Here is a 144,179-nt window from a genome sequence, read left to right as displayed (position 1 = left end):
GCCAAAGGCTGACTCTTCACATTCCTAAGATCCAGCATAAATCCGCTCGCACCTTAAGATGGCGACATGAATGATATGTGCGCTGGCAGTGTGATGATGGAGGTGTACCAGTCCGGGGCCCACCGAGCTGACAGGATCAAAGCGCGTCAGCCCACTCATGTATCGCACCTCATAGAGGAGGCTCCGGGGTCTTCTCTGATGATGTCTGACTAGTCACTTCGTTTATCTCTGTCCTGTACCTACAGGGGAGATTTATGAGGACACCCGCCAATTATAGACGCAGAAAATATGTAAATCAAGTCCAGGTTTCAAGATGGCGGACAGACGGATAATGTCTTCAGCATTCATGTGCATTATTTTTCCCAGGATTAGAAAAACATGTCTGATTTTTTCCAGAAACAGCGCCACCCTTGTTCAAGTGTCTGGTATTAGATCAGCTCCTTTGAAGTGAATGGAACTGAGCTGCAATACCACACACTACCTGCGGATAGAGGTGGCGCTGTTTTTAGAGAAGAGCAACAGGACTAGGTCATCCCTTAGTATTTATATACAGAGTGTCGGCTCTCCTGTCTTTGCATTCATTATGAATGCGTTGTGACGATCCTCAGTTATTCCTCCTGAAAATGGGTAATAATTTGACAATCAGATGTTAGCATTCTCTTTCTCTACATGGTTTCCTATTGTTCGGTCAGATTGCAAAAGGACGCCATATCGACCAGGGAAATGGTCATGCCCGGTTGTCCAGGAAGAATAACAGAGGACAAAGGGGTTCTAACCACATAGTCTTTATTGCTTGGTGACATTGAGTAAACAGTTTTACATTCGTTCCTATGGTAAAGACCAGAATTATATAAACAGGGTTTTTTTTCCCCAAAAAACAGCGCCACACCAGTCCACAGGTTGTGTGTGGTATTGCAGCACATCCCTATCCTTTTTAAAGGGGCTGTCCTAGACCAAGGGTAATGAATATCGACCTTCAATATAATCTGTAATAAGATGCAGATCCCGTATTAGGTAGACTTTATGTGTACTGTCCCTTTAAGGATGAGCCGCCCACCGTGGCGTCAGCCATCTTTTCAGCGCTCAGGCGTCACCTGTGACCACCATGATTTATGACGCATACGAGCACCATACCTATATATCGTTCCTCTATAATTGTCAGGTTGCATTACACGTCAGGCTCTTTCCTGGCCGACTGCTTGCACCCCGTCATGTTACCCCCCACCCCATATTAATGGCAGCAATCAGAATATGAGCAGGCAGAGGAAATGCTCGTAATGGGGTCTCAGTCTGGAAATGAAGCGGCACGTCCTCCATCAGGGGCGTTATTGTTTCACCAGCTCGTACGCTGCAGCCGCTTTATGGCTTCTGTTTGCTTTTATGGTGCAACATATTGAATTTTTCCCCTTGCTATTTCAGCTGACATACCCCCCTGGAAGAGGCAAGGGTCTGTAATAGGATGGGGGGTAATTGGTCAGCAATATTCCAGGGTTGTTACCGCCTAGAGACAGGAATGACGGCACGGCGACGGCTTGTTAATGAGTCGGGGTGATTCATTATGCGAGAACTTGTAGGTGTGTATACGATTTAATATCGTGTCCTTTGCCCCTAGTGGGGGGGGGGGGATGTTACTCATCAGCAAGGAGTCCGACCCAAAAACTTAGAAGGTAAGGGCCATCGGATTAGATTGTACAATATGTGATTCAACCCACAACGAGCTACACATAGAGTAGTCATAAATGGGTCATATTGACACCACTGGGACCATTATAGCACTCAATGCCAGTCTGCTGCGCCAAAAGTCAACAAGATATTGTTGTGTATTTGAAAAAAACGTGGTTTCTGGAGACAAAATTATGATTTTACCCCTTTAAAGCATTGGTGGCACCACGTCTTAAGTATACCCTCCAGTGTTGGCCACCAGTCCAGTATTTGGGTGTAATTGTTGTTAAATAACTACATTATAGCACTCAATGCCAGTCTGCTGCACCAAAAGTCAACAAGATATCGTCGTGTATTAGAAAAGACATGGCTTCTGGAGACAAACTTATGATTTTACCCCTTTAAAGCATTGGTGACACCACGTCTTGAGTATACCCTCCAGTTTTGGCCACCGGTCCAGTATTTGGGTGTAATTGTTGGTAAATAACTACATTATAGCACTCAATGCCAGTCTGCTGCATCGAAAGCCACCAAGATATTGACCTATCTTAGGATAGGCATCGTGTCTAGAGAAAAAAGTAGTATTTTAACCCTTGATAAGGCACTGGTGCCGCCACAACTTGAGTGTACCATTCAGAATTGGGCACCAGTCCATTAAAATGATGCGAGAGAGTTCATAATAGAGGTCTATTGTTATCAGCTAATAATTGGGTTTGGGAGGAAGGGTTTGGGTTTGTTGCCATTGGAGCTATGTAATTCCTCATTTATCCTGCGGGCGCACTGTAGGGAAATAGAAACCTGATGACTGGAGGTCCCAGCAGTGCCGTGCACTTTGATAAGCTCATTACGTTCAGCCTTTGCGGGGTTCTGCTTGCAATATTAATGGCGATTTAATGGAAACTTTGCACAATAATAATTTGGGACACCTCCCCGTCTGTTTTCTTGGGTAGATTCACTAGAAATTCCTCATCAGTGGGGGAGGATAGAACAATCACTTAATAACAATCACATCATTTATCAGGACTCTCCATAATTGGCGCGGCGCTCTGCCTTTAATCTTCCCCTTCACAAGTCATTATACTTACACGTTACATATTGCGGAGTACGAGCTCCACATGCCGAGACATAAAAAACATCAAAAATCCTATTTTCCGTAACAAAGTAGTGTTTACACGCTTCCCAAAAACTAATTTTCCATGAAAGGAAGGAGGCCAGTGGCTGGAGATGGACGTCTGCGCTCTCTGGTCCACAGATTGGAGTGTCGACAAGGTGAACACAATATATGACCTTTATTGGACAAAAACGTACTGCACAACGCGTTTCGAGCTCCACAATCTCTTCTTCAGGTGCACAATTACCAGGTGAGGTCAGATGTGTGACCATCTGACACATCTGACCTCTCCTGGCAAGTAATTGTGCACCTGAAGAAGAGCTTGTGGAGCTCGAAACGCGTTGTGTAGTACGTTTTTGTCCAATAAAGGTCATATATTTTATTTACCTTGTCGATACTCCAATCTGTGGACCAGAGAGCGTAGACGTCCATCTCCAGCTGCTGGTCTCCTTCCTTCCATTACCATCTGGTCCTCGGTGACCAGTCTGTGGATTCTGTAGCCACCCCAACCTCTCTGCCTCCTATGACTCATTCACAACACGAAAAGGTGAGGGACCAACTCGGCCATTTCTCTGTACATTCTTATTTCCAACATCCATTGCAAACTCATCTATACTATAAGCACGCTCGGTGTTCTCCCCCTCTTTGTTCTCCTAATTTTCCATGCACATCGGTGCTCTGGCCACCTCACTTCATGGTGGCCCTATGTAAGGGAATGGGACCTGTTGCAGTCGGATGCACAACCCATTGTAAGGTTGTTCCAAGCCCAAGATCATTGGGTGGCCCAGTGGTCATAAACTGACATCATCACATACCCTACTTATGTGCCACATGACTAGGTTACCCCTGTAATGGAGATTTTTAAAGGGTATCGGCCGTTTAAGAGGTAACCAAGGTCTTTAAGAGCAGGTGAATCTTGCCAAACATGTAACAAAAAATTTATGCCCGTGTGTGTGCGTCCTTGCCGTCAAAGGGTTAATAAACGTGGTGCAATTACGAGGTGTCTGCTGAAAGAACTCACCACCCACTTGTAGGGCGGGAGCCCGTGAATCAGTGTAATCTTCCCAGCCGCTGAGCCCCGTCCTGTTGGCCGCGGAGTAGACTGGAGCTGATATTCCAAGTGCGCTGCCCGGCCCAGAACAAGCATCGTGTCAAATTAATGGCTGTGACTTTGACATATCCCAGCCAGGAAAGCCCTCCATAAAACGCGAAAGCCCCACAAGTGCCCCTGGCACTCTGCAAAGAATTTGTCTGCTTTGGCCCCATATGATGGAATAAGATTAATCTTCAGAAATTTGACATGAGCAAGAAATGACTTTTTTTTTTTTCACTTTTATTACCCGGTTTAAGAGTCAACACGTTTAGGGTTAACCCCGTCGTTACCAGCGGGTTCAGTAGACAACAAATGCCATAACGTGAACGTTCAGGTCCGTAGCGGATAAAAATGTCTTCCTATCTTTGAGGGTGACTTAAGACGGCCAACACCATGGACGTGCAGCCCATTTTTCGATGGAACCAACTCAGGACCATGACAGTTGTCGGGAATGTGACATTGACTTGTTGCCCTCGAAATGCGTGAACACCAGTGATCACTGTAAAGTCATGGACTGTCTAGGACCTACGCAACGCCGCCTTAGACAACTGAGTGTACTGCCTAACCATTATACTGGATTCCCATGGTCAGTCGCTAGGCCATACTTATCAACACTTGGCATAGATGTTCTAGGAGAAGAGTGCGCTTCGTAAGGCCATGCACCTATTGACCATGCCCCTATTGGCAGGGTCGTATCTCCTTCTTTTTTGGGAAGTGACTGCCACGTAAAGTGCCCCTATCACATATAAAATGAGAGATTTCAAGCGTATTCCTCTGAGCCCAGATCTAGAGTCTGGGACAGTGATTCCCAAAGTGGTCCTGGTGGACCCCCAGGGGTCCACGGGAGACTCGACGGGGGTCTATGTTGGATCCAGTCTTCACATTTTTTGACGAGTTTTGGGAATATGGTAGAAATGTAGCAGCAGGGGGTCCACCAAAACCAGTAAAATTTTGAAAGTGGTCTACAAGAAAAAAAAGTTTGGGAACCTCTGATCTAGGAGATCCGCCGTCATTTCGGGAGCTTTGTGGACATTTTAAGAGAACCCAATGATTTTGTCAGGAGTAGCTACTTGGCGTAGCAAACATCTAATGGACCTTATGTCTACCATCAGTAGCTAGTGAGTCCATGACGGTCATGGTCTCCCCTTTCTTCATTGGCTTCTTAGTTCGCTATATTCTATCCAGATCCACTTCCATTGTGTTCTCCTCCCTTCGGCCACTTTGCCCACAATTGTCACCAAGTCCCCGTCACCCTGTGGGCTCTTTTTATGTTGTAGGTCATGTGCGTCACCTCCACTACTGGGATCCATTTCATCTTTCATGCACTAAACAATCTGGACCATACCTTGAAGTGTCCTCCTTCCTTTGGCCTACAAGGACCATCTTTGATTCATCCGTAAACCCAATATGGCCTTCTTTTAGATGCGATGCCACATTCTATGTATAGACCAGGACAACGTGTGCAACTAAATATGTACCCAACACTACTGCCATACAGGGCTCCAGAATAGTAGTGGCAGTGTTGGAATGGCCCACCAGAGTAGCAGAGGATCTTTTGGCCCAGGCTGTAGTCCAGCAGAACCCACCAAAATTTGGATTAGCAGAGAGTGGGCCCTGAGATTCATTTTATCTGATAGGCCTGAGGAACCTATCTAGTAGAAGTCTATTAGCAGTCGAGTAAGAAGTTGGCATCACCCATCTACCCCTGTAGGCTCTAGTCCAGCAGAACCCACCAAAATTTGGGTTGGCAGAGAGTGGGCCCTAAGATTCATTTTATCAAGGAGCCTATGAAGAAGAAGTCCATTAGGAGTCAAGTAAGAAGGTGGCATCACCCATCTACCCCCGTATGGCAAGCAGGTTGGCCAGTCCCAGCTTATTCATAACCTTATAGTACATAACAAATGCAACTACTGTGTCCCCTTAATGGGTCTCATGGTGGTTTTCCATTCCCCATGCCCATGGACGTGTTAGCGCTCTAACAGGAACATGTCTCCTTATTTACTAGGTGCTTCTGATCCTCAGCGGTAACCTCAGCTTCCTAAACTGGCTGACCATCGTGCCAAGTATCGCCTGTTTCGATGATGCCAGCCTCGGCTTCCTGTTCAGCTCCAAAGATGGGTCAGCAAAACATCAAGTGTCCAAAATCCAGAAGAAGACGTCTCGTGGAGAGCGGCCAACGAAAAGTTACGGTAAGTCTTGCTGCGGACCCTCCTAACCACTGATGGTGGTGGATGGTGTTATTGACATCTGATATTTCACCCACGCTTGTATGTCTGCGTTTAGCAGAGGGCTTATTACCGGAACCTGTATCCGCAGGAATCATCTAATAATCCAAAATTTGTGCTCGACCGCAGCCCATAAAGTGTCAGCGAAGAAGCTATTTCTATAAATATCCAAAGTCATTATCTGCCCTCATTGGGATTTTTCTGTCTAAATTTAGGGGTCCTGTATTTGTGTTTTCTAATATGGAGGACTCCCTCTCAGGCCTTACTCATAGGTAAAGGGGTTGTCCAGGATGTAGAGTAAACTCAGGGGTGGCCGAGGTGGGTGTAGAACAGCAACAATATAAGAACATCATGTTGTCCAGTCCTGGTCCCTTTCCCCTGGTCATGTCTGTAGCGACAAGGCTCATATAACGGCTCAGACCAGTCATTGGCTTCAGCGGTCACTGGTAAGGAACTGGTGACGTATATGAGTGATGTCACCGGTCCTTCTCCAGGCCACTGAGTGGTCATATGAGCCTCGCCGCTACTGACGTGGCGAGTCCCAACACGGGAGGGAAAGGGAACCTGGACTGGAACACGGAGCACCAAAGATTGTAATGTAAATCTTGGACAAGCCCTTTAAATGATACATTTCTGGGTTTCTGCAGCCACCACTAGGGGGAGCCCTCAAGGGACACACAAATAATTTCAGTTTCCAGAACCCTTATATCTCCCTATATCCAACTACTTGAACTTGTGCTAGCAGTAACTGTGTATAGGTGTATACCAGTGGTCCTAAGGGTCGGACCCCTGTTGATCAGAGTATAGGCTGTCAGTGATATCATCTTGGCGCTCCCCTTTAATAGCGGAGGGCAGGAATCTTGGAGCAGGGGTGTGGGGGCGCTGCTTATCACCCTGGGAAATAAACACATGTAGTAATGGGAAGATACAGGAGCAGATAAGTAGCTGAGCTATGAAGTGACAGTGCGGGGGTGGATGGGTTGGATGGATTATGTCATTACCTCCGGAATGGCCACCACTGGAGCTCCCTTGAGGGATGTCACCCAACTTTCCCAGATGCCTAGTAATGCAGCAACGTAAATAAGGAGTGTATATTACTGACTTGCTGGACAAGTCTGGGAAAGCTGGGTGACCATGACCTTTGATGGTGCTATATTTTCTCTGCAGGTGGCTGATGGGGCCACATCCCTAAAGCCACCCTGGTAATATACTCCATAGATGATAATCTAGTGGGTTGTTACAATGTGTCAGCGCAGGTATCATTAAGGATGTATCACTAATGGTGGCCTATACTCCGCAGGGTCCTACATACGCCAGGTGCTTCACATATCTCTGGGCCTCCTCATCGCCTACCTCAGTGTCCCGGTGGTCCTGAACCTGGTGAGCTCCAGACAGCTGATGAACGCCTCATTTAACCCCCTGAGGATCGTCAACACGTATGGCGCCTTCGGCAGGTACGGCCCTACATCACAGCACCCTCCTTTATGCAGCTGTGGGGAAGCGCAGGGTGTATCAGCACTTAGACAAATAGATAGGATCCCAGATTATACTAGAGGAGGTACTGGTGTCTATTCTGGAGTCTTAGAAAGCTGGGCCACACCAGTATATAGCAGCATTTTAGGATTCTGATACTGCTTTTCAAGGCTCCTGGCAGAGGATGCGTAGGACAGATCAACCATTCAGACGCCCTGAAAAGCTGGGTCACAATCCCTATAAAAATCAGCATGGTACTGTTACAAGCATCTTTGACCCAGCTTTCCAAGGCTCCTGAATGACTAATCTTCCTCTCTATGCTGCAGTTTCATAGTGCAGGCGTATCAGTATAGATCAAGTGACCACGCAGGAGCCTTAGCATGTTGATTTTGTGCATCCTGTAATAGCGTCGTATTGCTTGTCACCCAGCTTTCCCACAAACAGAATAGAGTGATCATTTCTGGAGAGGTTGGACACTTGCCCTACTCTATAGGAAGGTTGGCATTGCCAGCGGAGTCCTGGGTATCCTTGGCCAGGTAGGGGGCACCCCGAGACACAGGGCACATGCGGGATCCTGCCTCGTGTCTTCAGGCCGTTTCCTGCGACGTCCAGCTGTTCCAGGCATCAGGATTTAAGAAGGGACATTTAAGAGACCCAGTGGTCCCATATCGCCCCCTCGTCCAGAGCCTTACACCATTAACCCTTATGTGACCAGGTGTTTGACAATATACTACGGCTTTAATAGGAATCCAAACTGTCTAGCTATTGTAAAACTATAAAACCACCAATACAGTGCCCTTAACTGTGGTTACACAGCTTTCCCAGACTCCTGAGCGTCAGATCTACAATGACGAATCCTATGTTCCTACATTCCTGTGTAACTAAGGCATATTTGATATTCAGAACTTTGGAAAAGTTGGGTAATGGCAATACATTATATAGAAAACGTGCTAGGTTCTCAGTACAGGGGCAGAGGATGTATTTTTAGGGTTTGCTACTTTTGGATAACCCCTCATCTAAAAAATGACCTGCTGGAAGGCCACAGGTAGTCACTCTAGTGTCCCCTAGTGGAGAAATAGGGTATTACACAGTGTCCAGCACAAAAATGGATACTGATATGTAGATAAACATGGCTGCTTTCTTTGACAAACATCGCCACAGGCGTCCAAAGGTTGTATGTGGTATTACAGGTCAGCGGCATGTAACCTTTGGACAGGTGTGGTGCTGTTCATGAAGGAAAGCACCAGGTGGATTTGCCACTCAGGTGTGTGGGAGAGCTGAGTAGTATCTTCTGCTATGGTATGTGTGCCTAACTAAGCACAATTATCATTCAGGAGTCTCGGAAAGATGAGTGATACCCCTGCAGGATTTGCTGTAATGGCAACAACATTGTATGTCACCCAGCTTTCCCAGAAAACCTTTTCAGTTGTGCTATTTTTGGGGAGGGGCAGTGCCCTATAATACATACATTGCTCTCACCCCCCTCCCTCTTCCCATCAGGGTATTCTGGCCTCCGGCGTTCTGTAATACGATGGAAAATCCAGATTTTTTTTCCCTCTATTTTCCTTTTCCATCTGATTCTGGATTTCATGTTCCTGGCGCGGTGGAAGGTAAACACATGTTAAGGGATTTTTTTGGACAGTGGAGGCCGAGTCTTGTGCCGGGCCCAGGAGGACGGATCTCATCCAAAGCCGAACCGACGCCAAGACAAACAGCTTCTGGCAAAATCCATCACCATAAAATCATCTCTACCTTAAAGTAGTTAATACCCACGGTGGGGGGAGGGGGGCGGCGAGGCGGACAGAGCGCCACCTGGAAAATATATGTGGATGTATATGAGACCCCTGTCCCCTTTTACAGACTCGAGGCTCCAGCTCCTGCTCTGTATATAAAGACCCTCATAAAACATGGCGGTGACGTCTTCCTGCCTCTCACTTACATCCCTCCGCGCCATCTTCCCATAGTATGGCGGTCGCGGCCCTAATCGCAATGTGCGCCTTATAGCATGGATTCCTTTAATCTGGCATGGGATAATCTCTGCTTGCAGTCAGTGAATGGTACCGTGTATATCTTACAAAGGATTTCCTGCTCTGATACACTGTAACAAACCCATTAGCTGTATGTTCGGACTCTGGAAAACTATGGCTACTCGGTGACTGGGTGCGACCGACAATCACCATGTCACCCTACGACTCCTTTACTAATGTAAGTGAATGGAGTCACCTGCTGATCCACAAGGGTGCTGCCACTACAACTTCACAAAGGACCAAGCAGTGTGTGATCTACAAGACGCAGCAATCTTGGGGATCGCCGTGTGACTCCATTCACTGACATTAGTGAAGGATTCGCAGGGGCTTTGGGTTTCTGCCACAGATTCCTCCCCAAATTACACCGTGTGAATATGGCCTATCTAGCCTATAGAGGCTATCTGGATGTGAAGCAGAATGTTTCCATTCACTGACAGCAAAGAAAACTTACAAGATGCAAAGGGATACTACCATTAAAATCACATTTTTTTTCTCGTTCACACGTAGGAATAGCTTTAAGAAAGGCTATTCGTCTCCTATCTTTAGATGTCTTCTCCGTGCCACCTTTCGGTAGAAATCCCGGTTTTCGTTTGTATGCAAATGAGTTCTCTCGCAGCACTGGGGGCGTCCCCAATGCTGCGAGAGAACTCTCTCCAGCGCTGCCTCCATCTTCTTCAGGAACGGTCTCTGCGCGATTTCTTCCGCCGCTGGGTTCAAACTTGTAGGCCTCGGGCAGAGCACACTGCGCATGCCCACGGCTACAAGAAAAATGGCCGCTGACACAGAAAGTTAGCGGCCATTTTCTCAAGGCCTGTGGGCAGCGCAGTCGGCTTTGCCCGAGGCCTACAAGTTTGAACCCAGTTCCGGAAGAAATCGTGCAAAGAGACCATTCCTGAAGAAGATGGAGGCGGCGCTGGAGAGAGTTCTCTCTCCAGACTATACATGAACAGGTTAAATCCAAGCAGATGGGGTACGACTGCCAAGTACGGGCGCCCCGCCGCTCTCAGGACCCACCATGGACGGTCTTTCTTCCTCTCTCCGCTCCTCGGTTCTGATTTCAGGCGCGAGAAGGAGCAGCGAGAGCGACGCCAGCCCCGAGACCTCTTGTAATTCCAGCTTGTGTAAACCAATAAAAAAAAAATAAAAAAAATCCCTGGGCCGGTAATGAATCTGGGGGTCTGCGGAGCTGACATCTCTGAAATCACACAGTAGGAGCCCACTTTTATTACTAATTTGGTGTCCCTGATTTACAAAGTGTTTGTTACCGCTGGGCTGCCAGCCACGGCCATAACTCACCCAGCACTGCTACATATGAAACGTGCGGCCCCCACAATCTATTAAACGTGGGGTAGAACGCGCCTCAGATCTGCCCGAATAATGTTCCATTTCTTAATCGAGCGCTAGACGGGCCCCGGGGACCGCGTGCCGCTGCTGTGGCGGTTTTAACCCTTTCCTTCCATTACAGGATATCCATGCTGTCCTCCGGTTGCTTGTTTTGGCATCCCATGATGTTTGTCCTCTCGGAGGGACCACCTAAGCGCTGCCGAATTATCTCCCTGGAAATCGCAGAATGGGGAAGGAAGGGTTAAAAACAAATTGTGTGTGACCCCAGGGTGACATTACACCTGTGGCCTAGGGTCAAGGCTTGCCGTGGTTGGCGCCGGATGCGCGTCCTACCAAGTAGACGTCCCCCTTGTATCGTATTCACACTCTCAGCCCTCATTGTAGTCCTGTATTCGTGAACCAGGAGGCTCAGGACGAACAGGGTTAGATATCCCTTCATGATCAGTACTGTCTATGCTATACTATGTGGTGGCTTCAGGTTCCTACAGCGTTGATGGATGTCTAGGTCCTTTCTATAGATCTGGGCACGTGAATCAGGGGGCTCAGGATGAGCTCATTGCGATAACAGTGCGCCCACTAGTCACAGCAGCCATGACAGTGCCCATAGACATGTCAGCTCACATTCTCCTACTGCTCTGCCTGTGTAGATGTCAGTCTTTGATAAACATAGATCTAGGCCCTGTCCAGTACTTAGGTCTCAGCCTTATGGTTTTCCCTTCTTGTTGTATTGTCCACACAGTGTCACCAAGGACAGGACGGAGGTCGTCATCCAGGGGACGTCCAGCCCGGACCCCAATGACCCCAAAGCTGTATGGGAGGAGTACGAGTTTAACTGCAAACCGGGCAATTTAACCCGCCGGCCCTGCGTCATATCCCCCTATCACTACCGCCTGGACTGGCTGATGTGGTTCGCAGCTTTCCAGGTAAGAAGCCTCCTGTTGTTCTTCCTGTCACTGCTGTTCTCATGTTTTATAGAAACCTATTGCTGCGACCGAGCCCACTGAGGTACAGGACTGGTGGAAAGGATTTAGGATTATAAGAAGCCTAGAATAGATGGATGGATGGATGGATGGATGGATTTTAGATAGATAGATAGATAGATAGATAGATAGATAGATAGATAGATAGATAGATAGATAGAATATGACAGAGTATATATCATTGAGAGCCCGTATATGCTCTTCTCCATCCCGTACACTCTTCTCCATCCCGGACACTCTCTTCACCATCCCGTACACTCTCTTCTCCATCCCGTATACTCTCTTCTCCATCCGTATACGCTCTTCTCCATCCCGTATACTCTCTTCTCCATCCCGGACACTCTCTTCACCATCCCGTACACTCTCTTCTCCATCCCGTATACTCTCTTCTCCATCCGTATACGCTCTTCTCCATCCCGTATACTCTCTTCTCCATCCCGGACACTCTCTTCACCATCCCGTACACTCTCTTCTCCATCCATATACGCTCTTCTCCATCCCGTACACTCTCTTCTCCATCCCGTATACTCTCTTCTCCATCCGTATACGCTCTTCTCCATCCCGTACACTCTCTTCTCCATCCCGTACACTTCTTCTCCATCCCATACACTTCTTCTCCATCCCGTACACTCTCTTCTCCATCCCGTACACTTCTTCTCCATCCCATACACTTCTTCTCCATCCCGTACACTCTCTTCACCATCCCATATACTCTCTTCTCCATCCCGTACACTCTCTTCTCCATCCGTATACGCTCTTCTCCATCCCGGACACTCTCTTCTCCATCCCGTACACTCTCTTCTCCATCCCGTATACTCTCTTCTCCATCCGTATACGCTCTTCTCCATCCCGTACACTCTCTTCTCCATCCCGTATACTCTCTTCTCCATCCGTATACGCTCTTCTCCATCCCGTACACTCTCTTCTCCATCCCGTACACTTCTTCTCCATCCCATACACTTCTTCTCCATCCTGTACACTCTCTTCTCCATCCCGTACACTTCTTCTCCATCCCATACACTTCTTCTCCATCCCGTACACTCTCTTCTCCATCCCGTACACTTCTTCTCCATCCCATACACTTCTTCTCCATCCCGTATACTCTCTTCACCATCCCATATACTCTCTTCTCCATCCCGTACACTCTCTTCTCCATCCGTATACGCTCTTCTCCATCCCGTACACTCTCTTCTCCATCCCGTATATTCTCTTCTCCATCCGTATACGCTCTTCTCCATCCCGTACACTCTCTTCTCCATCCCGTACACTTCTTCTCCATCCCATACACGTCTTCTCCATCCCGTACACTCTCTTCTCCATCCCGTACACTCTCTTCTCCATCCCGTACACTTCTTCTCCATCCCATACACTTCTTCTCCATCCCGTACACTCTCTTCTCCATCCGTATACGCTCTTCTCCATCCCGTACACTCTCTTCTCCATCCCGTATACTCTCTTCTCCATCCGTATACTCTCTTCTCCATCCCGGACACTCTCTTCTCCATCCCGTACACTCTCTTCTCCATCCCGTTTATGCCCTTCTCTATCCTGTATACACTCTCCTCCATCTTTCATGTTTTCGGACCCTCAGGCCCACTTCCTGCCATGTTTGATATTCCATATCATTATGCAGATGCAGTCTGTCTTGGGCCGGCGCATGCTGGGGGTATTTGTGCGGCAGCCAGCCTCTCCCCTCGCCATAGCCCTGGATTATGCTGATGTTTGTGCAGGGTCACACTCACCACGTCTCACTGCTCGCTCTGCGGAGTTTTGGCTCGCGCCGCGGCTCGTATCAGTGGCAGCTATAACACCCGCAGACAAACGGCCCTTTCAGGGATCCTCAGAAATATGTGCGCGGTGTTTACCCTGCGCCGCGCTGCAGCCGCCAGCGGACTTCTGTTTTCCTTAATTATTTTTGGGATGATGTTGCGCGCCATCGATAAATAAGCACTCGCTAATCCCACTGCAAATATCCCCGCTACCACCGGCCCTGTGTATAAGGGATCGTTTTACATGTGATGTTCCATGATGGCGGGGGAAGGGGGGGGGATCTTTCTGTTATGGAAGTTTTCTTAAAAGAATTTTCCATCTTGAGGTGAGTGTAATGTACTCAGTACAGGCCGTGTGTACATTACCTACATGGCAGGGGAATGGAAACAGTTCATTTGCAGGGGACTGCATTGCCCTTGGATACGACACAAATTTGCGGTTCTGATACAGTGTGGAGTTCTGGGTGACAACTCACAGATACAGGGACTGACACATTTAAAGAGACAGTACACCCATTTTCCAATATCATGTCATGGCCTATTGATACGATTGGTAGGGGGCCGATATCTGGGATTTCAAAACCGGGGTGGCTTTTCTCCTGCACATTTGTGTCACACCGCTTAAAGGAGTTTCCGGGATTTGGGTATATGACCAGTGGCAGTCCAATCCAAAATCACAACCATATGGCGCTCTTGATGACATCACATTCATTGTTAACATGGTACAGCAGCTGCTCAGTCCCATTCTAGTAAATGGGGTTGAGCTGCAATACCAAGCACAGCCACTTTACAGTGTATGGCGCTATGCTTGGTAATCAGTCAAAAAGCCAGAGTGCTCTCTCCTCTATAACCTGTTGATTGATGAGGGTCTAGGTTGTCGGACCCCCACCAATCATAATAACCTATCCCTGGACTGTGTCTGGTATTGCAGCTCAGTCCCATTGAAATGAATGGGACTGAGCTGCAGTACCATACACAACCTGTAGACAGGTGAAGCACTGCCGCCACTTCATTGTCAGGATCACAGGGTCCCAGCACTTAGATCCCCAACAATGAGAAAGTCATGGAACACCTTAAAAAGATGGCGTTGCGTTAATATTAAAGGGGTATTCCACTTTTAACAATCTCTTTATGATAAATTGATCACAACGTGGATTGTTTGGGATCAACTCCGATCTGTGATGGAAGCTAGCAGCCATTGTGCAGTTCCTACACAGCACTCCCGCAGGTGACATGCAGTATTACACCATTTTCAGTGAAGTTAGCTCCTGTTGAGGTAGTGTACAGACATGTCGGGTCCAACCAACGTGATTGCTGTTGTAGCTCCCATACAGATCGTCAGCTATATCATATGTATGTCTGCAGATTATAAAATTGCAAAGTTGCTTGCTTTTCAGAAGTCTTGAAAAGCTGGATTGGCTCTTCTCATATGGCTGCATTAGCAGCTCTAACAGAGGTTCTCACTCAGCTTTCTAAATATCCTAAATGGCCAGATATACAGCTGGGTGACATACAGTGACCACATCCCCTACCCCAATATTAGTGTAGAACTGGTTTGATTTACTGGTCAGGATCCTGGGACAGCTTGGTGCCATATAGTGAGTACATCCCCTACCCCAGTATTTGTGTACAGCTGAATTGATTTGCTGTTCACCATACAGTGACACCCCCCCATCCACCTATCAGTATATAATTAGATTGATTTGCTGTTCAGGATCCTGGGAGAGCTGTGTACCATACAGTGACACCCCCCCCCATCCACCTATCAGTATATAACTAGATTGATTTGCTGTTCAGGATCCTAGGAGAGCTGGGTGACCATACCGTGACACATCCCCCACCCCAATAATATTGTATAAATGGACTGATTTGCTGTTCAGGATCCTAGGAGAGCTGGGTACTATACAGTGACACATCCCCCATCCACCTATCAGTATATAACTAGATTGATTTGCTGTTCAGGATCCTAGGAGAGCTGGGTGACCATACCGTGACACATCCCCCACCCCAATAATATTGTATAAATGGACTGATTTGCTGTTCAGGATCCTAGGAGAGCTGGGTGCCATACAGTGACGCATCCCCCATCCACCTATCAGTATATAACTAGATTGATTTGCTGTTCAGGATCCGAGGAGAGCTGGGTGCCATACAGTGACCACATTCCCTGTTCCAGTATTAGTGTATAACTGGCCTTTTTTGCTCTTCAGGAACCTTGGAGAGCTGGGTGACCATACCGTGACACATCCCCCACCCCAATAATATTGTATAAATGGACTGATTTACTGTTCAGGATACTGGGAAAGATGGGTGCCAATCAGAAGTCCGGGCTATATTGTCACCCATTAATATGTTTGACATACAACTTCTTTGGGGCATATCATCCAACTTTCCTAGGTAATGAATGGCATATCTATCCATTTATGTAACCATGTGGGAGTGGCGGATACTTGACTGGCAGAACAACCCATGCAGGAGCCATAGTTGTTGTCATCCAGCTTTCCCAGGAACAGATTATTTAAAGGGAAAGTACTCTCAAATAATTTCACACCAGTTCCGTAGATGGTTTGACCCCAATATTTGGAGAAAGGGTTAAATAAATCCAGATTGCGACAAAGCCAAACAAAGGCGAGCCGGGCCGGGTGGAAGTCGCTGGTATTTACTATGCAGGGCAGCGTCCAGGAATAACACCGCGCTCTGGGTTTACAGTTGAAAAGGCAGCGGGCAGCTGGCACCCCGGGGAGACAGACATGACGGGGGAGGGGGGCATTAGGTTAATGGCTGCGGTGTGGGAGCAGCGGGTATGGACGGGCGTGGGCAAGAAAAATATTTAGCCAAAGCTACTCATTTCTGCAGAGCTGGGTGATGTGTCCTGTGCCAGTCACTGGTGGGCACCGCCATAGTGGACGTCCATGGTGTGGGTGTCAATCCCAGAGGTCGCTGGGCCCCATGGGCTATCCACGTGGTATATCTGCCCCTGGGCACCCCTAGCTGACATTTCCATAGGTTTTTATTGAACATGTCTGTCCCCTATGGTGAAATTCAGTTCAGCCAAAAGTTATATCTGCTTCTGGGAAAGCTGGGTGACAACCAATAGGTCCGCCATTACTGTTCCTTCATTCTTAGGCTCTCAATCATGTAATGAAACGTCCTTAGCGCCTGTATGAAAAAGACTTATCTTACATTACCCAGCTTTCCTGAACTCCTGATAAGCAAGCCTAACCTAGTTCTGTATTACTATATTCAATGCTACAGGAATCTATAGGAAAGCTGGATGACAACCTCATTGAATACAGAATGGGGGCCATATTGGTTGTCACCCAGCTTTCCCAGGTACACCATTTGAGAGTGAAGGGTTTATATGGACCATGACTGGTATCCCCCTGGGGCTGCGAACCTCCTGCTACTGCAGATCCAGGCCTGCTGGTCGTGCACGGGGCTGGGATTGCCGCTGCCAGTCAGGAACGTGCGCTCTGAACAATGCCTCAGTGTTTCACGTCTCGCCTTCTGCCAGTCTAATTCACACCTCACATCCTGACACAAGCCAGCAGCATCGGAGTGCCGCCGCCGCCGCACCACCCTGACTAACAATCTGCTCCGCTCTGCCCGATTTACACAGGCTCTACCCATCAGTAATGGCGTCCATGTGCCCGACCCAGAAAGTAAACAACACGTGGGTACTGCCCCTGGCATAGCGCCCCCCTGTGACCAGTGTAATAGGAGCCTCAGTCCGTACACGAAGAACCAAGCTTAAAGGGCCACTGTCGCCTCCTACAGGTCACTGGTAGATTGCAATCGTGTCCCCAGCTTGGGCAGCACTACAACTCCCAGCATGCCCTGATATAGACATAATGTAACAGCAAGTTTGGGTACAGGATCCAAAATATGGCTCCGAAAACTGGTAGCGGGGGTGTTGGACTTTTGATCCGGGAACTTTAGGGGGTGGGGGGCTAATCAGCTGACTGAGGGGGGAGAGGGATAGGACATTTAGTACATGGAGGAGTTAGAAGGGGGGAACATTGTGTAACAGTCCCTGACGACAAGCAAAGTCTTCCTGCTGGGACTGCTAGTGGTCAGCTATACTCTAAGAGCAGGTCGTCTATTTTCCTGCAGCGCCTCCACAGGCTAGATTGAGTATTACACAATTTCACATCAATGAGATGTCAGAGTCTTAAAGGACAGACACCCTTGGGCCGAGAGATGAGGATCCTGAAGAAAACCTCCTCTATTACCTCTAATGGAGTATGTGGAATTGGGAATGGGTTTGTTAAACTGGACAACCCCTTTAATGTATGGTAAGTAGTTTAGTATACTTATTAGGGGCTACAGCCTTCCCACCAAATACAACGCCATCCATTGTATAGTGGCGGCGCTTGGTATTGCAGCTTAGCTTGAATGAGACTGAGCTGCTGCTTTACTTTCTGACCATTGAACGTCATGTCATCGGCACAGGGGACGGAGCACTGCTGGGGAGCCCAAATGCTGTGCTCCCCCCAAAGGCTTCCATACTCGGCGACGGCGCTCCATACTCTTCTATATCCAGCAACACCCACAGCCCCATAGAAGCGGATGGGGCGTCGGTCACACAAGCGCACTTTCTACAAGGAGGCTTTAGGGGGACTTTCGGAGGACACAGCATCCGGGTCCACACCAATCTGACACTTATCCCCTGTCCTGGCGTCCGTTTTGGCACAACCCCTTTAACCTCCATCATATTATATGTATAGGGTCTGTTCCCCAGTGGGTTGGGTAGGGGTTAACCTCACGTAGTGAACGTCTGCCGCCATATGCTAGGACTCAGCGTTACATCACAAGACACGGCCATTACACTCGCAGACGAGTCCAGTATTTCGGGCTATTTAATTCCGTCGCTTCACGTTATGCAGACGATCCTTTGCCAACCGGTGTCCATGGTTAAAAGTTGGCAGTGCCCTCCACCAAGCAAGAATCCGCGCTCACGTCTCGGCCCAAACTACTGGTATGGAGTCACATCGTAAAGCAACCGAGGAGCAAATGTCGGCACCATGGGCAGCGCCCTGACACATATCCCACACCGAGAGCCAGTCCGTAGCTGTGTCTCCATGAATCAGCAAGGGAATCCACTCCTGCCATAAACACGTCTCCTCGTCTGCAGGACTGGCTCGCACTTCCGTATACCCGCTGGGAGCGGGCTCAGCGTGAGTCATTCACCCCGAGTGGGGAAAAACTGGCAGCGGCCATACCAGTCCTGCCACGGCACACCAGGCCCTGTACGTCTCCCTCACTGGGCATGACTCGCAGCACGGCCAATGATGTCAGCAGGCAGGAAAGCTACCGGCGGAGAAAATGGGAGGAAATGAAGGTTTATTTGGAAATAAAAATGAAATTTAATACATTATTGGTACTTGCTGAGGCAGAAACTGCAGCAGACGGCGAGTTATTTACACCAGGTGCTACGTGCACATGTCATGGCCCGCACTGGCCACCAGATGGCGCTTACTTTAATAGTACATTAGACTCTTGCAAAAAAAAAAACAGGGCTCTTATAATAATGTCTCTCTGTTGTCTAGTATGTGAGACTATTCCCACGCCGCCTAGTGTTATATGTATATTAAATGCTTTATGGAGAGGGAACCATTGCCAGTATAGGGAATCACAGCTGCCGAATAAGGTATGTCTGTGCTCCAAACACTCCACAAGCTGCTGTGGCGAGACTGTGATCAATATCACTCTAAATGTATAATGATTGCAAACACTAAAGAACCGGCTATTGCATATCAACTGATGCAGGACTCGTCTGCCGGTCACGGACACCATTTCTGCTAGAGAAGAAAATTGGTTGGTATATGCCCTTGGAAATGGATGAATTTAGCTATATATATGGCACACGCAGTCATATGACACATGCAGACATATCTTATTACCTATGTAGCATGTACGCTCATTAATACATGTGTGACATTTACTCTCTGCAGCCTTTCCATCACAATGTTATAAAATATATATATATATATATATATATATATATATATATGACATTTACTCTCTGCAGCCTCTCTCTCTCTCTCTCTCTCTCTCTCTCTCTCTCTCTCTCTCTCTATATATATATATATATATATATATATATATATATATATATATATATACAGTCCTATGAAAAAGTTTGGGCACCCCTATTAATCTTAATCATTTTTAGTTCTAAATATTTTGGTATTTGCAACAGCCATTTCAGTTTGATATATCTAATAACTGATGGACACAGTAATATTTCAGGATTGAAATGAGGTTTATTGTACTAACAGAAAATACGCAATATGCATTAAACCAAAATTTGACCGGTGCAAAAATATGGGCACCTCAACAGAAAAGTGACATTAATATTTAGTAGATCCTCCTTTTGCAAAGATAACAGTCTCTAGTCGCTTCCTGTAGCTTTTAATACATACCAACGCCATACCTCCCAATCTTTCAAAGAGTAGAAAGAGGGGCAAAATGTGCGGCAAATTTAGTTCCACCCACTTTTATGTTGATTCCACCCATTCTCATTCATTTATTATGTGCTCCCACACAGTATAATCCTCCTACAGTCACCTGTAAATTATATGCCCCCCCTCCATCTCTCCCCCAGTTTCATATACACCCTTCCTCTGCCCCCAGTTTCATGTCCCCCCTCCATCTCTGTCCCCAGTTTCATCACGTTCTCCCCCTTCATCTGCCCACAGTTTAATGTCCCCCGTCTCTGCCCCAGTGTCATGCCGTTCCCCCCCTCCCCTTCATTTGCCCCTTCAGTTTCATTGGGCCCCCTCCATCTCTGTCCCCAGTTTCATGCCGTTCTCTCCCCACCCCATTCATCTTCTCCAGTGTCATGCCGTTCTCCCCCCTCCATCTGCCCCAGTGTCATGCTGTTCTCCCCCCTCCATCTGCCCCAGTGTCATGCCGTCTCCCCCCCCTTCATCTTCCCCAGTGTCATGCTGTTCCCCCCTCCCCTTCATTTGCCCCCCAGTTTCGTTGGGCCCCCTCCATCTCTGTCCCCAGTTTCATGCCGTTCTCTCCCCACCCCATTCATCTTCCCCAGTGTCATGCCGTTCCCCCCCTCCCCTTCATTTGCCCCCCAGTTTCATGGGCCCCCTTCATTATGTTTCACCGTAATATGTAATGTAATACAAAACAAACACTTACATCACTCACCTTCTATCACTCACCTTCCCTCGTTCCCCCGACGCTCCTCTCTCTCTCCCTCCAATCACATACTCGATGCAGGAGCTGTGAGATCAGCTCCTGCTTAGCTCCGGACCGGCTTGCGTGTGTAGGCGTGATGCGATGACGTCATCGCGCCTACACACGCAAGCCGGGCCGGAGCTTTAAAGCAGGAGCTGATCTCACAGCTCCTTCATCGCGTATGTATTCCAGCTCATCGGCGGACGGACGCCGATGAGCTGAAATTGTGACAGGCAAGTGCCGGGGGGCCCCCAGAGGCTCTGTGGGCCCCGGCACTTGCCCGACTATGCCGTGCGCTGGCGCCGGCCCTGATGCCATTTACTCTCTGCAGCCTTTCCACCAACGAACAACACATCACACTGATTGTAACGGTAAAAGCGCACCCTGCTGGTTGTCAGCAGGTACTACTAATTGCATTGAAATCATTAGAGTTTTTGCATTAAGAATTTATATTTTCGGTCATTTTTTAGTATTTTGTTGCCCGTATTATTACATGACTATACTTGTGTTTCTTCCATATCATGTCAGACCTATGAACAGAATGAATGGATAATACATCTTGCTGGGAAGTTACTCGCTAATGATCCCGCAGCCACCTCACTTCTTGCTTTCAACCCCTTCCAGGAGAAAGAACCCCCCAGGTGAGTGACCCAAGGCCAGCAAGGGTAACATTATCCAAATTTTATTACTGACTATGGCTCCAAACAGAGGCGCTGCTGTGGAAGGAAAAGAATTTGCTGCTCACAGTGGTGGAAAGTGGTACTGCAAGTGAAAATGAATAAAAATTAAAAAACAATAACATGTCTATACAGTCATGTGACAACTAAGCTCCACCCAGGCGTAATGGCTCTACTAAATAACACGCCTCCATCACTGGTCTCCCATGTAATGTAGTGTAATGACCGGAGTTGTCCTTTTAATAGGGGTTCTCCCCTTTGGACTTGTTAAAAGAGTCTCTTGAAAATAAGCGAGTCACACATTGTTTCTCTGCTAGGTCCCCCAGTGATCAGCTGTAATCTATGGGGAAATTTAGCAGTAAATATTCAGTTTCCCTGCAGCGCCACCCCAGGGGATATTGAGCATTACACAGTGTCCATTCACATCCATAGGTTGTCCATGTAATACAGGACAGGATGGGTCCTCCAGAGCGAGAGACACTCTTTGCAACTTCAGCTTAGTGACTTCCTCTGCTCAGACCCCCTGACACTGACAACCGCAGAGCGTCCATGTGCACGGTTTACAGTAGGGGGCACTATTTAAGCCCCATCACCGGAGCTACTGTAACATAAAAGGAATTACCAGAGGACTCACAAAAATGAAAGCTCTTTCCAGTTTATTGTTCATTTTACTTTATAGCCTAATACTGCGGCCTGCTCAACAAGTCAGATAATCACAGCCTGGGACAGTGCCAAGTCCTCGCCTGCCTTAGGTTATACCTCCCCCGCATATTAAATCTACCAGGGTCCTGCTTCTTGTCACCTTACACAGAGTACAAAACCTGGACAAACTGGGGCAGCACTTAAACGGTTAACCATACCACATATATCTATGTCCTATAGATCATGGTCACATGATCAGGGTCAGATTTGAAGGAAATCTCCACTTTTTGACACCCTGTTGTTTTAGGGTTAATATTCTGTGCTGAATGGTTTCCTAATATGTCTTTATAGTGGTTGAGTCTCCATTGTTCTGATACAGAGCTCCAAATCATGGAGTGTTACAATAAAATTCTACTTGCCTTTAGTTACCACTAGAGGGAGCTCAGGAGCCTACTGTATACTGCGTTATTATTGACTTCAATGCGTAATCAATGGGCAGTAAGCTCCCCCTAGAGGTGGCCGCTGGCAGATTGTCAATTAAAGTGACTTTAAGGGGTTGTGTAGGTTTAATAGTTGGATAGGTCATCAATTGAAGATCGGTGGGGGTCTCGGGTCTCAGCTGTTTGAAGAGACCACAGCTTTCTTGAGTGAGCGCTGTGGGCTCTTCACATAAAACAAAGCACAGCGCTGTACAGTTCACAGTGGCTGTTCTTAGTATTGTAGCTCAGCCCTTTCACAGGTCATGTGACTGATGAGTATAAGGCCTTCGTTTTAGTAGTCCAGTTGAGCACCCCCTGAATGGTAACCTATACGCATTAAAAAGCGGTTAGCTAAGTAACCGCATGGACCCCATAGACTATAATGGGGTCCGTGTGGTTTCCGCTCGGTGTCCGCAAGATTTAAGGAAAGGAAGCGGGACATCACTCACATACATAGGCCAATCAGTGGTCACATGCGGCAAGAACTTCCACCGGAACAAGACCCCGGACCGTGGCACTAGGCCTCCTTGTGAAAAATTGGCCAACCCCCTTAACCTTTATTTACAAAAAAGTGGAAAATTCCTTTAAGGCCTAATCTATACAAAAACATTCTAATAATATACATTCCTTTTTTTTTTTTCTTAACCCCAACTCCCACTGAGCCCCCCATTTAATGCGCCAATTAACCAGCCTCTTTGACCTGACGCGGTTTATTAGCGCCGGCGACACACTCACACGCGTTTCTATTGCCGAAACATCTCACCTCGGCCACAGAGGAATTACAGTGAAACGCGAGATTCAATCTAAGAGAAAAAAAAAAACGTTCCTATTAATTGGCGGAGACTTTACACACTGGGATGACTTTATATCCGCGGCTCACAGGCCCGAGCTGAAAACCGTGAGAGGCTTTTATGGCTTTTAATGAATTTATGTTTCTCCACCGACGTCCGCGCTTTGATTTACAATTAGGAGGGAAACCCTGCAAAGAGGTCTCCAGATAAAAAAAGCAAATCACGTATATTAAAGGCACGGACGGAATAATAAAACTCATGTTTCGGCTTATTCCCCACCCTCGCCGCCCTTGTCAGGTCGTTAATTTTGACAGAAAACACAGTTCCTGTTTTTCCCTCCAAAAACCTCTCAGCTGTTTGGCCGGGGGGACAGCTGTTGCTCTCTGGAACTAATTACAGCTGTCTATGAGATTTACCCCCGACCCCCCACCCACCCCTCTCGCCCAAAACTCAAATATTGCTTCTAATTTTTAACGCGTACAGTTGGAAGATGTCATAACACCAGGACGCTTATGTGATACGACCATGAAAGCCCCCTCCTCCCCTCCTCGCAGCTGCTACCGGGCAACATGGAGTACGCCGCATTAACTATTTCCCTGCTAGACGGAGATAGAAAAGCAAAATCTACTGTCAAGGACATTTCCCCTTTAAATGTAGTCGTCTTGGGTCACTCTTAGTTTTGGGCTTCGTTACAGATTCCCCATGGTGACCTGAATCTAGTTAGATAGTTATATAACTCCTTTTTTTTTCCTCATCTGCCGTTCAGAATCAGGGAAAGCTGGGTGACCAGAATGGAGACCCAGCTTTTTAGATGGAACGTATATATATATATATATATATATATATATATATATATATGGATAGATAGATAGATAGATAGATAGATAGATAGATAGATAGATAGATATGGCCCACATGGGGTTATACCTGGTTTCTGAATCTGTTTAGTTAACAGTAGTTCCCTGCTTTCCTATTCCTGGATAATGAGACAGATTTGCCATTCAGGACTCTTGGAAAGACTTATTATAGACGTTACCCATCTGTTGTCCCGTTCATACAACGAAACATATACAGAACCTCTCTCGCATGGACTTCTCCTATTATTATACAATGATTTGAATGGACACAGTGTAATACCTCATTGCTCCTGCGGGGGCACTGCAGAGAAATTGAACACTTTACTGCCAGGTTTTACCACAGATCAGAGCTGATCGCTGGGCGGTCCCAAACAGGGGGGTGCACTTTGTGAACAACTTATGGTCAAAAGATCCTTCTAACAAGCAGGAATGGTCCAAATCAAAGAACCCCTCAGGAAATTCATCAGAGGCTTTTTTTTCTGTGGATGGCCAGAAACATAAATCAGGTCCAAAATCCATTATTTTTTATATCTACTTTATAAAATGAAGTAAAATGAAGAACAATTTTGTCACTCCCCTCCCCTTAAAAAGTAGTATCAGATCTTCCCAACATCCTGACCCAGTTTCATACCCACGTAGCCTTGTCAAAACCATTCCCATACCCTAACTCTCGTCGTTCAATGATTCATCTAGTCAATTTATATAATCATGTTCATATTTTTCTAACTTCTGCCCCCTGCAGGTGGATCAGAGGAGAACACTTCAGGTACAAATTCACTCGCATTTGGGGTACCCATGCCTCCGAGGGCAAGTGGTGGATACGGAAGAGAATTGCCCCTTACTTCCCACCTCTCAATCTTGAAGGACTCAAGAAATATTTCCAGTCTCGCTCTTGGCCTCTGCCGTCACCATCAAGCAAGCCTAAATAAGAGTATAGCGCCCCTCTAAGAGTGGTCGTATGAATGTAACTCACATTATTGCACCGAGATAGTACAAGACCAATTCTATGTACAAGCACATGTCCTTTTTACTTCTACACACTACCTAATCTCTGCTACACTTAATCAAAGCAATGTTTTATCTCACTATGGTTTTATAGCTGGGGGCGCTGTTGCATTGGTGTCTATGGAAAATGTGGCTCCACAGACATGCTGGTGAGAAATGGTACTGCATGTGAATTTTAACCAATCATGAAATTTTAAAGGAAGCCACACCCATGCTTAGAGAAGCTTGAGCGGTGCCGCAATGCATCGTGGTCCATGGACTCTACCATGAAACATGTAGTTCTGAGTCATTTATTTGGAAAAAAAAACTTGAAATCTGTGTATACATGTATGCCCATTAGATACATTGTTTAATATGTATATAAAATTAAAGGGGTTGTTCAGAATAGGCCATAAATATCTGATTGTTGGGGACCTACAGGCGACTCCTGCGCTGATCAGCTGTATTGGGTTACTTCCAGTGCCCATACTATAGACATCAGGGGGTCTGAAGTATTTGGCTCCATGCCCTGTATAATGGCCATGCACCGGTACTGCAGCTTAGCTTCTTTTTGTTCGATGGGAGCTAAACTGCAGTACTGTCACTTAGCCACTACACAGGGACTGGAGCTATCTGCCTGCAGCTCCATGTTGGGTGGCCCCGTACAGCTGATCCGTACAGGGACCACTTGTCAGGCCCCCCGTCAGTCCATAAAAACCCATATCCTGGACAACCCCTTTAATATTATCTTACACATAAGCAGCACAGATGTAGCAGAGCTGAATTTGTGTTCAAGGTTTGTTTACTGGGTGTCTCCACTTTCCTCTTCCTATCTATTGGGTCTGGGGTCTGCTCCACGCTAGTGACATGAACACAAAACCTGATCATAATGGCCAAAAGTGATGTCACCTGTACGGAGAATGAGTCCCTGGCTAGTTTAGGACCCCCTGACCACTGTTACAATGTAGTATGATAGCTAGCCAACCTCATGGTGCCTATATGACGCACTCAGCTCTGCTACATCTGTACTTACAACCTGCACAGGCTCCACATATGGGACGCTCATCCTTCCCTATCCAGTTTCTGCATTTTTCGAGGTAATGCTGATCCTAAACAGTTTGCCTTCGGCCATAAAATCTGCATTGGCAGGTTTATTCCTAAGTGAGGCGGCTGCAGCACAGCCACGTCTGGATCCCGGCCATTGCTCACAATGAATTGTTGGATACGGCATCCAATGCAACCTGCTGCTTTCTGTAATGCTCAGTGGTATTGTGTTATGTGCGGGAATTCCCTGCAAAACACGTCCCAGCTGTTCTGTTCTGTGCAAACCATAAAATCCTAAACCCTCCCGCCTGGAATTCCGTCTATTAGCCGCATGCTTATCTACCAGGGTTTTATGATCCGTGGAGGTTCCTACAAACTGCTGCAAAATCACAAATAACGGTTCAGATGTTTTGGGTAAATTGATTCATATTAATAAATTTTGATACTTTGAAATCATTTTCCCACATTGCATGTGATTTACTTGCAGACTGCGGCTTGGGTCACATGTTAGAATCCATCGCCCCCATTCATTTCAATCCACAATTTTTAGTATACTTTATGTATCCATCTGCGTAGGGTTTAAGATCTCTGGCCACAGATGGAGGGTTTGTTACAAGACACGGTTACGGCCAGTACGCGCCGTGCACCTGTACGTCCACCCCATGACCGTGAAAGCAAGCGGACATCTGCAAAACGTAAGGACATTGATACAGAAAATAGATTGGAAAATTACAAAACTTACTTAAAAAAATTAAATATCCTTTTAGTGTTGCCACAAAATATTGATATATTTATAATATTTCCAGGGCTTACCTATTGATGACCCATCTCAATAGGTGATCAGTGGCGGTGTGACACCTGGGACCCCCACGGATCAGCTAGTGAAGAGGCTGCAGAACTCATAAGATTTCCTGTGCCAATGATACCACATTCATCAGTCACATGGTCCATCAGCAGCTCTGTCCCATTCAAGTGAATGGGGCTGAACTGCAATACCAAGTGTCGCCACTATACAATGTACGGTGCTTTGCACTATATTAAAGGGATCCTATCATTAAAACTAATTTTTTTTGTCCCTAACATGTAGGGATAGTCTTAAGAAAGGCTATTCTTCTCCTACCTTTAGATGTCTTCTCCGCGCCGCCGTTCGGTATAAATCCCGGTTTTCGTCGTTATGCAAATGAGTTCTCTGGCAGCACTAGGGGCGTCCTCAATGCTGCGAAAGAAATCTCCAGTGCCGCCGCCTCCTTCTTCAGGAATGGGTCTTCTTCCGGTGTAGGCTTCAAACTTCTAGGCCTAGGTCAAAGCCGACTGTGCATGACTGCCGGCCACAAGTAAATGGCCGCTTACACATTATTGTAAGTGACCATTTTCTTGTGGCCAGCAGGCATGCGCAGTCGGCTGCCTTAGGCCTAGAAGTTTGAAGCCAGCGCCGGAAGAAGACCCGTTCCTGAAGAAGATGGAGGCATCGCTGGAGAGTTCTCTCGCAGCATTGGGGACACCCCCAGTGCTGCGAGAGAAATCATTTGCATACCTATGAAAAACGGATTATATACCGAACGGCGGCGCGAAGAAGACATCTAAAGGTAGGAGAAGAATAGCCTTTCTTAAGGCTATCCCTACATGTTAGGGACAAAAAATTGAGTTGTAATGATAGGATCCCTTTAAGTGAAGAAGCTGCATTCTCTTTAACCAGCTGATCTCTGGGGGTCCTGGGTGTCGGACTCCACCAATCACGTATTGATGATGTATCCTATGGGTACATAATCTATATATATTTCAGAAAACCCCTTTAAAAGCACAAAGTAAAAGAAGTGACTTTTTGATAACTAGACTATATTTGGTAGGTTTTCTGCAGCGTGTTTATACAAAGCAATCATTTATCGTGAAAAATATTTTTCACCTGTCCTTAGTATAGGTCATCAGTATCTGATTGGTGGGGGTCCAACACCCAGGACCTCCATAAATCAGCTGCTCTGGCGAGTGCCGCTTCCTCTTCACAGGCCATGGGATGCCACGGTCATTGGTCACATGGCCTGTTTCCACCTCAGTCCCATACAAGGGAATGGGAATGAGCTGCCATACCAAGCACAGCCACGATATCATGTACGGCACTGTGCTTGGTATTGAGTAGAGAGTCAACCACTGATCTCTTTGTGTATCTGATCTTTGGGGTTTCCGCATCTCTTATGTCTAAGGACTTCAATAGTTAACACTCAGACCTATTTTAAGGTGACAACCGGTGTCTAATCTCTGGAGGTCCTGAGAATGGGAGTCCCATGCCTCCCATTTGTATGATGTGGCGGTTACATATACCTTCTACTGCTCCATTCAGCCTATATGGGACTATGGAAGATATCTGGCCACAGCACATCAGTCCCATGGACTTTGAATGGGGCGACATTACATCAATCATGGCACGTGGGACCCCTGATCTTGTGATCGATGGGATTCTCAGCGGTGGTAGTCACCTATCGTATAATGTCATGGATCTTTCCATAAAGTTGTCTCGGGGTCATTTTCCTTAATACAGCCGTCTGATTCCTAGCCACATCCACAACCCACCGGCCATTGCTCTGTCTCCTTCTTTCTGTAACCTTGCCAACAATATGGCGGTAATATTAAGTAAACAGCGGCTCGACAAGTTATACCAGCCACCATTTTCCTCCTGTACGTTTGTCTATATGGGAGGGGGGGTGGCGCGGCGGTCCCTGGGGTGCGGTAAAGAACAAATGAGCATTTGGGGCTGTTTAAAGCAGGGGGTCGTGGTGCCAGAAAGAGCTGGAACTAGTCCAGAAACCCTTCAGACTTCTGTCACCTCATTAACTCCGAGGTCACAAATCAATTCTTAATTATAAAAGAAAAAAAAAACCGAGAGGCGCTAGTGAGGCAGGAGAGCGGCACTGAGTGTGGCGCGGGGGAGAAGACGACTCCCTCCGGCTCGCCCCAGCCCGTCATACTCTCTTTACAGCTCTACCAAAGTGATGGCACCATCATGGTGAATTATGAGAGCGCATAAATCTGGGGGAACACATCACAGGGCCGCGCCTGAATTGCACCCTCAACGTCCATTATAGCTCCTCACACATGATGTACTGGAGCCCGGCCTCACATTCACACTGTGCACAGCTTGGCGTTAAAGTGTTGGCCCCCTCCCAACGTATTAGGACGTGTTACTGCTATTATTAACCATTTAAAGGGGAGTTCCATCTTTTTTTTAGTATGGCAGACCATAGCGGCAAGGACAAAGGGGGCAGTGAGGGTGCTGAATAGGAATATCTGTAGTAGTTGCCATTCTGAGGGGGTATCTCCATGGCAGGTGCCCTATGGTGGCATCTGAATGCTGTAGGAGTAGGACATCTTTGATTTGCGCTCTGTGGACATCACTATAGGGCAGCTCTGTGGCAGGCACCCTATGGGGGCATATTAGGTTTCAACACTGTAGTGGAGCCCCCTGTGGTCATCTCTAAGTAAGGCATGTCATGGAGCTTCTGGCACACTATAAGGGGGCATTGTGTGGGCCTGAGTCACTGTGTGGGAGCAACTCGGAGCGCCCTTGTGGCAAGCAGTGTATGGGTGCACCTTTAAGGTAGGTACTCCATGCAGGTATGTGTGGCAAAAACACTGTACGGGAGCATCTGTAGCTGGCACTATTGGGGGCATCTCTGTGCCATGCAGTCTGTTGGGGTATATTACGCTCAGACACTATATAGGGGCTTCTATAGTCAATCTCAGACAATGTATGAGACCATCATTAGTTGGCACACCGGGGGCATTTAAGGCACAGGATATCTGAGACTGAAATGGGGGCTCTCTATGGCAATCACTCTTGTGGGTATCTGGTGGCATCATAGTGGCAGACATTTATGGGGCAATCTGTAGTTGGCGGACTCTACTGGGGTATCTTAGGCTCATGGGAGGACCTGTTACTGGCACTCTTAGGCGTCTCTATGCCAGGTCCTCTGTAGTTACAGGTGTAGGAGTAGTTGGCATTCTGGAGGGGGTATCTATGGCAGGACGTGGTGCTGTTGCCTCCTTTTTCCATTGAATCCTTGTCCCTTTAAGCATCCTACAGTCTGTACGTTTCGCCTCCGTGCAGTATTATCAGCTGCAGATCTCACATAGTGTTCGGCGCAGAGGTCACCAGGGGTCTAGTTCAGCTATAGTTGAAATCACTTTCTGAGCAGGCTATAGGACGTCTCCTGAGATGTCCAGCAGTGAAGGGGTTAAGGATTTGCAGCCTCAGTTAGTATTTGTTCCCACACACCCTTAACCTCCCCTGTAATCTTGGGTCTGTCTTCTGCCTACACCTCTCCATCTGGTTGGATCTTGCGGTGTAACCTCCGTCCCACCATGGGTGCAGCATCTGTAGCAGAAATCCCTAGTGGGTTTTTCTGGGATGATCCTGTGAACCTCTTTGCTGTCCTTTGCACCCCCTCATCCCATTCGGTATCATCCTGTGAGGTTCTGACAACTGTATCTGATCTCATCGTCAACACAAAATGTGTCAGTCAAGTGAAAGGGTTAAATTACATTTTATCTGTTTATGCAACATCAACATATTCTGCAGCAACAGATGGGTAGATATGAGATAGATAGATAGATAGATAGATAGATGATAGATAGGTAGATAGGAGATAGATAGATAGATAGATAGATAGATAGATAGATAGATAGATAGATGATAGATAGATAGATAGATAGATAGATAGATAGATAGGTAGATAGGAGATAGATAGATAGATAGATAGATAGATAGATAGATAGATAGGAGAGATAGATAGATAGATAGATAGATAGATAGATAGATAGATAGATAGATAGATAGATAGATAGGAGATAGATAGATAGATAGATAGATAGATAGATAGATAGATAGATTAGATAGATAGATAGGAGAGAGAGAGATAGATAGATAGATAGATAGATAGATAGATAGATAGATAGATAGATAGATAGATAGATAGATAGATAGATAGATAGATAGATAGGAGAGATAGATAGATAGATAGATAGATAGATAGATAGATAGATAGATAGATAGATAGATAGATAGATAGATAGATAGATAGATAGAAGAGATAGATAGATAGATAGATAGATAGATAGATAGATAGATAGATAGATAGATAGATAGGAGAGATAGATAGATAGATAGATAGATAGATAGATAGATAGATAGATTCACTAATCTCTACCATTGATATGTGATACTGATTTGTGTGTCCACATCGGATGGAGTTAGACACTATTTTTTGCTTTTCTTCCCTATTTTCTCGGCATTATCATATTATTAGGATTGTTCCTGGATAGATCTGTAGGACTCTGATGGAATGATCTCTAGGCTGACACCTGCGCCTGGTCATGCCGCGTCTGCCCGCTTCTGCCTGAGCCTGGTACTGCCAGTCTGGTAAGTCGCTCACCATTTTGCTCTCTCGAGAAGTTATCACCAGATGTCTAGGCTGGAGGCGTTGTCACTTTGGAGGAGAAAATGGGTCTTTGTTTGTGTCATTCATTAACATCTTCAATGCCTGGATGTTGTAGAGAAGTAGTTGCCGGGTCTATGACGTGTAGTACAATGGCCCACATTTATAGACTGACTACACCCAAGAATGTTAGAGATAATGAAATCCCAGTCTTTAGGCATCAGAGCCCCAAGTGCATCTCTTACTTCTTCACCATATACCTATGCCCCTGGTAACACGATGACATCACTACTCTCCATACATACAGTATGTTCTGTCTTATGGGTATCACACATATCATCTCCAGTTGGTTTCCAATAGTGGTGAAGTTACCATATGAATGGTGTTTTTCTTAGACCTCCTGTCCTCAGGGTTGTCAAACTCCTATATAGTATCCTCATAGTTTCTTAGATGGTCTCCAACCATCTTGGTGCTGGTTGCCCTCTTCTAACGCTGTAGTCCGACCTACGATGATGACATCACCGAGATTCAGCTGGAGCCCCTTGACCCTGACCTTTTCTCTCGATTTGCTCCTTTGGATTTGTCAAATGGTTCAACCTCCTGGATTTGGCCCTGGCCCATCTTCTGATAATGTCTTCTTCTCATCCAGTGACTTGAGCCATTCTGACTGCTCTACCTGTGACAACCCTCGGCATATTTTTGACTTTGTCTCATCGAAACGGGAAAGTCCATACCAAACCAAATCTGGTTCACGATTCAATTCTCTGGTAAAGACCGTAACAGTTTGGTGAAGGCAGTTTTCTGCCATGGGTAGCGTAGTCTCAAGTTTAGTCCATCTGTTCTCCTGTTCTGACCGTCCCTTGTCCATGGCCAAGACAAACTGGCAATCAAAAGAGGAAAATCCTGTCTTGAGGGTCAAGTAAAAAAATTGTGATGGTGTCCTCTTGATTAGTAATGGTTGTAGGGTGGTGAGAACCATTACCAGGAGATGGGAGCCATTTCCTTTATGGGATCCAATTTCTTCCATCATGAAGATCATCCACCAATGCTTCCAGTTTACGGTTGGCTTCATGTTTGTCAAGAATCCTCGATTTTTTTCCATGGTTATCCATACTTGTCTTCTCCAGTTTATTCTAGATCCAAGGAACCTCAGAGAACATCACAGTGTGGACTGTCCCAGCCCAGTTAGGAGCAGAACTGGTATGCGCAGAAAGTGAAGACAGGACGAGCTTAACCTGTCAACCACAATCACATGTGACGCGGGCCGCTCGTACCTGCCATTAATCACGGTCCTCCTGTATGATGATTGCAGGGTATTAATTACACCGGCCTGTGCCAACTCTGGAAAGCAGCCAGGCCGTGAAACTGACACCGGCTGCGGGCCCGGCAATTTCTGCTTTGTTTCACGGTTACTACGGTTTCCTTTTTTTTTCACAAACCTGTTTTTGCTTTACGTCTGTTTCTCATGAGTCCGTGATGATGACTTCACATCTGAAATCACTTCTGCCCTCACAGATTAACATTCCTCTTGAAAATCCCATCACACAGTAGACGGGATCGGAGATAATTATTACAATTGTTGGGGCTATTGGTAGCCATGGGGGGGGGGGGGGGGAGATGAGGCATCTGTGGTTCCTGGCCAGCAGCTGGTGGTGGGATTACTCTTCGTGGTTCCTTTTGATAGTGTAAAGTGGTTATCTCAGGATGGATGGTGGTGGTATATAGATAGGATTTGGCACCAATGCCTAGTCGATGGCCATTGTGACCAGTAGAAGTTCCAGATGTATATAGGAATTCTAGGTTAAGTCACTTTCTCTCCTGGTGGCTTTTGGCTTTCTCCTGCATGGTGGACCACTGGCTATAATGGGTGGAAAAAAGTCAAGCAGAGCCAACGAGACACAAAGAGGCATGATACCTCCTTACCCTGCTTCCATTTTATCCTAGGGATTGTCATGGGTCACCATGGTCGCATATTGGTGGCATATTTTGCTAATCTCTCCAGTCCGTGAAGGAATTTTTGACTTGGCCCCATAAGACTAAATGCTATCCAATTACAAGAGACGTTGATGTCACCAAATATTCTAATGTATGAATCCCAGACATCGTAAGCTCTACCCCATGATCTGCCCAGGGATATCCATGCCAGGGCAACTTTGGTATGGGTGGCAGCAGTGTCTACCCCAACACAACCTCTGTTCTTGGTTCGTACAATTCAGGAGTACATCTCATACCTGAGACCTCCTTGGACAACTATGTGCTCCAACCATGACAAGGCTCAATGTCTACTTGTTGGTAAGCACTTGGACAATGACCAGTTGTCTCACCTCTCTATCAGTATACTCCGTATCTGGGTAGAAAACATTGAATTATACCTTCCACCCTCTGTACCAGAGACATGGAATCAATTTTTGGAATTAATAATATTTTATTGTATGGGGTGAGACTTCTACCAAACACAGTGGCCCCCTTATTCTGAACATTAGAGTAGCACTCCCACAAATATTCTGATCCTCTTTCCTGTTACAAAGATACGTGGCCTAAATTGTTGTGAAGGGAATCTCACCCGAGTTCTCTCTTCCTTATGGTCCTTAGTTGTGTCATGTGACCAACTCTGTATGGACAGGAAGTCAGTGACCAACTCTGTATAGACAGGAAGTCAGTGACCAACTCTGTATGGACAGGAAGTCAGTGACCAACTCTGTATGGACAGGAAGTCAGTGACCAACTCTGTATAGACAGGAAGTCAGTGACCAACTCTGTACGGACAGGAAGTCAGTGACCAACTCTGTACGGACAGGAAGTCAGTGACCAACTCTGTACGGACAGGAAGTCAGTGACCAACTCTGTACGGACAGGAAGTCAGTGACCAACTCTGTACGGACAGGAAGTCAGTGACCAACTCTGTACGGACAGGAAGTCAGTGACCAACTCTGTACGGACAGGAAGTCAGTGACCAACTCTGTACGGACAGGAAGTCAGTGACCAACTCTGTACAGACAAGAAGTCAGTGACCAACTCTGTACGGACAGGAAGTCAGTGACCAACTCTGTACGGACAGGAAGTCAGTGACCAACTCTGTATGGACAGGAAGTCAGTGACCAACTCTGTATGGACAGGAAGTCCGTTTCTCTCTTCATTTTGTTGGCGGAACGCCCTGTGTCTCTCTCAATTCCTATGAGACTCACATGGAGGCCCTCATAGTAATGAATAGACAAAGTGACTACCTGCTGGAGAGTCTTGTGGCTGGTCATGTGACACAGCTGAGGACTTAAAGGAAGTGGTGAACGCACAAATCTAGGCATTGTAAGATTACTTTCTCCATAGTTTACATCATGCACCTTTTTTGTGGAGTTCTAATATATGGAGGGTTCTAGTGGTTATAGGGCGTAAACACCTTTTTAGAGAAGTTAGACATCATGGCCCTGAATTTTGGGGACAAACCCCCTCCTCCAGCAATTCATCATATAAATGTCTGCATACCTTCTCCTGTATGTAGTGTATGTCTGCAAGACCTGTGTATTCTAATCACATTACCAGCTCCCTAATAAAATACCCCCCTTCTATCGACCTACACTGGTTCAGGGATGTCACCGTCACCCCCCCTCCATTTGTCAGGCTGTCGCTTGTGTCTGTGGCACAAATCAATTAGATTGGTAATGTAATAACACTGGGCCAGACTCCACCATAAACATGCCTGTCATCACCCTTTAAAAAGCCCAACACGTTTATTGAGGTTAAAGGCTGGAACATTGGGGGGACCTGAGGCTTAGTGACTGACATCCCCTAGGTATGGTGTAGAGTAGCGAAGAGGGGGGAGGTGGAAGGGGGGGCAAGCGGGGGTTAAATCTAAGTGATTGTCAGCCAGATACGAGACATAGGTGAGGACATGAGAAATGCAAAACATCGCACGCGCCAGAAGCGGAGTCATCCGTAATATATCTCATCATAGTATTATGCAGCATTGTCACACAGCAATACACTATTGCCATCTAGTGGCCAGATTGTCATGAAACAGTACAGTCATGTAATGACTTGGCAACAGCATTTCTGGTATACGGTTAGCGGACAGTGTGAAGGAAGGGTCTCAGCAAAATAAAATAGGGCCATATAACATCCTACATGGAGCAGCAACTATCTGGAGGGGGTCAAGAGTTTTAGACAGAGAGTAGCTGAGATACAGGATATGGCCTTTATGTAGCAGTGAGTCTGTAATAGGATGTACACCCTAACAGGACAGGTGGACTCTCTCATGGCCAAATGACTATTAGTTGTGAATGTGGGGCAGAAGGAATGATATGGGGCACAAAAGGGCTATGCACCAACGATGCATCACAGTTATAACCATCTATGCAAGAAAACTGGCATACATGGGTTAATAAGTTCCCCTCACATTGCTGTTTTTGTCATTTATGTGAATAAGGCCTATAAAATTAGGGAACTGCATGCATGGAAGCTCCCAAATATGAGACCTGTCCTGCTGCTAGATCACTACGATTGTCTAGACCTGAGGTGGGCAATTAATTTTCCCATGGGGCCGCATAAGAAATTAAAAATGCTAGAGGGCTATGCGCACTGCGGCAAATGTAGCTCCACCCACTTCTATGTTGACCCCACCCATTCATGTTTCATGTGCCCCCCCAAAGTATAATCCTCCTACAGTCACCCATACATTATATGTCCCCACATTATAATGTTCCCTTCCAACTGCACCACAGTATTACGTCCCTCTCCTGGTGCCCCAGTTTAAACTGGTGGAGACTAGAGAGGATATGAAACTGGAGCAGCTGGAGGGGGGACGTTAGCAGTGGGGGTAGTTGGAGGAGGCAATAAATTAATGGCAGATAAAGTGGGACATGAAACTGGGGGCAACTAGAGGGAGGTATTAAACTTGGGAAGCAGACATTAAACCGTAGGGGTAGCTGGAGAGTGACATTAAACTGGGGGCAACTAGAGGCAGACAGATCCCCCTCCAGCTACCTCCACGGTTTATTGCCCCCTCCAGTAGTCCCCAGCTTAATGTCCCCCCATTTTAAATGCCCCCTTCATCTACCCCCAGTTTCATGTCTCCCCCCCTCCATCTGCCCCAAGTTTCATATCTCCCCCTCCATCTCTCCTCCAGTTTCATGTCCCGCCTCCATCTGCCCCCAGTTTCATGTCCCGCCTCCATCTGCCCCCAGTTTCATGTCCCCCCCTCCATCTGCCCCCAGTTTCATGTCCTCCCCTCCATCTGCCCCGTTTCATTTCCCCCCTCCATCTATATACTGTATATATATATATATATATATATATATATACAGTCCTATGAAAAAGTTTGGGCACCCCTATTAATCTTAATCATTTTTTGTTCTAAATATTTTGGTGTTTGCAACAGCCATTTCAGTTTGATATATCTAATAACTGATGGACACAGTAATATTTCAGGATTGAAATGAGGTTTATTGTACTAACAGAAAATGTGCAATATGCATTAAACCAAAATTTGACCGGTGCAAAAGTATGGGCACCCTTATCATTTTATTGATTTGAATTCCCCTAACTACTTTTTACTGACTTACTGAAGCACAAAATTGGTTTTGTAACCTCAGTGAGCTTTGAACTTCATAGCCAGATGTATCCAATCATAAGAAAAGGTATTTAAGGTGGCCAATTGCAAGTTGATCTCCTATTTGAATCTCCTCTGAAGAGTGGCATCATGGGCTACTCAAAACAACTCTCAAATGATCTGAAAACAAAGATTGTTCAACATAGTTGTTCAGGGGAAGGATACAAAAAGTTGTCTCAGAGATTTAACCTGTCAGTTTCCACTGTGAGGAACATAGTAAGGAAATGGAAGACCACAGGGACAGTTCTTGTTAAGCCCAGAAGTGGCAGGCCAAGAAAAATATCAGAAAGGCAGAGAAGAAGAATGGTGAGAACAGTCAAGGACAATCCACAGACCACCTCCAAAGAGCTGCAGCATCATCTTGCTGCAGATGGTGTCACTGTGCATCGGTCAACTATACAGCGCACTTTGCACAAATAGAAGCTGTATGGGAGAGTGATGAGAAAGAAGCCGTTTCTGCACGTACGCCACAAATAGAGTTGCCTGAGGTATGAAAAAGCACATTTGGACAAGGCAGCTTAATTTTGGAAACAAAAATTGAGTTGTTTGGTTATAAAAAAAGGCGTTATGCATGGCGTCCAAAAAGAAACAGCATTCCAAGAAAAACACTTGCTACCCACTGTAAAATTTGGTGGAGGTTCCATCATGCTTTGGGGCTGTGTGGCCAATGCCGGCATCGGGAATCTTGTTAAAGTTGAGGGTCGCATGGATTCCACTCAGTATCAGCAGATTCTTGAGAATAATGTTCAAGAATCAGTGACGAAGTTGAAGTTACGCCGGGGATGGATATTTCAGCAAGACAATGATCCAAAACACCGCTCCAAATCCTCAGGCATTCATGCAGAGGAACAATTACAATGTTCTGGAATGACCATCCCAGTCCCCAGACCTGAATATCATTGAACATCTGTGGGATGATTTGAAGCGGGCTGTCCATGCTCGGCGACCATCTAACTTAACTGAACTTGAATTGTTTGTCCAAAATACCTTCATCCAGGATCCAGGAACTGATTAAAAGCTACAGGAAGCAACTAGAGGCTGTTATCTTTGCAAAAGGAGGATCTACTAAATATTAATGTCACTTTTCTGTTGAGGTGCCCATACTTTTGCACCGGTCAAATTTTGGTTTAATGCATATTGCACATTTTCTGTTAGTACAATAAACCTCATTTCAATCCTGAAATATTACTGTGTCCATCAGTTATTAGATATATCAAACTGAAATGGCTGTTATAAACACCAAAATATTTAGAACTAAAAATGATTAAGATTAATAGGGGTGCCCAAACTTTTTCATAGTACTGTATATATATATATATATATATATATATATATATATATATATAATATGTCACTGTTACTGACATCAAACAGATTGTAGAAAGTTGCGAGACTTCAAACACTGAAGAGCAGAGTAATCACGTGCGATCGTTTTTGCTGCAGGATTGCTTTATGGTAATTTCACCACTGAGAAAATTGTGGGAAAAACCTGAACTTTTCCTGAAAAAAGTGATCCTACAAGATATTGGATGGGAATTCTAATTTTGTGTTAAAGGGTCTTTTTCCCTTTAAATCTAACTTCTGACAATTGTTTTTAGGGCACAGTGTCAGAACTTGTGTGAAAGTGTGTCCCTGTGAGCGGCCGGCACCTGCACCCTCCTCTGTATCTGCCTTCAGAGAGCCATTGTCCTGCCCTGGCCGGGTCCAGCGCAGCTGCAGTATCCCTCGCAGGCTGACGAGTGAAGCTCCGATTCATATTTAAAGAGGCAGATGTCAGAGAAAGCGCCCGTTGTCCCCGCATCTTTTCATCCCGCTGCAGCACTATACCCGGCTTTGTTCATTTTATCATGTTAATTAGCGCCTACGAAAATATTGTTACGATGATAAACATTGGGGGCGATATTAAAGTCACCGCGTAAGACGCTTGTCCCAACAGGTATAGGAAGTATCATCAGGCGGGAAATAAAACAACGCTTCCTCTTTAAATAAGTTTAATAATTTTACAGGGGGGTGGGGATTCAAACAAACTCAGAAGGGGTTAAAAAGAGAAAAATTAGCACTGACGTGACCAGTTCCCCACATAATGAGTTCCCCACATTATGTCCAGAAACAGCGCCACACCTGTTCACAGGCTGTTTGTGGTACAACAGTTCAACTCCATTCACTCCAGTGAGGCCCCAATACCAGACCCAACCCCTGGATAGGCATAGCACTGTTTTTGTCAAATTTGGGTACATTCTGTTCCAAAAGGGACAAAGTTTACATCATACTTGCCAAATGGAAACTTTTCAAAGATGGCATTTGGGACACCGAATATGGTCAACGGCCATAACTCTCCCAGCAGAGGTGTACTTTGGAGCTCCTGGGCCCTAATGCAAAATTTGTACAGATTCCCCAACTGTAATGTATTTTTTATAGTACTAGTCTCCTCATAATGGGCCTCCTGAGACTCCTGGGCCCGGGTGTGACTGCACCTTCTGAACACCCTTAAGGGTAAGTTCAGATGGAGTTTTTTTGGTCTGGAGGCGGAGACCACCTCAGGTTCCGGACCAAAAACCGGGTAGCCGCCACTGAAAGTTGGTGCACTGCATCGGCATCCAGTCGCGCACTCCGCTCCGGCTTAGGCCCAATGAATGGGTCTAGTCCGGAGGAGGGAGTGTCTTCACTCAATGGGAGCCATTTTTTTGGTCAGGATATTGAAAAATCTCTGTGTGAACTGACCCTAAAGGAGTTGTCCAGGATAACCTGTTTCTGTCAAGGAGGCCGGGAAAGGTGAACAAAAAAAAAATCCATACTCCCCTGTCCCCGGTGCTCCAGTGTCTCCAAACACAGTCAAGTCCTACTGCTTTTTTTCACCTTCCCCATTCTCCTTGAAAAAAAACCAGGTTGTTCTGTGCAACCCCTTTACGTTACACCATTGCCTCTCAGTAAGGCCTAACTCCATTTGGGAATAACTTTCTCCATTTTTGTTGTGCCCCCCTTTATCATAGCCTGGGAACGCGGCAGTCAGACCCCATAGTGTGCCATGACCTGCACATAAAGTGCCCATGTCACATGTAACAGAGAGTTGGCGGGGCCTGGGAGATTTGACCAAGTGTTCTGGGACGCTGGGAGGTCACTAATTTTTTGGGCAAGTATGGTTCATATAAATCATAGTTGCCAAAACTCCAAGGGACAGGGTTTGGGTAAAATCCTCAAAGTGAGTGGTTGGTGGGCAGTCCTGGGTCTAAAAACAGTGTTACTGGGTGGGCTATGGATGGGGTCAAGGGAGGGGCTAAAAAATCTCTACAAATGTTTTTGGCAAATATAAAAATTATACTATTCCCTTAGCCTAAAATATTGGTAGTCATGGCGTAGTGACAGGTGATAAAATAGCAAAACTGCCTATTTGTAAAGCCTTTCAGGGCTCCGGGAAAGCAGAGCAGGTTATGTTCTCTGCTGCAGTTGTGCAGGCAATAACTGGGATTAATATAGACATTTACCAAAAAAAAAAAAAAAAGACTTGGCGAAAGATTTTTGGACACTTCGGCAGCTCACAGATGAATCACATCAAACTGAAACCATCTAAGACATGAGAGGCTGCCAAGAGCTGAGAGACTCTCAAGAATCGACACATTCCGGCACCTTCCATGTCAGAGCTCAATATGTGAAGATAATGAGGCCTTATACACAGGCAGAGAAATGACAGATATGTGAATAGGCCCTAGAAATGTATATGTCTATATGGTATCTACTGTTATAGAGATGTGCGAAATATATGTCAGCAAGCTACAGACTTACTTATCTCTACTTATGTACATAGGGGCAGTATTATAGTAGTTATATTCTTGTACATAGGAGTAGTATTATAGTAGTTATATTCTTGTACATAGGAGTAGTATTATAGTAGTTATATTCTTGTACATAGGGGGCAGTATTATAGTAGTTATATTCTTGTACATAGGAGTAGTATTATAGTAGTCATATTCTTGTACATAGGAGTAGTATTATAGTAGTTATATTCTTGTACATAGGAGTAGTATTATAGTAGTTATATTCTTGTACATAGGAGTAGTATTATAGTAGTCATATTCTTGTACATAGGAGTAGTATTATAGTAGTTATATTCTTGTATATAGGAGCAGTATTATAGTAGTTATATTCTTGTACATAGGAGTAGATATTATAGTAGTCATATTCTTGTACATAGGAGTAGTATTATAGTAGTTATATTCTTGTATATAGGAGCAGTATTATAGTAGTCATATTCTTGTACATAGGAGCAGTATTATAGTAGTTATATTCTTGTACATAGGAGTAGTATTATAGTAGTTATATTCTTGTACATAGGAGCAGTATTATAGTAGTTATATTCTTGTACATAGGAGTAGTATTATAGTAGTCATATTCTTGTACATAGGAGTAGTATTATAGTAGTTATATTCTTATACATAGGAGTAGTATTATAGTAGTTATATTCTTGTACATAGGAGTAGTATTATAGTAGTCATATTCTTGTACATAGGAGTAGTATTATAGTAGTGATATTCTTGTACATAGGAGCAGTATTATAGTAGTTATATTCTTGTACATAGGAGTAGTATTATAGTAGTTATATTCTTGTACGTAGGAGCAGTATTATAGTAGTTATATTCTTGTACATAGGAGTAGTATTATAGTAGTTATATTCTTGTACATAGGAGTAGTATTATAGTAGTTATATTCTTGTACATAGGAGTAGTATTATAGTAGTTATATTCTTGTGCATAGGAGCAGTATTATAGTAGTTATGTTCTTGTACATAGGAGCAGTATTATAGTAGTTATATTCTTGTACATAGGAGGTAGTATTATAGTAGTTATACACTTGTACATAGGAGCAGTATTATAGTAGTTATATTCTTGTACATAGGAGCAGTATGATAGTAGTTATATTCTTGTACATAGGGGCAGTATTATAGTAGTTATATTCTTGTACATAGGAGTAGTATTATAGTAGTTATATTCTTGTACATAGGAGTAGTATTATAGTAGTTATATTCTTGTACATAGGAGTAGTATTATAGTAGTTATATTCTTGTACATAGGAGTAGTATTATAGTAGTTATATTCTTGTACATAGGAGTAGTATTATAGTAGTTATATTCTTGTGCATAGGAGCAGTATTATAGTAGTTATGTTCTTGTACATAGGAGCAGTATTATAGTAGTTATATTCTTGTACATAGGAGGTAGTATTATAGTAGTTATACACTTGTACATAGGAGCAGTATTATAGTAGTTATATTCTTGTACATAGGAGCAGTATGATAATAGTTATATTCTTGTACATAGGGGCAGTATTATAGTAGTTATATTCTTGTACATAGGAGCAGTATTATAGTAGTTATATTCTTGTACATAGGGGCAGTATTATAGTAGTTATATTCTTTTTTTTTTTTTTTTTTAAATGTAGATTGTGAGCCCCACATAGAGCTCACAATGTACATTTTTCCCTATCAGTATGTCTTTTTTGGAATATGGGATGGAAATCCATGCAAACACGGGGAGAACATACAAACTCCTTGCAGATGGTTTTTTGCCCTTGGCGGGATTTGAACACCAGGACTCCAGCGCTGCAAGGCTGCAGTGCTAACCACTGAGCCACCGTGTGGCCCCTTATAGTAGTTATATTCTTGTACATAGGGGCAGTATTATAGTAGTTATATTCTTGTACATAGGGGACAGTATTATAGTAGTTATATTCTTGTACATAGGAGCAGTATTATAGTAGTTATATTCTTGTACATAGGAGCAGTATTATAGTAGTTATATTCTTGTACATAGGGGCAGTATTATAGTAGTTATATTCTTGTACATAGGAGTAGTATTATAGTAGTCATATTCTTGTACATAGGAGTAGTATTATAGTAGTGATATTCTTATACATAGGAGCAGTATTATAGTAGTTATATTCTTGTACATAGGAGTAGTATTATAGTAGTTATATTCTTGTACATAGGGCGTAGTATTATAGTAGTTATATTCTTGTACATAGGAGTAGTATTATAGTAGTTATATTCTTGTACATAGGAGTAGTATTATAGTAGTTATATTCTTGTACATAGGAGTTGTATTATAGTAGTTATATTCTTGTACATAGGGGGCAGTATTGTAGTAGTTATATTCTTGTACATAGGAGTAGTATTATAGTAGTTATATTCTTGTACATAGGAGCAGTATTATAGTAGTTATATTCTTGTACATAGGAGCAGTATTATAGTAGTTATATTCTTGTACATAGGGGCAGTATTATAGTAGTTATATTCTTGTACATAGGAGCAGTATTATAGTAGTTATATTCCTGTACATAGGAGCAGTATTATAGTAGTTATATTCTTGTACATAGGGGCAGTATTACATGCTCTTGTACATAGAACAGTAGTATAGCAATTTTATTTTTCTGCACAGAAGACAGCATTATACTATGTTCTTGTACATATAGCAGTAGTATAACAATTTTAGGGTGCATGCACACTACGTAACGCCGGGCGTGTATGAGAGCCGTACACGCCGGCATTACAGCAGACTGCCGAACACTTCCCATTCACTTCAATGGGAGCGCTCGTAACAGCGGCGTTTACGAGCGCTCCCATTGAAGTGAATGGGAAGTGTTCGGCAGCCCTGCTGTAACGCCGGCGTGTATGGCTCTCATACACGCCCGGCGTTACGTAGTGTGCATGCACCCTTATTCTTCTACATAGGGGCAGTATTATGCTGTTCTTCTCAAGTCCTCACTCTCTTGACTGACAGGCTGAGTTATGTGACGGGATACACAGCATGCTTCTTGGAAGTGTGAAAGTAAAACTTCATAAGAATACGAGCCAAGAAATGTGTAAATAAGTTTTCTTCCAATGTCTGGTTTTCATATATGATGGAGCGAGGACATTGACCTACGTATAAATGGATATAGCATTTCTGGATCTAGTTCTTTGGGTATATTTTTTGTATTGTAGTCATGAAACTTGGTGAGTTATTCTCTCTTAGCCAGTCATCTAGATACAATGTATAGGTGAATTGTACGTATAGGAGCACAAGCAATAGGATAAAAAGGTGAAATATTCTTCTCTGTCCAGACTCATCACAGACAGTTCTGTATATCAGCCATTATCATCCCTTGGATCTCTCTCTTGGCTCTTCTCTATGTTTTTTCTCTGTCTCTCCGTCCATACTTCAGCACCATGGTTCCTGGTGACAGCTGCCCCGTCACCTGTTTGCGCTCAGACAGCGCAGCTGTGCCAGTCACCATCCCTGTGATTTCAGAGCATCCAGCGCTGGAAAAACAAAACTCATCACATTTGTGCTGTGGCCTCCAGCTGCCCTCTTCCCTTTCCAACTAGTCCTCTGCCTGCATATATTATATGATGTGTCCTACCCCGGACCGTGCAACGCGCCATACAGCAGAAGAGAGAACAACCCAGCTCTGTAGTAAACAGATACTCAAGAGACATATGTATTGTGTCCTACCTGTCATGTCCATAAGGGGTAGTATTATAGTAATTGTATTCTCATACATAGGGGGGCAGTATTATAGTAGTTCTATTCTCGTACATAGGGGGGCAGTATTATAGTAGTTATATTCTTGTACATAGGAGACAGTATTATAGTAGTTATATTCTTGTACATAGGAGTAGTATTATAGTAGTTATATTCTTGTACATAGGTGTAGTATTATAGTAGTTATATCCTTGTACACAGGAGGTAGTATTATAGTAGTTATATTCTTGTACATAGGAGGTAGTATTATAGTAGTTATATTCTTGTACATAAGGGGCAGTATTATAGTAGTTATATTCTTGTACATAGGAGCAGTATTATAGTAGTTATATTCTTGTACATAGGGGGCAGTATTATAGTAGTTATATTCTTGTACATAGGAGCAGTATTATAGTAGTTATATTCTTGTACATAGGAGGTAGTATTATAGTAGTTATATTCTTGTACATAGGAGGCAGTATTATAGTAGTTATATTCTTGTACATAGGAGCAGTATTATAGTAGTTATATTCTTGTACATAGGAGCAGTATTATGGTAGTTATATTCTTGTACATAGGAGCAGTATTATAGTAGTTATATTCTTGTACATAGGGGGCAGTATTATAGTAGTTATATTCTTGTACATAGGAGGTAGTATTATAGTAGTTATATTCTTGTACATAGGAGCAGTATTATAGTAGTTATATTCTTGTACATAGGAGCAGTATTATAGTAGTTATATTCTTGTACATAGGAGCAGTATTATAGTAGTTATATTCTTGTACATAGGAGGTAGTATTATAGTAGTTATATTCTTGTACATAGGAGCAGTATTATAGTAGTTATATTCTTGTACATAGGAGCAGTATTATAGTAGTTATATTCTTGTACATAGGAGCAGTATTATAGTAGTTATATTCTTGTACATAGGAGCAGTATTATAGTAGTTATATTCTTGTACATAGGAGGTAGTATTATAGTAGTTATATTCTTGTACATAGGAGCAGTATTATAGTAGTTATATTCTTGTACATAGGAGCAGTATTATAGTAGTTATATTCTTGTACATAGGAGTAGTATTATAGTAGTTATATTCTTGTACATAGGAGCAGTATTATAGAAGTTCTTTTCTTGTACATAGGGGGCAGTATTATAGTAGTTATATTCTTGTACATAGGAGCAGTATTATAGAAGTTATTTTCCTGTACATAGGGGGCAGTGTAGATCATTTATTTCCTACCTTCACATCTTTTACGTTGTGCTGATACATGCCATGTTTGCTTCGCTTTAGTCTAGTAGAATTGCTAGTGTCAGTTACATTAGACTAGATTTACGCTGCCGCTCTATAAACACGGATGTATATTTTTCTGACTTGTAAAGCAGCTGAAAAAGGTTAAAAGAAATAAATCTACAGAATCTGTTGTATTTTTGACTAATGGGCAGTGAAACACATGGATGTCGTCTTCTCCCGGCTCATAGATTTTACTTTGGCTGATACATTTATACTGCGGATGTGTTTATCTCACAGAGGATGGTCTAGACCGGACACATTGTAACAAACAAGCAGCTGTGACATAAATTAGATCAGAATGTATTTTGATTTTAAGAAGAAGGGCTCCTATTCACTGACAGCAAGCGGAAGCACATGGTATCACAGTAATAATAGAGTAGGTGTGCGGGCATGCTGGTAATTGTAGTTTCATAACACTACTTTATAGTCTTCTTCATTATCATCTCCTGATGTGTCTGTATGGTATGCCAGTTGGGGTGGCTGCTCTTATGGGCACTCTCGCCCCCGGGCACACATTCTATGTACACAAGGAGCGTTCAGCGTTTTACCTGCTGGATACGTAAGGCCCAGCGATAATTCATACAAGATGTGAGCCCTGATAGCCGAGCGACTGCGGCCTCCTGAGCTCTGCGGGGATGGACACAAGCAATTTGATAATTGTCCCTCTGCCAACGACCAGGCTTCCACCTCATGGCGGGCCCCATACTGACAAACACTCAGCGCCCATGTGTGCCAGGATACGGGAAATCTATCCCTCTGTTTATTCTAACACAAATGTGGGATGGCGCTGGGCCAGAGTTAAAGCCCTGACTACAGAACGCTACATTTACTGTCCCTGCTGCACCGCGCCGCCAACATCTGAGCTCGGATACACAGGAGAAGCTATGTCAGGAATCATGTAAAGAAGCGTGGTGCTTGTTTCACAGTGACATGGTTAACCAGTTATGTGCTGGAGGCCACACAACTCCTCGGCCGATGTAGCAGTGACCCAGTGGCTATCACAGAATGCTGAGGTTTACCACATAACTGGAGGGTAATAAGGACCCATAGATCTGATAGGACACCTCTTGTATGACTTACGTTCCGCAGAAAAGGGGCACGTGCCAGCTATTCTGCTGTTATCTACTGACACATGACGTAGCTATCTGATCGCTACCGTTGTCAGCCATATTAGCTCTCGTGGGTTGCCCTTTTGCCACCTGGCTACCCATTTGGGGTAAAACGTTCTACAACCCATATATTGGAGGGCATGCCGAAACCAGAAGTATGCCGTGAGAATCAGACCCATGAGCATCAGGCGCTTTCTTCTCAGTTTTTCCTGGATACCTCATCCTATAGACTGAGACTGTGCCAATTTCAAATCCTAGAGTTACATCAGAAAATTCAGTAGTGTTTTTTTTTCCCCAATAGCACAACAGAATTTGCTATGGATTTGGACAGGAAATGCGGAAGTGCTGCAGATTTCTACAGGTCTTCCTGCAAATTCAGACAGAAAATCCACAGCATATTCACCATATGTCAGTGTACCCGACCACATGGTAACAGGCAGCAGATCATGGACCCACTGGACCACCTAACTGGGGCTTTGGGCTACTCCCAAGCACATTGTCCAAGCGGTCCCCTGGCTTTCACCCTTTATTCCCTATATAGGGATCTGGTCTTCGCTGCAGGGGACTACCAAGTTGCCACCTCGAGGAGTAGTCACTGTTGGCAGCTGACTCACTGGCCAGAGAGACAGCCCTAAAGGCTTAGGTAAAATAGTGATAGAGTCCGGTCCAAAGGTCAGTGGCAGGCAATGGAGATGCAGACGTCACTAAACAGAAGATGAAACAGGAACACAAACACCAAACTCTCGCAGGAACTCTGTATCCAAGAACCTGCGTTACTCAGACACAGAGCAGAGACCTAAGCAAGGTAGAAGAGGAGCAGAGCATTCTGGGATTGTCTGGGAAATACTCAGGTGTACGTGTTAACCCCTAGGTTGCTGAGAGGGAGGGAGCGCCCGTCCTATGGGGAGGCACAGGTGCAGCAGGAGGACGGCTACATAGAGAAGCACTGGCTACATGGTGAGAAACCAAGATAACTGGGGACAGGGCCTGCTGGGAGTAGTAGTACGAAGGTTAGTACGGAGCGTAGTTTTGTATACATTTTGTCCATGATCCAGTGAAATCTCATTACTTGCTGGTACTAAAAGACAATGTCGATTTCTCATCTTCAAAATCCAAATGGACAATCTGCATTGCATCTGCCCAGTGTGAATATAATCTAAGGGTTCACACGTAGGAATTTGGCACTAAATTGAACACAGATTGTGATGCGGAATCCGCCTCAATTTCCTCCTAAAATCAATGGGAGGCAGTAGCAGATTTTTTCAGCTAGTGATAAAAATAAGCATCCTGCTTGTTCTTCAGGAGGATTCCACCTTAGAAGAAATCCCTCTGAAATAAATGGGAGGCGGAAAATATACTTGTTCTGTCCACACGGAATTTGGAAATTGTGACTGCCCAATAAAGGCAAAATACAGTGACACGCGGCTCCAAATTCTGCTTAAAATTCCACTTCAAATTCAGCATCAAAATCCGAGTTGTTTTTTTGTGTCAAGAAGAATCCACTTCAAATTCCTGAAGCAGAAATTTTCTGCTTGGCAAATTCAGTGCCAAATTCCTAGGTGTGAACATACTCTCAGATTCAGTGGGGGGGCATGTCAAAGGTTCGCCACGGGGCCGCGCCATTCCTAGTTACACCACTGCTCAGATTGCAGATTTTGTTGCAGTTTTCGATGCCAAAGCCAGGAGTGAAATGAGCAGAAGGGAGAAGTATAAGAACTTCCTAGATAACTTCCTTTCCTTTTGTAGCCATTCTTGGCTTTGGCTCAAAAAACTGCTACAAAAAAAGTTGCATCTCTGCAACATGGGACCTTAGCTTTGGGGTATGTCCACATGTGTCTTCTGTGAGTGAGTCCTCCTGCACACAGCTGTTTCGGGTTATTGCCTCTCATCAGCGCTGCAGGGTACTGGCTGACTAGGACTAGATTTGGGATCTCCCTTCCACAAGGTGGCACTAGAGAGAGGTTTCCTTATTCCACCAAGGAGAACTTATTTGCGTATTCTTTTCCCAGAATCCTTAGAAGAGGAAACAGCAGGTATGATCTGTAAGACTCCACACATTGCAAGGTGGTCTGCAAAGATGACTTCTCCCCTTCTGACTTACAAGTTCTTGCACAAGGCAAATCCCCAGGAGTCGTAGCTTCACCACATCCGGACAGGTTGGAAACCGCAATGAGCGAAACGGTTCAGAACGAGACGGGTTAGTTACAAATTTTGCTAACATTTTGCATTCCCCACCACTATTATACTCTGGGGTCTCTTCGGTGTCAACCATCTTACCCAGGCACCTGAAAGGTAAAAAGGCAATACTGGAGTTATTTTGCAATATGAGAAAATCTGGGAAAGCTGGGTGAACACATCTGTATTTTTAATGCAAGCTGAAAGGATCCAGTCTAGCAGCTGCACATGTGTTGTGTTGTGGTCGGCCAGGTCCTCCCCCATCCCCCGCCACGCGCCAATCACCCTGACATGGTATAAGGTGAGGCCTGATAAGGCAGGAGGAAATCTGAGAGAATGGGGCTAGGCAGAGCTGTAGCAGCGGGGCTGATAAGATACCCACAGCCCCACCATTGCCCGGAGCTCGGCCCCAGCAGCACAATCACAGGATGATAGGAGTTTCTCCCTCCGGTCTGCGACTATCTGCTCTTCATTATTAATCTGAGTCCTGGAGATGGGGGAGAAAGTCCAGATGTGGAGAGCGCTCACCCTGTAACACCAGAACACCCCCACCCCAAGCCCTGCATAGATCTTTCAGCCTTCAATTTCATAATTAAGCCGTTTTCAAGAAAGACGAGTGACCACAGATAGGATGGCCATGTTATCACTCAGCTTTTCTGGCAATCTGAATGGTAAATTATACATAACTAAGCAGGATTGCCAGCCAAATCACTAAATAAAGAGTCCTGGTCAGGCCATGTGCAGGTCACGAGGACCAAGAAGACCCCCAACTGCTATGTTAGGGTTTGAGGTCTGATTTTGTTCAGTCTTGTCTTGATGGCCTGCTCAGCTGCATTACCGCATCATGGCCACTACACAGTGTATGGCGCTATCTGTGCAGATCTCAGCTGATTGGTCGAGGTCTGACATCTGAGACCCCAACAATCTGATATTAATGATCCACCCTAAGGATAGGCCATCCGTATCACATCAGGACAACCTCTTAAGGGTCTGGTGTCTGAATGAATTTGGGATTCACGCTTGAGGGGAGGGGGGGTATTGAAATGTTTTTTATGGAACCAAGCATGTTCTAGTTATGACGCTGTAAAAGTCACCCAGCTTTCCCAGTGGCAGCGGAGCCCCAATATGCAGAGGTCGGGCACCTGGAGATGTGTTCCTACATAACCAAACAGGTATAGGAGTCTGCTTTTGGAAAATCTGGATAGCATTGTCAGGAAGCTGAGATATAAGGAGCTGTTTGATGCAGTCAAAGCAAATCTATAGTTGGGGCCGGGTACAGATTTTGCATCGGGACCCAGGGGCTTTATGTCACGCCTCTTGAGGTAGATTAGGGAATTGCCATATAAGCAATGCCTTAATACACAGGAAAAAGTTTCCTAAAGGTTTGGACTTCTGCTTGAACCCCAGGGCGTAGAGACCGGGCCCGCGCACACATCCATGATTGACAGCGGTGGGTTCCCAGTCTCCGGCTTGAGTTGGCAGCTTGGCCCGAAAGACCAGGAGGCATCGCACAAAGAGGAGCTTATCGAGCGCCAGGCACCTGATACTGGGGCGAGCGTAGCTGTGCTGGACTGGAGCTCAGCACAATAATCACTTGGCTGCTCTGTAAAGCCCCTTCTTGTAGTCTGGCCAGCAGCCCCGGGGTTAATGGCCTTACAGAAATGGCGATGGCGACAGCTGCACTCGAAGCTTTTCCACAGGATGAACTCATGAACAACTGCTGGGAAGAAGTGTATCCAAGAGCAGCCGCCTGTACATGAGGGGCAAGAGCGGGCCGCCTCCAGAACAGGGGGATCTGATCTTACCCACATGACTGCCCAATATGTCTGTACATACCGTTCACTAGAACTCCTGGGCCCCAATGCAAAACCTGTGACGGGACCCCCACCTACCATTATAATGGTGGCTTCTTATATTTGCAGAGAGACCTGTGGGCCCCCTCAGGCACCTGGGCCCAGTAATGGCTGCCATCTCTGCACCCCCTATAGTTATGCACCCAATGGATTCCATATGACAAAAACGCAAATTGGGGCACCCCCCTGATTCCAAAACCTTAAACCTCAACTATCAATCCCTGACAATGTCTCCTATGGGAATGCAAATTTGTTATACTCCGCCCTTTTATATAAAACACGCCTCCCCATGGCCTACAATGTACCTGACCCCCTTCTACACGACCAAAAAAGAAACCTGAATATCTTTAGGTCAGGTGATGGGTTTAAGTTGGACTTACCCTTTAAAGTGCCCGAAACGTCTTCAAACAGCTGATCTGGGTGGACCTCGGGCACCAGACCCCCACCAATCATATACTGTAATGTAGGCCATCAATCTACAAGTCCTGGATAACCCCATGAGGTTTAATAGCTAATCCCAATAACCAGGAAGCTGAGATATGAGGAGCTGTTTGACAAGATCAGCAAAAAAAAAAAAAAAAATTCATTTCTGCTCCTGCAGTTTTGCTATTCTGCTGGTCAGGGAAAGTCGCCAGTGACCACAGAGATCCCTCCATTTCTTAGGGACAGCTGAACGGTCCCTCATATCTCGGCTTCCAGGAAACCTGTCAATGTGATATAAAGGCAAGAAGCAGATTGACGTAAACTCCATTTAGGATTTCAGTGGATTTACGGCTAAGTCTCGGTTCACACCTGCGCCCGGTCTCTGCCTGGGAATTCCGTTCCCCATTCCGCTTTAAAAATTTGCAGAGAAAAGTCTTGGGAGCAGCGCTTTTCTCTCTGCATTTTATGCCCTTTAAGGGTAAGTTCACACAGAGTGTTTTGGATCAGAACCTGAGCAGGTTCCGATCCAAAAACTGGGTAGCCACGACTGAAAGCCACGCACTCCGCTCCGGATTAGGCCTAATGAATGAGTCTAGTCCGGAGGAGGGCGTGTCTTCAGGCCGAATCGCAAGGCGACCTGGCCTGAAGAAGGAGCACCTCACTTTTTTCCAGGAGCTGGAAGAAATGGCTCCCGGAAAAAAGCGTTGAGCCATCTTTTTGGTCAGGCAATTACGGCCTCAAAATCCTGACCAAAAAACTCAGTGTGTACTTACCCTAGGGGGGGAAACCGGGTGGATCCCATTATAATCTACGGGGTCTCCATTCGTGGGGTCCCCAAGCTGCACCCCCTGAACAGAAACCCAAACACAGGTGTGACCCTGGCATAAGGCCCCACATAGCATCCCTCAGCAAAAATGCACTGCGGGAAAAATGGTGATGGTCTTACAGAAATGGTGATTGACCGGTCATCAGTAGGTTATGGGTGAGGGGTTTGACACCTGTGACCCCCACCGATCAGCTGTTTGAATAGGTTGTGGATGTGGTGCCGATGACATCACATCATTGGTCACATGGTACAGCTGCAGATCAGCACTTGATATTCAGTAAAGAGGCCAAACACTGCGGCCTGTTCAGTCAGCTGATCCGTGGGGTCCCGGGTATTGGACCCTACTGATCACACATTGATGTCCTATCCTACAGACTGGTTATCAATATGTAAACCCCCCCAAAACATGACAACCTCAGCAATGGAGGCCATAAGGTTGCTTGTTCTTGTTTGATTCTGGCGCTGGCTGCAAAGCATCCTGGGTATCATTTCTGTATTGTAGTATTTCTCTAATTTCTCCTATTCCAATTAAAACATATCCAGAGGTAGAGACCAGGAGAAGAAGGCAACATTGCCCCCTAGTGTCCAGACACCATGTTTACAATCTTTGTCATACTTTTACAGATTTTTTGGCTCTTACAGAGAGTATGTTGTCACCCCCTGTCCTGTCAGGATCGGGACCAAGTATTAAAGGGGTTGTCCAGGATTAGGAAAACAAAAAAGTTTGCTTTCTTCCAAAAACAGCGCCACACCTGTCCATGGGTTGTGTCTGGTATTGCAGTTTGACTCCTTTGAAGTGAATGGTGATTGGTTGCAATGGCGAAAAATTGTACACGATCGCCGCCATATTTGCACTGAACGATGGCATCGCAAAAGGGACGTGGCTAAGCCATCCTATACAGCAACCCCATTTATGAGCGGTAAAAAACATGGCGTAAATTGGATGTATTCTGAGGCAGGCACGGTATATGGATGTTTGTGCTCGAACAGGGGCCAGCTGTTAACCCTCTGAGTGCTGACGTGATCTGAGGAATGTTTCGGGAGGGGGGGGGGGGGATGTATGTAGGAATGTCACATGTTGGGTGTTGTGATGCAGAAAGCCTGTCACGTGGAATGTACAGACAGGGCCCATTTAGCAGCATGAAATCAGGCGTGTAACGGGCAGCGACATGTGTGTGTGACACAAGTGCTCCCCAGCGGCCGCTTCACCTGCTGCTGCCGCCGCCGCGGGGGAAAGTTTCCCTCCTTTTTTTCAGGGCCAGATGTCCAGTGTGAGAGGGAAAGCTGGGTAAAAAAAAAAACTCATAAAAACAAGATCCTGGATGTTCGTAAAAGTACAAAAAGTACCAATCTGGCGACATATTAAAGGGGCACTCTGGCGGGAGGTCATTACTGTCACGTGTAATGGAAACTTCTGCGACTTCGTGTTCGTTCTTCGCCATGTTGTCAGTGAACGAGAAACTGAAAAAGCTGATACTTTTCACAGCTGAGGGTTTGTTACAGGTTTATTCAGACTAGACAATCCTCTGTGAGATGACCGGATTTATGCGGGAACCACACCGACCCCATTATAGTCTATGGGGTCCGCGTGTTTTGCCAGGTAACCGCTTCTCTATGCGTATAGGTTTCCGTCCCCGAACACAGACGTGAAGCGGGCCTTACAGAGGATTGTCTAGACTGGACAGACCCCAAGTATGACATCTGTAGGCCATTCACTAACAGCAAGCAGAGATCTCAGCCCTGGGCTTGATCTGACGGCACGGTCAGGGTGTCAGAAAAAGCCACAAACTGGAAAGAGAGGGGTATGTTAAATTCTCTATAGGGGATATTTCTCTACATCGGCCATCTTTGCCGCCCTCTGTCATTATGAATCACTTGGTATAAAATTTTAGCAAATATTTCTAGCAGCGACCATCATAGTCACCTGTCAGGAGTGACGGCTACCACAACTGTGTGACAGCCCTGCAAGGAATGAGCGCAATGTTAATGAGCGAGCACAATCTGACAAATTGTTCTGGCCTATAATATAATACAGCCCCTACGCTGCCCGCTCACTGACAGCTGCCCGCAGATGCTGCTGGACCAAGCCTGACACCTGCTGGACACTATGGGTAGTGCAGATCCACAACTGGACAGCAGTCAATGGCAGGGTTGGAGGACCACAATGTGACCTGACATGAAGATGAGATGTCCGTCTTGGTCTCTTACTTTATCCAAGGAAGAAGTTGGCACATCTTTGACACAAAAAAGGACTGTACACTAAATTTTCTATAGATGGGTTAATAAATTCCCCCCAAAACTTTATTAGAAAGTTGCAGAACTTTTCATGATACCCCCAGAGATAAGGAGCCTGATCCACAGATTGTCCGTGTCTGGTCATGACAAGATGGCAGCGGGGTAATTGATTCAGCATGTCTTGTGGTCATACATGTACAAGAGGATGGAAAATGTGCACAGAAGACTGGAGCTGGGGTAGGGGGGGCTGACAGCGAGCGGAGAGACGATTAAACTAACACTCAGCCGTCACGTTCTGGGGTCTGCAGCATTTAGGCGACTGTTTTTCATCAATGGTTCTGCTTCAGGCAAATCCAGAGACGAGCGATTGTCTGAGACTGGAGTGGGGCCCGCTCTGGCACTTCTACGGCACAGGATGAGGTTGCCATCATTAGGCACACTGGCCAACTCTCTGAGCAGAAGAGGCTCACAGGCAGTGACCACTAGGGGGAGCTAGCTGCATGTGTATTCATATTTCCCCTAGTGATTTCCTTGTGAGTAATTGTGCAGCTAATGAGCTCCCACTAGTGGCGACTGCAGGCAGTCCGAATTTTATCATTGAATCCTTTGGAGAGGTCCAGGTTTTTTGGCTCTTAGACGGGTCCTGAGCGACACCCAATACAGAACATAGAACATCCCCTTTAAATTAGGGCAAGATGGGACAATTGTAATGACCCCTGTCGCACAACCAAAGTAAGTGAATGGAATTGCTCTGCAATCCTAAGGATCCATTCACACGGAGGAATTTGGCGCTGATTCTGTCCCGGAATCTACGTCAGAATCAGTGCTGAAAAAAAAAGACTCTCATTGATTTCAATGGGTTCCGCACCGAAAACGGAACCCATGGGAGTCTTTTTTTTTTTTTTCTGCTCTGATTCTGACACGGATTCCGCAACAGAATCAGCGCCAAATCCCTCTATGTGAATGGACCCTAAGACTGCTGTGACTGCGAGTTCTAGACCCAAAAAACTCTTAGTGCTCAATATTTTTTGCAATACCAAAGTGAGTCCATTCCATGACATCAGTGAAAGGGATCACAGCGCGACTTGGCGTTTTCATCGTCATGTAGTCCTTGCCTTATAAGTAGGCCATATACAGAGGATTATAGTATTGTAGGTCTGTATTCACTGACAGCAAGCTGAGATCTGTAAAGTGAGTAAGAGATGCAGAACGTTCTCTCCCATTTTGCCCCAGTTTGCAGCCTCTGGCGGTCAGGGCATGCTGGGAGTTGTAGTCTTGCATCAGACCTGTGAAGTATTAACCTATGTATCTTAGTCAATAAATCGGTTCTTGGTCAGAGCCCACCTGTGACACCCCGATAATCCTCCCGCTGCTGGCGGGGCTCCCACATATCCCATAAATTAAGCCGAGGTTATTAAACGTCAGTGCACGTGAGGGGTTACAGCACCAGGGACAGGCCCGGCACCGGCAGCTGACGCGGATTAGCTCTTTATTAACACAGCACGTCTTCTCCCAGGATTTACTGGGGCTTACAGGGACGCTGCTATTACAGGGGGATCCCCCGAAGAATAAAATCCAATATCCACAGATCCCTTCCAGGGTTTAATCTCTCTGCGCTCAGCCCTGATCTCTGCCCCGTGTGCATTCCCAGCTCCTGAAGTGTCCATTCCCACTAAGATTAAGAAAATACAGAAATCCTTGACTCGTCTTGTTAAAAATTCCTCTCAGCTGGGTGACAACCAATATGACCGCCATTACAACCTGTATGCCTACAAACTGACTCAGTCTCCCTATTACAAGTGTAAATGACCATTCAGGAATCTAGGAAAGCTTGGTGACAACCAATATGGCCGCCGTTACAGCACCTACAAATATCCTGTGTCCATATTACTGTATTACTATTACAAATTACCCTTCAGGAATGTAGGAAAGCTGGGTGACAACCAACATAGCTATCATTACGCCTTCCATAACTTTAGTTTCCATATTACTGTATTACTAATAGAAATTGGCTTGCAGGAATCTAGGAAAGCTGGGTGACAACCAACATAGCCACTAGAGATGAGCGAGTACTAATCGAAACTCCCGTTTCGAATAGCACGCGCCCATAGGAATGAATGGACGCAGCCGGCACGCAGGGGGTTAAGCGGCCGGCCGCCGCCAAAGTCTGCGTGCCGGCCGCTTCCATTCTTTCCTATGGGTGCGTGCTATTCGAAACAGCAACCAATCACAGCACAGCTTTGATTTATCAAAAGTAGAACACAAAATGAAAGCCACGCTGTGATTGGTTGCTATAAGTAACAGCGACAGAGTTGAGGTTTTTCTCCATAGACTTCTCTATAACACTTTAAAAACAATAAAGAAACAAAAATAAATGACATAAAATAAAATCCAGCAACAAAATTACTGAAACAATAGCGTGTGTGTGGAAGAGCCTTCGTAAAGCCAGTAGGGTCTCAGGCGGCAAGATTTACGGCAGCGAGGACACTTGGGGACCGTTTACCGGCAAACGGCTCAGCTTGTAATGCGGCCCTGGCTCTTCACCTATTCCATCATATTATACCACTGGGGATGGCGATATGACAGCGGTGATATATGGAGGAGAGCGGAGTCATTACATACGTGAAGAGAAGCTGGTACTGCCGGATATCACAGGCTTTAAGGCGATCAGACACGACAGCTCGCCCCATATATTATAAGTGACATATAGAACTGGATTTATCATACCGACTAACAATCCCCACAGCTCTTGTTTCTAGAGCTATACCTCCGTGTCAGTCTTTACTTTAAATCTATTATTCTATTCACAAGCCGGAAAGATAAACAGCACTTTAAGTTTGGCACCGATAGAAGGCTTAGGGGTTACGTAGGGCTGCCATCTACATACCTTCAATATGGTGCCAGTCACAGTCACATAGTGCCAACAAGAATAGGCGTCATATTAGTGTAAGGCACATGGACCCCACAAGAGCGCGAATATAAAATTCTGTATCCATTTCTTTTAAGGTGAAGTGAACAGATGTGAACAAGTCTGTGTAGTAAGTAGAGGCAGTCTGTTATACAGTGTGTATTATCTCTGTACTGTGACATCACTGTGTGTATTATCCCTGTACTGTGACATCACTGTGTGTATTACATACCTCCCAACTTTTGAAGAACCGAAAGAGGGATAAAATGTGCGGCGTGCATAGCGCGCCGCGGCAAATTTAGCCCCTCCCACTTTTGTGTTGACTCCGCCCACTCGTTAATTTTTCATGTGCCCGCACACAGTATAATCCTCCTACAGTCACCCGTAAATTATATGTCCCCCCTCTATCTCTCCCCCAGTTTCATATACACCCTTCATCTGCCCCCAGTTTCATGTCCCTCTTCCATCACTGCCCCCAGATTCATGTCCCTCCATCTCTGCCCCCAGATTCATGTCCTCTCCATCTCTGCCCCCAGATTCATGTCCCCACATCTCTGCCCCCAGATTCATGTCCCCACATCTCTGCCCCCAGATTCATGTCCCACATCTCTGCCCCCAGATTCATGTCCCTCCATCTCTGCCCTCAGATTCATGTCCCCCATCTCTGCCCTCAGATTCATGTCCTCTCCATCTCTGCCCCCAGATTCATGTCCCCCATCTCTGCCCCCAGTTTCATGTCCACTCCATCTCTGCCCCCAGATTCATGTCCCCCATCTCTGCCCCCAGATTCATGTCCCCCATCTCTGCCCCCAGTTTCATGTCCACTCCATCTCTGCCCCCAGATTCATGTCCCCCATCTCTGCCCTCAGATTCATGTCCTCTCCATCTCTGCCCCCAGATTCATGTCCCTCCATCTCTGCCCCCAGATTCATGTCCCTCCATCTCTGCCCCCAAATTCATGTCCTCTCCATCTCTGCCCCCAGATTCATGTCCCCCATCTCTGCCCCAGATTCATGTCCCCCATCTCTTCCCTCAGATTCATGTCCTCTCCATCTCTGCCCCCAGATTCATGTCCCCCATCTCTGCCCCCAGATTCATGTCCCCCATCTCTGCCCCCAGTTTCATGTCCACTCCATCTCTGCCCCCAGATTCATGTCCCTCCATATCTGCCCCCAGATTCATGTCCCTCCATATCTGCCCCCAGATTCATGTCCCCACATCTCTGCCCCCAGATTCATGTCCTCTCCATCTCTGCCCCCAGTGTCATGCCGTCCTCTCCTTCATCTGCCCCCAGATTCACGTTCCACCTCCACATTAAACTTACCTTCTCCTCCGCTCCCTCGCCGCTCTCTGCCCGCCTCTCTCACTGACACATGCGGCTGAAGGAAGGAGCTGACACAGGTCAGCTCCTCGCTTCGCCGCTGCCCGCCTCTCTCCCAGACACATGCGGCTGAAGCGAGGAGCTGACCTGTGTCAGCTCCTCGCTTCGCCGCTGCCGCCGGCTCCTGGCTTGTACATCGCGTCTACAAGCCAGGAGCCGGCGGCAGCAGAAGCGAGGAGCTGACACAGGTCAGCTCCTCGCTTCAGCCGCATGTGTCAGCGAGAGAGGCGGGCAGCGGCGAAGCGAGGAGCTGACCTGTGTCAGCTCCTTGCTTCAGCTGCATATGTGTTCAAGTCAGATCTGCGTCCTCTGGACGCAGATCTGAGTTGAAATCGGGACATACCTCCCTCCAACCGGGACCGCGGGACATGTCACCCAAATCGTGACTGTCCCGCGGAAATCGGGACGGTTGGGAGGTATGGTATTATCCCTGTACTGTGACATCACTGTGTGTATTATCTCTGTACTGTGACATCACTGTGTGTATTATCCCTGTACTGTGACATCACTGTGTGTATTATCTCTGTACTGTGACATCACTGTGTGTATTATCTCTGTACTGTGACATCACTGTGTGTATTATCCTGTACTGTGACATCACTGTGTGTATTATCTCTGTACTGTGACATCACTGTGTGTATTATCCCTGTACTGTGACATCACTGTGTGTATTATCCCTGTACTGTGACATCACTGTGTGTATTATCCTGTACTGTGACATCACTGTGTGTATTATCTCTGTACTGTGACATCACTGTGTGTATTATCCTGTACTGTGACATCACTGTGTGTATTATCCTGTACTGTGACATCACTGTGTGTATTATCCTGTACTGTGACATCACTGTGTGTATTATCCCTGTACTGTGACATCACTGTGTGTATTATCCTGTACTGTGACATCACTGTGTGTATTATCTCTGCTGGGTTTGTTACCCCCCTATGGGCACTACTTATGTTCTTGTTCCTGTGACCACTTGACTACACGTCATTACATCTATCACTACAATGGTGGTCACCAGACAAGCAGCCTCATTTATTATATATGTGCCCCCTCCTCAGCTGTACAGTATAGCATGTACTGTATATACTTCATTAGCAGATGACTCACTGTCTGGTCACATCCAGGGGAAGGTATTTTTTACCCGCCAGATGAGGTCATACAGACACTGGATAGGGCGCTCTCCTCACACCCGGCAGACAGTTTGCTGCTTGACTGGTCTCCCCAATATGAAGAAACAAATCCCTAGTAAATGAAGTTATTGAGTCATCTTTTCGTTTCAAATTCTGTTCCTGGAAAAGCTGAGTGACAACTGATATGGATAACGTTACAAGAGTGACCACCCAGCTTTTCCAACTTCTCGACTGGCAAAGTTGCATAGACAAAACATTCCATCTCCCACAGTACTTTACATCCCACATTATGGGGCCTTATTATAGAGGTACTATGGCTCACTATTATGGGGTCACTATGGCCAGCACTGTTATTGGGATACAATGGCTATCACCGTCACTGTTATGGGGCCCTATTATAGAGGTACTATGGCTATCACTATTATGGGGTCACTGTTATGGGGCCTATTATAGAGGTACTATGGCTATCACTATTATGGGGTCACTGTTTCGGGCCCTATTAAAGAGGTACTATGGCTAGCACTATTATGGGGTCACTATGGCCATCACTGTTATTGGGATACACTGGCTATCACCGTCACTGTTATGGGGCCCTATTATAGAGGTACCATGGCTATCACTATTATGGGGTCACTATGGCCAGCACTGTTATTGGGATACACTGGCTATCACCGTCACTGTTATGGGGCCCTATTATAGAGGTACTATGGCTATCACTATTATGGATCACTGTTTCGGGCCCTATTATAGAGGTACTATGGCTATCACTATTATGGGGTCACTATGGCCATCACTCTTATAGGATTACACTAGCTATCACTGTTATGGGGTCACTGCGGCTGTCACAGATAACGTGGCCAGTGCTGACAGTTCCCCTTCCGTGACCCATCATGGTTAGTGCCCGATGCGGAGTCGTGTACCGGTCTGACGTGCCAATAATCGCCATCAGATTTCATAACAAGCTGCAATATGTCACAAAACGGGGCGACAGATAAACGACTTACAAGCCAGGACAGCTGACAATGTGCCCCAAATCCCTGGCTGACAGCTGCTGCGCCTGGCACTCTGTAACCCCTGTGCCCACACGTTGTCCACAGCCCGGCCTGTGCGCGCCGCCCCATAACGATATTCCCCAGGACGCAGGCAGGAATGTGCAGCATGTTGTTGACAGACAGCGGCATCTTAACCCCAGCAAATGACTCCAGCAGATGAAAGTCCAGACCAGTAACGGCTCCGGTTACCATACCTAACCGCTGATGTAAGAGCGCCGCAGACCACGCGCGAAAATCACCACCGAGACGGTCACCCCGCCAAACACAAAGCTTTCCCACATCCCTGAAGAGCAACAGTGCCCAAATGGGATGTGGCACTGCCTGATGAGCAGTGTCTGCCCTTCAGGAGTCTGGGAAAGCTGAGTGACAACCACACCGCCACAGTAATCAGTATCTCTAAAAAGCTGCTGAATGTGATATTCATTACAATACAAATGGTGGTCACCCATCTTTCCCAGAGTCCTGAACGGCAAAAGTGTAATAAGTTACTAGCGGTTTGGGAACAAGAGCTGTGATGACCCCAAAAATAGCAGCCATATTGGTGGTCACTCAGCTTTCCCAAAAATAGATATACCCCAAAAGTAGCAGAGACCACCTGCTCAAATATTACGGGAGTTGGCGAGGAATTTCCCGCAATGGCGATAGGCGCGGTGAATCAGTCAGCTTACAGAGGGCAGATACACAGACGTCAAAGAACAATTGTGTTGGAGAATGAGGACCCCATAAATCGAGGGGTTTATAAGACACCCCTTTTAGCCAACTCCCCGTGAACATCCAGGAGACTCCCAGAAAAGGAGACATCTATAAGAGCGGGCAAAGCTGCCCGGTGTCCCAAATACTTACCTCTCCCCATTGCTGCACTTGCCTTCACCCCTGGGGGCCATCCTAGACAGTGGAGGGGAGGATCTGGTCCAGGGTCTGTATGTGTTTAGGGGTCTGATCTGGGGTCTGTATGTGTTTAGGGGTCTGTTTATATTTAGGGGTCAGTATATATTTAGGAGTCTGGGGTCTTTATATATTTAGGGGTCAGGTCTGAGGTCTTTATATACAGCATCTAGGAGTCTGGTCTGGGGTATATATATTTAGGGGTCTGTATGTGTTTAGGAGTCTGGTTCCAGGTCTGTTTATATTTAGGACTCTGGTCTGGGGTCTGTATATATTTAGGGGTCCTGTTTGTGGTCTTTATATGTTTAGAGGGGCTGGTCAGGGGTTTGTAAATATTTAGGGGTCTGATCTTGGGTCTGTATATGTTTAGGGGTCTGGTCTGGGGTCTGTATTTATTTAGGGGGTCTGATCTGGAGTCCGTTTATATTTAGTGGTCTGTATGTAGTCTGGGGTCTCTGTGTTTAGGAGTCTGGTTTGGGGGGGGTCTATTCAGGGGGGTTGTAGGTGTTTAGGGGTCCAGTTTGTGGTCTGTAAATATTTAGGGGTCTGATTTTGGGTATGTATATGTTTAGGGGTCCGGTCTGGGGTCTGTAAATATTTAGGGGTCCGGTCTGGGGTCTGTAAATATTTAGGGGTCCGGTCTGGGGTCTGTATTTATTTAGGGGTCTGATCTGGGGTCAGCTTATATTTAGTTGTCTGTATGTATTTAGGAGTCTCTGTTTAGGGGTCTGGTCTGGCGTCTGTATATATGAGGGGTCTAGTCTGGGGTCTTTATGTTTAGAGGGTCTGGTCAGGGGTTTGTAGGTGTTTAGGAGTCCAGTCTGTGGTCTGTAAATATTTAGGGGTTTGATCTTAGGTCTGTATATGTTTAGGGGTCCAGTTTGTATATACTTAGGAGTCTGATCTGCGGTCTGTGTTTATTTAGGGGTCAGTTTATATTTAGTAGTCTGTATTTATTTAGGGGTCTGATCTTGGGTCTGTATAAGTTTAGGGGTCTGGTCTGGGGTCTGTATATATTAGGGGTCTAGTCTGGGGTCAGTTTATATTTAGGGGTCTGTATGTATTCTGGAGTCTGGTTTGGGGTCTGTATATACTTAGGGGTCCGGTCTGGGGTCTGTATATACTTAGGGGTCTGTATGTATTCTGGGGTCTCTGTGTTTAGGAGTCAGGTTTTGGGTCTGTATATATGAGGGGTCTAGTCTGGGGTCTTTATATTTAGAGGGTCTGTTCAGGGCTTTGTAGGTGATCAGGGGTCTAGTTTGGTGCAGGTCACATATTGGGCTGGGTCTTCCATAGAGGACCTGGGTATAATCCACATTCTCTTTCTCTCCCTGACCTCTAGATCAGTTCTTAGTCACCTTTGTCTCTCCAGCAGCTGAACTACAACTCCCATGGTATATGGCGGCCATGCTGGGAGTTGGACTGTCAGCAGGTTGCAGAACACTAGCGGTCATTGCAGTCACCGGCCAGCAGGGGGCGCGCTCGTGCTCTCTCATCTACCGCCGCTGCTCAGGCATCTGTTGTCACGGCGATACAGTCGGAAATGCGTCACGGCTCGGAACCGGAAGACCGGCGGACCGCGAATTTTCATCTGTAAGATTAGAGGGAAAGTGACGTGAGTGGGGGCAGGGAGCGCCGGTACCGTCAGGTGAGCGCCATGTCTATCCGTAGTACTCCATAGTAGGCACATAACGTATCTGTACAGGCTGTGGTACTACAAGTCCCAGAAGACACTTGTATGTGGATGCAGAATGCTGGGTGTTGTAGTTCTCCGGCAGGAGGGAGGTTTTCCTCAGGGTTTCCATGATATTTGGCGCTTGTATCGATAACCGTCTGATGGCGTCCGAGTGTTTCACAATAATTGGGGATTTTATAGAGATTTTTTTTGCGACCGGATGAAAATTTTGCATAAGACACAATATAAATCTATACAGTATGAATAGAGGGGATGTCGTGTCGCGGCTGCCGCATACCATTCGTTTTATTCCGTTTTTCTGGCAGGCGACAGTCACCGGTAATTCTAACGGTCACGGCTGGCGGGCGCTTAGTCTGATACTTCATCCTCCATGCTTTATATGCCATCACAGCTCTCCCATAGGTTTCTATAAGAGCGGTGTTATGTCACGTGTGCGTATACGGTATACTTTGTGACAGCATTGACTTCGTGCTGACGTACTACAAGTATCTGCATGCCCTGTAGGGGGTATATAGAAGTCACAGTATTACTGGCCTGGAAATGAAAGTGATCCCCTGTCCCAATGGCGCCCCCTCCAGATCATTGTGATAAGGATGTAATGTTCTCATATGTATCTTTTGATCTGTTTTGCAGCCGTCACCATGAGGTCTGGAGGCGAGGGTCCCTGTGATGACAACACGTCGCTGGAGGCCGCCGTAGCGGAAGAAAGCGTCATAGTGATCAGCGATGATGAAGCCGATGTGTCCCTGGGGCTGGGGAACTCTGTGCTCTTGATAGAAGATGCAGGCGGTGAGGATTCAGTGGTTGATTTTACAGACAATGGACATTTTTAAAGCAACCTTACATTTACAATGGCTGTCAGGGCATGCTGGGAGTTGTAGTTTATATCACTGCCCCAAAGGGGACCTTTGTGGAAAAAAAAAATGTATAAGTCCCTATGGGTATGGTACACATTACCTACCTACCTAGGGGTCATACTTCACATTTTGACTCTGAGGTCCACTCTATCATATAACAAGACAAGTCCTTCGTGATGTCCAGTCTATAGGTGACATGGCTTACTTTCCTGCAAGCCCCGCCCTCTCAGATCCCCCATGAAGGGGCAGAAGAAGATGAAGACGACCATAGGGAGCTTTGGCTAGTCAGTGGAAGGGTCAGTTATTCTTCTAACCCTGCCCCGGGCATCTGAAGGGGGGTAGGGCTTACAGGAGAGTCACCAGTGTGGTTAGAAGATGGAGTATCATGTTGTCATAGGGTTCCCTGCCTTGATTCTGTCACCTAAAAGGGACAGGAGGCATCTCGGCGCCAAAATGTGACCGCGATGAAGAGCACAGCGTGGTGCCGTAAGTCTCCTCGCTCAGCCTCCTCTGCTCCCACTTCTGTTACTGACCCCTCTTAAGACATTAGCGCCAAGGAGAATGATTTTCTTTGTCCTTTCTTTCCTCCTTTATCTGCAGAGAATTCATTTGTTAAAGAGAAGAAAACCGTGGAAGTGTTAGATGAAGAACTGGCCATAACCTTTAGCAGAAAGGCTCATGTGATGCCCCACGCCAGATACGATTGCTCAATGCACCCATTTACGTAAGAAGAGGCTCATGTGTGGTGAGTGGAGCATAATGTTGGCAGATTCACTGTGGTCTGTAACCGAATCTTCTATCTATCCTATCCAGCCGCGTGGAGCAGGAGACTCAGCTGCCCTTAGATCAAAATGCCAGCTTCTGTGACGAGTGCTACTGCTACCTGTGTGACAAGCCCGCCTCCGAGGTAAGCGCTAAAAAAATCTGCTAAAAGAGAGGCCATAACTAGGTAATAGATGAAGTCAAGGTTCACAACAGGATGCAGATGGCCCCAATGGTATATGGTGGAGATTGGTTGCATCAGTATTACGCACCAGTACAGTCACATACCTACCAAATCCATAAGGAGGTGCCTAGTTTCCCAAATTTACTCAGATAAGGCTTCTATAAGGTACCAGTCGCATAATGATATGGGCTCTAAGCTAGCATTGCACATCCCTCTAGTGACGCCCACACTATTTGACACATGAAACATGGCGTCTGGAAAGGCCCCCTTCAAACCAGAGACAACTGCAGCAGTTTGCTCTTGAGGAGTGGGCCAAAATACCTGCTGAGGGTGCAGAAGTCTCATTGACCGTTACAGGAATTGTGTGATTGCCTCAAAAGGTTGTGCAACAAAATACTAACCCTTAGAAGACACAGCCATTTTTCATTTTTGTGTTTTCGGTTTTTACACCTTACCTTCCAAAAGCCATAACGTCTTAATTTTTCTGTCTACGTAGTCCGATGATTTTTTGCGAGACAAGTTTTACTTTAAAGTGGTACCATTTATTATTTTTTACAATGTAGTGGGAAGTGGGAAAGAAAATTCAGAATGAGGTAGAATTGACAAAAAAAAATGCAGTGCTGACGTTTTCTTATGGGTTTTGTTTTTATGGCTTCCACTCTTAGAGGGCTTGAACTTGTGATCACCTGTGCCATAGACTGCAATAGACTACTGTATTGCAGTCTATGGCAGATTCGCTGTGGGGGGGCCGTCCCATTAGGCAGAGTTCACACTTCCGCTGCTGTCTGCCCCGGGGTGTCCGCTGTAAACCCCGGGGAAACCAGACAGCGGTCGGCTTTAAAACCCATTCATTTGAATAGGTTTTAAAAGGTGACCGCCCGTGAGCGTTTTCAGCCTCTCTGCCTGGTAACCGTTTATTTTCAGCGGACCCAAAGTCCTGCATGTAGAACTTTGTGGCTTTTAAAGAGGACCTTTCATCAGATTGGGCACAGGCAGTTCTATATACTGCTGGAAAGCCGACAGTGCGCTGAATTCACCGCACTGTCGGCTTTCCCGATCTGTGCCCCTTGTGATGAACTATTGGTCCTGGTACCGTAGCTCTTCATCGTCAGAAGGGCGTTCCTGACAGTCTGTCAGGTACGTCCTTCTCCACAGCATCGCCTATAGCGCAGTACAGTGTGAGCGGGGAGGAATGCCCTTCCCCTCATGATAATACTCATCTATGGACGAGCACTGTGAGCAGAGGGAGGGGGCGTTCCTCCCCGCTCACACTCTACAGTGTGATAGGCGCTGCTGTGAAGAAGGACGTTCCTAACAGACTGTCAGAAATGCCCTTCTGACTGTAAAGCGCTACGGTACCGGCACCGATAGCTCTTCACCCGAGGCACAGATTGGGAAAGCCGACAGTGCACTGAATTCAGCGCACTGTCAGCTTTCCAGCAGTATATAGAACTGCCTGTTCCCAATCCAATGAAAGGTCCTCTTTAAGGCCGACCGCTGCCCCGGGGCAGACAGCAGCAGCAGTGTGAACGCTGCCTTACCTAGAAGAAAGAGAAAGCGAAAGTAACCACTCAGATGCCATGGTCACATTTGACCACAGCATCTGAGTTGTTAAATGCCCATGATCAGAGTCATGCTAACTGCTGTATGCTGCTGTATGAAGCACGGAAGACCAGGCAACTAGTGCAGGCACTCTGTTTCTGAGCGGCTGCCATGTTTTTTCAGTACAGTAACGTCCTGGTGTGCTTAAGGGAACCATCATTTCTGTGCAGGTCTGTTTCATGAGGTTTTTTTATTTAAAAAAAAAATTCTGTTGAAGCAAAAAGCAATGTCTGACTTTCATTTGCTCATTTTCATAGAATTTTTATTTATTATTACTTTTGTCAGATTCAGTGTTTCTGTGACCATTGTGGGTTTTTCTTTCAGTAAACAAGGGGAACCAACAATTGTGTCCAGAATAGAATTGTGCAGAAATCTGACTGCTCGCCTCTGAGGAAAGCTGAGTCTATCAGCCAAAAGAGTCTCTTACTAAATTAAAATGGGTTGTGTTCAGTCTGTCCACAGACAGCAGTAACTCCTTTGTCCGTGCACGCTCTAGACCAGGGGTAGGCGGTCTGCAGCACTCCTTTTGGGAAACTACAAATCCCAGCATGCCTCAATGCTCTGCTGCTGTAGGATTTCCCATAGAAGTGAATGGAGTTGTAGTTTCACTGCAGCCAGAGTGGCAAAGTATGCTGATTAGAGATGAGCGAGTACTGTTCTGATCAGCCGATCCGAACAGCACGCTCCATAGAAATGAATGGAAGCACCTGGTACTTCCGCTTTGACGGCGGCCAGCCGCTTAACCCCCCGTGTGCCGGCTACGTCCATTCATTTCTATTCGAGCTTGTTGTTCGGATCGGCTGATCCGAACAGTACTCGCTCATCTCTAATGCTGATCTCTCCACCGGGGAGGGATAGTCACATTGGTAAGTCATAGGACTGCCATTGGCTTCCTGTGTAGGGTAACAAGCAGCTGATGCCAGATATCAGCACTTATACAGATCATGATAATGTCTAGTAACCTCCTGCGGCCTGTACTTCCCTCTTACATTGTAACCTGTTTTTTCCCCCTTTAGTGTACAAAATGGACATCTCAAGGACACTGCCACTGCAATGCCCACAACAAGAGCAAGCACTGGAAGGAGCAGAGAGACGCGGCCCTGGTCGGTGTGCTCACCATGTTCAAGCTGGACCTTACAGAGATTGACACTGAACTGAAGGAGGGCGGTCAGTCCATGTTCTTCCCCAGTGAGGATGCCGTTATACTAGCAATAAGATAATGCCCTGGACTCAAGTCTTCCATCTTCTCTTTCCTAGGAAACAAGTTACAGCGCCTCATTTCGGAGTTATCGTCTGCGTACCACAAGTACTTAGAGGGCACATTGATGATGCGAGACAGCGTGCAGCGCTGCGTCTGTTCCTGTCATAGAGACAAGACGGTGAAGTGTAACTCCTGCGCCATGAATCACGTGCCGGTCACTTTTCACGAGTAATTACTGAGGTTACCTGCAGATTGTTTGCTTGTTTAAAGGGAAAGTCACATTTAAAGGGGAGGTTCCATCATTTACAAGTTATCTATTGGAAAGGGCATAACTGCTAAACTGGAGGGGGGGGGGGGGGTCTGACCGCTGTCACCACAACCAGTCACAATAACCATGGGTTACCCTGTGCCTTGTATAGAAAGAGTAGCAGGTCAAGCATGAACGTCGCAGCTCTGTTCAGTTTGTAGGGACTGCCGGAGATAGCCGAGCGCTGTACTGCACCTCTTTTTGGAAGTATGCACGCGCAGATAGGGGGACTAGTGATTAGTGGTATACCCCTTTAAGTGAAAGGACTTAACCCTTTCCTGCACCCCAACGTCACTATACATTTGTGCTGTAGTATGCCATACTTCATAAACCTGCCCCACTGTGTTTTACCGGCCCAGACAAGTGAGATTTTACTGAGAGGTTGTCCAAACAATTTTTTTTTTTTTTTTTATAAATATGCTGGGGCAGGTGGGGCAACACCTGTGGAGGTGGCATTATATGTCTATAGTGCCAGGAGTTGTACATCGCTGGCCCCTACAGCTGTATAACTGGTATTATGGAACGTCACAGTCAATGTAGACTGACTGCAAAAGCGTATGTGGTCCTTTGGCGCCACCTTGTGGCACTGCAATCTTTTCAGTGTATTTGACTGCTGATTCTGTCTCTCGCTTTGCTCGCAGTTACTCTGAAGTTCATAGGTTGGTGACGGGTTACCTAAACCATATAGAGGAGGACGGTCCTAAAGCCGCAGCTGTGATATTGCTGGGCACAGCCAGAGAGCTTGTTTTTCATAAGGCGTTACCCAAGTAAGTACTGTCTGTCTGAAAGGGGTGTAAATGTGGCGGATCTCTGGTACATGGCCTTTTATTGCACATTATACTGTTGTATGCCCTCCTTTATTGGAAGGTAGGTGGAGCAGGGCAGAGACCAAGCCAAATTTGTTATACCTCACTCCACAAAGCTGATTTGAGTTATACGTGAAATTTATCTATCCTTGCTGACACACGGGACTGTGCCTGACTTAAGAGGCCGGGGGTCACTTAATAATTCATGGCCATATTACACCATCCAGGTACTTGATTGGTATTGGTGTATACAGGAGTGTAGCTATAGGGGGTGCAGGTGGACCCTGAGGGGGATGTAGAGGCCTCTCTGCCAAATAAAATATATGATTATTCTAAATGGCACAAGGTACGTAGTGGCCCCATTACTGATTTTGAATTGGGGCCCAGGAGCTTCAACTTAAACCTCTGAGTGTACAGAGAACCATTACCCCTGGTGTGAAAGTCCTTGTAGTATTACAGGTGGATATGATCAGTCATTGCGGCTCTGCTGGGGTTTCATCTACAAGTTACAGAAGGAATAGATTCTCACGGTCTCAAGATTTTTAGTTTTGTACTTTTTTTTTTTCTTTTTTTTTTTCTTCCCACATGTAGTATAGCGGCCATATATCCTTATCTATTAAAGGGGTTGCGGCCCTGTAGATGCTTATCACCTATCAGTAGAATTACTGAGCAACAGCCCCAGAGACCTGCACAAAAATGTAATCCGTTGTATCAGGACATGTCCCTATAAGATGCAGTCCTATTAACTCGCTTGAGATTTTATTGTCCGTGTGTCGCGCAGACTACTAATGTCACGTTTTCCTTCCTGAATTGTAGCCCGTTTACCTTGAAAAATCAAATTGCTAATATGAAAGAATCGTCTGTATCCTTAATGAGTAGGTAAGTAGTAAGAATACGTGCGTGGTTGTTACACCTTTATCAGATTTTTAAGGTCTCAGTGGGGTTTTTTTTTGTGTGCAGGGTTCACACTCGCAGATTTTTAGCTGGCGATAAGGATGCAAATTCATGTCAAAATTCATGTATTACAAGCACATACGTTGTGGATTTTGCTGCAGAATTCATCCTATGCGTTACAAAGGGTGAAGTTTGTGGTGAAAATCGGCATAAAATTGACTTGCTGCAGACGTAAAATCCACATCACAAGTCAATTTCCACAGATTTATTTTTTTGTACATTTATTTTGATGGCCTGTGGATTAGATTTGGTGAGATTTCTATCACTTTGCTGATGCAGCGGCCTGCTGCTGATTTACTGGGCAGAATACCCACAACTTAAAGGGGTTGTCCAGGAATTACAGGTTTCTACAAGGAGGTCAGGGAAGATTAAAAAAAAAAATACTAAAAGAAAAAACCTATACTCTCCTGTCCATGATGCTCCGGTATCTCTCAGCAAGACCCAGGGGCACCAAATATTTGGACAAATCCTAAAGAATTTTTATAGCGAAGGGCTTTATATGTCTATATTGAGTGTCAGAGCCTGAGTTGGAGACTGCCACAGAATACGCCGAAAATCGGTATGGTATACAAATGGCGGAACACTTCATTGACTATGGGGTCTGCGAGGAGCTGCTGCTTTAACAAAGAGCCCAGCACAAGTGTGAACCTGGTCTTATATAGATTTTTCAGAGAGTTGAAAATAATGGACCATTCTTAGGATACGTTAAAGAGGACCTTTCATGGGTTTGGGCACAGGCAGTTCTATATACTGCTGGAAAGCAGACAATGCAATTCAGCGCACTGTCGGCTTTCCAGCAGTATATAGAACTGCCTGTGCCCAAATCCATGAAAAGTCCTGCCTGTGCCCCAGGTAAAAAGCTATCGGTCCCGGTATCGTAGCTCTTTACAGTCAGAAGGGTGTTCCTGAGAGTCTGTCAGGAACGCTCTTCTCCACAGCAGCGCCTATCGTGCTGTACAGTGTGAGCGGGGAGGAACGCCCCCTCCCTCTGCTCACAGTGCTCTCCCATAGACCAGTATTATCAGGAGGGGAGGGGGCGTTCCTCCCCGCTCACACTGTACAGTGCTATAGGCGCTGCTGTGGAGAAGGACGCACCTGACTGACTGTCAGAAACGCCCTTCTGACTGTAAAGAGCTATGGTACCGGGACCGATAGCTCTTTACCCCGGGCACAGATCAGGAAAGCCGACAGTGCGCTGAATTCAGCGCACTGTCGGCTTTCCAGCAGTATATAGAACTGCCTGTGGGCAAAATGGTGAAAGGTCCTCTTTAACATTGTTGGTTGGGATTCAGCCTCTGGGGATCCTTATGACCCTGTGAGCGCTGGATCCCCCTCATATATAGGTTGATTCCATGAAAACGTTTTTGGAAAGTTCCCCTTAAGTCCTGAATGTAAAAAAATTTTTTCTGTTTTTTCCCCCCCAGAATTGTTGCCACTCTACAAAGGCTGCTTGTCCTGGTAGATTATCCAAACACCCTTTATGACAAATTTATCAGCTTCTTCCAGTGTCTTCCACTCCCCTCACACTTCTATTCTTTCATCACCAGGTAAGACCCCCTGGAATCAACCGCAGTGCTGCTCTCCGCCCTTCCATCTACAATGTCAAAGGGCTTCTTTTGAGTTGGAAAATGTATATCATTTTCTCCCTTATATAGAGCCTATGTATAGTGCAGTTCTTTACCCAGGGGAGGTGACATAAACAATGGTGTCACTCACCTTTCCTGATCTCTGGTGCAACTCCCTCTTCTCTTCCGATCTTCTGACTGATGTCAGGGACTGCTGAGAGCTGTGGTCACGTGACACATAGACGCAAGTGTCACAACTTGACGCTTCCTTCGAGTTGACGTTTAGATTAATTGCCCAGCCCTACACTTGCACATGAGAATACACCCTTAGGCTTTGTGTTGCGAGTTCGCAGAGGTTTAGTTGCTGGTAGCTAACCCACTTTGACTTACAATGGGATTCCATTGACACTGTAAAAAAAAACCCTTCAGTGTTTCAATTATTGCTGTGGTTTTAAACCTTTGCAGTGCCCTCTAGCTGTAGGGTTTAAAACCACAGCATAAACACGGGCAGGTCTACTGTGGGGTATCCCACCATAGCCTAAGACTGGACATACACATGAAGATATTGAGCTGTATCCAGAAGGAAGGCATAATTTACTATTCCATCTCAATCCGTCTCTGCCTCTGGCGTGATTCCAGCTTTTCGGGGGATAGTACGGCCATACTTTAGTCTTCCATAAGCTCTGTAGAACAGTTATAGGGTTTGTCCTGTTGTTTCTTCTACTGCTGATTCCGGATCTCTACTCTTCACCAGCATGAAGGTCATGAGATGGGACAACTGTTTATTGACGTCTGTGTTGGCCGGTCAGAACCTGACAGGGATCCGTACAAACAAAGGCAAGAAGGAATGCCTATGGGAAGCGCTGCCTGTGGTCCAGTCCAGGGTCAAGAGGCTGGAGGATAACAAAAGGTTTGTACCTGAAGGAAAGCAGGCAGTGCGATCTATGGGCAGAGACACTGCTGGTGAATGCATTACATATGGACGTCCCCCTCCACCCCAATAGGATAGGCCACCAATTTTAACTTGTTGGGGGTCTGGCTTGGCACCCTTGCTGATCAGATGTGCACTACAGTCAGCGAGCACTGTGACTATGTCTGGCATAACAATTCATTACAGCTTCGTCCCATTCAAGTGAATGGACCTAAGCTTTTATACCAGGCATTGCTGACGTTGAAAGTAGAGAGCCGTAAATAAATGAAAGGAGGGGGGGGGGGGGGTCTGTTGGTTTCCAAAGCACTGAGGCCCCTTCATACTGCTGACTGGTGAGCGTCAGACCCACATGGATCTAAGATTGATAGTCTGTCTCTGTAACACTGACCTCCCTTTCTGTCCTCTAGTTACAGACAATTGGTGCGCTATCTGAATGCTGTGCAGTGTTCAGATCTTACCAGGTAAGTCTCCCCTTCACATCTGTCCTCTTGTGTTTTTCGGCTATTGTTGGCCTTCCGTCCTTTTATAAACTGCTCTCCTGTGTATTGCAGCCTGAACACTATGAAGCAGAAATTGTGTCTTTATATGTGTAAATATGGAGACTTCAACTCAGCCGCCAATACTCTCCTGCAGACCAAGGGCATGCAGGGCAGCATAGCCAAGTTCTTTAATTCCAGCCTCTTTGAGCTCCATCTTGCCATGCTGCGAACTAAGAGTTGCCCTCCAGGAAATGAGCTTAAGTGGTCCGAAGTATACGAACCTCAAAACGGTGAGTGCTCACCACAAGCTGTGCATTGTCTCTGACATGTGGATTGAATGTGGCACCCTTTGTGGCTTTGTGGTGAATTTAAAGAGGTTTTCCAAGACTTGTTTATTGTTATCCATTCTTATATGCTATCAGTTGGTGTCCCCAAGGATCATCTGTCTGAAGAGCCCTTGTCCCTGTTCCTTTGACATAACATTCATCAGTCACATGGTACAGAAGCAACTCAATCCCTTGAAAGTGAATGGGGCTAAGCCGTAATACCAAGCACAGCCACTGTACACTATATCACATGGCACAGAGCTTTGTATTCAGTGAAGCGGCTGTGGCCTCTTTAACCAGCTGATCTTGGCTGTAGGATCCCTAACCCATCACATATTGATGATCCTTCCTAAGGATAGGTCATCAATGTGTCCCAGAAAATCCCTTTAAAGACTGCGGACCATCCCGTTCAGCTATAAAAATCTGTATACGTAAATAAACACACTTCCATATAAAAGATATCTATCTTTAATTTCCTGCCAGCGTTTTATCTCCTGACATCTTGTGTAAAAACCCAACAGAACAGATCCTATAACCATCTGGCATTGCGCTTCATTGGTCGTAAACTTAAGAGAAGAGCCCCCGCCAATCCCGATGGCACCGGGCAACTATCTTTGGGCCCCTCTGTCATCTCCAGTTGCTCTGGACATGAGCGTTTGTGCCTCTAGAACACCATAGTCCTCTCTAATAAACCTGTCTGTCTCTCCGATGTCTGTCTTGTCAGGTGTGTCTTTGAAGAAGGGTCTTTTAATACGGATTGCGCTTCGAGTCCTCTTGTGTAATGACCACTTATTCCATGAGGTGAGTGATACGAGTATAACCAGTTAGTAGATGTTCTAGAAGAACTTATGTAGGTTGTAAAACTATCTCTTTAAAGGGGTAGTCCTTGGACAAAACCCCTGTGGAGGCTGAGGGAGGTGTAACATAAGAAGAAAAACCCCATACTTGCCGATTCCCAATGCTGTGGTGTCCACATGGTTACGTGCCATGCCCTGGTCACCTAAAGTCCTTCACCCCATGTGACCGCTGGAACCAATCAGTAACCTCAATGATCACTGATAAGGAACTGGTGATGTCTCATTCTTTACTAGTGATCACTAAGGCCACTGACTGGTCCCAGAAGTCGCAGGGGGGGGAGAAGGACTTTCAGCAACGGACAATGGAGTCCCAGGGACAACCCTATTAAGGGGGATTTTCACTTAAATGGGAGTGTGCAACAGTACCAATTACCCCCACAGTACAGTACGTGTGGCTGTGCCATAGACCTTCGATCAGCTGATCACTGCTGGTAATGTGACCTCCACCCATCTGATATCATTGCCTTCAGAGACCGTCTTAAGTATTAAGGGTCTGGAATACCCCTCTAAAAAGGGTTGTCTGGGACTTTGATATTGGGCTCCACTTCCTCTTCCTCAGGGCAGAGACATCACAACCGAAGGGGCTCAGGGGGAGATATACAGACAGAGCACAGCTTGTATGGTCTAGGCCGCAAAGCTCCAGTTATAACCAGTACCATAAAGCGTAATGCTGTGAACAGTGTGCAACCAGGGCTAAAGTCTTCTTGGAGAACCCATCAGTCTTGTAAATATCTCAAGATGCATATTAAATGGGTGATTGTATATATCAGTATGATGTGTAGGGATTCACGCTGTTCCCCCTATAAAGCCTCCCCCGCCATCCACTTTGCAGGTAACTGCAGCCAGCCCTGTTGAGTTGAATTGACCATGTTTTTTTGGACATTGGGCGGCTGGGGTGCCACTTTTGGGAAAATTCTTGAAGGAGATGCAGTTGTACATCTGAGCTGCAGACATGCCTAAAGTGATGGCATGTCTTAGTGATCTCTGATGGGAATCCCCCGTGACACATAACATGTATACCGACTGACTTTGCTGTTGTTTTATAGATTTTTTTTTTTTTTTTCCTTCATTTAGTCCAAGTGCTGGAGCGCTCTTGTCAGAATTTGGTGCACGCATGAAACGCTGTCAAATGAAGGACGACTCCAGCCTCTGTTTGTGATAGAGCCTGACAAAGTACTGCAGCAGGTAATCCATAGAGTGGAAAGCATCCAGAAGTACCCCCTGGTGACCGAGTACCCCCAAAGTAGCAATCCCTTATACCATGTAACATAATGTCCCCATCAGTGTCCCCCATATGTATCATAATGGCTGCCATAATGACCTCACTCCCAGTGATGTCTATATTACATGCTGCACCCCAGGATGGAGACCTGCCGTGTCTGTGGACACCATCCTTATTTTAGGATGAGCCCTGATGGTGGCGGCCTGCATCCATCACCACCACTCTGCTCCATGTTTCCTCTCTGCTCTGGTACCTGCTGTCACATCAGTGCCCGGATTAGAGTGGCAAGTAATAAATGCATGGACCGGCCCCATCCATGTAATATAGACCAGTGGTTCTTAGCTTTAGCACATACCCCCTGAAGTACCGCAGGCTGAGAACCGCACCAATATTCTGTCTGTGAGTGACAAGGGACCTGTAACCATTGAGTGTCACTGGGCGAGGTTTTTATAGATCCCCCATCACGGTGCAATGTTCTGTCCATAGACACAATATCTATGATCACATATCTGCTATAGTAGGTCCATCTTTGTACTGTGCTGAGCTCCCACTATTAATAGAAGGATGTTTCTCTCTAGACGGTGATGACCATGTCGTGTACAATCCTGGACGAGCTACAGAGACAGACCAACGTTCATCTACCACAGCCTTTTCATAAAGTAGGTTCAGTATGTGCTGGGGGGTTTATTCAATCCCATCCTCTATACTGGTGCTGTATACTGCCGCAGGGTAGATGCGGCTGATTCTGCCAGTGACTAACCCCTGTGTGGCCCTAGCCTAAAATGGGTTTTTCAATTAAAGCCACATTGACAGTATTCTGGGGTCTGCCGACTGGACCATACACGGACACAAAAAGAAAATGGACAAGGACAGACTTTTGCATATCAGGGATGCTGGGGTGACTAAAATGGTCCTAAATTTTGAGACCGAATACATGTTTTGTTTTTTAAGTGATTCAGGTATGGTGTTGGAGCTGCCTGTTGGTAGTGTCTGGTACTGCAGCTGGATGAGTTGTGATCCTGCACTAACCCACAGACAGGTTTGGTGATGTTTATACAAGAGAGTAGCCATGTTGTTCTTGTCCTGGAGCATCTCTTCAAACCTTGAGCCCAGCTATATAGACATAGGTTTAAAACCAAAGATTGGGAATACCTTCTGCTGACACTAGGGGGAAGTAATGTACAGTATATAACATAGGCCATTAGTATCAGATCGGTCGGGGTCCGAGTGCTGATCTGCTATTTTGGCCTCTGGTACCTGTATATGAAGTCTAGAGGCAAACGCGGCTCTGCTCCTATACGATTGAGTGAGGGTGAGGATACCTAACCAGGCACAACCGCTACAGTGTATGGACCAGAGGCTGTATACTGTGTGCAGAGCTCCACTTGAACAGGAGAAGAACTGCTTCCCCCGTACACCTAGTATATATCCACAGGTGGCAGGTTCGGGAATCGGACCATGACCAAATCTCTTGGACAGTCCATTTAAATCCCAGTGCATAACAGTATGCAGAAAGTTTGAGCCCCCTCCCCCACCTGTCAATCTGGTTTAGCGTCAACACATTTTTTATTTGTCATATTGATCTATTTTATTAATTTCATAGCCATAAAAATCTCATCTGACTGCTCAGTTTCTGGTGCTGGGTTGTGCTTGTGTTTTGTTCCTGGAGCCTTGCATTTGCATTTTATTCTAAGGACATCAGTAGCTGACGGTATATCCACCCCATGTAAGGTCTAAGCCCCCTGTTGTGTTTGGTTTTCCGCCCATGATGTAATATAACCACAATTCTTTGTTCCCGCAGGCTTATGGCAGCAGCGCCGAGATGATCCTCATCATTCAAGCCATTATCCGATACCTGATGGGCACAAATCCACCTCTGAAAGGCATGCTGGAACTCGTGGTAGCGTTTGGGGTAAGGGTCGTTTGTGACGTCAGAGTATCCCATAATTGTAGTTTTACAGCCAGATGCTACATGGTATGAGGGTAACTCAATGATGTGGCATTAAAGGGGTTGTCCGGCCCCAGGATTGGTCAATCAGTATGTGCTCTCTGTTGGTGAAATACTTGGACCCTTCACAGATCAGTTTGGGCATGATGGCTTCTCCCAGAAATGTGCAGCAAATAGAATAAAGGATCTACGGATTCCAGAATATATGTAGTGTAGATATAATATATACAGGACACATTTGTACATTTTGCTTCACCAGGTGAACCACTGGGCCGTGTCCCTCCTCATTGAGGGGATCAGTCTCATGACCGAGCTGCTATTTCAGTTTGTATCCAGCATTAACCGGGAGCTGTACGAGGACGAGCAACGTATAGTAGGATTGTGAGTCCCAAACATCTGTCTGTCTGTATCTGTGGCCTCTCATGAGCTCTGCCCTTACATTTCCTCTGTGATCTTCCGTAGATTTATAAGCCGTGGACCCAATTACGTGGCGCACCTTGTGCCCGTCTTTCTCCTCCACCAACGTGAAGGTGTACGGATAGTCGGCTTCCATTTAATCGATATTGTCTTGAAGAACCTAAACAGGTAAGTATACAGCTGGATACAGACGGAGGACTTGTGTGTCGTAGTCTTATAAAACTGAAGGGGGGGGGGGTGTCTGTGGGGTGCTCGTGTTGTGCAGCTCCGTTTAGGACCACGGCTTTGGGGGAACCATTATGTTATTTATTTGAGGGAGGGTTCATGGCTTATCGCCACAGTCTAATGGAAACTGATAAAAAAAAAATTATTTTTTTTTTGTCACATTTCTTCAGATTACCTTGGTCAGTGTCCTTGGGCAACAGCCTGAAAATGAAGGTAAGTAAATATCCTGAGTCAGCAGAGGGCGCTGTGTGCTGCTGTTTAAAAGGAATTGTCCTAAAATTAAAGTAAGGGACTGTGTAGTGGACCCTCAGGCTGGTGTCCGTTAGTCTTCTAGGTCTGTCATCGTGACAGGTTCTCATCATAGATTCTTTTCACCTAGTATAGTGTTGAAGGGGTTGTCCAGGATCTGAACAATTTCGATACGGATGACCTTATCCACAGGAGACATCAACAGAATCAGATTGGTCGAACAGAATTCTGAGCCCATCACTTGATGCGGGCCGTCGAAGCCATATACCAAGCATACAGCCAGATACATCCCTGGGCTGCAGATCATGGCACCACCACTACAGTGTACAGGTCAGAAGCTGTATACAGTGTACAGATCAGAAGCTGTATACAGTGTACAGATCAGAAGTAGTGTACAGATCAGAAGCTCTATACAGTGTAGAGATCAGAAGCTCTATACAGTGTACAGATCAGAAGCTGTGTGCAGTGTACAGATCAGAAGTAGTGTACAGATCAGAAGCTCTATACAGTGTACAGATCAGAAGCTCTATACAGTGTACAGATCAGAAGCTGTGTACACTGAACTGGTAGTGCCTGGAACTGCAGCCCCACTCCCATATACTTGAATATAGGAGCAGGGTATATACTAGTATATGGCTTCCAGGAGCTGCACCAAGTGATTGTTTTAGGTGTTGGCCCCGACTGATCTGATACAATTTACCTATCCTGTGTCCAGACACCGCTCAGCTGAAAGGTCGTCACTATAGATGACCACCGGTTACAGGACGCAGGTTCTTCCTGCTACATAGTACCTGAATCTGGCCAGGACCATGCAGTGGTAAGAGGCTGTACAGTTCCTCTTAGTCAGCGACTAGTGTATAGGACTGCCTCCTCCCTGCTTTACACTGACTTGTTTCTCCCTGCAGGTTCTCCCCGTCATCCGCAATTACATGTTTAGTCCTATGGAAAACAAAAAACTGATGTCGAATATTGGAAGATTGACGTCCAGTTCCTAACCTCCCAGCGGCACCTCCTCCTCGGATGGAACGGCAACTGCCAATAATATGACGCCAAAGAAACGCCTGTCGAAATCAAATTGTCGTCTTGTGTTTCCTCTGTAACATTTGCACATTTCCTATTGGTCGGTGCCTTCCCAAGTTTTATTTTTTTTACTGCCATCTAGTGGACATATAGAGGTTCCTCACAGGTGCTAGTTTGGAATTTGTTAGAGATGTCGCCTACAGCGGGCGAGGATTAAGATCCGTAACTGATGAGAGCGCCAATCTGATAATTCAGTAACGTTCATTTCTGTAAGTGCGTCTCTGGCAGGCGCAGGAGCTGGCGCTCGTCCACGGCCGGCAGGTGCCTTCTGCATTAAGCACTTGTCATTTTTACAGCCTCCCTGGCAAGTATTGTAAGACATGATCTCTCCCTTGTCACAGGCCGAAAGAACATGTAGCGCTGCTTCAGGAAACACCGCCCCCTATTGTTGTACATCAGCTAGTGCAGAGGATCTGCCGGCTCTTCATCTGCCGTCTGTACATACGATTATTAACCCCCGCACCCCAAAGAAAATGCACGCTTTGTTAGCGTTGTCTTGTGACGTTACTCTGTTGTTACTCCCGGAAATTGTGTGAAAAAAATTCACAACGTGGCGATACACCCCTCAGGCAAGCGTCATGCATTTCCAGGAGGTATAAGAGAGGAACATCGCCAGGCAGAGTTGTAAGGATTTTTATTTTAGGAGGAGAATGCAAGTGCTTGCAAAAAACAGGTCATGGGAGCGTACTAGTCCTGTTTAAAGGTGTAAGATATTAGTGCCCAAAAACAGACTGGTGGGGTCTGGCACATGAGTCAGTGGTGGTCAGATTAGCACAGCGCCATACATGGTCTAGTGGCTGTGCTTGGTAGTGCAGCTCAGACTCATTCCTTTAAATGTGACTGACCTATAAATGGGTCATGTGACACAATGAGCGTGATATCATCAGTGCCGTAAAGCGGAAACGGCGCTCAGCAGACTACCAGTAACATTTAAGTCAGCTGATCTGTGGGGCCCAGGGCTGGATCCCCACCGATTAAAAATGGATGACCTTTTCTTAGGATCTTAGGTCATCAATATCTGATAGGGTTTTCCAGGCTGGAAGTATCACTGACCTATCCTGTGTGAGGAACAAGCAAAATTGTCTGTTCTCAGCAGAGAATGGAGCAGGAAGCAGACAGCACTGTTCTCTGAGCAGTGGCTGAACGGAGTCACTGCAGCTTAGTAAATGGGAGCTGGTCTGCAGTACCTCACCTGGCCACTAGACAGGATGGAGCTGTTGCTTCCTGTCTATGTATGGGCTGATCAGTGGGGGTTCTGGGTGTCAGACCTCCACCAATGTGGATATTGGACGGCCTATCTGCAATATTTTAACCCCTTTAATGGATATTTTTGCTTTATTACTGATTGATGGGTTTGCTACTGACTAACCTTTAACCCTTGACACCTTAGCACTTAGAAACCCATGACCTTTTTGTTTGTCCGTTTTTTTGCCTCCCCCCATATGTGTTAATAGATATGGTAATTAATGGTACCACCTGCTTCTGCGTGTAGTCAGAGGACTCCTTTATGACTATGATGTGCTGCTCAGTGAGCCCCCGGAGGGCGCCGTACTCACAATATTTCAGCATTTGTCCTATTTGGAAGTCAAAGCACAAAACAAACATGGCAGGAATCCCGCGGGTCGCCGTAATACGATCAATTAAGGCCATTTCCGTCTCTATCTGTGCAGACATCATAGTGTCTATGAGTGCAGACAGCGGCAGAGACCTCAGCCTTGTCGGCCGCCCTCACCCTCCTCCTGAACTAGAAATCATTGGGTGTTTTGGGGTTTTATCGGATACGGTGGCACTGCCCAGTGTTGTGTGCCAAGTCCTGGACGTATCCTGTGGAGAACTACATGAAGGCAAATCCCACGGAGGTAGGTTCACTGCTGCTCAGTGTTTGCTCACTTTGTACTGAGCTTTAGTTTCTTGCTGCCTACTCTAGTCACACCCAGAGCTGTATCCTAAACGCCTGATATTCACTGCTGGACCAGTGTCCATATTGGCTATGCTCATAGGCCGTATACAGTGTAGATACCTATATATAGTCTATGGAATAAGTGCTCATCCATTAGAGACATGTCTGTGGGGATTGAATTTTGACTGCAGCTTCGGATGTGACTGGAGTATATGGGAGCAGTGCAAGACTTAGGCCTGCACTTAACGGTTCTGCGTCATGTGAATGAGCCTCATATACTCTGCTTGTGTTAGTCACTGCCTGTGGATCAGTTCACCCACATATTGTATATAGTCATTTATTTGTAATCATTTAGAACTGTATAAATAAAGCTGTGTTTAAAGAATTTTATTTTTGGAGAAATTTGTGGTTCAATTGCAGGAATCTTGGAGGCCTCTCAATATTTCATGGCTTTCCATCTCTCCCGATCCTTCCGGTTTTGATGAAGAGGCTTTAGGTCGGCCATATTTGCGTCTGTATTGGACAGTGCACCCCTTGATTCTCTTCCTTCCTCCCTCGTCTTCTTTAGGTTTTACTTGACGCAGGTTATTACTTTATCTCGGGCTCTTGCCGTTGTCATGGCAGATGGTTACTTAGTATTGTATTGATTGAATTGCCCAAAATCATACTGAGTATGGCGCCATCTGGTGTTCAGAGTTTATATCAATGTGCATGTCCACCTAATGAGCTGAGCGCTGGTGGACGCACATGCTCAGTCTTTCCCATCAGAGTAGACCCCTGCGGGGACCTGGTGAGTGTTGGATCCTGCGATCACTGACGTCAGTTTTTGCCCCTGAACTTGTCTTTAGGGTAAGGCCCTGTGGGAAAACCGTGGCGGCAACACCTCTGGTCTAAATCTGTAAGTGAAGCCGGTAACAAGTTGTCAGTTTCTACACAGCACCCCCACAGGGGAAAAGAAGTACTACATCATGAGTTTAGCTTCTCTGTAGATGAATAAGGTTCCCAATTTATCTCTAACCCCCCACTAAGATTTATAGGTCTCTGATGTCCTGTGACGGGTAGTGGACAGGCCGCTACTAGCTTGTATTCTGCTGACAGTATTACAGGGCAGCTGCAGGAATTTGGTTTCCCCGCAGCAGTCCAGCGGTGTTACACTATAGAGGAATCAGTGTGTATTATATAGGGACATCATACAGCCACCGGGTCCCCTCTATCGTGTATATAGCTATCTAGGGTGTATACTCCCCAGGGCTTCATATCATCTTGATCAGCAGATGCCACTGATTCATTAATATTTGGCAGAAGGAAATAATAATCAGCTTATGCTAGAAAGCAGCGCGGGATCCATAGAGGGGGGATCAGATAAATCCCAATATCTAGTAAGGATTAAATGTTACTAAAGGGAAAGGCTGCTTTATCCCACTAAGCCCCCCCCCCCCACACTGGGAAAATAAGTGGGTCCCAAACTCCAACCCCCACAAAACTCTAACCAATTACTTAGGAAATCTGAATGTTCTAAGTATTGTTATTGTATATATCATAGGAGGAAATACCGTATACAACACTAGTTATGTAACAGAATAACACCGCAATACAATGTGCTGTGTGTGATCTATATATAGTGGGAGAAAACTAGAGGATGTTCATCTTTTTAAGTTACATATCTATATTTGTGTACATAGGGGCAGTATTATAGTAGTTATATTCTTGTACATAGGAGCAGTATTATAGTAGTTATATTCTTGTACATAGGCGCAGTATTATAGTAGTTATATTCTTGTACATAGGAGCAGTATTATAGTAGTTATATTCTTGTACATAGGAGGCAGTATTATAGTAGTTATATTCTTGTACATAGGAGTAGTATTATAGTAGTTATATTCTTGTACATAGGGGGCAGTATTATAGTAGTTATATTCTTGTACATAGGAGCAGTATTATAGTAGTTATATTCTTGTACATAGGAGCAGTATTATAGTAGTTATATTCTTGTACATAGGAGCAGTATTATAGTAGTTATATTCTTGTACATAGGAGTAGTATTATAGTAGTTATATTCTTGTACATAGGAGCAGTATTATACTAGTTATATTCTTGTACATAGGAGGCATTATTATAGTAGTTATATTCTTGTACATAGGAGTAGTATTATAGTAGTTATATTCTTGTACATAGGAGTAGTATTATAGTTATATTCTTGTACATAGGAGCAGTATTATAGTAGTTATATTCTTGTACATAGGGGTAGTATTATAGTAGTTATATTCTTGTACATAGGAGCAGTATTATAGTAGTTATATTCTTGTACATAGAGGGCAGTATTATAGTAGTTATATTCTTGTACATAGGAGCAGTATTATAGTAGTTATATTCTTGTACATAGAGGGCAGTATTATAGTAGTTATATTCTTGTACATAGGAGTAGTATTATAGTAGTTATATTCTTGTACATAGGAGTAGTATTATAGTTATATTCTTGTACATAGGAGCAGTATTATAGTAGTTATATTCTTGTACATAGGAGCAGTATTATAGTAGTTATATTCTTGTACATAGGAGGCAGTATTATAGTAGTTATATTCTTGTACATAGGAGCAGTATTATAGTTATATTCTTGTACATAGGAGGCAGTATTATAGTAGTTATATTCTTGTACATAGGAGGTAGTATTATAGTAGTTATATTCTTGTACATAGGAGCAGTATTATAGTACTTACATTCCTGTACATAGGAGGTAGTATTATAGTAGTTATATTCTTGTACATAGGAGGCAGTATTATAGTAGTTATATTCTTGTACATAGGAGGCAGTATTATAGTAGTTATATTCTTGTACATAGGAGGCAGTATTATAGTAGTTATATTCTTGTACATAGGAGGTAGTATTATAGTAGTTATATTCTTGTACATAGGAGGTAGTATTATAGTAGTTATATTCTTGTACATAGGAGCAGTATTATAGTTATATTCTTGTACATAGGAGGCAGTATTATAGTAGTTATATTCTTGTACATAGGAGGTAGTATTATAGTAGTTATATTCTTGTACATAGGAGCAGTATTATAGTTATATTCTTGTACATAGGAGGCAGTATTATAGTAGTTATATTCTTGTACATAGGAGGTAGTATTATAGTAGTTATATTCTTGTACATAGGAGGTAGTATTATAGTAGTTATATTCTTGTACATAGGAGCAGTATTATAGTTATATTCTTGTACATAGGAGGCAGTATTATAGTAGTTATATTCTTGTACATAGGAGTAGTATTATAGTAGTTATATTCTTGTACATAGAGGGCAGTATTATAGTAGTTATATTCTTGTACATAGGAGCAGTATTATAGTAGTTATATTCTTGTACATAGAGGGCAGTATTATAGTAGTTATATTCTTGTACATAGGAGCAGTATTATAGTAGTTATATTCTTGTACATAGGAGCAGTATTATAGTAGTTATATTCTTGTACATAGGAGCAGTATTATAGTAGTTATATTCTTGTACATAGGAGGCATTATTATAGTATATTCTTGTACATAGGGGGCAGTATTATAGTAGTTATATTTTTGTATATAAGGGGCAGTATCATTATTATTACTGAGACCTCCACTACCAGTTAATGGGCTTTTCTAGGGTTTCAGTGAGTTTCGGGTATAATTTGATGGAGATTCTTCGTATCGGTCATACAGTGGATCTTTATGAATGACACTTTATTTCTTCTTTATACTAAACATGGCGGTATTTTGTTATTTCTCCAGGTACATGTAGAGCTAGATGTCCCTGTCAGATCCAGCACAGTTAATAGACACGTGGCTGATTTCTGCCGCTATATCATCTGCCATTATTGTGCCAACTTAATTTTCCAGGTTTTGGTGAATTTTCCCAGAACAATACGTGCAGCGATTTTCCTCCCTGTGTCCCAGGCATCGTGTCGCTCATCTCTACGTAGACGCTGCTTTGTCTTCTCCGGGTGACAATTGCTTTATCCTATACACACAGGACTCGGCCATCGTCTGCTTTTCCTTAGGGAAGCAATTAAGGCAGAATCCCCCGGACAGGTATCTATGGCAGCCGAACACTGGATGTCATTAGCATCCGCCAGCAATAAAATGGTACAAATACACCGGGTGACTAATGAGTCCATCTGAGGCCAACCCTGAGGTTGTTTTTTTTTTTTTTTTCCTTCTCTCCCCTTCCCCGCTACTTAATGCAGAGAGTATAGTAAGTGATGAGGAGACGGTAGAGCCCGGCGTCCTCTCTCCAGAAAACCTTCTTGTCGGAGCGGCTCTTAACCCATCCCCAGAAATAAAAGGCCATCACTGGTATTAATCCCCCCCCCCCCCCCCCCCCCCCGCCGCTGCAGCTGGATTGCTGCTACATTAACAGATTACATTCTGGGCAGATTTAGCAGGATTCAGTCTGTATAAAGGCCAGTGCCAGGCTCCAGGAGACACTTCCCTGCTGCAGCTTCCAGACCATTCTGCAGGAGCAGGTAAGGATCTGCTTTGCTATTTTTGGAATATTTGCATGCGTGGGGGGGTTGGGTGCAGCACTCGGAGGGTTAAAGACTGGGGCTGCTTTCTGCCTGTCCGAGCACATTCTGGGGGGGGTGTTGTCCCAATATTAGCCCTATTAATATCCGTCAACACGGATAAAGTTGTTTTGGTGTCGCCTGGATCTGTATTCTGTCGCCTCGTCCATGTATTTGTATCCGATGTTGAGCTATTTACAGATGTAGCAGAACTGGATTTGTCTGTGATCACCTGCAGCCCTATGTAGGAAGCCCAGATATCACAGTGGGATATAGAGATGTAGCAGAGCCGAGTTTGTATTGTGTTGGGGAGTCTTCTGTATGTATAATCTGATCTATATAATGTATGTTAGTGCTCACATCTCAGGTGTGGGGACTAAGGGTTAAACGGGGAGAAGTATTCTGTGGTTTTAGGATTATGACTATATATCGAGGTTGTGATCCGTCTGTCTGACCTGCGTTTCCTCAGATAACCCAAAATCTGAGTGACCTGTCAGTTGGTTCCAATGAACCTGGACCTGAAGTGAATGAGCACCTGGGATGGGGCTGTATACATAACAGGTTATTACACCTATGTAAATAAATATATACCCGCCCCATCTCTCAGCCGCTGCAGAGCTGAAATCGTCACTTGTAAAGGCTCACAGTCATTTTACATAGGACTGCAAGTAAAACCTACTGCTGCATCGCCTTGACTTAGGAGCTTAGTGACCGGATCAGCTCTGCTACAGCTGTAGCATTTTGGCACAGGTCAGTATGAAATCCCATCAACTCCCCCCCTCATCTATCCTGTACCCGCCACTAGTCTAATAAATCTACGGCTGAAAGTTCCTGACTGTGATGCAGTGCACCATTTTTTGTTTTTCGCCAGGATTTGGTGCGATGAGATTTACATTGTTTGTATTTTCCGAGAATAAACAGGATGAAATCATCAGATGATGAGGAGCGGGCACGATGGGCAGAGATGTACTGGTGACATAGAGAGGGGGTAAGGGGAGACTTTCAGGAGTAAGGGGCTGTAGGACAGAGGATACTTTACTTCTTTAGATTGTAAGCTCTGGTGGTCAGATGCCCGTTAATATTTGTACTTGTTGGTATCTTAAAGGACCCTTCTGTTATAAGGCTCTGTTCACACTGCTGTCAAATGTAAGGAAAGAAAAGCGCTGCCTGTAGAGCTAATTGATCGAAACCACAGCAAGACATTGTGGTCAGTGGAGACCAAGTACCAGTGTCCAGCAGTGGATATGGTGGAGCCCTGGGGCCTAAATTTGCTTTACCCTGCGGCGCCATATCACAGTTCATCCATAAACCCAGTGGGGTCCTTTTGGGCATATAGTCCATTGTACCCTTCAAATTTGGGCATCTTCTGCTGGAACATTACGGTGTTCGAGGTTGGGGCCACCAGAGGATATTGATGTTAGGTCCCAAGGGGACCCAAACCCTTATTTATTTCAACCTGTCCAAATAGGATAAATCACTGGAAGTCATATTCTGTTCGATGGTCCTCAGTTAGTTCTACAGGGTGTCCATGTATATAATTGGTGATTGCAGGATACAACAGCCTCCCCTCCTGATCACACAGTGGTCACAGAATACAACACCCTCCCCTCCCGATCACACGGTGGTCACAGAATACAACACCCTCCCCTCCCGATCACACGGTGGTCACAGAATACAACACCCTCCCCTCCCGATCACACGGTGGTCACAAAATGCAACACCCTCCCCTCCCGATCACACGGTGGTCACAGAATACAACACCCTCCCCTCCCGATCACACAGTGGTCGTAGAATACAACAGCCTCCCCTCCCGATCACACAGTGGTCACAGAATACAACAGCCTCCCCTTCCCATCACACGGTGGTCACAAAATACAACACCCTCCCCTCCGATCACACGGTGGTCATAGAATACAACAGCCTCCCCTCCCGATCACACGGTGGTCACAGAATACAACACCCTCCCCTCCCGATCACACAGTGGTCGTAGAATACAACACCCTCCCCTTCCCATCACACGGTGGTCACAAAATACAACACCCTCCCCTCCCGATCACACGGTGGTCACAGAATACAACACCCTCCCCTCCCGATCACACAGTGGTCACAAAATACAATACCCTCCCCTCCCGATCACACGGTGGTCACAGAATACAACAGTCTCCCCTCCCGATCACAATTCTCTACAGTAGAGGGCCGTTTCCATTGACTTCCTTGGGGTGATGAACCAGTTTATGGTCCATTGTGAAAAGTTAGGCCATGACTGTGCAGAAACCTGAGCTTCATGACCCCACCCCGTGTATCCAGCTGTATTGCACCTCATGGGGACAGTGTCATCACCCCCAGCAGCCTATGTTGATGCTATTAGGCGCAGGATCCGCGGCGGGATCTTCTCACTGATGTCTATTAAAATCTCCCTGACAAATAATTCATAGGCAGAGAGAAGATCCTCACGGGTGCATTGTGAGTAATTAAAGGGCTCGTACAGATTTATGATGGGGAGGGGGGGGGGCCTCTGCAGCTTTGTGCCTCAGGTCTCACCACTCCCAAGATCTCCGCTTGCTGTCAGTGAAAAGTAATACATCTCACCGCTGAGGGGTTGTTACAGTTCTGTCCAGTCTAGACCATAATCTGTGAGCCAAGTACATCAGCAGCACAAATGATTCGTTTGTTACAGTGTGTCAGTGCAGGCAAAATTCGTTCACCGGATGTAATTGTAACAAACAGTCAGCTGTGAAAAGTCGGATTAAATAAAGAAACATGATGAATTTCATTCCAAAACACTGACGCGCCATAAGCTGTGTGTGGTAGTGCAACTCAACTGAAAGTGAATGGAGATGAGCTGCAATACTAGACGCGACCTGCAGGCACGTGCGGCGCTGTTGGAAACAGAAGCAGATGTGTTTTTCTAATCATGTACAACCCCTTTAAGTTTGATGCTTTTACATCACTGATATCAGGTAGGAGAATATATTGTTGAATTATGAGGGCAGGATTGGTATTCAGGACTCTGGAAAGCTGGGTGATACCTAAATACTTTATATGTGCTAGGATTTTTTATTTATTTATTTTTCTTAAAGCCCACTAAGATTTTAAATTGGCAGTGATGGGGTTAATGGCACCTGCCTGTTGCTCCCTGTGTCAATACAATGGCCGTGGGTTTGTAAGAAGATGCAGGGACAATGTCTACCTCCAGTATACAAGCGCAGAGACTACGCGGCGGGGGAGGGGGCGGCGAGCAGATGGAGGCCTCTCAACAGAATTTGCATTGGGTTAATGTGATGCATTAGTGGCTGGTGCCGTCGATAAGCAGAAGAGGCCGCAGAGATGTGATCAGACGCCCGGCGCCCCCCCATATGTCCCAGCCCAGGCTTATATATCACCCACCACATAGACCCTTGGGGTAATGCAAGACATGGTGACAAAGAGACCCCGGCCGGCGACTGCGCCATAACTCACACCACAGATATCTGTCATTTACTTTTTGAGGCGGCTTCACCTCTGCACCCCCTTCCATCCCCGTCAGCCTCTCCCTCCTTAGCATCATCTGTATAGACCAATGGCATAAGCTTCCGCAGCATCCGGACCCCTCCTCATATGTTTAGGTCCAGTATTATGTATTTATTGATGTTTTAATATAGATGTTATTGCTCAAAAATGTGTGTATGTGTGGTTAATACAAAGCTCCAAATCTCCTGCACAAAGATACGTGATACAAATGTCTACTTACAGCCACCACTGTATATGGGTTCATTTAATTGTCTTCCTGTAATCACCACTAGAGGGAGCTCACTGTATATAGATTCATATAATTGCCTGCAGTCATTACTAGAGGGAGCTAATTGTATATGGGTTCATATAATTGTTTTTCTGTAGTCACCACTAGAGGGAGCTCACTGTATATGGGTTCATATAATTGTCTTCCTGCAGTTACCACTAGATGGTGCTCACTGTATATGGGTTTATATAGTTGTCTGTAGTTGTCTGTCTGACCCCTATAAAAAGTAAAGCTCCCTTATAGTCTTGACAAGGAAACATTTAGTGCACCCAGCACCTAAGCAGATCTGTATCTCTATGGTTATGGACGATCCGGACTGTAGTCTGACCCTGCCCTCAGATTGTTTGTTCTCTTCCATCTTTGAGTTGGTCGAGCAGGAAACTCTTGATATCACGCGACTACAGGCTCTGACTCCACGGGGTTTGTTTGTAGACTGTAATCATGGAGACACATCTGCCGAGGATCTCTGTACACACAGTGGGGAGATTTCTCATCAAGGCTATTAAACATTTTCCCTGCACTGAGACATTGTAACAAATCATCAGCAGATAAACGTGTACAATAATGTAAGGGGGGCAGGATTATTGGCCCTTATAGTGGTACATCAGGGGCCCCAGTGAGGCCCCTCAGCACCTGCATCTCCTGTGCTATAGTGGGGGGGGGTGTTCTGGACCCCTGTATCTGATGTACCCCAAAGCTTTATGTTATTGGAGAGATGTTCCATATGTGCGGGTGAGCCCAGTCCTGGGGGGTCCGGCTCTGACACCCCATGTGACCTTTTATACCAGTATAGAAACAGCAATCCTAAATATATGACCCCCCCCTCTTCCCGGTTCATCCTGATCCTCTGTGTAAAAATACTGGTAGAGAACAGCGGCGCCATCTGATCTGGTCTGTGGAGCCAACAGGAGGCTCGTAACGAAGACTACAACTCCCCTCATCACAGACCGTGGCCTGAGGGTGCTGGGATTGTGTCATGGTCGTGTCCAGGGGTTGTAGTCCTCTAGGTATAAAGTATTATGGTCACATCCAGTTGTTCATGTTGGGGGTTGTAGTGACAGAATTGTATCCAGGGTTTCAGCATCTTGGGGGTTGTAGTGCCCGATGTATACAAAATAGTAGCTTTGTATTATGGGCACGTCCAGTTGTTCATGTTGGGGGTTGTAGTTCTTTTATGTATATTGTATTATGGGCATGTGCAGGAGTCGGCCATGTTGGGGGTTGTAGTTCTCTGTGCATTGCTCTGTAGGCAGGTTCTACTTGGCTGATGTTTGGGACCGTCCTTTTGTCCTACTTTGTGTTCCCCTGCAGGCTCTCCTATGGGCCATAGTGAAGCCCCTGCCCTACATGCCACTTAGGGCCGCCTTCCATCACTACTTTATAAGACCTTCCTCACTTCATCTTCTTCACAAGTCGCCGCCTGAAAACATTCAAATCACATTCAAATCGTCTCGGGCCCTCATTTGACTGGTGTCGGGGCGTACATGCAAAGCAGAAGATCAGCAGCTGGAGATAAGAAGAGGGGACAATCCCATCAGCGCCGTCCATAGTCTGGTGCCCGGCCACAGGTAAGAGGACATTGCTCTATGTACTGGGCATGTCCTACACAAGGGGAGAGATAGAGGGCGCTAGACTAAACCATGGATCCCAGTAGGGGAGGACAGCATGGATAATCTATCCCCAATGCTTCTGTTCCAGCACATTCTCCGCGGGGTCTTCCACTATAAATCTGCAGCCATGGATGAGATGGACGCGCCCCAGATGAAGAAGGAGGTGGAGAGCCTGAAGTACCAGCTGGCCTATAAGAGAGAGATGTCTTCCAAGTCCATACCTGAGTGAGTACAACATGAGATGGATGGTCTGAGCATGTGTCATGGGGGATCAGAATGGTCACAGCACAGAGTATTTAAGCAGTGTGTGAAAATCCATACCAAAGGGTAGAGTAACACTGAAGTACCCTGTTTCCCCGAAAATAAGACACCCCCCCCCCTCCCGGATCACATACAACCGGCAGTCATGCCGACACTCCGCTAATTGTTCCCTGCTTTGTTTGCCAATTGTTCCCCGCTCCAGCCGCTGCATAAAACATCCCCCGAAAATAAGAAAGGTCATATATTTTGTTAGCTAATTAATTATAAGAACATATCTTATTTTCGGGGAAACAGGGTAGCAGAGTCACCCCGCAGTACAGAGTATTGACACCCCAGAAGGAGCAGGGGGCCCCCCCCACTATGACCTGGTATAGATGAGACCTGCACCCACCTGCCAGGTAAGTCCGACATTTACTGCACAGAATCAGGCCAATGGTCTAATTCACACACTACAGCTTGTGGGACAGGCACACTGGTCACGACATGGTTAAAGGAGTCTGATGTGTGCGGTCATGTGACCTGCCTAAGAATAGAAGCACTCGGGGCAGACTGTGGTATACATGAGCGGAGGAGTCTGACATGCTATATCTGCTGCTTATACTACTGAAGATATTATATATGAAACGCTGCCACCTGGTGGCTGAAAGTATATGTGCATGGTCACCTTATGGTCACAAACATCTGTATCCCCACCTGGTGGCCAGAAGCAAAATCAGAATTGCCAAATAGTGGACAGAAGAGGTGTGACTACACCACCACCTAGTGGTCACCAACACACTTACATTGCTGACAGGACTATGGCTGTGCGGTGTGTCTGTCACCCTGCTGTTCCCTCCACCAGGTTAGTGCTGCAGCTCTGCTTGTGCTGACAGGCACCTGAGTATCTGCACCAGCGAACCAAGAAGGCCGTGGCAGGAGGAGGAGGATGGTGGAGATTCTGGGCGTTTTGGTAACTGGTCTCTCTGTTTTTTTAGGTTATTAAAGTGGATAGAAGAGGGGGTGCCCAATGACCCATTCCTGAACCCTGAGCTGATGAAGAATAACCCCTGGGTGGAGAGAGGGAAGTGCAGCATCCTGTGAGCCTCGGACCCCAGGCACTGCCCCCCCACCCAATCTTCTCATCTACTCTGAATGTAACCAATACTGATTATAGGGTGCAGATAGGAAGCTGATCAGACTGCGCTGCGGGGTTCCTAGTCCTCTGCGTCCCCGAATTTCTTCATTTCCCCATGACCAGTAGATAGAGGGGTGAAGACGAGGACCCATTATACTTCCCACTTTCCCTTTAGGTTTACACGGTTGGTAAGAAGTGTGAGAATGCTTTTGCTTTAGTTTAGTGAGATGCTCTGCAGTGAGAGGTTCTGCTGTCCTCAGCGAGGGTGTGCGCTACTGTGTGACCGCAATAAGACAGGCCTGACCTGCACTGCGCAGTAGTGAGCATGGGAGGCTTCAGGGCCCTGGTGCAGCTGTACCTGACAGCGCCCCCCCCGACTGTACCTTCCAGATTATGCACTATATAACAGTCTATGCTTTTCAGGTTGTTAAATGTAATTAATTTATAGAAAATCTGGGGAGACCCTGCAGACCCCGCCCCCTTTGTATTTTTCTGTCCAAAGAATTAAATGCAAAGAAATTCTAAAACTGAATAGAAAATTCATATCTAATAAAAACTTGGTGCATTTTTCCTTCACTGTCACTGGTGTCATTTATTCCCACCCCGGCTGCTGTCTAAGTAAGTGGCAGTATTATAGTAGTTATATTCTTGTACATAGGAGCAGTATTATAGTAGCTATATTCTTGTACATAGGAGCAGTATTATAGTAGCTATATTCTTGTACATAGGGGCAGTATTATAGTAGTTATATTCTTGTACATGGGAGGAGTATTATAGTAGTTATATTCTTGTACATAGGAGGTAGTATTATAGTAGTTATATTCTTGTACATAGGAGTAGTATTATAGTAGTTATATTCTTGTACATAAGGAGCAGTATTATAGTAGCTATATTCTTGTACATAGGAGCAGTATTATAGTAGTTATATTCTTATACATAGTAGGCAGTATTATAGTAGTTATATTTTTGTATACAGGAGCAGTATTATAGTAGTTATATTCTTGTACATAGGAGTAGTATTATAGTAGTTATATTCTTGTACATAGGAGTAGTATTATAGTAGTTATATTCTTGTACATAAGATTAGTATTATAGTAGTTATATTCTTGTACATAAGAGTAGTATTATAGTAGTTATATTCTTGTACATAGGAGTAGTATTATAGTAGTTATATTCTTGTACATAAGATTAGTATTATAGTAGTTATATTCTTGTACATAGGAGTAGTATTATAGTAGTTATATTCTTGTACATAGGAGTAGTATTATAGTAGTTATATTCTTGTACATAGGAGCAGTATTATAGTAGTTATATTCTTGTACATAGGAGTAGTATTATAGTAGTTTTATTCTTGTACATAAGATTAGTATTATAGTAGTTATATTCTTGTACATAGGAGTAGTATTATAGTAGTTATATTCTTGTACATAAGATTAGTATTATAGTAGTTATATTCTTGTACATAGGAGTAGTATTATAGTAGTTATATTCTTGTACATAGGAGTAGTATTATAGTAGTTATATTCTTGTACATAGGAGCAGTATTATAGTAGTTATATTCTTGTACATAGGAGTAGTATTATAGTAGTTTTATTCTTGTACATAGGAGTAGTATTATAGTAGTTATATTCTTGTACATAAGATTAGTATTATAGTAGTTATATTCTTGTACATAGGAGTAGTATTATAGTAGTTATATTCTTGTACATAGGAGTAGTATTATAGTAGTTATATTCTTGTACATAGGAGCAGTATTATAGTAGTTATATTCTTGTACATAGGAGTAGTATTATAGTAGTTTTATTCTTGTACATAGGAGTAGTATTATAGTAGTTATATTCTTGTACATAAGATTAGTATTATAGTAGTTATATTCTTGTACATAGGAGTAGTATTATAGTAGTTATATTCTTGTACATAGGAGTAGTATTATAGTAGTTATATTCTTGTACATAGGAGCAGTATTATAGTAGTTATATTCTTGTACATAGGAGTAGTATTATAGTAGTTTTATTCTTGTACATAGGAGTAGTATTATAGTAGTTATATTCTTGTACATAAGATTAGTATTATAGTAGTTATATTCTTGTACATAGGAGCAGTATTATAGTAGTTATATTCTTGTACATAGGAGCAGTATTATAGTAGTTATATTCTTATACATAGGAGCAGTATTATAGTAGTTATATTCTTGTACATAAGAGGTAGTATTATAGTAGTTATATTCTTGTACATAAGATTAGTATTATAGTAGTTATATTCTTGTACATAGGAGCAGTATTATAGTAGTTATATTCTTATACATAGGAGCAGTATTATAGTAGTTATATTCTTGTACATAGGAGTAGTATTATAGTAGTTATATTCTTGTACATAGGAGTAGTATTATAGTAGTTATATTCTTGTACATAGGAGTAGTATTATAGTAGTTATATTCTTGTACATAGGAGTAGTATTATAGTAGTTATATTCTTGTACATAGGAGCAGTATTATAGTAGTTATATTCTTGTACATAAGAGGTAGTATTATAGTAGTTATATTCTTGTACATAGGATTAGTATTATAGTAGTTATATTCTTGTACATGGGGGGCAGTATTATAGTAGTTATATTCTTGTACATAGGAGCAGTATCATAGTAGTTATATTCTTGTACATAGGGGCAGTATTATAGTAGTTATATTCTTGTACATAGGAGTAGTATTATAGTAGTTATATTCTTGTACATAGGATTAGTATTATAGTAGTTATATTCTTGTACATGGGGGGCAGTATTATAGTAGTTATATTCTTGTACATAGGAGTAGTATTATAGTAGTTATATTGTACATAGGAGTATTATAGTAGTTTTATTCTTGTACATAGTAGTATTATAGTAGTTATATTCTTGTACATAAGATTAGTATTATAGTAGTTATATTCTTATACATAGGAGGCAGTATTATAGTAGTTATATTCTTGTACATAAGAGGTAGTATTATAGTAGTTATATTCTTGTACATGGGGGGCAGTATTATAGTAGTTATATTCTTGTACATAGGAGCAGTATCATAGTAGTTATATTCTTGTACATAGGAGCAGTATTATAGTAGTTATATTCTTGTACATAGGAGCAGTATTATAGTAGTTATATTCTTGTACATAGGAGCAGTATCATAGTAGTTATATTCTTGTACATAGGAGCAGTATCATAGTAGTTATATTCTTGTACATAGGAGCAGTATCATAGTAGTTATATTCTTGTACATAGGAGCAGTATCATAGTAGTTATATTCTTGTACATAGGAGCAGTATTATAGTAGTTATATTCTTGTACATAGGGGGCAGTATTATAGTAGTTATATTCTTGTACATAGGATTAGTATTATAGTAGTTATATTCTTGTACATGGGGGGCAGTATTATAGTAGTTATATTCTTGTACATAGTAGTATTATAGTAGTTATATTCTTGTACATAGGAGTAGTATTATAGTAGTTATATTCTTGTACATAGGAGCAGTATTATAGTAGTTATATTCTTGTACATAGGAGCAGTATTATAGTAGTTATATTCTTGTACATAAGAGGTAGTATTATAGTAGTTATATTCTTGTACATAGGATTAGTATTATAGTAGTTATATTCTTGTACATGGGGGGCAGTATTATAGTAGTTATATTCTTGTACATAGGAGCAGTATCATAGTAGTTATATTCTTGTACATAGGGGCAGTATTATAGTAGTTATATTCTTGTACATAGGGGGCAGTATTATAGTAGTTATATTCTTGTACATAGGAGCAGTATTATAGTAGTTATATTCTTGTACATAGGAGTAGTATTATAGTAGTTATATTCTTGTACATAGGAGCAGTATTATAGTAGTTATATTCTTGTACATAGGAGCAGTATCATAGTAGTTATATTCTTGTACATAGGGGCAGTATCATAGTAGTTATATTCTTGTACATAGGGGCAGTATTATAGTAGTTATATTCTTGTACATGGGGGGCAGTATTATAGTAGTTATATTCTTGTACATGGGGGGCAGTATTATAGTAGTTATATTCTTGTACATAGGAGTAGTATTATAGTAGTTATATTGTACATAGGAGTATTATAGTAGTTTTATTCTTGTACATAGTAGTATTATAGTAGTTATATTCTTGTACATAAGATTAGTATTATAGTAGTTATATTCTTGTACATAAGAGGTAGTATTATAGTAGTTATATTCTTGTGCATAGGAGCAGTATTATAGTAGTTTTATTCTTGTACATAGGAGCAGTATTATAGTAGTTATATTCTTATACATAGGAGGCAATATTATAGTAGTTATATTCTTGTACATAGGATTAGTATTATAGTAATTAATATAATACTGCTATGTACAAGAATAGTTATATTCTTGTACATAAGAGGTAGTATTATAGTAGTTATATTCTTGTACATAGGAGGCAGTATTATAGTAGTTATATTCTTGTACATAGGAGGTAGTATTATAGTAGTTATATTCTTATACATAGGAGGCAGTATTATAGTAGTTATATTCTTGTACATAGGAGCAGTATTATAGTAGTTATATTCTTGTACATAGGGAGCAGTATTATAACCACCCTTCCCTGATGTTTCTTTATACGAGTTGCAGAGATTCAGGTTTTCTTCTTTTACACGCAGTAATAATATAACATACATCGAAACTTCTTACTTTAATAGAAAACGCACGTATCTGTAGAAACCTTAGAAATATATAAACAATATGAACAAGTCAGAAAAACTATAGACAATGAATAGTTCCGTCCTCCAGGATCCAGCGGGCATCTGACTGCACAACACAGCATAAAGTCACTGACCGGGGACGCTCTGGATAAAGTCCCTCCATTTACACTTTGCCCATCATCATAACAGATCCTTGATGTACACGTTCCGCCTCACAGCATTGGAAACGCCTTCATTAAATCGGAACCACACATGGCTGTTTCCCACCGCCGTCCCGATCTTCTTTTCTACACAATCTTCTTGGTTGGCGCTCGCTGTGGAAAGTGAAGACAGATTAGACAAAGACTAAACAGCAGGAGGCCGAATATCGACAACACCCTGCTGAGATCTCCTGGACTGACAACACAACAATGTGATCGGATACTACAGGCGTCATTCTCATCAATTCAGCATACGATTCAACATTTTCAGAATTCAGGAGGTTATAGATAGATCTTTTGCTGTCTGAGATGGAAAGAATAGAGAAGATTTGCCATTCACGACTCTGGAAAAGTTGGGTCACAGCTACCAAAAGGCAACCGTGTTGACTAGCATCCAGACTGGACTGAACAGATTTGGAGGCAGATGAAAAAAAAATTATCAATAATTCAAAGAAAGCGCAAAATGGCCGAAGCGGCCTAAGCCTCCATCTACGTCACCTCTCCTTATATATAATGCACCGGGGGAGGGGGTCGCTGTATGAAGAGGCAGCTGCGCTCAATAATATATCAGATGCCAGATCAATGAGTATAAAATATGTACACGCCTGAAGATCTAAGTAGTCAGAAGACATCTCTGTGGATATCTCCTCGCTGATCACTTCAGGCACTTTATGGGCCTCATCATAAAAGTTTGATAGATCGCCGGCTAAGAATTATGGTGAGTGCCGGGGAAAATGGCGGCTAGTAACCCTCATAAATCAACTGGAGGAGCCATGAAAAGTGTTTACCCTGTATGTACAGAATAGAGGATAAACTGCTGATTGGTCACGGCCCGAGCCCCACCACCATCTTTGAAAACGGGGGTCGTTTAACCCTTTTTGCAACTGCACCCTTGGTGGACACAGATGTACCCTGCAATTCTCCTCTGGAGAGATGGCATCCAAAAAGCAGCACTCAGCGAACCACAATGTTCCCATTCACTGACAGCAAACAGAGATCAGTACTGCCCGGAATAGCAGTAAAGGGATTCTATGCTGTTAAAGGGGCATGCAGGGGTCTTGTCACTCCAGTCCTGCAGTTTAGGGGATGAGTATTACCTGTAGCTGTACTTATCACCTTCTTTACAATTTGGCGCCCAAAGAAATCTCTCTCCGGCTGTAATAAAGAAAAAATACAACATGAAGATGTAGCACGGAGTTATTGTACAACTAGTGACACCCCACCACCCTATAGCATCTTGCATGTGGCAGGCAGCAGTGGTCCTCCCCCACCCCAGAATCTGTACAGGACATAACTCAGTAATCATTTTTTTGGGGTAGGTTGAGTCCCTCCATTCAGTACACATTGCCCTGGGTCTGTAGTCTACGCCTCTCTTACCCTCTCCTCAAACGTCGCCTTCTTCATGATGTTCTCCAGCCGCTGTTCATGATTTAGTGTTGCAGGTTTGGCAGCCGGTTTTACCGCAGACTCTGCACCGGGTTTCTCTTCTGTATTTTTGGTGTTCTCCTGCTAGAAGAATCATATAGAATAGAGTCAGTGATGGGACCTAAACCAAGACCATGACAGAACAGACACCTTCCATTACCTGCAGCCGTCTGAGATTTGTTCTTACCGTTTTTCTGTTATAAGGCAGTCATTATACAATGAGTACGAGAGCTGCCAACCCAAATACAACACCTCTGCTCTGTAGTAGCACTTGTCCTGTGTGTACTGTTCAGGAGTGCACTAGAGAAGAAGCTGGAATATAACAGGCGCACTAGAGAAAAAGCAGTCAGGACAAAATGGGTGCACTAGAGGAGAAAGCCATGATGGAACAGACGCATTAAAGAAGGAGTCAGGACGTAACAGGCACACTAGAGAGGAAGAAGCAGGGGAAAAACAGGTGCACTATAGAAGAAGCTGGATGGAAAAATAGGCACACTAGAGAAGAAGCCGGAGGAAAAACAGGCACACTAGAGAAGAAAGCCATGACAGAACAGTCGCATCTAGAGAAGAAGGAGCCAGGGCATAACAGGCGCACTAGAGAAGAAGCTAGGACAGAAGAGGCGCACTATAGAGCAAGGCAAACAACCAAGTGCATTAGAGAAGAATCTGAACAGAACAAGCGCTATAAAGGTGCAATAGAGAAGAAGCCAGATAGAACTGAATATGTAGAGCTTGTTCCATTTAGATTCTTCTCTAGTGTACCCCTAGTCAGTACAGGCAGGCATTATCACAACACAAGTTGGGCCAGTTTGCAATGACCACATCCAAGTCTCTGAGCTGGACTTTTATAGAATAAATCTATCATGACTTTCTGCAGATTCTGCTCTTTCCTGTCAGGAGATCACCTAACTCTTCCAGCGATTTCATCAGCCTCCGCAGTTCAGGACTTTGTACAAGATGTTGATGAACCTAATGAGAATGACTATGATCCCCTTCCCCCACCCACCACTTGCGTCTTTCACTGCCGATGGTATCTGGGATACAATGTAAACAGACAGTCTTATGGGGCGGCATGTTACACCACTCTGCGTCTTCAGGGAGCTTTGTTAAGTCACAGGGATAATTATAAGAATAATGATGGCTACAAGGTAACCAAGGACTCAATCTGCTAACATAACAAGTAACGAGAGGGGAAAGTTACCAACGTCACCAGAAATGCTAACACGATAGGCGACTGTACCAGCAATAACCACTAGGGACAGTGCAAGACAAATCTGGAAGATCTTAAAAGCAGAGATGGCCATATACAGAAGAGAATTATTGTCTGTCCCTACAGATGTGTGCTGAGTCGCTAAGGTATATACAGATGAGATTCTCTGGGAGATAAACGGTGTCAGGCATATACTTATCTGCCTCCGTGCCAAAGAACATGCAAATTGGACCAGTGCGGTATTATGTGAGCCCTGCAGCCTACAACAGCACCATGGCTAGATTGTGAGCTCTGCAGCCAAGCAATACCGAGGTAATGTGCTCGAAGGAATCTCAGAGCAACATCTGCAGGAAGATTCTCAATGATGAAGTGCGTCAAGATTTCCATTAATACACTGACGGGGTAATTGGACCTAGTATGTCAGCATATATGTATATAAATACCCCCCCCCAGGAGTGTGTGCGTGCCCCAGAGGAGGCTGAAGCATCATGTACAGGAGGAAGAGGAGCAGAAATATCAGCAAGGGAATAAGCACCGACAACAAGTCACCGGAAATGTTATGTGTGTACATAGCAGAATAGTGAGCGCAGCTCTGGAGTATAATACAGGATAAGTAATGTAATGTATGTACATAGTGACTGCACCAGCAGAATAGTGAGCGCAGCTCTGGAGTATAATACAGGACAAGTAATGTAATGTATGTACACAGTGACTGCGCCAGCAGAATAGTGAGCGCAGCTCTGGAGTATAATACAGGACAAGTAATGTAATGTATGTACACAGTGACTGCGCCAGCAGAATAGTGAGTGCAGCTCTGGAGTATAATACAGGATAAGTAATGTAATGTATGTACACAGTGACTGCGCCAGCAGTATAGTGAGCGCAGCTCTGGAGTATCATACACGATAAGTAATGTAATGTATGTACACAGTGACTGTACCAGCAGAATAGTGAGCGCAGCTCTGGAGTATAATACAAGATGTAACACAGGACCAGACTAAAGCTTGCTCAGTGGATTTTGGTCACTGCTCATGTTTATTTTTCCCATCAATAGTGATATGCTGCTTTGCTCCTCCTGGGGCTATTTCTTATCTTTGATCATATTGATTAAAACAAAAGGGCCGATGAATCCCACTTGAGACTTGACAATGTAGTCTTATTCATTCAGTCTGTGACTCTCACCTTTCCCATATTCCTCGCCTGTTGAAAAGCTTCCGATCGTCTCATTTTCTCCAGTTCAATCTCACGAGCAATAAGCTGCTTGGCCTGGTACGTGAGCGGCTTCCTGGCTGGAAGTTCTGGAAACCTGCAAACATCCTCCACGTTTCTGCAAAATACAATATGTCACAATTAAAGGGACAGTCAGACTTAAGAAAATGCCATCTGCTTTTCTACCAGGAATATCGCCACTCTAAAGGTTGTGTCAGGTACTACAACTCAGCCTCGTTTATATCAAAGGCGCAGAACAGCAATACCACACATAGCCAGTGGACAAGGGTGGCGCTATTTGTGGAAGAAAAGCAGACTGCCCCTTTGTCTTGAGCGATATCGGAAAGTTTTACATCTGTGAGACTACGACTATAGGGCAGTAAAGTAAAGGTTTGTGTAATACATACATAATATAAACAGATGTAGCAGAGCGGAGTGTGTGGTTTGGCACTAAGCACAACTCATCATGTATGTCCACAAAGCATTACATAACAGGTTGAGCTCTGCTACATATCTCCTGGAGTGAAGATTACACAATGTTACATGATAGGTTAAATGACAGAGGAAAGCTTGTAGTTCAGAGATGAGGGCCATCTGCTGCAGACAAATGTGCCGCTAATGTAATACCCGACACACGCTGATAACCAGAGAAACAGAAAAGAGCGCCGTGTAATCTGGTCTCCAGGAGAAGTCACCCGGGAGATTATGTAACCGGCAGAGGATTAGTGACAGCTCCGCACCTCTCCCTGCACCAGCCAATGCCAGGCAGTGAGGTAACCGCACAAATGGGGAAAGAGACGCTTCACTGGCAGATTATGGAAAAATGGTCAAATGTCTAATCTGAAAATCTCAAATCCCTGTCACAGAGAATTTACAGCTCAAAGATGAATTCTCTCCAATGAAAACTATAGGAAAGCAAAGTCCCCATGATGAGCCTGAATCTCCTGACAGAGTGAACACCATAGAGCTGCAGAGAAACATCTGACCGGTCACCATGTAACACTGACAATCCTGGAAGAAGATGTAATGGCAACCCTATAGGAGGTCACTGCCCCAAAAACAGACCAAAGTAATAGACTGTCATGTCTCAGAAATATGGCCAATGAGTTTAGAGGAAAAGGCATTGTACTGATCCTGTATTATACTCCAGAGCTGCGCTCACTATTCTGCTGGTACAGTCACTGTGTACGTACATTACATTACTTATCCTGTATTATACTCCAGAGCTGCGCTCACTATTCTGCTGGTACAGTCACTGTGTACATACATTACATTACTTATCCTGTATTATACTCCAGAGCTGCGCTCACTGTTCTGCTGGTACAGTCACTGTGTACATACATTACATTACTTATCCTGTATTATACTCCAGAGCTGCGCTCACTATTCTGCTGGCACAGTCACTGTGTACATACATTACATTACTTATCCTGTATTAGACTCCAGAGCTGCGCTCACTATTCTGCTGGTACAGTCACTGTGTACATACATTACATTACTTATCCTGTATTATACTCCAGAGCTGCGCTCACTATTCTGCTGGTACAGTCAGTGTACATACATTACATTACTTATCCTGTATTATACTCCAGAGCTGCGTTCACTATTCTGCTGGTGCAGTCACTGTGTGCATACATTACATTACTTATCCTGTATTATACTCCAGAGCTGCGCTCACTATTCTGCTGGTACAGTCACTGTGTACATACATTACATTACTTATCCTGTATTAGACTCCAGAGCTGCGCTCACTATTCTGCTGGTACAGTCACTGTGTACATACATTACATTACTTATCCTGTATTATACTCCAGAGCTGCGCTCACTATTCTGCTGGTACAGTCAGTGTACATACATTACATTACTTATCCTGTATTAGACTCCAGAGCTGCGCTCACTATTCTGCTGGTACAGTCACTGTGTACATACATTACATTACTTATCCTGTATTATACTCCAGAGCTGCGCTCACTATTCTGCTGGTACAGTCAGTGTACATACATTACATTACTTATCCTGTATTATACTCCAGAGCTGCGCTCACTATTCTGCTGGTACAGTCACTGTGTACATACATTACATTACTTATCCTGTATTATACTCCAGAGCTGCGCTCACTATTCTGCTGGTGCAGTCACTGTGTACATACATTACATTACTTATCCTGTATTATACTCCAGAGCTGCGCTCACTATTCTGCTGGTGCAGTCACTGTGTACATACATTACATTACTTATCCTGTATTATACTCCAGAGCTGCGCTCACTATTCTGCTGGTACAGTCACTGTGTACATACATTACATTACTTATCCTGTATTATACTCCAGAGCTACGCTCATTATTCTGCTGGTACAGTCACTGTGTACATACATTACTTATCCTGTATTATACTCCAGAGCTGCGCTCACTATTCTGCTGGTGCAGTCACTGTGTACATACATTACATTACTTATCCTGTATTATACTCCAGAGCTACGCTCACTATTCTGCTGGTACAGTCACTGTGTACATACATTACTTATCCTGTATTATACTCCAGAGCTGCGCTCACTATTCTGCTGGTGCAGTCACTGTGTACACACATTACATTACTTATCCTGTATTATAATCCAGAGCTGCGCTCACTATTCTGCTGGTACAGTCACTGTGTACATACATTACTTATCCTGTATTATACTCCAGAGCTGCGCTCACTATTCTGCTGGTACAGTCACTGTGTACATACATTACATTACTTATCCTGTATTATACTCCAGAGCTGCGCTCACTATTCTGCTGGTACAGTCACTGTATACATACATTACATATCCTGTATTATACTCCAGAGCAGCGCTCACTATTCTGCTGGTACAGTCACTGTGTACATACATTACATTACATATCCTGTATTATACTCCAGAGCTGCACTCACTATTCTGCGGGTGCAGTCACTGTGTACATACATTACTTATCCTGTATTATACTCCAGAGCTGCGCTCACTATTCTGCTGGTGCACTCACTGTGTACATACATTACATTACTTATCCTGTATTATACTCCAGAGCTGCGCTCACTATTCTGCTGGTACAGTCACTGTGTACATACATTACATTACTTATCCTGTATTATACTCCAGAGCTGCGCTCACTATTCTGCTGGTGCAGTCACTGTGTACATACATTACATTACTTATCCTGTATTATACTCCAGAGCTGCGCTCACTATTCTGCTGGTGCAGTCACTGTGTACATACATTACATTACTTATCCTGTATTATACACCAGAGCTGCGCTCACTATTCTGCTGGTGCAGTCACTGTGTACATACATTACATTACTTATCCTGTATTATACTCCAGAGCTGCGCTCACTATTCTGCTGGTACAGTCACTGTGTATATACATTACATTACTTATCCTGTATTATACTCCAGAGCTGTGCTCACTATTCTGCTGGTACAGTCACTGTGTACATACATTACATTACATATCCTGTATTATACTCCAGAGCTGCACTCACTATTCTGCGGGTGCAGTCACTGTGTACATACATTACTTATTCCATGTTATACTCCTCCACAGCTGCACAGACGTTGCGCTCCTACTGATCTGACACAGTTGATCTATCCTAAGTAAATGTACTGCTTGCACAATTGCTTAGATGTTTTCTATTTCCGTATATTCTACATCTCGGGTTACACATCACCGCCATCTCCTGTGTTCTGTATACAGCCCGGAATACACAAACACCAATTACAATAATGACATAATTGACGCTGCAGTAATTACATCAGTAAAACAAACATACATTATACAAGTGTGGGAATTTGTTTACATTAGAAAATACAGTCTTAAAAGGCACAGGGTTTTATTTTTGAGTATTTAAAAAAAACAAATGCACCCCTTCCGACACCCCTCCTTCATATCACCACCACCACCAAGAAACATCAAGTTGCTGGAAAATTAGATATGGGAACCATCAGACTTTGTTATCGTAAACATGGCTTATGTGGTATAACCTAGTGACCATTTTGACTCCACCCCCAAGGAAACAGTAGACCCACCCCTGAGGAGATGGCCCGATATGCTCCATGGGATTTCCCCCACACTATCAGAGTATCACTATAGGATTCCACCTGATGTTCCACCTTTGGCTGTCAGGGTATGCTGGGAGTTGTAGTTCCACGGGTTGCAGAATAGAGCTGCACAAATTTATATACATAACTAAAATGAATAAGAATATCACTTTAATTTGACTATTTGTGCCTCGAACAGCACAGGGCGCCGCACATTTCAGTACAGTCAGGTATTGGACTGAGCGGAGTAAAAGACTGGAACGGAAAATCATTAAGTGTCTTATTTGATCGCTCAACAAATACGTTATTGATCGGGTCGGTGCCAGAGGACAAGGCAGGATCCCAGCAGGAAGAAGACAATGGAGATACTCACGGGTCTAGCTTGTAGACGTACTGGCCTTCCATGGTGCGCTCCTGGTGGTAGGTCAGGTTATAGGCGAGCATGGTGTTGATCAGGTCAGCGAGCTGCTGCTTCTCCTTCGTGCTGTACAGCTGAGTATTCACCTGTGGAAAGAACGGCCGCGCACATCACTATACAGGTAACAGAACCAGGACATGGCCGACCAATGAGACAATCTCTTCTCCATACCCTGTCTTCACAAACAGCTCCACCGCTGTTTAAGGGTTGAATTTTGGGGGCTCATCTCTATAAAGAGACACTGACATACAGCATCACTGCCTGCCAACATGTAATACCAAATTTACCCAGTAGTGGCCACTGCAGGGAAAACCAGCAAGAAACAGAAAAATAGGAACAACTTCCGGCCAATCAGCTGTTTGCTCGGGTTCCTGTTAATAGACAACTACTTTATTGACCAGCAAGATCAATATGAAGCGACTGATCTCCTATTTGTTCGGTCTCCATGCTGGAGCCATCCTAGTGATTGGTCAGGATAAGGATACCGATTGCTGCAGTGGCTTCACTACTTACCAAGCACAGCGCCGTACATTGCATGGAGGCTGTGCTTGGTACTGCATCTGAGCCCCTATTCTTGGTCATGTGAACAATCGCTTGATGTCATTGGCCTGAGGAGAGGAAGTGGCGCCCAATATCAGAGTCCTGGAGAACATGAAGGAACATCATGACATCATTGTTGGCATCATAAACTCCTCCCCTGACCTGGAAGCCCCTCACTGGACTATGACTCTTCATCATGGGACTATCCAAGTCCCAGGGCAAATTATTGAGGGGATTTTTGGCCCCTCCAGTTTTACTGTATAATAAAAGTTATATAGCTTTTCAAGATACAATATAACGCCGAGCCCAATTTCAACCCCAAGTAACCACAAGGGGGCAGTCTACTGATCCACTACATCAGACATCATGAATTAATAAAGTCCTAGTTTGGAATATAGGACAGAAGTGAATACAGGATGATGGGATGGGGCAATGCTGGGGTCTGAGCGTCCAGTTGGATAGAAGCGGGAAGGGGGGGGGGGGTTATATAGATTTCCTGTTTACAAACACTTATAGGCCATCAATTATTCATCCAGGAAAGTGAGCAGACACAGGAGCGGCTTCCAAACATCGATCACAGATGGGCTGCTAACATTTTTTTCTTAAAGGAAACATATTGATCCTGGCAGGCAGGGCGTGTGCGCGGGGAGGTATAGGGCCGGGGAGGTATAGGGCCGGGGAGGTATAGGGCCGGGGAGGTATAGGGCCGGGGAGGTATAGGGCCGGGGAGGTATAGGGCCGGGGAGGTATAGGGCCGGGGAGGTATAGGGCCGGGGAGGTATAGGGCCGGGGAGGTATAGGGCCGGGGAGGTATAGGGCCGGGGAGGTATAGGGCCGGGGAGGTATAGGGCCGGGGAGGTATAGGGCCGGGGAGGTATAGGGCCGGGGAGGTATAGGGCCGAGGTTAGAAGTGTCATAGGCTGCAGGACAAGACAGCAGTGCTCGCTCTACTGTCACATCCACTATCACATCACTAGGCGTCAGCTTATCAGACACTGTGCATCAGAGTTATAGAACGGTATCATCAATATTAGATCTGCAGGGGTCCAACACTGGGGATCTCCACAGATCAGCAGCTCTCAGTAATGTATGTTTGCCTTGCAAACCGTAGTGACAGCTTTAGGAACTGCAGGGCTGCTCCATAGACTTCAATATCGTAGCGCTGCAGAACCTAAAGCCGCTGCTACACACTGTACAGCGAGTGAGCTGCACAGCTCCATGCCTGTCCTGTAGCAGCTGATCTGAGGGGGTCTTGGATCAGACCCTTGCAAATCTAATATTGATGGCCTTCTAGGTCATTAATATTACACATTTTAAAAGAGTTTTCCACTGATCAATAAACATCAGCTCAATGGCACCCTGCTGATCAGCTCTTTGAAGACACTGCACAGGTCAGTGATGTCATATTTCTGAGTCACATGGCCTGCGTGCAGCACAGTCCCCTTTGAATGACTGAGACCGAGCTGCAATAACAGGCACATCTACTATACCATATATGGTACTGTGTGGTGTTCAATAAAGCTGATCAGCAGAGGTGCCGGATTGTCAGACTGATCTGATATTGATGAACTATGCCAAGGATCAAACATGTAAGGACATATTAATTATCTTTCTGCATTTTTATAGTGTTTTATTTTCCAGGTACAGAAGAGCCAAGATGAGTAAAGTCAACACAAGCGATAAGTGAGGCGGATGCTCAGGACGGAATAAAAGGGTCGGCTACTTTAAGCCTAAAAATATGAGTTTTCGGTCTAATTGCCTCGGCCCTTGGCTCACCCGGAGACACAGATTAAATTGCTTTTTGTTCACTTCAATCACAATTAAATTAAAAGGATATGAGCCTGGGGCTTACGGGTCTATAAAAAGAAGGAAAAAGAAAATAACCTCAGACCCAGGGGGAGACGGCGACCTTGTCTGACACCTCCACAGTCAAGACAACATGGAGGAGGCTGTCAGGATAGACAGACACAGCAAAGCAGGAAGAAAAAAGGAGCAGAAGCCGCACAATGTAGTGAGCGGGGCAAACACTGACACAGGGGAACATGGAAAGATTGCACGTGCATATACACACTGTGTGTGTGTGTATATGTGTGTGTGTGTGTGTGTGTGTGTGTGTGTGTGTGTGCGCATTATACACACGCAGGGTCCTTTAGACCCCATGCCCAATCCTAGCACAAAAAAGGGGAGGACTCAGGACACAGCGTCTGAAGACAAGACCCCCCCCCCCCCCCCCCCCCCGAATACAGGAAGACGCTCCATTGTATGAATGGCTGAGCAGGCGGCTACCATATAGTGTCTGCAGCAGCCCTGATACAGTACAACACAATACACATTGTGCAGACAAAGGCACGTGGAGTTGGCGCAGAACCCAGGAGGTATTAAATGATCTTTAGGGCCCCTGTACAGGCAGACTACACAGGGTTTGCTTCTTATTTTGCCCTGGATAGATCATCACAAATCTATCAATACTCCATTAGAGCCCAATATATTCATCATCTTGGTTCAGCAATTTTCACTATTTTTTTTATATTGCCCCATAAAAATATTTTATATTTTTATATTTAGAATAAAATAATTTATATTATATTTATATATATTGCCCCATTGCAAAGATTTTTCTTTCGTTCTGTCCCGGTGGCCATACAGGGCTTGTTTTCTGCTTGAGGAGTTGTGTTTTTTAATTTAACCATTTTGGAGACTCTATAATGCCTCGGGCATGGTCTAAAAGGCAGATAATTACGTTAGGCCCCTCAACTGCCATTGTGGGACACGAATGGGTTAACATTGAGAGTCGCCTCTCTCTGTCATATACCTGTGCCCACTACCTCGGGGATCACATGATCTATTCTAGGCATCAGAATTGCACAGAACGGCGGCATTTCTTTCTGAAGAACTTGCTGACTGAATAGTTACGGGAAAAACGCTATATGGCGGTTGTTAAAGGGATATTCTCCTTTCATACAGGCTCAGCCTTGACTATTTTTGGCACCACTGTAGACCTGAATGGAGAGAGTCATGCACATGCGTCATCTCACCATTCTCAACAGTGCAAGATGGTGGGGAGGGGGAATTCAAGGTACGCCTAAAAAAGATGGGACCTGCATCCATTGCACAGTTATGCTTCACGTCCTCACAGATGTGCCGTATTATATACCGCCTTCAGTGCTATATTACTCCCTTCTAACAGTACAAGGCTATGGAAGAGTACTGTGGAGAGGAGGGGGGTGTTCCTCAAGGCCCAGCGATGATACTAGACAGTACGGTCCGCCCTTCTGACAGTGGAGGGATATCAGTGCAGATCAATACCTCCAGCACCCGGGTGCATACCAGGAAAGCTGACAGTGCACTGAATTCAGCACACTGTCTGCTTTCTAGTGGAAAACAACACCGAACATCCTCTGTTAGGCAATGTTAAGATAGAACATCTGCCCTCCAAAAATGTATTTATTTTTTGGAGAATTTCTGCAAACATGTCCCACATCTTACATGAACAATATTTAGAGAATTCAATCGTACCCTCCTTGGTGTGGAATTTGCCCCAGAAACCTGCTGGAGACAAAACACTGCCCTGAATGGGAAAGGTGAAGAACTTTGTACTCACTGGCCGCAGCTTTGGAGAGATGACATCAAGCAGGAGACACAGAGCGTCCAGAACCAAAGACTGGGGTCCTACACGTGAGCGGATGGCAGGAGCGATTTCAGATACCATGGTGCTTAGAAGATTCTGCATCTGGTTCAGTTTGGATTGGGCCTGGGTGTAAAACATAAAACACTTTTTGTAACATTTCCCTATTTTATCACATGAAAAAGCAAATCCTTTCAAATCAGCAGGAAATACGGGCCCTATACATCCTAGGAAACTGCAGAGATATAGGCAATCAAACGTCCTACTAAATCCTATTAAGGTTATAAATGTGAAAGTTTGTGAGTTTGGATGTTTGGATGTTTGTTCCTCAATCACGCAAAACCCGCTCGACCAATTTGGCTGAAAGTTTCCACAAATATAGTTAATACACCCGATTGCGCAATAGGCTACTTTTCGTCACAATAGCGCACATACGTTTGTGCCAGGACCCCCACAAAACCCAAACTCACACCACCATCTCTGCAATCTCACACACTTTGGACCATAGCAAGCCACAAAATTCCTATTGCCCTCTGCAGCCTCGCCCCTAACCCCACACAATCTCATACACATATACTTTACCACTTTGCCCCTCCCCTTAATGATACTCCAGGAGGTTCTCTATAACGCTCCGGAGCAGCCATGTTTGCCGACCCCCACCGCTCTGACAATCCGCGACACCGCCCACCCATGTCAATACCCCTAGGAAGTCTAATAAATGCAAAAAAAAAAAGTTTAAAAAAAAAGTAAAAAAAATATAAAAACAAATAAAAAGGATTAAAAATTCAAATCACCCCCCCGTTCCTTAGAACACATATAAAAGTAGTTAAAAACTGTGAAACACATACATGTTAGGTATCCCCACGTCCGAAATCGCCCGCTCTACAAAGCTATACAAATATTTTTCCTGTTCGGTAAACGCCGTAGCAGGAAAAATGGTCAAAAGTGCCAAACCGCCGTTTTTTCACTCTTTTGATTCTGATAAAAATTTGAATAAAAAGTGATCAAAGCAATAACATTTCCCGAAAACGGTAGAACTACAAAGTACACCCGATCCCACAAAAAAAGACGCCCTATACATCCCCGTACACGGACGTATAAAAAAGTTACGGCTGTCGGAATATGACGACTTTTCAAAAAAAATGTTTTAACACAGTTTTGGATTTTTTTAAGGGGTCAAAATGTAAATAAAACCATATAAATTTGGTATCCCCGGAATCGTAATGAAACACAGAATACAGGGGACATGTCATTTTGGTTGCACAGTGAACGCTGTAAAACCAAAGCCCGTAAGAATGTCACAGAAATGCATTTTTTTGTCAAATCCACCCCATTCAGAATTTTTTCCCTGCTTCCCAGTACATTATATAGAATAAATAATGGCGGCATCATGAAGAAAAATTTGTCCCGCAAAAATTAAGACCTCATATGACTCTGGGAGTGGAGAAATAAAAAAGTTATGGGGTTTAGAAGGAGGGGAGTCAAAAACGAAAATCAAAAAATGCCATCGGCGGGAAAGGGTTAACTTCAAATACTTCTGTCCCAAAGTCACTATGTAAAGTTTCTCACAACACCGTATATATAGCAGCTCAAATACAAAGTAACTGCAACACACAAGTCTCACGTATTCTCTGAATTACAGCAAAAACAAGATACAAACTTACATTTCATATCCCATACCTTATACACAGTACGAAAACCTTACCCGCGCCTGTATATACCCACTGCTACAATCACCGCAGACGAAGTCGCGGGTACCAGCTAGTGTCTTCATATTTCCATAGATATGTGGTAATTCAGCCCCACCTGTAGGCCAGTGGGAGTAATGCAGCCAAAAAAAAAAAAAATTGCAGCTCAAACCCCATTCACTTGAAAGGGACTGAGCTGTTGCTGTACCATGTGACCGATGAATGTGATATTACAGGCACAGGACAGTCTTCAGCACTCAAAAGATTCACAGCCTCTATAAACAGCTGATTTGTTGGGGGGTCCAGAGTGTCAGACCACCACCGATCATGTACTGATGACCTCCATGTAAAGGATAGGTCATCAATACGCAAGTTCCAGAAAACCCCTTTGAATGAAACTTTTGGCCATACCTCATAGTGGCTATTGGGATAAGCAATTCGCGGGATATTTGAAGCTGCAAAGAAGAGATGGAAGGCGACCGGGAGGAAAGGCAGGTATCTCATGAGCTGGAAGTTCTGTCCATGCATTATGGTTGTATTCACAATGTCGGTAAATCCCAACCAATCCAGAGCTGAAACTACTGTGCTGAAATTGGACTCCTTCACCTTCATGTTTAGGAAGTTGTCGTATAATCCCTATGGAGAGGAACTCGGGGTTAGAAAGAAATTTGACAAAGCTGTAGGGTACAAAGAGAAAAAAAAAAAAAAAAAAAAAAAAAAAAAAAAGATCGCCTTGTTGTCCTGCAACTCCTTCACTGATGTTATGGAATGGAGTTGCATTGCGACCCATAGTGTGTTGTGACTAGTTTCAAAAAGATCAGCTATCAGTGTCACAATGTGACTAATATTATTGAAGAAAATGCAGGGAAACCCTGCAATCCTTGGTTGTCCAAATTCACGGTGTAACTCCAACCTAAAGGAGATCAAACCCTACAATTGACCGTGTGATCTGCAGCGCCCAGTCATAAAATCCCCCTTAATGCTCCACTCACCAATGTCAGCTTCTCATACTCCCCCGTAGCCATAGTCAGGTGCAATATATGGTGGAATCTCTGGGCCAAAGCACTCAATGGAGTTCTGCCCAACACATTGAGGGGATCGTTGTCATTTCTAAGCAGCAGCTGAAGATCCGGGGTAGTAACATCTTGACCGATGCGCTTTCTTGAGACAGAAAAAAAACTGCATCAGTAACTTTTGATCCTTGAACACTACCCCTAAAGGGTTACTGCTATGTTACAAAGTGATGGAATATGGTTAAGTATGCTATCACTTTATGACAAGAGAGGGTTTGACGTCTGGGATGCCCCATCACTTCTTGAGCATGGATGAGCCATATAAGTTTCCACTATACAGCGGCAGTCTTGGCCACCAGGCTGTGCAAGGAGCCACAATATGGTCAAATTCAATAGAACAGCGGGTACAGCGGCATGGTAGGCGACAGTCACCCGCTCTTCCAGACTATACCTCTGAGCTTTTGGGAGCTGGAAGATTTCCTGCCATACAGCGAATAAGCCCTTGTTTTGATCCTTTAGCCCAATCTTCATTGTCTGGACTGTGCGCATGTTCAGCTCTTTCTTCCCTCTACCATGTAGGAACTGAAAATAAAAAAAGGTTCAGATACGGCTTGTAGTGACACGGTGCCTACAATTTCCCAGCCCCGGGTCATACACACAATGACCTTGTACGTTTGGACTCGCAATCTCAAAAGTTCCATATTGCAAAGAGATAGTTATCCCATACATTGCAAATGCTGCTGGGGGGCGCTAAACCCCAATAAAATGGCATACAATACAGCACTTGTCATAAGCGGATTTATATTATGATGCTGACATGATGTAGACATGACATAAAATGTGACTGAAGGGGTCCAATCACTGGAAACCCTCAGAGAACACGGGCCCTCGATTCTAGCTAGAGATACTTTCAATAACTTCTCATAAAGGGGAGTGTCAGGTTGCAAACGTACCTGCAGCGTATTAAGACAAGACCTTATATCGTTCTCCGTTTTCTCACACAACGCCATCAGTGCCCCGGTGTCGGCTTTCATGCTCTGCTTCAGAGCGATCTGCAAAACCAAACCATGGTGTAAAAAACAAAATCCATTAGTAAAGGAGACTGCAGGCATGATTCATAATACAGGGAAAAAAGAAGCACCATTATAAAGTACAATATTACCCCTAAATGACAAACACCATATACATTAGGATGGGTCATCAGTATGTGATTGGTGGGGATCGAACACTCAGGACCCGTACCGATCAGATGGTTGAAGAGGCTTTGGTGTTCACCGGTCACATGCTACAGCAGCAGCTCAATCCTTCATGGCCGAACTGCAATGCCAAGCACAGTCCCTACAATATTTACAGCCCTGGGCTCAGTATTCAGGGAAGGGGCTGCAGCACTCACCCGAACCTTGCAGCCTCTTCAACTAACTCATCCATAGGGGTTCCCGTTGCAGGACCCCCACAGTCACTTATTATTAACCTTCTGCAATTTGGATTAAACTGTCTCACTTCTGTGTGAGAAAGTAACTACTCCAATATGGAAGCCATGACCGTAAGGTGTAATGTAATCCTACGGTGCCGGTTCCTATATAGGACAAGAGCAGTCCAGAGCTACCACACCGCATGCTATGCTGCTATTTAGAGAAAAGCATCAATTGTAATGAAAGCCATTTTGAAGAAGAACTTTAGGGCGTCTCACTATATAATTGGAGGTTCACTTTAACACCTACACCAAACCACTTCAATAAAAAAAATGCCTGCACCATGACATTGAGCAACCTGGGCATTGCTGCTGCACATCGCTGGATTTCTAAAAGTAACTTGTAGTTACCAACCTCATACAACCTCTGTACCAGCCTAGAGGGCAACGTCTGAGGGAAATTCAACATGAATGCTTGCTGCCTGAGCTGCCGCAGAGATGGCACATACCTACACGAAAGAGAAGATGTCACAGATAGTTACCGAATCAGACAATGGGTCACTACAAAATGCCTTACCAAGACCACAAGCTAACATACTGAGTCATTGTCATAACTCCCAGCATGCACACTTGCTCATCTGTCAATCTGTCAATGAAACTTCTACAGAAGTGAGCAGAGCTTGCTGACACTTGTAGTTTCACAACAGCGGGAGCGCCAAAGAATGCTAACTTGTTTTATAGGATACTAACTGGTCATTGCAAATACAGATGATAGGTCGGAGCAGTAGACCCCCGTCTTTCTTTTTCTTCTTCAGTCCAGCTGTCTCAGCCGTCCCACCTTCATCTTTGCCGTCCTTCCGGTTAACTAAACTTAGCAGCATATTGATAGAGACCTGGAGAGCAGAGAGAACAGCGTTAGGTAACCACCAAGTCCAGCTCAGACATGTTTCTCTTGCAGAGCAGTCAGTCAAGAAGCAGATACAGGACGCGCACCAGAGACGTCACAGCTTACCAGTATCAACATTAAAGATGAGTAGTATAAGGGTCTGTGTAACAGTGAATGCTGGTTAGGTATTGCTGCGAAAACAACACAAACTCCAGGGGGCGACCACAAATTCAAGGGGGCTTATCCGCATGTAGATGTGTATTTTATTCAATGTGAAGCCGTTAGTGGTATTAATCGCTTTAACGATCTAGATGGACTCCATAGATCTATTTAAAGAGGAACTTTTATGTCCTCTAAGATTGGGAACGTTATAGAACATACAAAGCTGACAATGTAGGCTGAATTCAGCACGCTGTCACTTTTGACAAGATCTGCCACAGTTCCAGAGATATTGGTGCCATTGGGTTCAGCCACCTATATCGCTGTAGTGTCAGACGCCGGCCTCACACCCAGGCATCATTAATGGGCACTGGGGAACACTTCCCTTACGGTATACTTCTATAGCCTTGTATTGTGAAAGAGGAGGGGGGAGGGGGAGTGTTCCTCACTGCCCAGAGATTACAGAGTTATGAGTCCGGCCCCGCTGACCGTGCAGTGATATTGGTAGCCAAAATTAGCAGCACCCGTACCTCTGGAACTGGGGAGAGGGGGGACAAATACCCAAATTCATTGCATGGTCAGTTTTACAACAGTATATAAGACTGCCTTATCTTAGAGGACATGAAAGGTAAGATATCGTGCAGCACTTTACAGATCATAGTGCTATGTACACAATGTGTGTGACACAATATAGAGAGATAAATGACAAGCGTTTACAATCTATGAAGTAGAGGGGGTGACGAGATAGAAGAGCTTATGTAGTGCACCAGCCATTTTTATGAGAGAGATAACTTTAATTACATAAAAAAAGCTGCTCCTGACAGGTCTGTCATTCCTCATGAAATAATAGTATCCAAGAAACTTTCCTTAGAATTCTGCATTATGTTGTTAGGCCTCGTGTAACTTTATGAATAAAATCACTGTTACTGTATAGGAGCGTTCAGGGCGTCATTAAAAACTTACTGTTGGTGCTCCATCAATTTCATCAATTACTAAACAGTTAGGTCGCTCGTCCAACCCCAGCACAGATTTCATTTGTGTTGCAGCTTCAATTCGAGTTCTGAAAACCTCTGGACTGCGATCATCACTAGAATTTTATATACAGAAAGTTGTAGGAATTCATGTGTATCAAGCATTGCCTTAAGATCATATACCAGTATATACAGAGGCGTAACTATAGCGGTCGTAGGGGGTGTGACCGCAACCGGGCCCGGAGGGGTACCATAATATATTCCACCACACATATTGTTAATGTAAAGGGCTCCGGCTATTGGAGCATCTGAGATATTGCAGCAGCACTCGTAACCTTCACTATAAAGAATTCGCTCTAGGGAGGGGTGTAGGGGGCCCCCAGACAAAACTTTGACTTTAGTTACGCCACTGAGTGTATATATGTACTCACCTAGCATTCATCTCCACCACATTGTATCCAGCATGTTTTGCTATTACATGAGCCAGTGTAGTTTTCCCCAGACCAGGAGGACCACAGAGCAAAGCAACCTAAAATTAGAAAATTAGTGTTAGAATTTTATTTATTTTTTTTACATTTTTAAAGCTTATATTGAAATATTAAACCCACTTTAACTCAATTTCCAAGCCCTGACAATAAGCAGAAATCTTGAGGAGGAATGTGGGGGAATTGAAAAAGTTTTTTCCTGCACAGCAGCATCCCGAGCACCCAGTTTCGAAGGAAACTACTGAACTTCTCCAATCAAGATAATAGGGACAACTGCAGTTCCCTGCACAATAGGATAGCCAGGAGGACCCGCATGCTAAAAAGACTGATCTAATGATTTCTAGAACTTTTAGGGATGGCACGACAATGAAACCGTACAGCAGATGGCAGTTTTATTTCCAGCATCTTATAGTTGAGTTCCTGTGACACAATAAATGATCCGTTCTTCACCTACCTTGTTCTTGGGTCTATTGTACTGATCCAGTTCTGCATCCAGAATCTCCTCTGTGATCTGGGCTTTGCTCTTCCATTTTCCGGTCGACTCCTTCTGGAACTTGTTGTTCGCTCTCTGATCTGGTATTGCTTTGGGCTTCTTCACTGTCTTTTCTTTACCAAACACTACAGTGTCCCATAACTTCAACCATTTCAAGAGGCAACGGTTCGTATACTGAGTGAAGAAAGCAAGAGTGGACCATAACTAGGATGCAGGCAGGATCATTCCGCATAGGAGTACATGGGGATTTAATGCTTACATCGTCACTGAGCAGCTCCGTGTAATGTTTTGGGGTGTATCTGTCAACCCAGAGACTGTGCGAGGACGCATCATCACCTTCTTCTTCTGCCTCAGCAGCGACAAGCTCTAAACTTTCATTTTCCACCTCTTCAAAATCTTTCATTTGACTGAATAGAAAAACCTTAAGTATTCAGGTATTCATATGCATCTCATGAAGACAATTGCAGCGTATATGCCCTATGGAGAACTGATCTTTACAAGCAGCTACTATATGGGAGGTCTTGAGACGTTTATGTATCAAACCCCTAAGGATCGGTCATCGATATCTCAGGCACAGAATACCCTTGTACAGTTACAATGTGTAAAACCTGGTACATGGCTGGTCTATGACCACGGTCTTTAGGCTCCTTACCTGTTTAACATCTCTGTAAGGCGCTGCGATTCCTCTAATACTTGTCTTCGACGCTGAAACAAAAGTGTCCCAAATCAATACATGAAAATTGAAAACCATAGAATATGCTACGTACATCTTACAAGGATCGTCCAGAAGATATTATGTCACTTGAAGGGGAGAATGAAGTTGTACCATTAACAACCAGTACAAATTCCTTATCTTTTAACCATTACAATCATTATACCCTGTTATATACTCCAGAGCTGCATTCACAATTCTCTTGACTGGGAAATGTGAACAAGCTTCTCATCACACCCTGTGTTTTCCGCATTTACTAACTTGCTCAACGCTCCCCAATCCTGGATTTGTATTTGGCCGTGATAATATGTAATATTCTATTCTGCCCAGTTATCACCCATCTTCACACTATTATTACCTCATCAGCCACTTGTTCCTTAAGGTAAGAAATGGGGACTCCTAGAAGATGAAGCTGCTGGTCCCCTCTCCAGCTTAGGCCTGTGGTCTTAGCATCCTGAAAGAAAAATGGAAGTACACAAAATAAAAAATCTGAATACTCCGCACAACCTCATTGCATTGCCAACAGCTGCTTAGAAATTACATTGTTAGGCTACGGCCCCATGTAGCGAAATGCAGCAAAAAAACACAAAGCTGTAATTTATCCCTTTTTTTCTGCAGCATTTCTGCTGAATTTTTTTCTCTAATTAAACCTATGGGAAAATGGCAGTGTTTCCGGTGATATTACTGACACGCTGCGTTTTTCAAAAAAGCGAGCGTTTTTCTTTAAAATAGGTAGCTACTACGCAGCAATTTTTTTCTGCAATGTGTGGATGTTTTGAATTTAAAAAAAAAAAAATGTGTGGATGGGATTGGTCATAATTTCATTCACGTTGCAGGTACTGTAAAACACTTTTGGGTTTTTTTTGCCGTGGCTTTTCGGCAGCGTGGGGCTACAGCCCCCTTTCCACAGGAAAGGGATTAACTGATCGCTGACAGCCCAACCACTGTGACCCTAAAAAAACAAACAGATGCCCCATGTGAATGGAGTGGCTCTTTTCACTTGTATGGGACTGCCAGAGACCCCTAAAGTGCCACAGAAGTGAATAAAGTGGTAGCTGAGCATGGACACCACACTATTCACATGGGGCAATTATGGACCTCTGTATTTTTGTTCATTGGGGGCCCCAGAGATGAAACCTCAAGCAATAAGACACCTCACCTTTCCTGTGGATAGGGGAAGTGTCAATAATGAAAAATTTGAATAAAGTTTATTAATATTAATAGTAGGACAACTCACCTGAACCCCTGTCCCATCTTGATCATCTCTTAGGGTCATGTAAACCCTACTGCCATCACTGGAAGTCACATTGATGTAGTCCTCCAGTACAGGCGGCCGTTTCAACACACGCTTCTGCTCGGTTTCGGTCGGGGTCATTTGCAGAGGTGCCATATCGCTGACCTCAAGGGCATCGCAGCTTAGGAAGTTCAGATTTCTGTTAAGAGGATACAATAGGAATACCTAATGTCTAAATTCAGAACACTGACTCCAAGCACAGCTGCTGTATGTTTCTTCCCCATATATATTACTGTATACACGGGCCATATACACAGCTATGAGAAATTACAGCCATAAATCTCTCTGTATGGATGAGTTGCTTTTAAATAAACAATATGGGAACCTTTGGGACAAAGCAGCGATCTGCGACCTGAGACATTTCAGTGGTTGCAAAACTACAACTTCAAGCATGGATGGGTAGCCACCAAATGTCAAAGCATGCTGGGAGTCATAGCTCTGTAACAGCTGGAAACCTATAAGTTGCCACTGGAATAAAATACCCCTTAAAATCCACAAACATTACATACCTGTCCTTTTTCTTCTGTGTGGGATCAGGTGACGGTGGCGGAGTGATGTCATCACTTATTACCGGGCTGGGGACAGAACCATCACAGGCTCCAAAGTCCAGTTTTTTAACAGCCTCCAATTTGGGGCGCTTGGCTTTAGGAGCTATAGAAAAAAAAAAGATTGGAAATTATATTTCTTTCTAATTCACAAAAATAAACATTATACAAATAGTAACATTTCCACAACCTTCTAATATACTAAGGGAGCGTTCACACTACCGCCGGTGTCCGGCAGCTAGTGTCCGATGCTAATGTCCGCGCAAAATCTTGTGCGGACGTTAGCATCGGACACTAGCTGTGTCCTTGACATTTTGCATTGATTTAAATGGACATCAGGTACGTTCTTTTACAGTCCGTGCCTGTCCTTAACTGTCCGTTCACAAAGATGTCCGATTTTTCAATGTAGGTTTTTGCTGTCCGCTTGAAAAATCGGACATCTTTGTGAACGGACACTTAAAGACACCCACGGACTGTAAAAGAAAGCACCCAATGTACATTTAAAGCAATGTAAAATGTAATTGACACAGCTAGTGTCCGATGCTAACGTCCGCGCAAGATTTTGTGCGGACATTAGCATCAGACAATAGCTGTCGGACACCGATGGTAGTGTGAGCGCTCCCTAAGACAGGGATCACATTACCATTGGATTCAGTTATGATGGAGTCTGTTTAAAAAAAAAAAAAAAAAAAAAAAAATGGACACTTATAACAGACATTAATGGCCACTAACGTTAATGTGTCCGTTTTTTTACCTGATCCATTTAAGGCATATTTTTGTTTCTGCCTTCTGAGCATGAGCAAAAATAAAGCGCACACATAATAATGGACAGTAACTGATGGTTATCCGTTACCCATAGACCTTAATGTTAGAAAATAACAGATGCGTGGCTTTCATTATGAAAGTTTTTTTTGTTTTCTTGCTGCTTTTTTTTTTTTTTTTTTTACAGACACAAAAATCCTGCAAGTAGGATTTTTTTTGTCCACGAAAAAACGGACATGTAACAGATTTGGTGTAAAACGGACACAGGATAAAATCCCACTGAAATCAATGGAATTTTTAAACAGATTTTTGACAGATCGCTAGTGTCTGTTGCGAATATCTTCTAACGGACAATAACAACAGACATTACTGATGGTCCCCAGCGGTGAACACCTCCTAAGTAGGTGATTATGTTTGATGGAAAATAGTGTGGGGTGTAAAATAATAAAAAGTCACTTTTTTTTGTGAAAAATGACTTTCCATGTCTTGTATGCCACAAAACTCATGTACAAGATGTGATAAATCCGCCGAGGACTAACGTACATGCAGCGTATATGTACGGCATAGGTCACTAAGGGGTAGATCATGCTACCGCTGGTGACTGTCAGTAGTATCCGTTACAAGCAATTCGCAACAGACACTAGCAGAACCCTCACAAATATGTTAACCTCCATTGACTTCAATGGAATTTTATCTTGTGTCCCTTAGAGACCATTAATGTCCGTTACACACCAAATCCGTCATGTGTCCTTTTTTTTTGGTGTCCATTATTATGGCACATTTTTTTGTGCATGCTCAGAAAGTAGAACCAAAAAAACCCGACAATATAAAAACGGACTGACGGAGTGTCTGTTATGATCGTGTCCAATTTTTTTTTTTTTTTTTTTACAAACACGATCATAACGGGCATCCGACAGTAGTGTGAACCCATCCTAAAATTTTAAACTGATGATATAAAACTCCCTAGTCTAGGGATCAGCACTCCAGCTACAGTGAAACTACAAGTCTCAGCATGCTCCATTTACTTGCATGGGAGCTCCATGACCAGGAGAGTATGTAGGCATGCTGGGAGTTGTAGTCACAACAGCTGGAGGTTGCGGAGTCCTGCCATACCCTATTAGAAAGTTACAGAACCGTTCCTTATAGAGAAACAAGTAGACCTGCATATAACGTACTGAGCGGGGGCTGGGAGAAGCTGGCCGAGACATCATCCTCCTCCTCAGACAGGTGAAGGAAGGCCGAGTTTCGCTTCTTAGACTTCTCAGCGGTCCGGCTGCCATTACTGCTCTGGGTACCACAGTCGGTGGCTTCTACGTGATCGGCAGAGGTGATCGCCTCTTCAAATGACAACTTCTCACGAAATTGGGATGTTTTGGGCACGAAGCGGGAAGGCAGGTCATCTGTCAGCGATAGAAAATAATGTGTCAGATCCCAAAGACATAGGAAAGCAAAATCCTCAGAGCAGTGACGGTCAGGCTGTGGTGAACTACAACTCCCAGCATACTGGAGAACCACTGGCTGCCTGTCACTGCTCCATAATGTTTACTACAATGTATAAACCTATGTAACACAAGGAGAACACTGCAGAACTTTCCATAAGCCAGTGACCAAGCTTTATTCCTCTCCCTCTCCTCACAGACATGGCCGCTCACCTTCCAGCTCGGCCAGCACCTCCAGCTCTGAGGCGAACTGCTCCTCATAGTCATCCTCTATGCCGTACAGGTCATACTCGTCCATCTCTCTCACACAGACATTCCCGCCAAACATCCACTTCCGGGTGAGGGCATTACGGCTGTCACGTGTCCTGCCAGCTCCCGGCTTCTGATTGGATGGAGAAAGGAAAGCGGCTCTAGGATTGGTCAGAACGCGGACAGCGTGGGGAAGAGCGCAGTGTGGGCAGGAGACAGAGCGGAGCAGGTAAACACCGGGCTGTGGGGTGGTGTATGTATACTGTATGTATGAAGTATGTATACTGTATGTATACTGTATGTATGAAGTATGTATACTGTATGTATGAAGTATTTATTATGTGCTGGATCGAGTCTTATGTGTGCTATGTGTATGTAACACCTATATACACTCATATACCATACGTATAGTCTGTAACCCTATATACACACACATATATAACATACATACAGCTGTACACCTATGTATAAACAAATATATGTATAGAGTCTGTATATGTGATATAGTGTATAACGGTATACAAGCTGTATGTATGGTATATACTGTATATAGACATACAAGCTACTGATATGGTATTTTCTGTATGTGTGTACTGATGTAGTAGGTATGATATATACAGGTATATAGGGGCGTACAGGCAGTATGTAGGGTATATACATGTGAACAGGCAGTAGGTATGATATATACAGGTGTGTAGGGGCGTACAGGCAGTATGTATGATATACAGGTGTGTAGGGGCGTACAGGCAGTATGTATGATATACAGGTGTGTAGGGGCGTACAGGCAGTATGTATGATATACAGGTGTGTAGGGGCGTACAGGCAGTATGTATGATATATAGGTGTGTAGGGTATATTGGTGTATACAGGTAGGGTGTATAGAATTTCAGGTCTTGCGAGTAGGGCCCTCACTCCTATTGTTTGATATGTTTATGTCTTTGTCATGTTGTCAGTTCATGTGTCCTCTGATTTGTAAAGTGTTACAGAATATGTTGGCACTATATCAGTAAAGTTTATTATTATGTATGATATATAGGTGTATACAGACAGTATGTATGGTACTGAATATGTATATGCAGGTGCACAGGCAGCATAGGAATGTACAGGCAGTATGTATGGTATATATGAGGAGGTGTGTTTGCAGTGTGTATGATATTGAATATGTATATGCAGATACACAGGCTGTATATGGGTGTAAACGCAGTATGTAGATACATTTTGTGGCCTGATGTCTTATAGTGTTAACTCTTTCTCCCCAGTTGGTCCATACATCTCCATGGAGTCGGGCAGTATAGAGAACCTGTGCCTGCTGTACCAGAGCCCGGACTTCTTGGTGGTGAATAAGCACTGGGACATCCGTATAGACAGTAAGATGTGGTATGAGAAGCTGACAGTCCAGAGGCAGCTAAAGCACCGCTTTCCTGAGCTTGCTGACCCCGACACCTACTATGGATTTAGGTGAGACTTAAGTATCTGTCTGATCACTTGTTTCAGTTATATCCTTGGAAAGCTGAGTAACTATCTGCAGATCTGTTCATTCTCCCAAAAGCTTTCATGGGCTGTTGAATGTTGAGTCTTCCTAGCAGTACCATATCACTTAAAAATCACTCGATTAGTTTTTCAGAACTGTAGGAAAGCTGAGTGACTGTTCCAGTCAGGGTTGTAATGGCAGCCATATTAGTCACTCACTTCTCCGTAAAAGGAATATAGTTCAGAAATGGGTAAGTACAGTGATGTTTGTCTCCGGCTGTCTTATGGTCTGGTAGGTGGTAACCCTTTAGGAGCCAGTAAGGTGGCCATATTGGTTAACGATGCAGCTTTTCACTTGAAACCCATACTGTGCTATTTATGTCAGAGGTACTTAGGTGGAGGGGAATTTCATGCTCCTGGACCCTCATTTGCCACTTTGTATTTCAGGTTCTGCCATCAGCTTGACTTTTCCACCAGCGGAGCTCTTTGTGTTGCCCTCAACAAGGAGGCTGCAGGGCGAGCATACAAGTGCTTCAAGGAACGCACTGTCACCAAGGCGTACCTGGCCCTGGTAACTATGTAGTCTCCTAATATCTTCATTCATTGCGTATGTATTCGCACCTGCTTACACTACCTCTTCTGTACAGGTCAGGGGCATTGTGGCAGAGAATCACATGACAATCACACTGGCCATAGGGAAGAACACACAGGACGGGCGCACACACATGATGTGTGTGGAGGGGACGGAGGGTGAGTACTGAATTGGAAGATTTAAGCCTGTGTGGCAAAAAACGTGGTGTTACCAGACTTTGTGGTAAAATCCGGGAAGCAAACACACTGTGATTTCCAAAACAGTCACAGTTTTGGAAATTGCAGCATGTCAATTATACAACAGAAACACCGGGGTTTTCCCTATAGGTATAATTGAAGCAGAAAGTCTTTCACTTTCTGTGAAAAGCACGGCGGGAAAAAACATGATGCGTTTTGCTACGGGGCGTTTTGTGGGTTCACACCTGTGTCAATAAAGTTGATTGAAGAGGTGTAGTAATATTTAGTAACAACATTTATGCAACATTGATGCATCAGGTATACACTGTCTACCAATAAGTATTTGGACACCCATGTAAATGAAGATATCTGCGCTCATGATGTACATCACACCTTCCTCTGTTAAATAGGAAACCGCATTGGCATTAGTCGCATGCAAGATGCCACGAAGTGCAGAGTTGTCTGATTTTGAGAAAGTGGTAATTGTGGGGTACCACAGAAATGGTCGATCCTTAAGGGACATAGCAAGCGAACTGAATTACCCAAAATCGACAATTGCCTATGTGATTACGAAGTGGAAGATAAACAGTGATTGTCAAAATGTGCCCCGAGTCAGCAGACCCCTGAAACTGGGAGATTGAGACCGACGTGCTGGCCAGAGAAACTGCACCCAACACCTCCCCCCCCCCCCTTTCTGTTTGTCGACAGATTCACTGCATGTAAAAAAAAACAGTGATACCAGGAGCAGCAAGTAAAATAAAACTAAGGAAAGGTCGCACAAGGAAACAGTGAAGATTTAGCACTGCTGTGAATGCATTTGATCATTGGAAGCTGCATAACCTATGTAATAATTTCACCATTGTCCCTCCAGGATGTGAGAATCCAAAACCATGTCAGACTGACCTCCTTGTCCTGCAGCGTGGATTATACAAAGGCGATCCAGTCACAAAAGTCTTATTACAGCCACTAACAGGTAGGTCAGAATAATGTCACCATACTGTTAAAGGGACACTCAACCTAAAGTATGCAGTAGACTGTAATCTATTGGTCCCTGTTATCATCCAGTTTTGGCTTTGGGCAGCTTGAAGGTTTGGATTTCAGATTAGAAGGCCATTATTGGCAGCTACCTGGCCAATCAGTGTGGGCAGTATATACTGGGTACGATGGGTTAAAGGTGGTTTACATTACATTTACTATCTCCTCTTATTACAGGCCGTACCCACCAGCTCCGAGTCCACTGCAGTGCTCTGGGATATCCCATTGTGGGAGATTTTACCTATAGCTTAAAGACAGACACAGACCCCTATAGAATGATGCTTCATGCCTACTACCTGTGCATCCCCACTGACCGAGAGCTCATTGAAGTCACAGCCCCTGACCCTTTCCAGCCAGACTTGGACCCCAGCTGGGTGCCCACAGATACCCTCCGGTGCCTGAACAGTGCCATGACCGAAATTATCAGCAAAGGGGTGAAGACAGACCACAAGGAAGAGGTGCGGAAACCACCAGAGCGCAAGAAAGAGACGGAGCAGGAGCGAGCTGTGTGTCAGCAGTGGTTGTCGGAGTGGGCTGGTGAATAACCAGCCCCGTCCCTGGTAATGCTGTAGTGTATATCACCACAAGGGGCAGTATAGCACCCTGCGCCCATCATCGTGCCCAGGTAGGATTCCAGCCAGTTGCATTTTAGCAGTAGTTCACGGTTCAAGCTATCACCGCTCCTAGGACCACAATGCACTGCTCCACAGCATCTGTCACAGCAGTTCACCAGCAATACTGCATCTACAACTGCTTGTGTATTTTAACATGCGGGGGGGGGGGGGGGGGGAATTGTCAGGGATGACAGGTATGTTTTTAACATTTACACAAGTACTGTGTGCTGGAGAATGTGAACAGTCTTACCAGTGAATATAAGTCCTCCAGTTGTCCTGTCTGTGGCCACCCAGCTTTCCTAAATCTTGAAATAGCAAATGTGTTCAATAATACGGTATAGCACATCCCAAACCATCATGGCTGTATAAGTCTGCGAAGGCAAGGTGACAACCCCTGTAGGACTATAATGATGATTATTGGTTGTCACCCAGCATGTAACTGAAAAGGGAGATTTGGATGTATCACTACATAAGCCAGGTGGCTGAAAAGCTGAGTGATCACTCTGTTTATAGCTTTAAAGGTTACTATATTTGTTATAACCCAGCTTTCCCAGTAACAGATACAACTAGGAAATGTATTGACAGAAGAGGAAACCTGAAGGACTTATATTTACTGGGGATTCTTTATCCTACCAAGTTTAAAGGTGTCTTCCAGGGATAAGATGCCATCGATATTAGATTTGTAAGGTCTGATATTTGGGGCCTCCACTGATCAGCTGCTTTAAGGGCTTATAGGGCTGAGGCCAGTGGCATCACATCCATTGGTCACATGGCCATGCCTCAGCTAAGTCCCATTCAAATGAATAGGCCTGAGCTGTAGTACCAAGTACACCCACTATGCAATATCTGGCGCTGTACTTGGTCAGTAGTAATGAGGCGACTGTACTTGTCCAAACGCTGCAACCTCTTCAATTAGCTGATAGGTGGGGGGTTCTGAGTCTTGGACCCCCACCGATCTGATACTGCCGTCCAAGCCCAAAGATGGGTGCTCAATATCACAGCCCCAGAGATGCCCTTTCTACAGGGGCAAAATGTCCACTTTATTGTGCAGGTGATACAGTGTCATTGTGAGCTAAAATGTAGAGACCACTATGGCCAGCATTTTGGAGCCCCGCTCCTTCCACCATAACTAGGGCTAACTGGGGTACCATATAGAGATGCTGCATTATGGGTAGATGAAGTCACTAAAGCCATACTAAGCTTTTTGTACCTTGTGATGCTTTTTAGATGTTTTTCTATAGAAGGCCTCTGGACTTTGAATTTTATACATATAGTATACTATATGAGTATGGCATCCTATAGGTATACGTTGTGTATAGGGTGATCCGCGCACTGCCATGGCTTATAAGTATAACAAACATCTGTAGCTATAGCTCGTAATGGACACATATTTTTATGGCCTATCCTTAGGGTGTATGATCAGCTGTCAGGGCCGCTTCTGACACCAGTATTACCCATCATGGGGCTGGAAGCGGATAGCTCTAGACCCTGTGTAGTAGCCTGGTGCTGGTACTGCAGATCAGCTCTCATTGAAGTCAATGGGTCTGAGCTGCAGTAATGGTTCCCGGCTACTACACAAAACATGGAGTGAGGTGCTTCTTGTGTATAGCATGGGTGTCAAAATCGTCCCAGCACAGTTAATCCACAAGGTCCTACTGATCATAGGCCATAAATATAGATAAATATCCTGGACATTCCCTTTAAAAGGGATATTCCAGACAGAACAGAGAGGTATAGTAAAAATAAAATCTTTGTGCTTCCTTCAAGTATTCTAGCAGGGTCACAGTCAATATGGCCTTCATTGGCGCTTCCCTAGCCGCCTACAAAATGGTACATTCCCAGCTCCCGTATCAATCCACAGCATGGTATGGTATGGAATCCAACGCATGGTATGCATTGTACGTCTGCAGACACACTGGGAAGCATCTGTAAGGCCTATGGTTGTTACCCAACTTTCCCTGGCTGCTTAGGTAAACGGAGGCCTTCTGAATGTCGCAGATACAGATAGGACTGTTGTAGATACTACAACTCCAAGGAAGGCCCTTCGGACTTTAATTTTGACTTTGCTTACAAATACATTTTACATGTTTTTCCATAAAGATCTGATAGTCCAGAGCCCGGGGATTCGGGACGTCTTTACATTCCTTTTACAGACATAGTCATAAAGACTGACCATGAAATATGATCAAATGATCGTCTCATACAAGCTGCTAAAATAATATTTCTAGATGTTTTAATATCCAATAACTAGAGATGAGCGAGTACTATTTGAAACAGTAGTTTCGAATAGCACGCTCCCATAGGAATGAATGGGAGCGGCCGGTTGCGTCCATTCATTCCGGTGGGAGCGTGCTATTTGAAACTACCATTTCAAATAGTACTCGCTCATCTCTACCAATAACCTTTAACCTGTTGGGTCTGATGTTCCAGCACTTGTCAGGTTTGTCAGTGCTGTACATATACGTGTATTGTTATACCCGAGGCTGTATCCAAGTTTGCTGTTTTATGCGTCGCCCAGTGCACCTGAAAGCAATAGCCATTAAAAAAAGACTAGTAGATAGAAAAAAAAAAAAAATATATATATATATATATATATATATATATATATATATATATATATATATGAGATATTTATATGAGAGATTTTTTTAAAATTCTAGGGCTAGGTTTATACGGCGAGTCTGGCCGCGATTTCCTTCACGGGACCAAAGATCCCTGTATGGCCCTGCGACTCTCTCCCCAATGTAAGTGAAAGGAGTCGCATTGTGGCCGTAAGAGGGCTGTAACTTCAAATAGAAGTCGTAGTCGAAGCATCTTAAGAGGGTCACGATGGGACTCCACTTACATTGGAAAAGGAGTCACAAGACGATCTTGTATCACGACTCCAAACACACAACCAAAGTCGCCATGTAGCCCTAGCCTTACCTTTATTTCAGTGGGGAGAATTGGAGCCTTACATGTCACCCATAAAGCAAATGGAAACCTGTATAATATACAGACCGGGTCTATGAATAACACTATAGGCAAACGTGTACATTATTACAGGTGATGGAGGACGGCCTTCATTTGTTATAGCAATGCCCCGGACAAAATGGAGTCAGATTTGTGAAAATGGTGCAGTTTGTCTCCCTTAAGGAGGCGGAGCATGACATAGTAGGACCCCTGTGTCTAGCTCCGCCCCATCACCGCCATATGTTCTGATAGGACAGCGCCTTTCATTCAGGTAGACTAAGGTCATAGATAATAGGAGGACGATGACAGACACAGACTTGAGAAACGTCTATATTTTTGGTAGATGATGAAAATATTTCTATTTATTGTATTTATTCCATCTGCTGCTATTTTTATTCTTGTTTTTATTTTTATTTTTTTTATATGGTTTGCCTTGTTTTTAGGTTTTTTTTTTAAATATTAAAAGTGTAGAATGAAATACAGGGAATGTGAATAAATAATATTCATGAACCAGACCCTTGGTGTAATTTTTTTGGCACATCCCATTAGACCAAACACTAGACGTGTGTAGTGGTTCTGACTGCACAATATCCCTCATCCCCTATGGGTTTCCTCCTGCCATTCACCATCCATATCTCCCATTACAGTATATGGAGATCATAAGATCTGAACAAGCAGAGCTGCAGTGTAAAGCATGAGGAAACACGTCGCTTCTGACACTGGGTTCAAACCTGCTTTGGGTTTTCTATTTCGAAAAATGAAAACCCAACCTGCTTAAAGAGCAGAAACCTACGGGCCCCTAGACTTTAAGGGGTTGCTCCTGGTTTCCAACCAAACAATGCAAAATGGGGGACGGAATCTCCGAACAGTGAGCAAGCGCAGATGTGGATCCAGCCTGACACAGGAGGAGAGTTGCAAACCAGGTAAAATTTAGGCCTTATTCACACGACCGTATTATTTGTCATCTGCCAGATGCCTGTGGAAAAGGGGCGTATTGGTCCGGTTTTTGGCCTTATTCACACAATAGTAAAAATGACCATGTGACACCCAGTTTTTGGACGGCTGTCACACAACTGTTGTAAAACCCATGAAAGTCCATGGGAAAGGGCCTGCAAGAGCATAACCCAGTAATGCCCATTGAGAACCCGATTGGGATATTGGGTTTCAAATTTAACAGCAATGACTGCTCAAGAATAGTAGGGGCTGGGGATAAAAAAAAATTTAAAAGATCCAACTATGTCGGAATCGGTGAAGCGGCGCATCTTCAAGGATACGAGGAGTTGATGGAGGTGATGAAAGGAACCAAAATATTCCCTGCGGGGCTCTCGCCGGGCCCTTTTCGCTCCTGGTTGCAAGCTGGGGTGCAGAGGGTCTGCCATTTCCGAGCCCATGGTCAGTGGCGCCCCTTTGTTGATATTCAGTCGGACGGAGCTCTCCCTGCCCTAGGGCCCTGGAGAGGTTTGCAGCTCACTCACTTCCTTTCCTCTTTCCCTGATCCCGCCACCTTTGACCGGCCTCTCACGAGCTTTGAGAAGGCCTGTGTTGGCACAGGTCTCCAACGCCACTCCCTGTCTGAGTTCTATGCCCTATTGGTCTCCCCTTCTCCGGACCACAGACCCTCTTTCCTCTCTAAATGGGAGGCCGACCTCAATCTTTCCTTTTCGGACGCGGACTGCTCTAGAATCTTGGAGCTTGCCCATAAGAGCTCAATGGCTTGCAAGTACCAGGAGGCGGGCTACAAGATTCTCACCAGGTGGTATCATGTCCCTTCCCTTCTGCATAAATTCTTCCCTTCCGCCTCTCCCCTATGTTGGCGCTGTGGTTCGGAGGAGGGGACACTTCTTCATGTTTTCTGGAGCTGCCCGGCTCTGAGAGGATTCTGGGATGGTGTCCATCGTCTAACGTCTCAGATTTTCCAGACTGATCTTCCCAACACCCCTGCCTGCTTCCTTCTTCACCTTTCTGGATCCCCCCGCAAGGTCTACCGAAAGTCAGCAGTTCGACATTTGATTAATGCAGCTAGGGCTTGCATCCCGGCCTTATGGAAGTCCCCTAATCCTCCGTCCCTACGCCACTGGCTTCGCAAAGTGGAGGATCTCCAGGCTATGGAGGACCTCACGGCGTCTCTGCGAGACGCTTATGATATCTTTCTGGAGGCTTGGACCCCCTGGATCCTTTTCCAGGGTTCCGGTCAATACAGGGCCATAATGGGCCGAGAGTGAGTTCTTGAGGCGGGTATGTCCCGGGCCCCCCCCCCCCTACTCCCCCCTCCTCCATGACAACTCCCCCCCGTTTTTCCTCCCCCTCCCCGACTCACCTCTCTGTATCCCCCCCCCCCCCCCAGATGCTTTTCCTCGCCCCGTTTGGTTCTTCTGTCCCCACCTTCTTTTTCTGGTTTGTCATTGTCATGGCCGCCCCTCCCCCGTATTGTTGGTTGTGGAGAGGTTCGGCCCTTGCATTTGTTTGGCGACCCTTGCCGCAACTGGGTCCTCCTTGTTTTGTCTTACGATTGTTTGTTGTTATAGCTTATCTCTATTTTCACTTCTCTGTGATTTTGTTTTCATAAATAAAGAATTTATAAAAAAAGAAAGGAACCAAAATAAGGTGGTATTATTCGGTTGCGTACTAAGGGTGCATTCACACTGAGTAAACGCTAGCTTATTTTGTAGAGTAAAATTACACTTGTAAATTTTGCTATCCCATTGACTTCAATGACATTTTACAGGCATATTTTTTACAGGCATATTTTTACAGGCGTAAAAAAATATCATTGAAGTCAATGGGATAGCAAAATTTACAAGTGTAATTTTACTCTACAAAATCAGCTAGCGTTTACTCAGTGTGAATGCACCCTTAATTTATGATTACCACTAGGTGGTGCCACAAGGCTTCAAATACAGACCTAAAGCAGGCTGTAGTATATTAAATATAATCTATGCCGGAATGTTAAACCTAGACAGGTTTGGATGTCTAACAAGCTCAATATGGGTATGGATATCATTATCTTTTATCTATACAAGGTGAAAACACTTTGATGTCATATCCAGTCATTTTCTGAAATTTGCACACAAATAAAAACAAAAAAACAACAGCGCTCACCATACACACGCACGGCCTCCAAGCGCCCCCCGGTATGGCGGAAATACTCCTTTGCTCCTGGATCCTTTTTCCGCTCTGGACACTTCTGCATTTGGTCCTGATTCTGGAGCCCTCTGCAAAAGTGAGTATAGAATGGGGGGGGGGGGGGGGGGGGGCAGTCACGGGTGTGAATTTGTTATTTAACTTTATTAAGATTTAATGGTTAATACAATGGTCTGGGGCCTTCATTTATTTTGGGGTATCATCTGCAATTTGAATGTATTTGTGATGTCATCTAGGCTGGAGGTGGGGTAATTTACATGTGTACACTTAGTTGAAGTTTTGGGTTTTTAAAAAAAATTATTAATTACATTTTTGGAATATTGGAAAAATGAGCCAGACGTATGGTACATGGTCTGTATGACCGATTGTTAAATATGTCTAATACTACAAACAGGATTCCTAGTTTTAGACAGCACAAGGTTTGACAGTACTGATACATTTTCCCATAGTTTGCAGTCATCGGGAGAAGTCGTCATAGGAGTCTGGGCTGGATGGAGAAGAAAAGGAAAAAGAAAGACTACAGAGGAGACGGCACCTGTCAGGTCCTGGATTGTACTAAATCTATATGTGCAAAACTGGTATATACTACTAGATGATTTCTATATGTCTCTCCTTGTTCTATACCGTTTTTTTCATGACCATGCCCACAAGTATAGCAATAACCAGATAGCTCACAAATATCCTTGGCGGTGCTTAGCAGCTAGGCAAAGGGTTAATGGGAATTGAGTATAGTCCCCACTTATAGCTGTAGTATGTATGAAGAAATCTTATAGGGGTTGTCTCAGCACTCGAAAGAACAGGGGCTGAAAGTCCTCCATGTCTCTTCCCAGTGCACTTGTGTGACCGACACTTCATTCACTTCTATGGGATTGCCTGGTCTGCAATCTCCAGCAGCCCCATAGAAGTGAATGGAGCGCTGGTTACACAAGTGCACTGATGCTTGGTCTTTCCTGAAATGTTTTTTGGCAGCAATTTGCTGTGTGTGGCCTTAGCCTATGGCTGAGGTCCCAGGTTGCAGAAAAGCTAGGGGTTTTTTTGTTGCAGATTTTGCTGCAGTTTTTTTTTTTTTTTGAGCCAAAGCCAAGAATGACTATAATAGGAATGTGAAATATCTAGGAAGCTTCTTATACCTCTCTGTTCTGCTCAATCCACTCCTGGCGTTGGTTCAAAAAACTGCAGCAAAATCTGCAAAAAAAAATAATTTTAACTTCATGAGAACATTATTTTGTCTTGATGTGAATTTTTTCCCCCCATCATGAGCAATGTCAAACAATCTGCTTGTGTGACTATATGATAGCCACATTGTCCAACCCATTGTAATCTATGTAAACTCCCCATGAGAACCGCATAATAAGCCATGTCATTGTATATTGTCTCCTTGTCAGGCATCACTTTCAGGATTCACAATGCCTTCTGGAGGACTGTGTACAACCTGAACAATGGCGTCTCTGTAGTTAGTCTGACAGTCTGTTATGGTCTCACCCTTTAAATTCACTCTATACACCTATACCAGCAGTATAGTGTTACATTGTGTCAGGCATGTGACATGGAATATTATCACCAAAGTGCCTTAATGTTACCATAATAAATCATCTGAATACTGTTACCATACAATGCTCATATAATACCACCATACACTGCCTAAGTAATACTACCGCAAAGTGCCGAAATGCTACCATTATAAATCTTCTGAGTAATAATACCATACAATGCCCATATAATACTACCACAAAGTGCCTTAATGTTACCATAATAAATAATCTGAATAATGTTACCATATAATGCCTATATAATACAAGGGGGCCACACGGTGGCTCAGTGGTTAGCACTGTAGCCCTGCAGCGCTGGAGTCCTGGTGTTCAAATCCCGCCATGGGCAAAAAACCATCTGCAAGGAGTTTGTATTTTCTCCCCGTGTTTGCATGGATTTCCATCCCATATTCCAAAAAAAAAAAAAAAAGACATACTGATAGGGAAAAATGTACATTGTGAGCTCTATGTGGGGCTCACAATCTACATTAAAAAAAAAATAAAAAAATAATGCCTATATAATACCACCATATGCTGCCTAAGTAATACTACTGCAAAGTGCCTTAATGTTACCATAATAAATCATCTGCATAATGCTACCATACAATGCTCATATAATACCATCATACGCTGCCCAAAAAATACTACTGCATTATTATAGCATTTCATATACTATAGAGCCTAAATGTTACCATAATAAGTCATCTGAATAATGCTACCATACTACGCCCCAATAATATCAACCTATAGTGGCCAAATAATGTGACTATCCAGTATGTAAATACAATGTGTGCAGCAGAATGGCTTTCTACAGGTCTACCCTATGTGCACAGCTATAGAAATAACAGGCTGCTCTGCCTGACAAGTATTCACACCCGCTGACCAGCGCAGCCCCTGTAGCCATGTTCGGTTTGAGCTTGTTTAGTGCCCTACTTTTTATATGGAGATGTAAGATGTAAACATGTCATGCAGAAGTGAGAAGAGACATTATAACCGCAGGTTGGGCCCTATTCAGATATGCATGACGACAAGCGGTGAGCAATGTTCCCGCGAGCTCTGTATGTGATCAACACTTCAGAAATGTGCCCACAATTCTGCTTGGCTTGTTATAAGGCCGAGATCATATGAGGCTGGAGGGTTTCAGCAATTCACATGGTAGATAAATAACAATACCCCATGACTGGCCTATAGGTGGCAGAAGGCACAGATTTTAGTTTTATTTTTTATTTTATTTTATTTTTTTATTTTTTTTTGGGGGGGTCTCCCTGTGTATCAGATAGGTGCCCCCAACCCTATCTCAGGCTTCAAACCCTTGCTGAATCAGCATAGACAGACTGAGGCCTTATGTGAACTGAAAGTTGATACTAAGTAGCGGTGTTATTTAGTACTCTATGGTGGATTATTTGGTTACGGTATGTTGACATTGTATGGCTATTATTTAACTGCTGGTAATATTTGGACTGTATATGGTTGTGTGATATACACACTTGCAGTATTACGGTATGTGGCAATTATAGGCATTTTTGGGGCACAGTATGGTAGCAGTATTCACTCACTGCTATCGTTTATGCACTGTAGGGTAATATTATTCACTCAGTACTATCATGTAGGCTCCCTATGGTAGTCGGGTAGTATTCACTTACCGTACTATGATTTGGGCACTGTATGATAGTAGTATTCACTCACTATACTATCATTTAGGCACTGTATGGTATTTTTCATTCGCTATACATTATCTTGGCATAGTATCTTTGGTGATATTATTGACACACTATGTTCTGGTATTATGCGGTTACAATATTTTGACATTATATCACGTTCACGCAGATTGGTAGTGTGATTTGAAGACTACGCAGCACTATTATTGGGTAACTGTATGGTGGTATTATTTTGGGTACTTATTGTGGTATATTCAGACACAACTGGTCACACATCTGGTAGTATTTATGAGTTTACAGTATGTTGGTATTATTTTGACATTATATCACGTTCACTCAGATTGGTAGTGTGATTTGAAGACTAAGCAGCTCTATTATTCGGAACTGTATGGTGGTATTATTTGGGTACTTGTTGTGGTATGATACTGTTTTTGGTCACATAACTGGTAGTATTTAACTTGGTAGTAACATTTGTAAACTAGAAGTTATTAGTATACAGGCGCGGTAGTTGTTATGAACACTATATGATAGAATTATGAAGACACGATATGGTGGTATATAGTTAGCTATTATATGGTGGTATGATTGTCACACTGATTCTATTTAGAAACTATATGACAGTATTATATGGCCACTGTATGTCGGTACCACTTGCTCTTTGTATTGTTTGGACACGTTATGGATGTGTTCTAGTATACTGACAATGTGTATGAGTATTATTGGGACACATATTATAATGTATACAGTATATGGCAGTTATTAAGGTCCATTGGAGTTGTGCTACTATTATAGCATTTTATATACCATTGAGCTATTGTTTTCTTCTCTGTCCACAGTATTTTGCCCAGAGGCCTGCACAGAGAGGAATCCAGTCACGGCCAGAAGAATGAATGCGGACATAGTTTCAGGTATACAACATTCTGACCACCCGCTAATAAATCATACTCACCCTTATAGTTTACATCTTAATAATATTCTATAACCCTGGCATCTTGGAGCACTGGATTGCAGGAGCCTGGTAGACCATGTTATCAACTTTATAGGGACTCCTTTACCACCACCAAACCCGCTTCTAAACCACTGGTATACTGTTGTAGGGCTGATTCGTGACATGGGGCACTTACTGTTCTTGTGTCAAAATTCCTGAGCTTCTGAGAAATGCAGCTTTTGTTCCATAGGTGCATGAGCTGTTCGGGGCACTCAGAGCTGTTTGTGCACCTTTCTTTTTTTTGGTTTCTGCAAATTGCAATCCATGGAACATGTCAGTCAAAAGAAATTGGCTCCGCCCCAAGTGCACCAAACAGCTCATTTGCATATAGAGTAAAAGTTAACTTTGTCAGAAGAAATGCTGCACTTTGACACAAGACAGTCATGTTTACGATGCCACTCACCGGTCCTACAACAGCATATAAGGGGTTATAACCAATTTTCATGGTTTTAGACTCCCGTTAAAGTGATAATTGTAATCTCTCTTAGATACAGCAACAGATATCATCTTAAACACTAGAGCAGGATAAACGTCTTTGCTGTCCTTTGATGGCTGCCACTCTGTGCATTGTAAATTTATTCCCCCTGCCCTCTGGTGCACTGGAGTGAGAAGATTTATGATACACAGCCCTCCACTGTCAGAAAGGAGAAAATTAACCCTTTAATTTTAGAAATAGCAGTTGTCAGCAGCGTATAGTCAAGGAAGGATGTTGTGTGTAGAATGCCGTGGCACAAAAGTGGGCTCCAACAGGGGATCATGGGAAATTTGTCTGCATAGAGAAGGAAAGGGAAATGTACATGCTGCTAAAATGAACATATGGGACAGGGCTGATGGCTGTGCAGGGGGCACAAGCTGAGTATTTGCACCAGGGTGCACGGGCCTTTAGTTACGCCCCTGTGGTCACCTGAGCTGAGTTATGAAAGAAGTTTACTCTATAGCATCTGTGATGGGAATGTCAGTATATATAACACAGGGCAGGGAGGTACAAGGCACAGCTTGACAATTAGTCATAGTCAATATTGAAAAATGTCAAAGTACTAACCTACGGCTGAGAAACCAGTAACACCAGCAAAGAGTAGGGCAGAGGGGAAGAGAGGTGCGGAACGTTATATGATCAAAAATTACACAGGGAATGTGCAAGCGTGCGGATCTTCCCGTCCATTCTAACAATGCCCCTTAGATTGTAAGCTCTTGAGCAGCCTGATTCTCTCACTGTCATTGTCCGGAGTTGCACAGCTACAGAGAGTGTCACGTACTTTGGAGGACACGTCCAAACATTACACAAACAGCTCAGGGATTTCAGTGGACAGCAAGTAATTCTTCATTCCACTGTAAACCGTATTATGCTTTGTGGATTAGATCTTATGTTACTGCTGATTCTTATACGTTTATGAAAAAACTGAACATGGGGATAGTCGCCCTTCAACTACAAAGAAGCCTCAGGCAAGCCCTGAAGTTTACAGTACTTAGAATTTCACATTCCTGAGGCATTTCTAGGTCATTGCTGCAGGCACGGAATTCTGTTGGCTATTGGTAAAAGGGATACCCAGGTTATACCGGCATGGGCCATATCACTGTATACAAGAACACATATAACTTATACCAGCTGTATATATATAATTATATACAGGCGATACCCAGGTTATACCAGCATGGCCCATATCACTATATACAGGAGGTTTGGGGTTGCTACGTGGGGTGGCATAGACACGAAAGTCCAGATTCTTTAGTCCAAAAACAAAGGTAGAGTTTATTTTCACTCAAATAGGTAGTGCAGCAACAAAAGGAAATAATACATAAATAAATCCCTGCCAGGCTAGGCACTAACTAAACATAGAATAGGTTACCTCACCTAGGATAACAGAAATCCAAAAGCCAGTAGAATCATTCAGGACACAGCTCCAAAAATATGACCTCGCTTATTTTGGTCCTGAAAAAAAACGCTTCCTAATTAGGAAGCTTTTTTTTTTTACCTTGCCAAGCTTTTTTTGGAGCTTTTTTTTTGTAAAAACCGCTTCCAAAAAAAGCCAGGCTGTTTTCCCCTCCCATAAAGTGAATGGGCTTATTTTTGCAAAAAACTGCGCGGAAAAAAAACGCGCGGTTTTTGCCTCCCATTCACTTCTATTGCTTTCTTCAGGCGGAAAACTCCTGAAGAAAGGTCATGTCGCTTCTTTTTTCTGCTAGCTGAAAAATAACTAGCAGAAAAAAGAAAGCTAGCAGAAAAAAAAAAAGCTAGCTGTTCACATAGGGCTCCATTGTAAGGGTCAGTTCACACGTGAACTGCCCGCGCGGGTTTTGACACCGAGAGAGACGCGGCGAGACACGTCTCTCTCTTGTCAAAACCCGCCTGCCGCGACCATCGTGGTCGCGGCTTTCCCCTCCGCTGTCGGCTCAGATGAATGAGCCGACATAGGAGGGAGCTGCCGGGGGTGGAAGCCGCGCGGCTGAGCCCGTGCGGCTTCCGCCTGAAGATAGGGCGGGTCGCTTCTTTTCTCCACTAGCGGCAGTCCGCCGCTAGCGGAAAAAAAAAGCCCGGCGGTCTACATAGACCACCATTGTAAAGGGGCGGATTTTGAAGCGAAATCCGCTGTCAAAAACCTCCCCTTTGCCCACATGTGAACTAGCCCTAGCCTCCATGACGAGGAGACTCTCTGCAGCTGAGTCGCTGCCGGAACATCCCCAAATTTTGGACTGGAGGGGGGTGGAATGACAGGTCCCACTACCAACCTACCTGTCATTCCTAAAAATCCAGCCCCATTTACCAAAATGCTCAGCAGACGAAAGTTGTCTGCTGAGAACAAACATCCCTGGAGTTTTCTCATCTCACCCACCTGAGTAGTCTGGGTGATATGTACACCCCCTCCATTACCTGACCAGCCATCGGCTTACAATATATAATTATGTACAGTATATACCCAGGTTATACCACCATGGTCCATATCACTATATACAAGAGGTAGTGATGAGCGAGTAGTATTTGATCGAATACCTCGCCGGCATAGGAATGCATGTAATCAGCCGAACACCAAGGGGTTAAACGCTTTGAATATTCGATGCATTTAACCCCTTGGTGTTCAGCCGATTACATGCATTCCTATGATGGCGAGGTATTCGATCGAATACTACTCGCTCATCTCTAAAAAGAAGATATATAACTTATACCAGCTGTACATATATAATTATACACAGGAGATACCCAGGTTATACCGGCATGATCCATATCACTATATATAAGAAGATGTATATGTTATACCAGCTGTACATATAGAATTATACACAGGAGATACCCAGGTTATACTGGCATGGTCCATATCACTGTATACAAGAAGATATACTGTATAACTTATACCAGCTGTTAATATATAATTATATACAAGAGATACCCAGGTTATACCAGCATGGCCCATATCACTATATACTAGAGGATTATGGAATCTGTATGCTGATATTACAGGTAGTGTACACAGAGTACAGATCTAGAATAGCCATTCATCCTTTATATCATTTAGGTATGTTACATGGTGATATAATGGCCTGTTATATAGTTATCTAGATAACTAGTAGGTGAGAAGAAGATTTAATACAGTCTGTCCACCCTCCGCAGGGCGTCTTCACTTACACCTTGCACATCATCTCTGCTTTCTGCCTTTTGTTCCTTTCTTAAAGTGTCAGACAAGTTATGTAATTAAGCTTCTTAAAGCATTCACAGCTTTCACTGCTTTCACCCGAGACCCCTATGCCACATAGAATATGAGGACAGCAGAATATATATATATATATATATATATGGACATAGTATATAGTATATATGGACATGGTAGGAGCCTTGTTATAGATTTTGGGGTTCTGGATCTTCAAGTTAAACCTCAGGAGAGGAAGCAGTAAGTAGACATGGCCCAAGTTTTGGAGTTAACTCCTACTGTGTTTCCCCGAATATAAGACAGTGTCTTTTATTAAATTTGGGTCCTAAATATATGCTATGTCTTATTTTCAGGGGATGTCTTATTTTATTTTTATGTGCTGCTGCCACCACTGTGCTACACTGAGATGTGCTAGCTGTGCAAGGACTGAATGAAGAAAAACATTACAGGGTATCCACAGAATAGGGGATAACATGTTTGATGATGGGGCTCCAAATGTTGGGACCCCAACGATTTTATTCCCCTGTCCGAATTGTGTAGCTGGCCAAGCATGTGCACCATTGCTCCATTTCTACCCTTTGTCATAGACAGTGAAAGGAACAGCAGTGCACATAGTACAATGAGGGTGCACTCAGTGGGGACAGTACATAGGCCTAGGGGATGAAAATGAGATGGAGCCAGGGGTGTAGCTATAATGGGGTCCCCAGCAACATAACATGGAATCCTATAAACCTATCTGTATGTTTTTAGATTGTAGGAAAAAAACATAACAAGAACTGAAGATGCAGATATTGTACATGGTGGGATTCGAACCCAGGACTCCAATTCTACAATGTTAAACACTGGGTGAAAAACATTGCCGAGGGCTACAATATTACGAAGATGTCAGTGAGGAGAATAATGATATCTTGGCAGATGACAGGGCTTATCTGATATCTCGAAGAGTGTGTCTATATATGAGGAAGTCATCTTTTATGTTTGTTTTTTTTTTTGCCCGAGGAAACAAAATAGTGTATCATGAAAGAAGATACCAATATGGTAAATGAGACATGTAGGAGGCCCTGTTAGAGACTGTGTATTGTGACCAAGAAGCTTTAAGGGAATAGGTCACCAGAAAATTAGCTATTCTTATAAAAAAAAAAATTATGTTGAAATTACTCCTTTTTAATTTTTGAGATATGTATCTGAATTAAAAAAATAAAATTTGCAATTTGGCCACTAAACCTAATAATAGGTTAACACGTGTCAGTGAGGACCTCCCCCCCGACTCTACTTGTCCATAGACTAGTGCTGGCTATGGATGAGTACTATCGGGGGAGGGGGGGCATCCATCACAGCCCAGCTAGACTGTCAGGAACGATGGGATTTTTATCTTGTGTCCGTTATACACCCAATCCGTCACGTCCGTTTTTTCATGGACAAAAATCCTACACGCAGATGGACATCAAGCCTCCATTATTTTTTAACCACTTCTGTACTGGGCCAATTTCTGTTCCAGAACCAGACACATTTTCGGGTTTTTCTATGTGCAGTTTTGAGGGTTATAACATTTTTATTATTTCTGTGTCTTTATTCGCTGACACATAAGGTTTTATTTTATGTTGTTTTTATATTTCCATGTTTTGAAAAAAAAATTATATCCAGGAAAATATAAACAAAAGAGGAGGGAGAACGGGTCTGTTTTTTGTCTGTTTTTCATATTTCGTTTTTTTTTTCCTTTAATAGCACAAAGTGCTACTAAAAACTTTTATATGGCTAAAGAGCCTTGTTGCGGAAACGCAGCTTTTTTTGTTGCAGATTTTGCTGCGGTTTTTTTGAGCCAAAGCCAGGAGAGGATTGAGTAAAAGGGAGAAGTATAAGGCTGGGTTCACACGAGGTTTTTTGGACCTGATTTTGATGGTCGTGGAAAAAAGAGGCGAGCTGCCCTTTCTTGCCACGAATTCCAAAGCGCGATCCTCCCTCCCGACTAGGCCCATTCATTTGGGCCTAATCTGGAGCGGAATACCGCCACTGTCGTGACATTCTGAGGGAGGCGTTTTTTTGGGCCAGATGGTGGAAGTGGAGAAATATATATACATATACTATTTCAATTGGATAAACCTGTGCAATTGGATGGGAGTGCTAGTCAAACTATGGAGGTAGCCACCCCTCACTACGTAATACTGTGTTTCCCCGAAAATAAGACAGTGTCTTATATTAAATTGTCATCCTAAGTATAGGACCTGTCTTATTTTCGTGGGGATGTCTTATGATAACCGGCAGTCATGCTGGCACTTCCTTAGTGCAGCGTCAGCATGACTGCCGGTTGTAGGTAGTGTAGGGGAGGGGGGGAAGGCATCATACTTACCTTTCCCATCTTCATAGCAGTGCTGGTGCTGCTGTTCGTCCCGTCAGTGGTGGGCGGCGCTTAGCAAGCCTTCGGGGGGGTGGGTATTAGCGGGCCTTTCGTGGGCGGGGCTTAGTGATTCTCAATTCACTGACAGCAGCCTGCTGCCTCTTCTGTATGCCGGCAGCTGCCTCTGCCTCTGGGATGAGCTTGGAGAGCTCATCCTACAGCAGCAGGGACAGTGGACACAACAGCAGAGGCAGCAGCCGGATTTCCTTTGCACACCGAGCACATCGCACAGTGTTCAGTCGGCTTCAAAGATTTTTAGGCATGCCTTATTTTCGGGGAGTGCCTTATATTAGGCAATTCAACAGAAACCCCCCGCATGCCTTACTTTCGGTGGGTGTCCTATTTTCGGGGAAACACGTTACACACAAAAATGGATAAGACTGCACATCCCAGTGTGGACACTGGGCCACTTCCCCCATCTGCCTTAGGCTATTTTGAAGTAGAGTGTGATCTGGACCCTGCTCACCCCGTGTTCACACTGTCGGCCTGTTCCAGGTGGCAGGTACAGGGCTTCATACTATTTGATCATATATATATATATATTACATTATATTGCATATTAGGTGTTTTACATTAGTATTGCCCTTTAGGGTTTTCACATGCCCTTTCTGTGTTCATTAAATGATCAATATTTCACCAGTGAAGCCAATTTATTTCCTTAATAATAAACACATTTGGGGGGGTTTCAGCTTTCGTAGGAGTCATTTCTAAAACCAATGGATGAATTTAAAGTCAGTTTATAAGCTTTTGATTCCACAACATGGATAAGCGACAGAACTTTTGTCAGGGACTGCATCTCTCCTTCTGTCTATGTATCTGGAATGCTGCTTCAGTCATAATTCTTTAACCATCAGAGCTGGGCCTAAGGCTTGTTTTATGGGTGAGAATTAATCACTTGGTAATTACACAAATTACGCTAAAACTAAGTGCGCCTATCACACCTAATTGTATTACATCTTATTGTTTATATTAGGCATAACACGCTCAGAAACTTCTTTATATGATCCTTATTAATTCATCACAGCCAAGTATTATCATAATGCCAGATAGTTTGCCTCCGGGGCTGTATAGAAGAAACAGCATGTGTAGGTTTAGTATCAGCACGATATTCATGGGAGAAGAAATGTATTACAGTATGTAGAGCAATGCTTCTCAACCTTTTCAAGCAAAGCACCCCCTAGTGGAAGAAGTTTTAACCAGACTTTGTATGGAGCCTGTGTCAGCAGATATGTAATGCCCCCTTTGATGCCCCCACATGTAGTATAATGGTCCCCCTTGATGCCCCCACATGTAGTATAATGGTCCCCCTTGGTGCCCCCACATGTAGTATAATGGTCCCCCTTGGTGCCCCCACATGTAGTATAATGGTCCCCCTTGGTGCCTCCACATGTAGTATAATGGTCCCCCTTGGTGCCCCCACATGTAGTATAATGGTCCCCCTTGATGCCCTCCCACATGTAGTATAATGGTCCCCCTTGATGCCCTCCCACATGT

General features: G+C 44.5%; 5 protein-coding genes across 5 annotated transcripts in view; 4 read left to right on the top strand and 1 right to left on the bottom strand.

Moving 5' to 3' along the window:
• The window catches only part of LMF1 (lipase maturation factor 1), a 164,861-nt gene extending 138,097 nt beyond the window's left edge, over positions 1 to 26,764 (top strand). The window contains exons 7-11 of the mRNA XM_075285204.1: positions 5,872 to 6,055; positions 7,392 to 7,545; positions 11,675 to 11,858; positions 21,410 to 21,522; positions 25,070 to 26,764. Of these exons, the coding sequence (XP_075141305.1) occupies positions 5,872 to 6,055; positions 7,392 to 7,545; positions 11,675 to 11,858; positions 21,410 to 21,522; positions 25,070 to 25,256 (822 nt within the window). The 3' untranslated portion in view covers positions 25,257 to 26,764. The remainder of the gene's footprint in view (positions 1 to 5,871; positions 6,056 to 7,391; positions 7,546 to 11,674; positions 11,859 to 21,409; positions 21,523 to 25,069) is intronic.
• A 36,946-nt stretch (positions 26,765 to 63,710) lies between these two features.
• LOC142217112 (uncharacterized) lies at positions 63,711 to 78,434 on the top strand. Its single transcript, XM_075285303.1, has 18 exons — positions 63,711 to 63,796; positions 64,478 to 64,633; positions 65,302 to 65,425; positions 65,515 to 65,608; positions 68,266 to 68,416; positions 68,507 to 68,678; positions 69,399 to 69,524; positions 70,380 to 70,442; positions 71,942 to 72,064; positions 72,837 to 72,992; positions 73,421 to 73,474; positions 73,565 to 73,782; positions 74,543 to 74,619; positions 75,750 to 75,860; positions 76,476 to 76,556; positions 77,699 to 77,809; positions 78,105 to 78,226; positions 78,308 to 78,434. Exons 2-18 carry the CDS (start codon positions 64,486 to 64,488, stop codon positions 78,432 to 78,434), a joined length of 2,058 nt encoding a protein of 685 aa, XP_075141404.1. The 5' UTR covers positions 63,711 to 63,796; positions 64,478 to 64,485.
• Positions 78,435 to 91,725: 13,291 nt separating this feature from the next.
• On the top strand, positions 91,726 to 93,584 carry GNG13 (G protein subunit gamma 13). The gene is made up of 2 exons (XM_075283891.1): positions 91,726 to 91,858; positions 92,869 to 93,584. Exons 1-2 carry the CDS (start codon positions 91,761 to 91,763, stop codon positions 92,972 to 92,974), a joined length of 204 nt encoding a protein of 67 aa, XP_075139992.1. The 5' UTR covers positions 91,726 to 91,760; the 3' UTR covers positions 92,975 to 93,584.
• A 4,146-nt stretch (positions 93,585 to 97,730) lies between these two features.
• Positions 97,731 to 122,577, bottom strand: CHTF18 (chromosome transmission fidelity factor 18). The gene is made up of 22 exons (XM_075285191.1): positions 122,459 to 122,577; positions 121,982 to 122,206; positions 120,009 to 120,150; positions 119,443 to 119,638; positions 118,564 to 118,659; positions 118,146 to 118,198; positions 117,753 to 117,900; positions 117,455 to 117,667; positions 116,947 to 117,044; positions 116,508 to 116,631; positions 115,250 to 115,392; positions 114,915 to 115,008; positions 114,042 to 114,140; positions 113,540 to 113,670; positions 113,068 to 113,236; positions 112,487 to 112,711; positions 110,364 to 110,513; positions 106,178 to 106,308; positions 101,723 to 101,867; positions 99,283 to 99,414; positions 99,003 to 99,060; positions 97,731 to 98,019 (listed from the first exon to the last, which is right to left on the bottom strand). The coding sequence occupies exons 1-22, from the start codon at positions 122,571 to 122,573 to the stop codon at positions 97,886 to 97,888; spliced, it is 3,021 nt and encodes a 1,006-aa protein (XP_075141292.1). The 5' UTR covers positions 122,574 to 122,577; the 3' UTR covers positions 97,731 to 97,885.
• A 117-nt stretch (positions 122,578 to 122,694) lies between these two features.
• Positions 122,695 to 126,535, top strand: RPUSD1 (RNA pseudouridine synthase domain containing 1). The gene is made up of 6 exons (XM_075285984.1): positions 122,695 to 122,723; positions 123,754 to 123,952; positions 124,412 to 124,535; positions 124,612 to 124,714; positions 125,604 to 125,705; positions 125,945 to 126,535. Exons 2-6 carry the CDS (start codon positions 123,771 to 123,773, stop codon positions 126,310 to 126,312), a joined length of 879 nt encoding a protein of 292 aa, XP_075142085.1. The 5' UTR covers positions 122,695 to 122,723; positions 123,754 to 123,770; the 3' UTR covers positions 126,313 to 126,535.
• Positions 126,536 to 144,179: the final 17,644 nt, after the last annotated feature.

This window comes from Leptodactylus fuscus, chromosome 8, assembly GCF_031893055.1.
Source record: "Leptodactylus fuscus isolate aLepFus1 chromosome 8, aLepFus1.hap2, whole genome shotgun sequence".
NCBI classification, from domain to species: domain Eukaryota; kingdom Metazoa; phylum Chordata; class Amphibia; order Anura; family Leptodactylidae; genus Leptodactylus; species Leptodactylus fuscus.
This window is presented reverse-complemented; position numbering and strand designations above follow the sequence as displayed.

What these genes read in the sequence shown, in the direction of transcription:
- CHTF18 (XM_075285191.1), bottom strand. Translation starts at nt 122,573, where the DNA reads ATGTTTGGCGGGAATGTCTGTGTGAGAGAGATGGACGAGTATGACCTG. An exon ending in AAATTGATGGAGCACCAACA is followed by an intron (nt 115,393 to 116,507) that starts GTAAGTTTTTAA and finishes TCTGCTCTCCAG; the next exon opens with GTCTCTATCAATATGCTGCT. An exon ending in TACGTCTACAAGCTAGACCC is followed by an intron (nt 101,868 to 106,177) that starts GTGAGTATCTCC and finishes TGTATTTTGCAG; the next exon opens with AAACGTGGAGGATGTTTGCA.
- LOC142217112 (XM_075285303.1), top strand. Translation starts at nt 64,486, where the DNA reads ATGAGGTCTGGAGGCGAGGGTCCCTGTGATGACAACACGTCGCTGGAG. An exon ending in CACTGAACTGAAGGAGGGCG is followed by an intron (nt 68,417 to 68,506) that starts GTCAGTCCATGT and finishes TCTCTTTCCTAG; the next exon opens with GAAACAAGTTACAGCGCCTC. An exon ending in TACCACAGCCTTTTCATAAA is followed by an intron (nt 76,557 to 77,698) that starts GTAGGTTCAGTA and finishes TTGTTCCCGCAG; the next exon opens with GCTTATGGCAGCAGCGCCGA.
- GNG13 (XM_075283891.1), top strand. Translation starts at nt 91,761, where the DNA reads ATGGATGAGATGGACGCGCCCCAGATGAAGAAGGAGGTGGAGAGCCTG. An exon ending in TCTTCCAAGTCCATACCTGA is followed by an intron (nt 91,859 to 92,868) that starts GTGAGTACAACA and finishes CTGTTTTTTTAG; the next exon opens with GTTATTAAAGTGGATAGAAG.
- RPUSD1 (XM_075285984.1), top strand. Translation starts at nt 123,771, where the DNA reads ATGGAGTCGGGCAGTATAGAGAACCTGTGCCTGCTGTACCAGAGCCCG. An exon ending in GTGTGTGGAGGGGACGGAGG is followed by an intron (nt 124,715 to 125,603) that starts GTGAGTACTGAA and finishes TTGTCCCTCCAG; the next exon opens with GATGTGAGAATCCAAAACCA. An exon ending in CTTATTACAGCCACTAACAG is followed by an intron (nt 125,706 to 125,944) that starts GTAGGTCAGAAT and finishes CTCTTATTACAG; the next exon opens with GCCGTACCCACCAGCTCCGA.